This window comes from Pelobates fuscus, chromosome 9 (assembly GCF_036172605.1).
Source record: "Pelobates fuscus isolate aPelFus1 chromosome 9, aPelFus1.pri, whole genome shotgun sequence".
NCBI classification, from domain to species: domain Eukaryota; kingdom Metazoa; phylum Chordata; class Amphibia; order Anura; family Pelobatidae; genus Pelobates; species Pelobates fuscus.
This window is the reverse complement of record NC_086325.1, coordinates 79,554,510-79,698,688: the sequence shown is the minus strand read 5'-3', so window position 1 is coordinate 79,698,688 and position 144,179 is coordinate 79,554,510. Positions and strand designations below refer to the sequence as shown.

General features: G+C 40.6%; 1 protein-coding gene across 1 annotated transcript; it reads left to right on the top strand.

Annotated features, from left to right (window-relative positions):
* Window positions 1–41,186: 41,186 nt before the first annotated feature.
* Window positions 41,187–142,940, top strand: THOC2 (THO complex subunit 2). Its single transcript, XM_063432106.1, has 39 exons — window positions 41,187–41,292; window positions 46,177–46,232; window positions 59,908–59,999; window positions 61,301–61,352; window positions 61,445–61,515; window positions 62,943–63,064; window positions 66,283–66,416; window positions 69,949–70,115; window positions 71,656–71,748; window positions 73,474–73,629; window positions 76,046–76,218; window positions 77,532–77,727; window positions 79,990–80,031; window positions 81,901–82,031; window positions 83,915–84,016; window positions 86,542–86,626; window positions 88,212–88,305; window positions 88,711–88,791; window positions 89,578–89,674; window positions 89,907–90,024; window positions 91,090–91,269; window positions 91,467–91,631; window positions 93,569–93,844; window positions 94,500–94,641; window positions 95,812–95,969; window positions 97,473–97,601; window positions 102,827–102,958; window positions 103,080–103,264; window positions 104,369–104,553; window positions 104,885–104,987; window positions 106,373–106,818; window positions 109,552–109,610; window positions 111,256–111,291; window positions 126,185–126,322; window positions 128,519–128,585; window positions 128,950–129,101; window positions 134,157–134,233; window positions 136,645–136,692; window positions 142,064–142,940. The coding sequence occupies exons 1-38, from the start codon at window positions 41,228–41,230 to the stop codon at window positions 136,670–136,672; spliced, it is 4,785 nt and encodes a 1,594-aa protein (XP_063288176.1). The 5' UTR covers window positions 41,187–41,227; the 3' UTR covers window positions 136,673–136,692; window positions 142,064–142,940.
* The last annotated feature ends 1,239 nt before the right edge of the window (window positions 142,941–144,179 follow it).

Sequence of the window (144,179 nt, the reverse complement as noted above, 5' to 3'; positions counted from 1 at the left end):
CGAGAGGGCTGCCCTGTGTGCAGTGTGGAGGCTGTTAGCTCCGTATCCAAACGGAACGGAGCTCTAAGTTCAGAGCCTCTCTCGGGTAAGCTTGAGCCGGCAGGGGAGATATTTTGATCTTCCCTGCCGGCCTCGATCCATGCGCGGCGCACGGGGATTAGGGTGTGCCCAGGCACACCCGGCACACCCCGTGCGCACGCCTATGACTATTCTTATCAGTTTAATCCCTGTTACGAGTAGAGGACTATTTCCTTGTTTTGCCAAACCCCTTCAAAGATGGAAAAAGCGGTATGAGTGGAAGAAACGAGGAAATGTGGTCAGGTGGTGGTGCCAGCCCCACGAGGGCTTGTACCCAGGTATGCTAATAAACTGAAAAAAGAAAAATTCTCCCAAGAAGGAGATCTAAAACTGGCATAGGAAAAGGTTAGACAACTATAATAAAGTGATACCTACAAATCCTAGTGAGCATAGGTGTATAATAGAGGGAGAAAGGGAAAGCAGAGTAATGCTTCCTAATACCATGGTTAGTACCCTTTGTTAAAGTAAATTGAGTAATGGACAAAAGTCTTTATTGTATCATTTATAAATAACAAAGGAATACTATACTCATTCCCCTATAGTGGCTAATTGTGTAATAGTGGTAATACTATTACCTATTATATAATATTGCCAGGGGCAAGGAAATTCCCTCTAAATAGATGGGTATAGGCAGAGAGTATGGAGACCGGAGTGATGCTGTCATAAAAAGTGTCAATAAGGTGATATAAAGTTAAATGTATCACAGACACACAGCCACCCTTTCTCTTAGCTAGTTTTCAGAAATGCTGGATAGGTAGAAGGGCTATAAAGACTCAGAGAGGTCTAAGAAGAATCCTCTAAACTAGCCCTAATCTCCTTAAACACCTTCAAGGGTGTTCTAAGCTAAAGCTCAATCTAAACGTTTAGATGACTGCCTGATTTCCCATTACAGATGCTGGCTAGGAATAACACTGTGCAAGACAAAGAGTGTGTCTAAGTGCCCATAGTGCAGTAAAGTGTCCCTAGTGAAGTGAAAAAGAGAATAACGAGCTGGCGCCCAAGAGAATAACAAGCTAGCGCCCTATCAGGGGACGTGTATATGGCATCGATTTTAAGAACCGGGAGATGGAAAAAAATGCTTGGTCGGTCCTCCTACTTCAAATTTGGGGCACTGCGCATGCAATCTAATGTGCCACCAGATAGGAGTGGTGTGTTAAGTAGTACTATGGCTATCAGTTTAATCCCTGTTATGTGCCTTTTGTTTGGCCACAGTGCAGCACCAGAGGCCCGAAAAATTAGGCATGTACACATGCCTGAAAAATTAGGTATTGTTGCAGCCGCTGCTGTAGCAGCGGCCAGAAAAATTTATGTTTGTTTTTCCCAGGCAGAAAGTGCCCTAAAACATTGCGGCTTGAACCCTAGTTGGTGGCGGATAAGTCACGGAAGTCAACCGGCATTCAGAGCTAAAATACAGCAGCGTGTGGACCATTTTTAGCCCAAGGCAGCTCATCTCATCAGGCCTTTTTTAGTCGAATGTATCGCCCAGTGTCAGTCCCTTCGGGATCCATCCCTCATTCATCTTAATAAAGGTGAGGTAATCTAGACATTTTTGACCTAGGCGACTTCTCTTCTCAGTGACAATACCTCCTGCTGCACTGAAGGTCCTTTCTGACAGGACACTTGAAGCGGGGCAGGCCAGAAGTTCTATCGCAAATTGGGATAGCTCAGGCCACAGGTCAAGCCTGCACACCCAGTAGTCAAGGGGTTCATCGCTCCTCAGAGTGTCGATATCTGCAGTTAAGGCGAGGTAGTCTGCTACCTGTCGGTCGAGTCGTTCTCTGAGGGTGGATCCCGAAGGGCTGTGGCAAAGCGTAGGGCTTAAAAAGCTCTGCATATCCTCCATCAACAACATGTCTGTAAACCGTCCTGTCCTTGCCGGCATGGTCGTGGGATGAGGAGGATTACTTTCACCTCTTCCCCTGTTAGATTCCCGTTGTGCTGTAACATCACCCTTATACGCTGTGTAAAGCATACTTTTTAATTTATTTTGCAAATGCTGCATCCTTTCCGACTTCTGTCTCTTATCTTCTGTTATGTGTATATAGTGCCTTTTGGTGATTATTTGGCACTTGGGAGTAGTAGCTTTGTTTACTTTTACCAACAGCGCCAATCCACCTGTCTATTTTTCTCTGGTTTTCCAGGAATTATAGTTTGTTTTTTGAATCCTTTCCGACTTGTTGTAATTTGGTAACATTTCAGCCACTTTCTGCATATACCGGGGGTCTAGTAGCGTGGACACCCAGTACAGGTCGTTCTCCTTCAGCCTTTTTATACAAGGGTCCCTCAACAGGCACGACAGCATGAAAGACCCCATTTGCACAAGGTTGGATGCCGAGCTACTCCTTTCCCGTTCCTCCTCCTCAGTGATCTCAATGAAGGTATGTTCTTACCCCCAGCCACGTACAACACCACGGGTACCAGATAGGTGACAACGAGCACCCTGGGATGCCTGTTGTGGTTGGTCTTCCTCCTCCTCCTCAAAGCCACATTCCTCCTCAGGGGTCAAGTCCTGGGAAATAAAGAGTGGGAACTCACTCGAGTTCCACCCTCACCCCACCACCAGAAAAAACAAAACTTGCATGCATATTTAAACACGTACACACACACTCAGGTGCACACATACACTCACAGACACACACACACATACATACACTCACAGACACACACACACTCCCAGACACATACACACACACACTGCCAGACACATACACACACACACTCCCAGACACACACACACACACACACACACTCCCAGACACATACACAGACACACACACATACACTCCCAGACACATACACACACACACTCCCAGACACATACACACACACACTCCCAGACACATACACACACACACTCCCAGACACATACACACACACACTCCCAGACACACACACACACACTCCCAGACACATACACACACACACTCCCAGACACATACACACACACTCCCAGACACATACACACACACTCCCAGACACACACACACACACACTCTCAGACACATACACTCCCAGACACATACACAGACACACTCACAGACACATACACACACACACACACTCACAGACACACACACACACACTCCCAGACACACACACACACATACCCTCACAGACACACACACACTCCCAGACACACACACACACACACATACACTCCCAGACACACACATACACACATACACACATACACACATACTCACAGACATACACACAGACACACTCCCAGACACATACACAGACACATACACTCACAGACATACACACATACACACTCACATACACAAAAAGTATTTGTATATATTTTTTTAAATTTAAAAATGTCCACCCAGCCTCCCTACCTGGAGAGCTGGCGTGGACCTGTCCCTGGGGTCCAGTGGGGCTTCAGTGCGGCCGGCTCTTGTTTCTCTCTGTCAGACGCGGCGAGGGAGCTGTGTCCTCTCTGCTCCCTCTCGCCGCGTGGGCTGTCTGCTGATGCCAGGAGCCGGAAATGACGTCATATTCTGGCTCCCAGCATCAGCAAACGGCGCGGCGAGAGGGAGCAATGAGGACACAGCTCCCTCGCCGCGTCTGACAGCGAGACAAGAGCCGGCCGGGGGGGGGTCCTTCAGGTTGCCATTAGGCCACCTCTTGGGCCCCCCATGACAGGGAGAACACGGGGACATTTGGGGGCGGCATTTTTTGCCGCCCCCTGAGTGCCTGCAGGACCATAACTGGGAACTAGAAAAAGTGCAGGAACGCCGTTCCCACGCGTTCCTGCAGGACTCGAGCCCTGTGTGTGTGTCTGGGAGTGTGTGTGTGTCTGGGAGTGTATGTGTGTGTGTGTGTCTGGGAGTGTGTGTGTGTCTGTGAGTGTGTGTGTGTGTGTGTGTCTGTGAGTGTATGTGTGTGTGTCTGTGTATGTGTCTGGGAGTGTATGTGTCTGGGAGTGTGTGTGTGTGTGTCTGGGAGTGTGTGTGTGTATGTGTCTGGGAGTGTGTGTGTGTATGTGTCTGGGAGTGTGTGTGTGTATGTGTCTGGGAGTGTGTGTGTATGTGTCTGGGAGTGTGTGTGTGTGTGTGTGTATGTGTCTGGGAGTGTGTGTGTGTATGTGTCTGGGAGTGTGTGTGTGTGTGTCTGGGAGTGTGTGTGTGTATGTGTCTGGGAGTGTGTGTGTGTATGTGTCTGGGAGTGTGTGTGTGTATGTGTCTGGGAGTGTATGTGTGTGTGTCTGTGAGTGTGTGTGTGTCTGGGAGTGTGTGAGTGTATGTGTCTGGGAGTGTGTGTGTATGTGTGTGTCTGGGAGTGTATGTATGTATGTGTGTGTGTGTGTCTGTGAGTGTATGTGTGCACCTGAGTGTGTGTGTACGTGTTTAAATATGCATGCAAGTTTTGTTTTTTTCTTTTGGTGGGGTGAGGGTGGAACTCGAGTGAGTTCCCACACTTTATTCCCCAGGACTTGACCCCTGCACACACATACACACATATACACACACACACATACACTCCCAGACATACACACAGACACACTCCCAGACACATACACAGACACACACACATACACTCACAGACACATACACACATACACACTCACATACACAAAAATTATTTGTATATATTTTTTTATATTTAAAAATGTCCACCCAGCCTCCCTACCTGGAGAGCTGGCGTGGACCTGTCCCTGGGGTCCAGTGGGGCTTCAGTGCGGCCGGCTCTTGTTTCTTTCTGTCAGACGCGGCGAGGGAGCTGTGTCCTCTCTGCTCCCTCTCGCCGTGTGGGCTGTCTGCTGATGCCGGGAGCCGGAAATTACGTCATATTCCGGCTCCCAGCATCAGCAAACGGCGCGGCGAGAGGGAGCAGAGAGGACACAGCTCCCTCGCCGTGTCTGACAGCGAGACAAGAGCCGGCCGGGGGGGGGTCCTTCAGGTTGCCATTAGGCCACCTCTTGGGCCCCCCATGACAGGGGGAACACGGGGACATTTGGGGGCGGCATTTTTTGCCGCCCCCTGAGTGCCTGCAGGACCATAAATGGGAACGGCGTTCCTGCACTAGAAAAAGTGCAGGAACGCCGTTCCCACGCGTTCCTGCAGGACTCGAGCCCTGTTCCTCCTCTGACTCCTCTTCCTCACAATCCTCTTCCAGCGTTGCTGCAGGTACAGCAAGCGATGCTGATAAGGCTGTTTCTGGTGGTGATGGTGACCACAACTCTTCCTCTTCCTCTTCATGCTCATCTACGGCCTGATCCAGCACTCTTCGCAGGGCACGCTCCAGGAAGAAAACAAATGGTATGATGTCGCTGATGGTGCCTTCGGTGCGACTAGGTTGGTCACCTCCTCAAAAGGACGCATGAGCCTACAGGCATTGCGCATGAGCGTCCAGTAACGTGGCAAAAAAATTCCAAGCTCCCCAGAGGCTGTCCTAGCACCCCGGTCATACAAATATTCATTAACTGCTTTTTCTTGTTGGAGCAGGCGGTCGAACATTAGGAGTGTTGAATTCCAACGCGTCGGGCTGTCGCAAATCAATCGCCTCAGTGGCATGTTGTTTCGCCGCTGGATATCTGCAAAGTGCGCCATGGCCGTGTAGGAACGCCTGAAACGGCCACAAACCTTCCTGGCCTGCTTCAGGACGTCCTGTAAGCCTGTGTACTTATGCACAAAGTGTTGTACGATCAGATTACACACATGTGCCATGCACGGCACATGTGTCAACTTGCCCAACTTCAATGCCGCCAACAAATTTGTTCCGTTGTCACAAACCACTTTGCCGATCTCCAGTTGCTGCGGAGTCAGCTACTTTTCCACCTGTGCGTTCAGGGCGGACAGGAGTGCTTGTCCGGTGTGACTCTCTGCTTTCAAGCAAGTCAAACCCAAGACGGCGTGACACTGCCGTATCCGGGATGTGGAATAGTACCTGGGAAACTGGGGGGGGGGTGCCGTTGATGTGGAGAAAGACGCAGCAGCAGAAGAGGGCTCAGCCGAGGAGGTTATGGAAGAGGATGGAGTAGGAGGAGTAGAGGAGGTGGCAGCAGGCCTGCCTGAAAGTCGTGGCGGTGTCACCAACTCCTCTGCAGAGCCACGCATTCCATGCTTGGCAGCCGTCAGCAGGTTTACCCAATGCGCAGTGTAGGTGATATACCTGCCCTGACCATGCTTTGCAGACCAGGTATCAGTGGTCAGATGGACCCTTGCCCCAACACTGTGTGCCAGACATGCCATTACTTCCTTTTGCACAATCGAGTACAGGTTGGGGATTGCCTTTTGTGAAAATAAATTTCATCCGGGTACCTTCCACTGCGGTGTCCCAATAGCTACAAATTTTTTGAACGCCTCAGACTCCACCAGCTTGTATGGTAAAAGCTGGCGGGCTAATAGTTCAGACAAGCCAGCAAGGGGTGACTTTCTGACATTGGCTTCTTACGCTCAAACATGTCCTTGACAGACAGATGAGCGGGAACTGCTCAAGGCGAGAGACGGAGTGGCGGATGGTTGAGAGGGGGCAAGGAGGACAGCAGTGGTTGATGTGGCTGAAGATGCTGGACCAGGAGGAGGATGGCGGCTTTGAGTTTGTGTGCTGCTTGTACTCATGTGTTGATCCCATAGGCGTTTGTGATGTGCGATCATGTGCCTACGCAAAGCAGTTGTACCTAGGTGGGTGTTAGACTTCCCACGACTCAGTTTCTTTTGGCACAGGTTGCAAATGGCATCGCTGTTGTCAGAGGCAGACACAAAAAAAAATTCCACACTGCTGAGCTCTGCAATGACGCCATTCTGGCGGTGGACACAGCATGCGTTGATTGGCGTGCTGTTGGGCTGACCCCGGGTGCCGATGCATGCTGTCTGACTGTGCCACTAGCTCCTTGCGACGACCTCCCCCTGCTTCCAACTAGTCTCCTCCTCCTCTCTGTCTCCCCATCTGAACTTTCGCCCTGTTCTTCTTCTTGCCGAGCGGGCAGCCACGTGACATCCATGGACGCATCGTCATCATCAACCGCTTCACTTGTATCTGACAACTCAGCAAAGGAAGCAGCAGCGGGTACAACATCATCATCATCACACCGTATGTCCATAATATTATGTCTAATACTGCCTGACTGAGACATATCCCTGTTATCTACATCCTCTGGCAATAATGGTTGCGCATCACTCATTTCTTCAAACGGATGTGTAAATAACTCCTCTGACAGATAAAGTGAAGCGGCTGTGGTGCTAGTGTTGGTGGTGGCGGCAGGCGGGTGAGTGGTATCTTGAGAGGTGCCCGAATCTAAGCTGGAGGAGGATGGTGGGTCAAGGTTCCGAGCGGAAGCTGTAGAAGATTGGGTGTCCTGTGTTAGCCAGTCAACTATGTCCTCAGAACTTTTCAAGTTCAGGTTACGTGGCCTCTGAAAACTGGGCATTATTCTAGGGCAAAGGGGAATCACAGCACCACGACCACGACAGCCCCTGCGTGGTGGCCTGCCTCTGCCTGTCATTTTGTTTTTTAATTAGTGGTACTATACGTGCAAGCTACTGTGAGACCAGATATGAGTGGCACTGTGCAGTGGCAGAGTACACGCTGTAGGCCTGAAACACCCGCTTGAAGACAACTAACTGCTATTCAATCTATAACAGTGAAAAAACATTTTTTGTTTTTAAATGCACGCTATTATGACACCAGATATGAGTGGCAATGTGCACTGGCAGCGGTTGGCAGAGTACACGCTGTAGGCCTGACACACCCGCTTGAAGACAACTAACTGCTATTCAATCTATAACCATGAAAAATGGTTTTGGGTTTTTAAATGCACGCTATTGTGACACCAGATATGAGTGGCACTGTGCACTGGCAGAGGTTGGCAGAATAGACGCTGTAGGACTGACACACCCGCTTGAAGACAACTGCTATTCAATCTATAACAGTGTAAACATTTTTTTTTGCTTTTAAATGCATGCTATTGTGACACTAGATATGAGTGGCAATGTGCACTGGCAGAGGTTGGCAGAGTACACGCTGTAGGCCTGACACCCGCATGAAGACAACTAACTGCTATTTAATCTATAACAGTGAAAAAAGTTTTTGGGTTTTTAAATGCACGCTATTGTGGCACAAGATATGAGTGGCACTGTGCACTGGCAGAGGTTGGCAGAGTACACGCTGTAGGCCTGACACCCGCTTGCAGACAACTAACTGCTATTCAATCTATAACAGTGAAAAAGGTTTTTGGGTTTTTAAATGCACGCTATTGTGACACAAGATATGAGTGGCACTGTGCACTGGCAGAGGTTGGCAGAGTACACGCTGTAGGTCTGACACACACTTATGAAGGACACTGACTGCTATTATATTACAGTCAAAAATGTTTTTTGGTTTTTAAATGCATGCTATTGTGACACAAGATAAGAGTGGCAATGTGCACTGGCAGAGGGTGGCAGAGTAGACGCTGTAGGCTTGACAAATCGGCTTGAAGACATCTAACTGCTATTCAATCTATAACAGTGAAAAAGGTTTTTGGGTTTTTAAATGCCCGCTATTGTGACACCAGATATGAGTGGCACTGTGCACTGGCAGAGGTTGGCAGAGTACACGCTGTAGGCCTGACACCCGCTTGCAGACAACTAACTGCTATTCAATCTATAACAGTGAAAAAAGTTTTGGGGTTTTTAAATGCAATCTATTGCGACACCAGATAAGAGTGGCACTGTGCACTGGCAGAGGTTGGCAGAGTACACGCTGTAGGCCTGACACCTGCTTGAAGGACACTGACTGCTATTAGATTACAGTCAAAAACGTTTTTTTGTTTTTAAATGCAAGCTAATGTGACACCAGATATGAGTGGTGGCACTGGGCAAGTGGGCACAGTATCCACTGTGAGCCTGACACAGAAAACAGGAAAAAAAAGCAGACTGATGTTCTAGCCCTAAAAAGGGCTTTTTGGGGTGCTGTCCTTACAGCAGAGATCAGATGAGTCCTTCAGGACTGTAGAGGACACTGAATACACTAGCCTAGCTATCCATTTCCCTATCAAATCAGCAAGAGCTACACTTTCCCTCCTCTCACTAAGAATGCAGCTTCAGAATGAATCTAAAATGGATGCTGTATAGGAGCTGGGAGGGTCTGGAAGGGAGGGTCTGCTGCTGATTGGCTGGAATGTGTCTGCTGACTGTGAGGCACAGGGTCAAAGTTTACTCGATGACGAATAGGGGGCGGATCGAACCACGCATATGTTCGCCTGCCGTGGCGAACGCGAACACGCTATGTTCGGCGGGAACTATTCGCCAGCGAACCGTTCGGTACATCACTAGTGGCCAGCCAGCCAGCCAGCTCTTTGGCTTCCAGAAATCGAGGCAAACAAGGTATTTGCCTGGGCATTTGGGGGCGCCGCCCAAGGCAAATGCTTTGTTTGCCTCACAGCAAATACGTCACTGGGTGTCACCAGACAGCAATGTAAACCCTGCCTTTAATCTGAAAAGTAAGTGTTTACATTGAAAAGCGTGCAGGGACAGCATATAGACTTCACAACAACTACATTAATCTGTAGTGGTTCTGGTGACTATAGTGTCCCTTGAAAAATTCTATTTATGACATTGAAAAATCATGCTCCTAACTTTTTTAGCTGGTTTCTAGATTTTAAGCAAATTTGTAAAGCCCTGCTTTAAAGGGACACTCCAAGACCACTTCTGCCCATTAGAGTGGTCTGGGTGCCAACTCCCACTACCCTTAACCCTGCAAGTGTAATTATTGCAGTTTTTTACCTCATGCCGAAAACAGTTCCATAACATTCGCGGCTAAGTCCCGCTGAAGTGACTGGGAATCCACAAAGTCCTCATGCCGAATTTAGTTCCATAACGATCGTGGCTAAGTACCGCTGAGGACAATTTGTGGGTTTCTTCATGCAAACGGCCGCCAGGGAGCTAGCATTCGGTTTCATTCAAATGAAGGGAAAGTGCTGAACCAGGGGCACCCAAGGAAAGCTGCTAATGGTGGCTGGGGAGGTTTAACTCCTGAACAGGGTCTTTGGATATGGCCCATAGTCCTTAGGCAGTAGGCTAGCTAGCAGGCTCCACCAATAGCTCGTGGCATAGGCACGTTTGCCACAGTAGTATTTACAGCAAAAAGCCTACAAAATAAGCTGTAGTTGTTCTGGTGACTATAATGTCCTTTTAAGTTCATAAAAAAAATGAAAATGTAGGTACACTGAAATCAGAGATAGGTGTGTTAGTTAATGCCAGGAAAACGCAGACATTTTAAATAACAATTTTTCCACAGTATATATTAAGAAAATTATGATTGGATGACTCAAGACAAGGTGCTACAGGAACTAAAGAAAGGTAATGTAAACAAAGCCCCAGGGCCTGATGGTATTCATCTACAAAAACTTAAAGGGACACTATAGTCACCAAACCAACTTTAGCTTGATGATGTGGTTTTGGTGTATATGTCATGTCTCTGCAGTCTCACTGCTCAATTCATTGCTATTTAGGAGTTAAATCGCTTTTGTGGCGAAAGTGACCTCGCAACTAGTTTTATGAGGGGACAACTTGCCAGCCTTTTACCCTGTGACTATGGCCCCTTTAATTTATTGTGGTTGAGAGACCCTATTTGTGGCTATTGGGACTTTAAACAATGGTTCTTCGAACTCCCGAACAGTCGAAGTGGCCGCCATTCGACACTCCGACCCTGGTTTTGACCCTGCCAGGTGCTCAGATAGATCACTAGATACAGTTATGATGTATCTGTGACTGCTAGACCTCCTGCCAGAAGGACACATGCTGCTCCAGCTGGCAGTACTGCTGAGGAGTGGGTAGTGCCTCATCGCCAGAGGTCAGATATCCCAGCCTTCACTGCAAATCCTGGCATCAACGTGGATGTCGCAGGATTTAGCCCTCAGCAGTTTATGCATTGGCTATGCTGATGGGCATCATAAAGAAGCCCTCTATTCGCTCCTACTGGAGCAGTAGCCCCATCTGCTCTACCCCTATTTACTCCCAGTATATGTCGAGGAAGAGGTATGAAATGATTCTGCATTTCATGCACTTCAGCAACAACAGCCTGTGCCCCCGTAGAGAGCAACTCCAGTTTGACAGGCTGTATAAAATATGCCCCCTGATTACCCACTTCGCTGCCAGGTTTGCAGAGACTTATATACATGGAAGGAATATATGTGTGGATGAATCCCTCGTGAAGTATAAGGGAAGGCTAGGATTCAAGCAGTGTATTCCTTCCAAGCGCTCCAGGTATGGTGTAAAGGTGTATAAGCTCTGTGACAGCGAGACTGGGTATACTCAGGTCTTCCGGGAGTACGAGGTAAAGGATAGCCACCTTGGCCCTCCGGGTTGCCCAGAACATATGGGGACCAGTGGCAGAATTCTCCTGATGAACAAAGGGTACCACTTGTATACAGACATTTTTTATACAACTGTCCCTTTGTTCAATCTACTGTATTGTTTTGATACAGTAGCTTGAGGTACAATAAAAAAAAAAAAATGCGTAGGTTTCCCAGGACAACTTGCACGCACACGGCTACGAAGGAGGGAGACCTCAGCTCTGCACCAAGAGGAGCTGTTGGAAGTTAAGTAAAGAGACAAGAAGGATGTGTACCTTCTTACCACCATCCACACTGAGAGGACTGTGGAGGTCTCTGTATGTGGCAGAGCTGAGAGCACAAGGAAGCCAGTGTGCATCAAGGCCTATAACCGGCATATGGGTGGGGTTGATCTGGCAGATCAGCTGCTGCAACCCTACCTAATTATACGCAAGACAAGGGCCTGGTACAAAAAATTTGCAATTTACTTTTGTTGTTCAAAAAAGCAAACTCCGGAATGAAACTGACCTTTTTACAGTTTCAGCTCCAGATCATTTTGGGGGTTTTGTACCATGATGCACCTGCTCCCCGGGCGGTGATTGGATAGAGCAGAGTTGGGGCTACACATTTTATTTTTAAAATCCCCCCTACTGCGACAAAGCAGAATCCCCCCAAAATATGCAGTCTGTTTTAAGAGGGGGCAGAGAAAAGATACCGTATATCACTGTCCTTATTGCCTGAACTATGCATTGCGGACTGCTTCAAAGATACCACACACTGGTCCATTTAAAAAAAAAAGTTTTTTACATTTACTGTTTAGTTTTTTTGTTACGTTTACCCTATATGTATGGGGGGCATGGGTGTACTCAGGAGGCCTTGCAGAAAACAACCTGGAGTGTTTTCTTGCAATAACCAACAGCAGGCTCTCCTAAATCACAGTCAAAAAGCAATGTTTGTATAAAAATGAAATTGAAAAATTACCAGCACACACTTTCTCCAATATTTTGGGCTAAAACGGTTGCATCAAAGCACTCCATACACAATACCTCAGGGTGTCTACGTTTCAAATATATACAATGGCAATAAATAAAACTGGGGTGCATGATAAGCCCAAAGCTAAAGATAGACCTATCAGAAGAAATACACTCAATTTCAACTCAAATTACAAGTCATACAATTGTAACTTAACCTTCCCCAAATCCTGGCAAACCTATGCATGGGGGGGAGGTATGGGTGTACTCAGGAGGCCTTGCAGAAAACAACCTGGAGTGTTTTCTTGCAATAACCAACACCAGGCTCCCCTAAACACAAACGTGTGTGTAAAAATGAAAATTGCAAAATTACCATCACACAATTTCTCCAAACGATTGCATCTAAACACCCCATACACAATACCGTGGGGTGTCAACTTTTCAAATATATGCACACTCATGGCAAGAAAATAAATTGGGATATATAAAAAGGCCCCCCCCAAAAAAAAAAAGATAGGCAAAGAATATATGTCAAATATGAAAAACATATTCAGAAGTTTGGCATTGCACCCCCCAAACAACCCAAAAAAAACTATGCAGAGGTGGTATCACTGTACTCAGGAGATGTTGGGGAACACATATTGGGGTGTTCTTTGGCAGTAACACCTAACAGGAGCTGAGAATCCATGCCTAAAATAGAATGTGTCTGAAAAATAACAACAAAAAAATGACTACCCAAACGTTTGACAAAGACTGGTGGTAGAATTAGTGCATGGAAAGTGTTAAAATACCACCATTTGAAATACCCTAGAGCAGTGATGGCTAACCTATGGCACGCGTGCCACAGGTGGCACGCCGGGCCCTCTCTGTGGGCACGCGGCCATAGCTTTGCCATCACTGCAGAGTAGGCGCCTGCCTGCCCAAAACGGCAGGCACCTACTCTGCTTCCGTGTCGGCAGGACCGGAAGCAGGGGGGAGGGATCGAGGAAGCAGCTCTCCCATCCTCCCGCGAGCTGTGTGGAGCGTTGCCGCGCGTTACCTGTCCTCCTGTCCTGCATACCACCACCAGACCACCAGGGATGGCTGTGTCCCCCCCCCTCCCCTTCACCAAAGGTAACAAGAAGGGAAGGGAAGGGAAGGGGGGGGGATACTGATTTAATAACTTACCCCCAGCACCCCTACTCCTTCTACTCCCACTACCCCCAGCACCCCTACTCCTTCTACTCCTTCTACTCCCACTACCCCCAGCACCCCTACTCCCAGCACCCCTACTCCTTCTACTCCCCCTACTCCCACTATCCCAGCACCCCTACTCCTTCTACTCCCACTACCCCCAGCACCCCTACTCCCAGCACCCCTACTCCTTCTACTCCCCCTACTCCCACTACCCCCAGCACCCCTACTCCCACTACCCCCAGCACCCCTACTCCCACTACCCCCAGCACCCCTACTCCTTCTACTCCCACTACCCCCAGCACCCCTACTCCCAGCACCCCTACTCCCACTACCCCCAGCACCCCTACTCCCACTACCCCCTGCACCCCTACTCCTTCTACTCCCACTACCCCCAGCACCCCTACTCCCAGCACCCCTACTCCCACTACCCACAGCACCCCTACTCCCACTACCCACAGCACCCCTACTCCTTCTACTCCCCCTACTCCCAGCACCCCTACTCCCACTACCCCCAGCACCCCTACTCCTTCTACTCCCACTACCCCAGCACCCCTACTCCCAGCACCCCTACTCCCACTACCCCCAGCACCCCTACTCGTTCTACTCCCCCTACTCCCAGCACCCCTACTCCCACTACCCACAGCACCCCTACTCCCAGCACCCCTACTCCCACTACCCACAGCACCCCTACTCCCACTACCCCCAGCACCCCTACTCCTTCTACTCCCACTACTCACAGCACCCCTACTCCCACTACCCACAGCACCCCTACTCCCACTACCCACAGCACCCCTACTCCCATCACCCCTACTCCCCATACCCCCAGCACCCCTACTCCCACTACCCCCACCCCCACCCCCAGCACCCCTACCCCCACTACCCACAGCACCCCTACCCCCAGGACACCTACCCCCCTTACCCACAGCACCCTTACCCCCAGCACCCCTACCCCCTTACCCACAGCACCCCTACCCCCTTTACCCACAGCACCCCTACCCCCAGCACCCCTACCCCCAGCACCCCTAGCACCCCTACCCCCAGCACCCCTACTCCCACTACTCCCAGCACCCCTACTCCCACTACCCACAGCACCCCTACCCCCCTTATCCACAGCACCCCTACCCACAGCACCACTACCCCCAGCACCCCTACCCCGCACCCACAGCACCCCTATCCCCCTACACACAGCACCCCTATCCACAGCACCCCTACCCCCCTACACACAGCACCCCTACCCCCCCCCACACAGCACCCCTACCCCCCCACACACAGCACCCCTACCCCCCCCACACACAGCACCCCTACCCCCCACACACAGCACCCCTACCCCCCCACACACAGCACCCCTACCCCCCCACACACAGCACCCCTACCCCCCCACACACAGCACCCCTACCCCCCCCACACACAGCACCCCTACCCCCCCACACACAGCACCCCTACCCCCCCACACACAGCACCCCTACCCCCCACACTCACAGCACTTCTACCCCCCACACTCACAGCACCCCTACCCCCCACACTCACAGCACCCTTTCCCCCCACACTCACAGCACCCTTTCCCCCCCACACTCACAGCACCCTTTCCCCCCCACACTCACAGCACCCTTTCCCCCCCACACTCACAGCACCCTTTCCCCCCACACTCACAGCACCCTTCCACACTCACAGCACCCTTTCCCCCAAACACTCACAGCACCCTTTCCCCCAAACACACACAGCACCCGTTCCCCCAAACACACACAGCACCCTTTCCCCAAACACACACAGCACCCTACCCCCCACACACAGCACCCTACCCCCCACACACAGCACCCTACCCCCCACACACAGCACCCTACCCCCCCACACACAGCACCCTACCCCCCCACACTGCACCCCAACCCCCCACACACAGCACCCCACCCCCCCACACAACATTACACACAGACACATACACTGCACCCCTCAATGCAGTATATGTGTGTGTGTTCAGCAGTCTTTAGGTATTCAGCAGTGTGTGTGTGTGTGTGTATTCAGCAGACTGCATGCGTGTATTCAGCAGACTGCGTACTCAGCAGTGTGCGTGTATTTAGCGGACTGTGTGTGTATTTAGCAGTCTGTCTGTGTCTCGGTGTGTGTATGTATTAAGCAGTTGGTGTGTGAATGTGTTCAGCAGTCTGTGTGTATGTATTGCATTTGTTGGAGATACTAATATAAGCTTAATTTATATCATTATTTAAATTTTTTATAATTTAACTCTCTGTTGTGTTCTTTTAAAACAAAAGTTGTTAACTGTACGAGTAGTTTTTTTCTAAACGTAAACCTCAGTATTCAGGTTTAATTGCCATGTTGGCACTTTGAGGGAAAAAAAGTTGGCATGTATTGCGGTTTGGGCACTCGGGCTCAAAAAGGTTCGCCATCACTGCCCTAGAGTGTCTACTTTTCAAATACGCTGCTCAAAAAAATAAAGGGAACACAAAAATAACACATCCTAGATCTGAATGAATTAAATATTCTTCTAAAATACTTTGTTCATAGTTGAATGTGCTGACAACAAAATCACGCAAAAAAATAAAAAATGGAAATCAAATTTTTCAACCCATGGAGGTTTGGATTTGGAGTCACACTCAAAATTAAAGTGGAAAAACACAATACAGGCTGATCCGACTTTGATGTAATGTCCTTAAAACAAGTCAAAATGAGGCTTAGTAGTGTGTGCGGCCTCCACGTGCCTGTATGACCTCCCTACAACGCCTGTGCATGCTCCTGATGAGGTGGTGGATGGTCTCCTGAGGGATCTCCTCCCAGACCTGGACTAAAGCATCTGCCAACTCCTGGACAGTCTGTGGTGCAACGTGATGTTGATGGATGGAGCGAGACATGATGGTCCCAGATGTGCTCAATTGGATTCAGTTCTGGGGAACGGGCGGGCCAGTCCATAGCATCAATGCCTTCGTCTTGCAGGAACTGCTGACACACTCCAGCCACATGAGGTCTAGCATTGTCTTGCATTAGGAGGAACCCAGGGCAAACTGCACCAGCATATGGTCACACAAGGGGTTTGAGGATCTCATCTCGGAACCTAATGGCAGTCAGGCTTCCTCTGGGGAGCACATGGAGGGCTGTGCGGCCCCCCAAAGAAATGCCACCCCATATCATTACTGACCCACTGCCAAACCGGTCATGCTGGAGGATGTTGCAGGCAGCAGAACGTTCTCCACGGCGTCTCCAGACTCTGTGTCAGGGTACCTGAGGCCTCTACCTCTAAGGGAGGTAGAGATTTGGTGGTTTGTCCGTCCAGGCGAGCTGTTTCCTTCGTTCCTCGCGGTTCATCCAGTCACTTAAACACCGGCCGCGAGGAATCCACGTCCTTTTCTAGCGGGACGCTCAATACGTGACGTCATGACGCTATCACGAGCGACCTGTCACTCAAGTGTCCGATATCCAATCGGTACTTGTCAGAGGCGTGATTACCATCCAGAGCCAGGGTATTTAAGCTTACTTCTCTCTTCAGCTCATTGCCCTGTCGTGGTTCTAGCTTGTCTAGTCACTCAGTGCTCTGGTATTCTAGTTTACTCTATTTGGTTTTGACTCGGCTTGTTGTACTACCCTGCTTCTCTGTTCTCCCTTGACCCGGCTTGTCTCTCGCTTATCTGTCTTCCCGTTCCCTCGACCTCGGCTTGTCTCTGACTATTCTCTATTACTCTCGGTACGTTAGTCCGGCCATTCTAAGGCCCGGTATACGTACCTTTCCACTCTTTGTACTCTGCGTGTTGGATCCCTGTCCCGATCCTGACATTACGACAGGGCCAATGGATCCTGCAGGTACAAACAGTCAGCTTGGTTCTTCTGATCCCAGGTTTGACGCCATGGAGCATAGGATGGATCAGATGGCTCTAGCACTACAGGCACTTTTGTCTCGTGCTAGTAACCCACCTGAGGAGACACGTACTCCTTCTATTTCTCCTGCAGTCTCAGGTCTAGAGGTAGCCACTGTAGGTGCTTCTTCCCGTATTACCCCACCAGTACGTTATGGCGGGTCACCGGAGAGGTGCCGTGGTTTTCTGAACCAGATTAGCATCCATTTCGAATTACAACGCCGCTCTTATCCTACAGATAGAGCGAAGGTTGGATTTGTTATTACTTTACTCATTGAGAAAGCTCTGAGATGGGCCAATCCTTTATGGGAGAATGATAATCCACTAGTCTATAATTATAATGCCTTTGTAGCTGCGTTTAGAAGAACTTTTGACCCTCCTGGTAGAAAGGTCAATGCAGCTAGATTACTGTTGCGCCTTAGACAGGACAATCGAACACTTGTGGACTATGCACTAGAGTTCAGGTCCTTGGCGGCAGAAGTTAAGTGGAACGAACAGGCTTATATAGATGTGTTTCTGAATGGGTTATCAGATGTAATTCTTGACGAGGTCGCTACTAGAGAACTCCCTGAGAATTTGGAGGATTTAATTTCTTTTATATCTCGTATTGATGAACGCATAAGAGAGAGGCAGAACACTCGAGATAGGACCCGTAGACCCTCCTTTAAACTAGCGCCTACCTTTCAAAATTCTGAGTTCGAGGACTTACGTATTTCTGAACCTATGCAGATAGGCAGTACTCATCTCACAGAGAGAGAGAGACAGTACAGAAGAAGGGAGGGTTTATGTATGTATTGTGGAGTCAGAGGACATTTACGCCTAAATTGTCCTAATCGTTCGGGAAACGCTCGCACCTAAGTTTCTCTAGAGGACAGGCCTTGGGTGTTTCTACTTTGTCCTCTATTCACAACTACAAAGAGTTCAGGCTTCTGTTACCCGTTTCTTTGAGGTGGGAGAAGGGAGTAGTAAAGACTATGGCACTAATCGATTCTGGAGCTGCTGAGAGCTTTATAGATCAGGGTTTTGTTGCCAAGCATGCTATCCCATCCCAGTTAAAAGAGACACCACTGGCTGTTGAGGCCATCGATGGTAGACCGTTACTTGAGCCTGTTATTTTCCATGAGACCATACCGATTAACTTAACTGTTGGCATCCTACATAAAGAGGATATATCCTTAATGCTCATTTCTTCTCCGTCTATTCCCATAGTCCTGGGGTACTCCTGGTTGAGGAGACACAACCCTATTATTAATTGGGAGTCAGGGGAGATAGTTTCGTGGGGAAAGAATTGTCAAGAAAAATGCTTGCGGAAGGTCTTACCTCTCGGATTAACTAACACATCGACTACCTCTGACAATCCTACAGAGACACAAATTCCGCCTCAGTATCTAGATTTAAAGGCAGTATTTGACAAAAAGAAAGCCGATACCTTACCCCCACACAGGTCCTTTGATTGCAAAATTAACCTACTCCCTGGTACCATGCCTCCCAGAGGTCATGTATACCCATTATCTACGAAAGAGAACTCAGTTCTAGAGGAGTATATTCACGAGAATTTAGACAAGGGATTCATCAGGAGGTCCTCCTCCCCTGCCGGGGCTGGATTTTTTTTTGTTAAAAAGAAAGATGGTTCTTTGAGACCTTGTATTGATTATCGAGGCTTGAATAAGATAACCATTAAAAATGCCTACCCGATTCCCTTGATCACCGAACTCTTCGATCGTTTGAAGGGCTCTACAATTTTCACCAAGTTAGACCTCAGAGGGGCATATAACTTGGTGAGAATCCAGCAGGGACATGAGTGGATGACGGCATTCAATACTCGCTATGGTCACTATGAATATACGGTTATGCCTTTTGGGTTATGCAATGCACCAGCGGTATTCCAAGATCTGATAAATGAGGTTCTTAGGGAATTTCAGCAAGAGTGCGTCATTGTATACCTAGATGATATACTTATACATTCTAGTGAGATTGAGACTCATCACAAGCAAGTCAGGAGGGTTTTGCACAAGCTTCTTCAGCATGGTTTGTACTGCAAGTTGGAGAAATGTAGCTTTGATCAAACCCAGGTAACCTTTCTCGGCTATGTGATCTCTGGGGAGGGATTTAAGATGGATCCGGATAAACTCCAGTCCATTCTAGAGTGGCCTTTACCCAAAGGTCTTAAAGCCGTACAGAGATTTATTGGTTTTTCCAATTATTATAGGCGCTTTATTAAGGGCTATTCTTCAATTATCGCACCTATCACTAATATGACCAAACAGGGGGCTGATACTAAGAATTGGACTACTGAAGCTCTTCTTGCGTTCAAAACTCTCAAGGAGCTTTTCGCTTCCGCTCCAATTTTAGTTCACCCCGACACTTCCCTGCCTTTTCTGCTTGAGGTAGACGCATCAGAGACTGGTTTAGGTGCTGTCCTATCTCAAAGGTTGGGTGTTGATAAACCATTACATCCATGTGGATTTTTCTCTAAAAAATTGTCCGGTACTGAGAGCAGATATGACATTGGTGACAGAGAATTACTAGCGGTTATCAAAGCTTTGAAAGAGTGGAGACATTTATTGGAAGGTACTTTACATCCTGTTACCATTCTAACAGACCACAAAAATTTGTCTTATATCGGAGAGGCCAAGCGTTTGTCCGCCAGGCAGGCTCGTTGGTCATTGTTTCTTACCCATTTCAATTACGTTCTGACTTACAGACCTGGCTCAAAGAATTCTAAAGCCGATGCGCTATCTCGCCAATTTGAGCCTTCTGCTTCAGTTGAACCACTTGTGGCCTCCATTGTACCCAAATGCAATATTATTGCTAATACCAGTCTTAAAATTCATTCTCCGCTACTTGACCAGATTTTGAAGTCACAACATCTAGCTCCCGGAAACACTCCTGAGGGAAGAAACTTTGTTCCTCCTGAACTTCAACTGGAGCTCTTACAATGTTTTCACGAAAGTAAGATAGCTGGTCATCCTGGTATTCGCAAGACATACTCTCTGATATCCAAGGATTTCTGGTGGCCTTCACTTCGAAAAGATATTGAGGAGTTCGTCGCAGCTTGTGAGACTTGTGCCAAGACTAAACTACCTCATGCTTCTCCATGTGGCCTGTTACACCCCTTGGACGTTCCTGAGAAACCTTGGTCCTGTTTGTCCATAGACTTTATCGTTGATTTACCTGCTTCCAAGAGACAAACTGTTATTCTCACGGTGGTGGATAGATTTACTAAGATGGCTCATTTCGTACCATTACCTAAACTTCCGACTTCTCCTGAATTGGCGGAGATTTTTGCGAGAGAGGTTTTTCGCCTACATGGGATTCCTTCGGAGATTGTTTCTGATAGAGGTTCTCAATTTGTCTCACGTTTCTGGAGATCCTTTTGTTCTCAAATGGGTATCAAATTGAACTTCTCCTCTGCCTATCACCCTCAGTCTAACGGAGCTGCTGAACGTACTAATCAAAAGATCGAACAGTATCTACGTTGCTTTGTTTCCGAACACCAGGACGATTGGGTCGGTCTGATTCCTTGGGCGGAGTTCGCACACAATAACCTTGTTTGTGATTCAACTCGCTCTAGCCCTTTCTTCATGAACTATGGCTTTCATCCTTCGATTTTTCCTTCGGTTTCCTCTTCTCAGGGGATACCGTCGGTTGATGATCATGTCGCCAACCTGAAGAGATTATGGGATCAGACTCGGCAAATTCTATTACATAGTTCTTCGTTGTTCAAGAAACACGCTGACAAGCATAGAAGAGCGGCTCCTGTTTTTGTTCCTGGGGATAGGGTATGGTTGAGTACTAAGAATATTCGCCTAAAAGTCCCATCTATGAAGTTTGCTCCTCGCTACATAGGTCCTTACAGGATTCTCACTCGTATCAACCCGGTTGCGTATCGCCTTGCTCTGCCACCTGCCTTACGCATTCCTAACTCTTTTCATGTCTCCTTGTTGAAACCTCTTATTTGCAACAAATTCTCCTCTAAGGTTTCCTCCCCTCGTCCTGTTCAGGTGGAGGGTCGGGAGGAGTACGAGGTCAGCTCCATCATTGATTCCAGAATTTCAAGGGGAAAATTGCAATATCTGGTCAACTGGAGGGGATATGGTCCTGAGGAGAGGAGTTGGGTACCTCAGGAGGACGTTCATGCGTCTCGCCTTCGCAGAGCATTTCACCTTCGCTTCCCATCTCGCCCCGGTTCCTTCCGCCCGGTGGGCGTATCTGAGAGGGGGGGTACTGTCAGGGTACCTGAGGCCTCTACCTCTAAGGGAGGTAGAGATTTGGTGGTTTGTCCGTCCAGGCGAGCTGTTTCCTTCGTTCCTCGCGGTTCATCCAGTCACTTAAACACCGGCCGCGAGGAATCCACGTCCTTTTCTAGCGGGACGCTCAATACGTGACGTCATGACGCTATCACGAGCGACCTGTCACTCAAGTGTCCGATATCCAATCGGTACTTGTCAGAGGCGTGATTACCATCCAGAGCCAGGGTATTTAAGTTTACTTCTCTCTTCAGCTCATTGCCCTGTCGTGGTTCTAGCTTGTCTAGTCACTCAGTGCTCTGGTATTCTAGTTTACTCTATTTGGTTTTGACTCGGCTTGTTGTACTACCCTGCTTCTCTGTTCTCCCTTGACCCGGCTTGTCTCTCGCTTATCTGTCTTCCCGTTCCCTCGACCTCGGCTTGTCTCTGACTATTCTCTATTACTCTCGGTACGTTAGTCCGGCCATTCTAAGGCCCGGTATACGTACCTTTCCACTCTTTGTACTCTGCGTGTTGGATCCCTGTCCCGATCCTGACACTCTGTCACGTCTGTCACATGTGCTCAGTGTGAACCTGCTTTCATCTGTGAAGAGCACAGGGCGCCTGTGGCGAATTTGCCAATCTTGGTGTTCTCTGGCAAATGCCAAACGTCCTGCACTGTGTTGGGCTGTAAGCACAACCCCCACATGTGGACGTCAGGCCCTCATACCACCCTCATGGAGTCTGTTTCTGACCGTTTGAGCAGACACATGCACATTTGTGGCTTGCTGGAGGTCATTTTGCAGGGCTGTGGCAGTGCTCCTCCTCTTCCTCCTTGCACAAAGGCGGAGATAGCTGTCCTGCTGCTGGGTTGTTGCCCTCCTACGGCCTCCTCCACGTCTCCTGATGTACTGGCCTGTCTCCTGGTAGCGCCTCCATGCTCTGGACACTACGCTGCCAGACACAGCAAACCTTCTTGCCACAGGTCGCATTAATGTGCCATCCTGGATGAGCTGCACTACCTAAGCCACTTGTGTGGGTTGTAGACGGGAAGCATAGGAACTGAGAAGTGGTCTGTGGTCACCACCTGCAGAACCACTCCTTTATTGGGGGTGTCTTGCTAATTGCCTATAATTTCCACCCGTTGTCTATTCCATTTGCACAACAGCATCTGAAATTGATTGTCATTCAGTGTTGCTTCCTAAGTGGACAGTTTGATTTCACAGAAGTGTGATTGACTTGGAGTTACATTGTGTTGTTTAAGTCTTCCCTTTATTTTTTTGAGCAGTGTATATATGGTTTGATGGTGGTAAATTACATGGGCCGGCTTTAAAAATGTCCCAAATGAGACATGGGTGCATGATGACCAGCTGTGAAAATTCCAAGTTGGAAAACTGAAATGAGCACCCTCCAAATAAGGTCTTTTAGCCCCCAGAGAACCCGACACACCTGTACATGGGTGGTATCACTGTACTCAGGAAATGTTGCTGAACACATATTGGAGTGTTCTTTGGCAGTAATACATAACAGAAACTGAGAATCCATGCCTAAAGTATAATGTGAGAAAAAAATAACACAAAAAATAGACTACCCAAAAGTTTGAAAGAGACTGGTGGTAGAATTAGTGCATGTAAAATGTAAAAATACCACCATTTAAAATACCCTAGGGTGTCTACTTTTAGAAAATATATGGTTTGATTGGGAGAAATTACATTGGCCAGCTTCAAAAATGTCCCAAATAGGACATGGGTGCATGATGACCAGCTGAGAAAATTCCAATTTGGAAAACTGGAGTGCGCACCCTCCAAATAAGGTATTTTAGCCCCCAGAGAACCTGACACACCTGTACATGGGAGGGGGGGGGGGGGTGTTATCACGGGAGATGTTTTTGAACACATATCGGGGTGCTCTTTGGCAGTAACCCTTAAAGTTCTCTGTACAGGTCTTCTTAAATTGCTATGTGTGTCAAAAAAAAAATCACCAATTTATTATTTATTTTTTAAACTGGAATAGATTGGTGGTAAAATGGTTGCACGAAAATAGTCAAAATACCCCAAGTTTAATACCTTAGGTTGTCTTCTTTTAAAAAATATATACATGTGAAGGGTTATTGCGTGATTCCTGACAAATTTCAATGTAACTTGCGATCATTTTGAAAAAAAAAATTGGTTTGGAAAAGCAAAGTGCTACTTGTACTTATAGCCCTATAACTTTCCAAAAAAAGCGAAGGACATGTTAACATTGGGCATTTCTAAACTCAGGACAAAATTTAGAAACTATTTAGTATGGGTGTTTTTTGGCGGTTGTAGATGCGTAACAGATTTTGGGGGTCAGTTAGAAAAAGTAGGTTTTTTTTTTACATTTTTTCATCATATTTTGTAATTTTTCTTTTATAGTAAATTTGCCATTAAATGGTCTTTAGAAAGACCATTTAATGGCGAGAAAAACGGTTCATAATATGTGTGGGTACAGTAAATGAGTAAGAGGAAAATTACAGCTAACCATAAATACCACAGAAAAGGAAAAAGAGCCCTGGTCCTCAACGGTGAGAAAACTGAATAACGGTCTGGTCACTGAGGGGTTAATAGTCCCTCAGGCTTCTCCCCGTCCACTCTGTTGGCAGCACATAAACCAGTCATTCGGGGTAAACGGATAAGGTTGGCGCGCATTCAATCAGTCCATTTCTCACTGCTTTCCTATGGACGGCAGTGTACAGTGAGAAGAACAGAAGCGCCTCTAACGGCAGTCAATGAAACAGCCACTAGAGCAGGGGTAGGCAACCTTTTAGCAGCACTGTGCCGATACAGGATTGTGATGTCCCGTAGCGTGCCGGTCCTATTTTTTTTTTTTAATCGAGGGGTGTATGCTGCCGTATTCTGCTTGTGTAATTTTTACTGTAATTGCTTTGTATCGTTGTATTTGTGCGTATAAGCAGGGCCGTCTTTAATAGTGACTGGACCCTGGGCAAAGCATTTGCTTGGGGCCCCCTGGACCCTGTCCCCCCTCCTCAGGCATGCAATCACGTCCTCCATCTCAACACAGTGGCGGACCTAAAGTAGAGAGGTGCAAGAATTTTGGGGGGTCTCCCTGTTGCATGGGTGATTAAAAGGTAGATGATCCCCATCTGTCGTGCAACTCCAGAAATGCATTGACAGCTGGGGCTCTACCACTTACCCATGTTTGCAGGTCTGTATTTAGCACTAAGCAGTTTTTGTGTGTTTGAATGTAAACAGGTTTTTGTATGTAATATGTTTGTATGTGGTGTTGGCGTGATTGCAAGCATGTATTTGTGTAGTGTTGGTTTTTGAATGCAGGGGTGTATTTACATATAATTTTGGTGTGTAACACAGACATGTGTTTGTACGTAGTGTTAAAATTTGAATGCAGGGGTGTATTTGTGTGTAGTGTTAGTGTGTGAATGCTGAGATGTATGCACATATACACACACACAGGGCCGGATTAAGAGCACACTGGGCCTGGTGCTGACAATTATGATAGGCCTAATTACGGAATCTTATTGACCAAAAACACTAAAACAGTCATACCTCCCAAGCGTCATGTATCTGATGGAGATGGTGCTGAAGGGAAACTCATAGGAAACTCATACTATGCAGGCAGCACCCTGAGCTTGACATAAATGTGTCTAATGATGCGTTCACTCCATGCTTTCTAAGGACTGCCCCCTAGAACTCACATGTCCACTTGTCTCCTTACTTTCTTACTAGCAGGCAGAAGTTCCTAATATAGAGTGGGACAGAGAAAAGGTGTATGTAGTGAGTGTAGAAGAAAGGGGACATGCCACAGTGTTAAAAGAGACAAGCGTCTGCATTACCTAAACTCATTTTATTGTCAGCCAGTCCACACAAGTTAAAGGGACACTATAGTCACCATAACAACTACAGCTTATTGTATTTGTTCTGTTAAGTAGAATCATTCCATTCAGGCCTTTTGCAGTAAACACTGTCTTTTCAGAGAAAATAACTCCACTGGCCACTCCTTAGATGGCTGCTAGAGGTGCTTCCTGGGACAGTACTGCCTAGTGTGCAGCACTGTCATTCAGTGTCTCCACCCTCTGCATGCAGACACTGAACTTTCCTCATACAGATGCATTGATTCAATTTATCTTTATGAGGAGATGCTGATTGGCCAGGGCTTGTGCTGGCTCTGCCCCTGATCTGCCTAGTTGACAGTCAATCCTATGAGGAAGTATTGTAATTAGCTTAGACCACCACTTCTGATGATGTCAGCAGACAGTCAGTTCAGCGGCAGAGCCAGCAGCTGCAGACTTGAATACAAGTTATATTTTACTATACTTAGGGAGGCAAGAAGGGGCCAGGGTGCTGGTTTTAACATAATAGGGTCAGAAATACATGATTTTGTTCCTGACCCTATAGTGCTCCTTTAAGCAAGAGTATGTGAAGAGTAGTTAGGGTTGCCACCTTTCTTGGAAAAAAAATACCAGCCTTAATCATTTGTATAATCACAAGGAGTGACATCAGAGAAAGTTCTGTAAAATCACCAACAAACTACTCACAGTTTGATTCTGCTGTATAGATGGATTGCTCCCAGTGTCTCAGTCTCGCAAGTCACCCAGTGTCTCAGTGTCCCTATGTATCACAGTGTCAGTGTCCCCATGTCGCCCAGTCCCCTAGTCTCCCAGTGTCTCAGTGTCCCCATTTCTCCCAGTGTCCCAATGTCTCAGTGTGTCCCCATGTCACTAGGATACTGGGGACACAGTGAGACATGGGGACACTGAGAGACCCAGGGACACTGAGAGACCGGGTGCACAGAGACATGGGGACACTGGGAGACATCGGGATACTGAAATATTTAGGGAAACTTGGAGAAATGGGGACACTGAGACACTAGGGACACAGACACTGGGAGATATGGGGACACTGAAACATTTGGGAACACTAAGACACTAGGGACACAGAGACATGGGAACACAGACACTGGTAGACTAGGGGACACTGGGAGACTAGAGGACACTGGGAGACTAGGGGACACTGGGGACACTGGCTGGGAGACAGACACTTGGGGACACTGGGAGACATGGGGACAGTTGTGGACATAGACATGGGGACACTGGGACATATAGGGAGACATGGGGACACTAGGCACACTGAGACACTAGGAACACAGACACTGGGAGACATGGGAACACTGAAACATTTGGGGACACTGAGACACTAGGGACACAGACATGGGGACACTGGGAGACTAGGGGACACTGGGAGACTAGGGGACACTGGCTGGGAGACAGACACTTGGGGACACTGGGAGACATGGGGACAGTTGTGGACATAGACATGGGGACACTGGGACATATAGGGAGACATGGGGACACTAGGAACACAGACACTGGGAGACATGGGAACACTGAAACATTTGGGGACACTAAGACACTAGAGACACAGACATGGGGACACTGGGAGACTAGGGGACACTGGGAGACTAGGGGACACTGGCTGGGAGACAGACACTTGGGGACACTGGGAGACATGGGGACAGTTGTGGACATAGACATGGGGACACTGGGACATATAAGGACACTGGGACACATGGGGACACTAGGCACACTGAGAGACATGGGCCACAGACACTGGGAGACTTGGGGACACTGAGACACTAGCAACACTGGATGGGGACATGGGGACACTGGGAGAAATGGGGACATAGTGTCTCCGTGTCCCAATGTCTCATTGTCTCCCAATGTCCCTATGTCTCACAGCATCCCCATGTGTCTCAGCGTCCCCATGTGTCTCAGTGTCCCCTAGTGTCTCAGTGTCCCCATGTTTTCCAGTGTCCTTAAGTGTCTCGGTGTTTCCAGGTCTCCCAGTGTCTGTGTCCACATGTGTCCTAGTGTCTGTGTCCCCTAGTGTCTGTGTCCCCTAGTGTCTCAGTGTCCCCATATGTCCCCTAGTGTCTCAGTGTCCCCTAGTGTCTCAGTGTCCCCATGTGTCCCCTAGTGTCTCAGCGTCCCCATGTGCCCCTGCTGCCTTTCCCCCCATCCCTCTCTTACCTGAGCTGTAGAGCTGCTGTCTGGACTCTGTGCTGTGTTGCTGCTCCCCCACGGATCAGTAAGTAGTAGAGAGAGGCAGGGATATGCTGTAACTTCCTATCCCTGCCCCTCTGCACACACAGTGACCCCTACTGGCCGGTGCTGGTATTGCAGAGTAATCTCCATTTATTCTGAGAAAAATACCTGCATTTGTATAGCCGGTATTTACTGCAATACTGGCACAGCCAGGCAGCCTCAAATACCAGTCAGGTGGCAAACCAGTAAAATACCAGTCAGGTGGCAAACCTAAGAGTAGTGTGTGTAAAAAAAAAAAAAAAAAAAAATTTTTTTTTTTTAAATGGGCCTATTCCATGGGCCTGGGCCTGGAGCTGCAGCTCCATCAGCCCCTATGTTAATCCGGCCCTGCACACACACAGAGATCTATACACACTGAAATGCGCACACACACACAGACATGCTGACATACAAACATACTGACACACACAGATATACTGACACACACAGACATACTGACACATACTGGCACACAGACATACTGACACACAAATACATACTGACACACACACAGATGACACACACACAGACATACTAACACACACACACACTGACAGACATACTGACACAGACATAAACTTTAAAACCCACCCTCCAGTTTCCTACCTTTCCTGCTGGTGGCTGAAGGTGTTGGGAGTTGGAGTCTAGAGCTCTCGTCCAGCCCCCCTCCATCAGCCTACTCTTCTTTCCCGCGCGCTCCTCTGTTTGTGGGAGGAAATGATGCGCGGTCGTCACTTCCTCCCAGCCTGCTGCTGAAAAGCAAGGGGCCCGCTCGCGCTGTTAAAGCGTCTCAGCGTGAGACGGGGCCCCTGCTGACAGAAGCCCACCGGGTGGTCCTTTGCGCATGGGCAACGCGGTGGGCCTCCTTAGTGTGCAGATTACCGGCCAGAGGGTAAGAAATAGTTGAGGCCAGCAGGGCTCACGGTGCAGCTGGCCAGTTTGCCCCGCGTTAAAGACGGCCCTGCGTATACGAGCTATTATATTGTATATGTTCATGAGTAGTTTATGGTATTGTGTATGATACATATGAATGTGGGCTGTGTATGGGGGCTGCTTGTGGAATTGTGTATGTGTGTGGATGGATATGTCACAGTGTCTGTTTGGTAGTGTGTGGGGGCTGTTTGGGGTATTGCATGTGGGGGTTGTGTGCATGTATATGGATTGTTAGTGGTGTTTTGTTTGTGCGGATTGTGTGCATGTTTGTGTGTGGGCTGTCCGTATTATTTGTATGAGGGGAGGGTTATTCTGCATTTCTGTGTATATCTAGCAGTGTGGGTGGCTTCCAGTGGGGACTAGGCCAGCCACGGGAATGTCAAGGATAGGAGCTGCAACAGCAACTGCGAGCTGCTCTACTACAGTGTGGATTCCTATTCAGAAGTGCTGGGAAGAAGTGATCTGAGATTACTTCCTCTACGTGCTGCAATGCATAAATTGAGGATTGTCCTTCACTACCTTTTCGGATTAGCAGATATCTGAAATTTTACTGGGACTCCTGATAGGTCAGAGCCTGTTTGGCTCTAGCAGCCTTGAGTGCCGTGCAAAGACACCTCGAGTGCCGTGCATGGCACTAGTGCCGTAGGTTGCCTACCCCTGCACTAGAGGCTGGATTAACCCTAATGTAAACATAGCAGTTTCTATCTGAAACTGCTATGTTTACAGCTGCAGGGTTAACCCTAGATGGGCCTGGCACCCAGACCACTTCATTGAGCTGAAGTGGTCTGGGTGCCTATAGTGGTCCTTTAAATTGGTGAAACAAACTTTTTATATGAGAGCCAAAAAGGATGATACTCTTTTAGCTCATCTTAATCGCCATAAACTGCAATGTTAAACAATTGCAGTTTTTATGTTTACATTGCATGGCCACTAAGGGCGCTTCCGTGGCACTGACGTGACATGGAAGCCGCCCTAGGAAAGCACTGATTAATTGCTTTCCTATTAGGAAGTTTGAATACTCCTGCGCAACTCTCCAAGTGAGTGCATTATGTCCATCACAAAGGAGACCAGACGTCCTCCGCAATGTTGCAAGAGGCGGGTAGGTGAACAGCGCTGAAGGAGACTCTGCACTAGAAAAAGTATTTGCACAATACTCAAGGCTGCCAGAGGCAAACAGACTCTGGCCTGTCAACAGTCCCAGTAGGATATCTGCCAATGCAACCCAAGCAGGTGGTGAGGGACAATCCTCAATTGCGAATTGCAGCACTTAGAGGAAGTGATCTCAAATCACTTTCTCCAAGTACTTGTAAATGGGAATCAATGCTGGAATAAATGGAAGCCATCAACACTGCTATATATAGACAGAGCTGCAGAAGAAGCCTTCCCTTTATACAAATAATACAAACAGCCCACGCACACACAGTCCCCACAAACACAACACCACTGATAATCCACATGCACACAACAACACAAGCAGCCCACACATCACCGAACACACAAAGTGACATATCATCCCAACACACGATTCCATAAGCAGTCCCCATACACAGCCCACATTCATAGGTATCATATACAATACCACAAACTAGTCATGAACATATACAATGTAACAGCCCACATACACACAAATACAACATTGAAAAGCAAGTGCAGCACCCATAAATAACACAAGCACAATACGGCAACATAAACACCTCAATTTGAAAAAAAAAATAGGACCGGTACACCAAGGGACTTCAAGATCTTGTTTCGACACAGTACTACTAGAAGGTTGTCTACCCCTTACCTAGATCCTAGTCACTTTTGTCCATTTTCCCCCACTTAATGTCGACATTAAGAATTTAGCATAAACTACGGGCAATCATTTGAATCCATACCTAGGCTCTTTCATTCATCTATATCACGTGGGATTTATTCCCAATAGAAAGGCCATGGATAATACCATAGGGCTATCAACTTCATCTGGCTTGCTTCTTGCAAAATCTTGATGGCTGTTATTCCCCTGGATTCTGAAAATGCCCTTGATTACCTCCCTCTGGTCCTACCTGAACTTAGTTTTAAGTCGTTTTGGTTTTCCTCCCCATTTTATTAAACTACTAACATCCAATATAGTTCTTCACGCTCTTCTCTTGCCAAATATCACTGTGCCACCTTTTCCAATACACAACTGAACTAGACAACACTGCCCACTTTCCCCTTTTCTGTCTACTCTCTGTCTTGAAACCTTACTTCAGGCTATACATCTCTGATATTGCAAACCTTTAGGTGCATGGCAAATACTTTAAGGTTGCAGCTTATGCAGATAATATCCTTCTGTTTCGCTAAATTATACCCCCTTTCTTGAGAAAGCTCATTTCGATTCTAAAACATTGAATGAACCTGAACATGGCTCGGATGTATAGCCTAAATAAAGATGAATCTTCTCTGATGATTTCTTTATCTTTTTTAAGCTTTGCCTATTCCACTGTGCAGGTCAGACTTAGTCTCTCTCCAAGCTTTATCTGGAAATGGAAGAAGAAACCCCGGGTTTACCTCTCCACTTTGTATGTACATTTTACACTGGGAGGCTTAAGTCTGCCGAACTTCCTTAGATATATTAGGCTGCGAACACTAGCACGTTCTCTCCGATATGAATAGACAGGTATACTTACAACATTCTATTTTTCTACATGTGGATCCCATGCTCCTATTGCACCCTACCTCTTTCTACCTCTCCTGCTATAACCAATTTTCTCCAGATCTGGGACGGACTGGGAGCGAAGTTCGACCTCTCAACTTTTGCCTATTATCACTTTACTTCACAACAGAATTTTTCCTCCTGGTATAGAACCACATTTATGTAGTCATTTCGAAGACAGAGGCTTGCCTCGTCTTTGTCACCTCTTTTCACAAAGCTATTTTCTCTCTTTCTCAGACTTTCCTGACACTGACAAAGATGTAATATACACTGCTACACATATGCACATAAATGCAAATTTTAGCAGCCATCCTGCTTCCATGACTCATGAGTGGAGGAGGATGACGTCCAGGTTGATTAGTCTGGGAAGAAAGCTGTGTGCAAAACTGCACCAGCAGGCAAGTTAGAATTAGCAGCAGCTGGTCTTGGCAGAATCTGCCCAACATGGCTGCTCAGCTAGATGAAAAAAGTGAAACTTGCTTTAAATTTTTTTTTTAAAGTTTCATTACATGTAATAAAAGGAAAAAAAAAATATTTTGCAAAACACTTTGTATTTAATATAATTTGGTGCCTGTAGTGTACTTTCAAAAATAATCTCTATAACCAAACTTAAATGCCAAGTGTCATACTGTGGTGGAATCTCGGTAAAAATAAATTTAGTAGGCCGAGATTACCACGTGGCATGTGTACGTGCATATGCTGACGTATCGATCAGTTGGTTGCACGAGGCAAGATACGATCAGTAGTGTACGGAGCATGTGCAAGAATACAGGATGTAGTATTCCCCTCCTCCATTGTGCTGGACAAGCCATGCGGTCAAGCAGGAAGTTAATTCTTATTTGTATTGATTGGTCAAGAGAATGTGCGGGTGGAGCTTAATATGGGAGGAGTTATGTGCCTATATAAGGAGCCTGCACTATTGTCCGGGGCTCAGAACATGTGGTATTTTGGTGACGCTAGTCCCTCTGAGTCCCGATCGGTGATCCAATAAAGAATCTCTTCCTTCCTGAAGAAACCTGTGTCCATCTCTCTGTGCTTCGCTTCTGTCAGTTTCTCCGGTATCATTTGGTGCATTGGCCGGGAAGCTCATCGTTCAACGGTAGCTGAGAGGCAGAGGCGTGAGACGGTCTATCTTTGCCCACGTTCTCTACGGCTGCACCCCTGAACTTCTGCGTGGACCTCCCTTCGTCTCGGCGCCACTGGTCTGTTGTCCAGGAGATCATCGGCCTCTACGTGAGAAGTGCTGGGGTGTCCCCGTCGATGAGTGTGAACTCAGGTTCAGGAACGAGGAGGTAAGACAACTGCTGTTTTAGACGGCAGACCCACTAGGGGTATACCGATTGTGCGGTAGGCCCATAAGGGGTTATTTGTGTATGGAATCTGCCCCCTCTGTCGGAGGGAAGGAGCGAAGGCGCACCGCTCAATCGAACGCTCTTTAGTCAGACCGTTTGATTTGGTTAGTCAGGCGGGGTCCTGTGTAAATAGCCCTAGCCGGACACCGGTGTCTTGTCTAGACTAGCGTTCTAGGGTGTATATTACGTTCGCTAGGTCGGAGGGACCGGGAGACTAAGCGGCGCCTGTGTAAATTCGGTTCGCTAGCTCTCAACCTATCTTGGCTAAGTGGGAAGGCGTGTAAATTTGGAACCCACTAGATTTTTGATAGTAATCGACTAAGAGGCGCCTGTGTAAATTCGGTCCTCTAGCTCGCTATATGTGGTGCTTGGGCAGTGTGGCTAACCAAAACGGGTGTATATAGTTTTAGGTAGTCCATCAAGGTACTGGCCAATAGTTTAGTTGGGAATTGTAAATGTGATAAAGATTGTTTAGTAAAGTGTATATCTTGTTAGATAGCGCGAGCTCAGCCGTCTAGCGAGAGTGTTAATAGTGTGTTGCTGTATTATAGTGCACGGTACCATAACCCTGTATATTTACTGACACTGTATATAAATACTAATCGTTGTCGTCCATTGCATGTCTAACACCATAACCACTAATAATTGTATTGTGACCTTAACTTGTGCTTTGACCTATGCTAACCGTACTGTAACCGCTATTTGTAAAAGACGATGTTACTGGGGTGTGTTATAGACGGGTAATTCGTATATAGAGAATTATAGCGTGGGTGACTGTATAGTTACGCCAAAGGGCATAATATTGATTATTTAGTGACTGGTGTAACAGCTGTGTGTGTACGGGAATTCCCTGAGTGTTTATTGTGTTATTGTATACGTTTCACTTGGTAACTGTACCACGTGGTGCTGTTGCCAGAGGAAACGGGTGTGACTGTTGAATAGTACGCGTGCATAGTATTCGTTGTCAACGACGTTCCATTGATAAGTATGGGCGCGTCGCAGTCAACGATTCCGGATCCCTTAGGTTGTATGGTGAAGAATTTTAAAAAGGGATTCAAAACTTGTGATTTTGGGGTTAAAATGTCTCCTGTACGTTTGGTCACTTTGTGTACTAGGGAGTGGCCTACTTTGGTTGCGGCATGGCCGCCACGTGGCAGTTTGGATCCAACTCTGGTACAGCGCTGTTGGAGACAGGCCGTAAATGACTCGCCAAAATGGCTCCAGACATGCCACGAGGAGCAATGTCGCCTCATGGTAGCTAGGACTTGTTTGTCCACTAGGACTGGTGTTAGGCCCATTTTGGACACGCCCCCTGAGTCCGAGATCCCTTTGCCGCCCCCTTACTTTCCGTTAAGAGGAAGTGACGCAAATGCAGGAAGTCCTGCAACCCTCCCCTCATTACCCACATCCACTTCCGCTTCCTCCTCCAGTACAGAATCCACCCCCTCTCGTACTAAATCTCCCCTTCCGGAATCAGAACCAACCCCCATTAAATCCGAATATCCTGATTTGGCGCCACTTCAGACTTCCGGTCAAGCTTCATCTAGCTCGACTCGAAGTGTTTTATTTGCAACCTTTTCCCAAAACCAAGCTCCCACATCCCCATACCCTATTTCTCCCCGACTGGAACCTATGACTGACGCCCCTCCACGTAGCCCCATACAGACCCGACAACTGACCGGTGCCCAACAATTAAAACACTATCAGATGCCTCTTCGTCTGAATCCTGGGTCAGCCTATATCGATGCCGCAGGCCAAATGGCACATGCTGACCCAGTCTTTGTATATGTCCCGTTCACGACAACCGATCTCTTAAATTGGAAGACCCACAATTCCTCGTATACTGAGAAACCACAAGCTATGACTGATCTGTTCACCTCAATAGTACAGACACATAACCCGACATGGGCTGATTGCCAGCAATTATTAATGATTTTATTCAACAATGAGGAAAGGACAAGAATTAATCAAGCGGCCATTAAAGCACTAGAGGATAAAGCCCGTACTTTAAACCAAGCCAATCCATCAGCATGGGCCGCAACACATTATCCCAACACCGATCCCGATTGGAATGTAAATGGTGCTGATATGGTTCAACTCAGAGCCTATAGAGACGCTATAATTGCTGGCATGAAAGCCGGAGGAAAGAAAGCCATTAATATGTCGAAGACAGTTGAGGTGATTCAGAAAAGTGATGAAGCGCCCAGTGTCTTTTATGACCGATTATTGGAGGCGTACCGCTTGTATACCCCCTTTAATCCGGAAGACGCAGATAATTCCCGAATGGTGAACTCCGCCTTTGTCAGCCAAGCTTACGGAGATATTAAGCGCAAGCTACAGAAGTTAGAAGGGTTTGCAGGTATGTCCATCACCCAACTAATGGAGGTAGCGAATAAGGTATATATGAATAGGGAAACAGAAAGTAAGAAAGAGGAAGAGCGCAAGATGCGTAGAAAGGCAGACATGCTAGCGGTAGCGATCGCAGGCGTAGATAGACGGGGCCCAGATAGAGGCGATAGTAGATGGAATAGGGAGCCTTTGAGTAGGAATCAGTGCGCGTATTGCAATGAAGAAGGGCATTGGAGGAATGAATGTCCACAAAGAGAGCAGTACGAGAGAGACCAACCCAGGGCAGGTTACGGAAACTTTAGAGGCAGAGCGAGAGGTAGAGGAGGCCCCGGAGGGAGTAATGGTAATAGAGGGAGCAATGGGAACAGAGGAAGTGTTAGGGAAGATAGGTATATCCCAGCAGCGCAAAGGTCCTGCGATAGAGAAGGCAGGGACTTTGTAGGATTGGCTGACACGGTCATGGAGGACTATTGATACCGACCGGGCTCCATCCCCCTTGGTCGAGCGGAGCCTATGGTCGATGTATCAATAGGGGGAAAAAGGAGTGCGTTCATGATCGACACTGGTGCTGAACATTCAGTGGTGACTAATCTAGTTGCTCCTCCATCTGGAAGGACTATTACTGTAATAGGAGCAACTGGAAGAAGTGCTGAAAAACCGGTTCTTAAAAGTCGACTCTGTACATTGGGAGGCCACGTAGTAAAACATCAATTCCTTTATATGCCTGAATGTCCAGTCCAATTGCTGGGACGTGATATGCTATCAAAATTACAAGCGCAGATTACGTTCCTACCAAATGGAACAACATCCTTAAAGTTTAATGGACCTTCAGGTATTATGACATTATCCGTACCAAAGGAAGAAGAGTGGCGACTTTATACAGCGTTGACTAGCCAAAACCCTAGGAGTGATGAGTCATTATTCAACATACCAGGAGTTTGGGCAGAGAACAACCCACCAGGACTGGCCCGCAATATTCCACCTATTAAAATTGAACTAAAACTTGGGGTTTATCCAGTAAGCCTAAGACAATACCACATCCCGCAGAAGGCTAAGAAGAACATCCAATCTTATCTGGATAAGTTCATACGGTATGGTATCCTAAAATTCTGTACTTCCCCCTGGAACACCCCATTGCTGCCTGTTCAAAAGCCCGGTACAGATGAGTATCGACCTGTGCAGGACTTGAGAGCAGTCAATGATGCGGTTGTTAGTATACATCCAGTTGTACCCAATCCATATAACCTGCTTGCTTTAATTCCGGGCGGGGCTACTTACTTTACAGTCTTAGACCTCAAAGATGCCTTCTTTTGCCTCCGAATTGCCGCAGAAAGTCAATGTATTTTCGCTTTCCAATGGGAGAACGCTGTAACGGGCTCAAAACGCCAAATGACTTGGACAAGACTGCCCCAAGGGTTTAAAAATTCACCTACCCTATTTGGTTCAGCTCTAAGTCAAGATCTACTGGATTTCGAGTCCATCCCAGGAGAGTGTGTATTGTTACAGTATGTAGATGACTTGTTGATAGCAGCAGTTACAAAAGAAATCTGTACTTGGTAACTTAAGGGGGGACTTGAGTCAGTTGGGAGAAGGAATTACCCGGCAGCAGGTTGTAGAGTTGGGTAAGACTATGGAGGAGGTACAGAAATGGGTACAAGATAGATTACCTGTGAATATTTATCCCCCATTTCATAGTTATCATCCAGGAGATCAAGTGTGGATTAAAGAGTGGAATAATGTACCGTTAGGGCCCAAGTGGAGAGGTCCTTATGTTGTTCTTTTGTCTACCCCTACAGCAATAAAAGTAGCCGAAGTGACTCCGTGGATACATCACTCCAGGGTTAAACCAGCAGCAGTCGATTCTTGGCAAGTTACAGCAGATCCAGAGAATCCCTGCAAGATCCGGTTAAAACGCACTACTCAGTCGGAGTAACGAGGAATTATTGTGGATTACAAATTTTATTATTTTTGGGATTTGGTGCGTGAGTGAGAAGGCCATAATAAAGCCTGTCCGCCCACCGACGTATAGTTTATAAGCCAGGGAAAGTCTCGAAGGGACTCCTGTGAAGACGAGCAGAACTCCATTCCCTGCAGCCCTTACATCCTGGAAGCTGAGGTGCCTTCGCACGGACGAAGACTGAGGATGACGGCGAAAGATGTGTTGATGATAGTGTTTATTTATGTGTATTTTTATATTCAGGAAGGTAGAGGTACCGACACTCCTAGCTGTGAGGTATGCATTAAGACTACAAGAACAGGTAACCATTTTTCCCAAACCCTAATTTGGCATTCACAATACGAGTGTAAAGGAGATGTAGATACCTAAATATAGACTATAGTGTGTGCCATTTAGGAGTAGGAGAACCTAAGTGCTTCAGTCCAGAGTATCAACCCCGTACAATTTGGTTGACTCTCAGGAATGGAGATCCTCAGGGGACCCTAATTAATAAGACAGTGTTAGAATCCGTACATTCTTCGGGTGTTCTGCTATTTGATGCGTGTAAGGCGATATCAAGTGGTAGAAAGCCGTGGAATGTATGTGGGGATCTTAGATGGGAGAGGACGTATGGGTCTAATGATAAATATATTTGTCCCAGTAGTAAAAATAAATATGTGAGTCCTAGATGCCCAAATAAAGACTATAACTTTTGCCCATATTGGTCTTGTGTGGGGTGGGCAACTTGGGGACAGACAGTAGACAAAGACATGATAGTGACTAAGTTGCCTACCAGCCCATATTGTAAGTCTATGGAATGCAACCCAGTCCATATACTTATAAATAACCCCGATAAGTTCTTAGACAAATATGGCAATTTATTTGGGTTTCAGATATACGGGACGGGTTTAGATCCTGGGACAGTATTGTTTATAGGGATAGAGACTGATACGGTATCCTCCCAAACTCATCAAGTATACCATTCCTTTTATGAAGAGATGAGCATAGATAATAAGATCCCCCATAATGCTAAAAACCTGTTCATTGACTTAGCTGAAAGTATTGCCGGTAGTCTTAATGTTACCAACTGCTATGTGTGTGGAGGTACTAACATGGGAGACCAATGGCCTTGGGAAGCAAAGGAGGTAATGTCCGGTTCTGAGGCAGTTGACCAACTAATATCTACACAAGCCGATTATCATATGAGTGTTAGAGGTAAATCTGAGTGGAGATTAAAGACCTCCATCATAGGTTATGTTTGCATAGCAAGGAAAGGAATAATGTATAACACTTCTGTAGGAGAATTAACTTGTCTAGGGCAAAAAGCTTATGATGATGATACAAAGAATACAACTTGGTGGTCGGCTTCAAATGTCTCAGAACCATCTAACCCGTTTGCTAGATACGCCAATTTAAAGGATGTGTGGTTTGATTTATCCATCACATCTACCTGGAGAGCCCCAGCAAATTTGTACTGGATCTGTGGTAAGAAAGCCTATTCGGAGTTGCCACAGGACTGGGAAGGGGCATGTGTGTTGGGTATGCTCAAACCATCCTTCTTCTTGTTACCGATTGAAACAGGTGAGACTTTAGGTGTTAAAGTGTATGAAGTGAATCATAGGAAGAAAAGGGGACCCATAGAGATAGGTGCCTGGGAAGATGATGAATGGCCTCCCCAGCGTATCATAGATTATTATGGGCCAGCCACGTGGGCAGAAGATGGTACCTGTGGCAAACCTAGCCACTTCTGGACTATATGTATTGCAGGTTGTCCATAGGCTGAATATATACTGTATGTCCTTACCTGTATAAGTGCTGTGTTATGGCCGTTCGCATGCTGGCCGCCGTACGCTGCCAGCATACAAAGCATTCGTTCGACGAAACACGGCTATCCCAGCCGTTCGCCGTACGAATGCGGGCTCCCCAGGTAGACCACACATTCACAAGTCGTGTGGCACCAATTAACCGATTGCAACAATGTTGCAATCGGTAATTAAGGGCTCTCCTAGGTGACCGCCGTCCTGCTACCGACCATGCGGCGGTCGGCCATCTTGGATCCTTTGTCTCTGCAGCGGTGTTCGGTCGTCGAGAGCCTGGAACTGAATACGGCTACTCAATGATCCGAACACCGCTAGACTTCTAGAGCGTTCGGGAGTTCCGCGTTCGGCACATTCTGTTCCCCATAGATGTTCGGTACCTTTAAACCGAACTCAATGTTTTAATGTATTTTGTGCGGCGTTCGGTTAGTTTAGCTGGGATCAGAGCGGTATTCTCACTAAATGTGCCCGCCGACCCCAGCTATCTACCGAACGGTCATTCGTCTAAAAGCGAGCAAAAATGTATAAAATATGGATTTCTGTATAAATTGTCGGTTTTGCTCCACGAGGGGATAATCCACTTAATCGTCCATTTTAGTGGGAGTATCCCTCTCGTGTAGCAATGCCTGTTGGGATAATTACAATGCCTGATGGGAGAAATCCCCTGTAACAGCTGTAAGGAAACCCCTTGTAAGGGGAACTGCATAAATATGGAAGTCTGTGAATAAAGCAAGTTAGTTGACTCCCAAACTGTGTTTCGTCCGGTTATTGGGAGGATGGGGAATATTGCCGTGCTTTCTGCTCTGACTGTGGATTTCCTGAGAATACCAACGGATATCGTGGACTAATATACTGCATTCCGTTACAGTACCTTTGGTTATAGAACCCCTATTTATATGCTCAACCGTATTATAAGATTACAGGCGGTGGTTGAGATTATTACTAACGAAACATCACAAGCGCTCAATCTTCTAGCGAAGCATAATACCAGGATGAGGACAGCAGTCTACCAAAATAGATTAGCCTTGGATTACCTATTGGCAGTAGAGGGAGGTGTATGTGGGAAGTTTAACCTGAGCAATTGCTGTCTTCAAATAGATGACGAAGGGCAAGCAATAGCTGAGCTTACTAGCCATATGGTTAAACTAGCGCATGTGCCTACTCAGGTATGGAAAGGGTATAATCCAAGTAGTTGGTTTGGTAGCTGGTATGAGTGGTTTGGAGGGCTTAAGGCAGTGGTAGGTGGAGTCCTACTGATTTTAATGTTGTGTCTACTCCTGCCGTGTCTTATACCCTTAGTAGTTAGGTCTGTGCAAAGCCTAATAGAAAATATAGCAGAGAGGAAGGCTGCTGCACAGATAATGGCAATTTATAAATATAAGGCTCTAGATCAAGGAGAACCAATGCAGGAAGATGAGTGTTGAAGATTCACATCATAAGTTAAGTCTGGTCTGGTTTAAGGTAACTTGCGGTGTATGCAAACTAAGGTTAAGTGATGCCTCAAGTAATTGTGAAATATCAAGAGGCATCAAAGGGGGGAATGTGGTGGAATCTCGGTAAAAATAAATTTAGTAGGCCGAGATTACCACGTGGCATGTGTACGTGCATATGCTGACGTATCGATCAGTTGGTTGCACGAGGCAAGATACGATCAGTAGTGTACGGAGCATGTGCAAGAATACAGGATGTAGTATTCCCCTCCTCCATTGTGCTGGACAAGCCATGCGGTCAAGCAGGAAGTTAATTCTTATTTGTATTGATTGGTCAAGAGAATGTGCGGGTGGAGCTTAATATGGGAGGAGTTATGTGCCTATATAAGGAGCCTGCACTATTGTCCGGGGCTCAGAACATGTGGTATTTTGGTGACGCTAGTCCCTCTGAGTCCCGATCGGTGATCCAATAAAGAATCTCTTCCTTCCTGAAGAAACCTGTGTCCATCTCTCTGTGCTTCGCTTCCGTCAGTTTCTCCGGTATCAATACATTCCCCCCCCCCTTTTTTCTTTTAATTTTACTACATTTAATTAAGCCTAATTATTATTTTTAAATTCAGTATGCTCTTAAAAAAATAAATAAGAATGCCATCAAAATAATCCAATAAAGAAACCCTCCCCCCCTCTCAAAAACGTAACATACAGCTTGACTCCCCATCACACACAGCTCCAGTGACACAGCTTTACTTTTCCCCAGCACACACACTGTATCAGGACTGGTGCTAGGGGGAGTGTTTATACAGGTCTAAGGTGCATGTTTAATGTGTTAAGCAAAAGGCATTGATAATAATGTGTGGCCAGCAGGGGATATAATGCTGACAGACCCCCTACACATACAGCTAGCTCTCCCCGGAGTGTGATTAAACCCTGGCGGCTCCCCTGACATTGCTGCTGACGCCATGCTGCTGTCTCCATTGCCATAGGAGCAGGCCGTGTCCCAGCATGCCGCGCGGCGCCAGCCTTCCCTTTGACCTCTGGTGATGTGCTAAACATCCGGGCTACCCGTGCTAGCGAGGGAAGATGGCGGCCGCATTGCTACCAGCTGATTGGATAAAGAACTGGGAAAAATCCGGAAAAAATGATTTGTAAGCGATGGGATCGGGGTCAGGGGGGGTCTGGGAGCGGAGATGGGGAGGGCTGGCGATCCGCCGAGCCGGTTAGCGGGGTGTGGGGGTCCTGGGACCGTGGTTATGGGGGGTACCAGTCCCGCCAGCGGCGGAAGGCCTCAGTGCCGGGATTCCTGTGGCCCTGGGACCCACAGCCAGCACGGGGAGTGTGGGAGCGGGATAGCGGGGGGATGGGAGAGCTGAGCATTGCAGTGACAGTAATGGGGGTACAGTAAATAATGGGGGTACAGTATATAATTGGGGTGGCGGCGTGGTGTCCAGGGAGAGATCCTTCATCAGGGAATTCGCCATCTATCACTAAGGCCAGCAAGGCATCCTGGGAATTGTAGTTGTGCAACGGTTGGTCGTCTCACCCTCCCCGCTCAGCCAGAGCTAAGAGTCTGTCCGGTAATGTGAGAGATCCGGGAGATCACACGGTAGAGATCGGTATACAGAGTGGGCATGGAAAGTGGGCAACTTTATTCCATATTCTGCAATGGATTAAACAATAAAAGTATGATTATGATAATGTAGGTCAGGGATAGGCCACCTTCGGCACTCCAGATGTTTTGGACTACACTTACCATGATGTTTTGCCAGTATTATGGGTGTAAGAGCATTATGGGGGATGTAGTCCACAACATCTGGAGTGCCGAAGGTTGACTATCCCTGATGTAGGTAGATAAGTTAGTATGAATGATCACCATCTGAATCTTAGTTAAGTATTATCCATATTATACGAAAAGGTCCTAACAACAACATGCAAGGGATTTGCAATTTCAATTAATTGTACATCAAACCTTTATAAAGAAAAATACCTAAGCTGAAACTATTAATAGCCAGAGATTAGTGACAAGAATGTTAGCTCCCCAACATTTCTGCACAAAGCCTTTTTTCCCTTTCTTTCTTTGTTACACATAGCTATAGACGCCATGCTGACACCCCCTAGCTATATTTTGACCATAGTTACCAGGCCAACAGGTTGAATTAGCCCGGCTAGCAAAACATTTTGTGGGACTGTGTAATGCTCATGGTCTACCTCGGTGCTCCCCATACCCCATCATTACATTTTAGAATAGTGTAGTCAGGGCAAAGTTGTCTCAAATATTCAGCTTCCTGACTGATGTTAAATACATTTTAGAGCATTATAATGTTTGGCACTTCTTGTAGAAAATATCTGATATTGACTGTTTTCCGGGTTATTGTCTAAAACTCATAGTGAATTAAATCCAAATTGAAAAAAAATGAAGCCAAAATGGACTATTCTGAAAATTACGCAATAGTCACAGCTTGGTTGTTTATGAAAGCCTCAGTTTTGCCATTCAGACTTCATCCACTAAAACACCTATTTTAGTGAAAACCCCTATTCGAGTTTATTCACTAAATAGTTGCTAATAATTGACAAAGGATTGCAGATTTTGAAAAACAAAGTCCTACTTCGCTATTTTTCATTGTCTTAAAAGTTTTTATTCCTATTAGGGTAAATTTTATTGCTTTGGCTTAATGTATCAAATTTTATATATAATGCTTAGAGACTTTTTTAACTGTATCAGTGCAATGTTTTAAAATGCTTAGTAGGGGCTTCTTCTCTGCTTGAAAACAAGTATTCCACCCACCCTAAGTTATGCTGAGCAAGTTTGCTTATCTTCTCCTAACATACAGATTTTTTCGTTACGTGTTAGAATTGCTTGGTTTGCAAAGAATACTGTCAATCTGCGATTCGCTGAATAAAGTGTAACACCCTAGACCACTGGTTCCCAACCCAGACCTCAAGTACACCCTACCAGTCTGGGATTTAGGGATTACCCAGTTCTACCTAAGGTGTGGTGTGTTTTTTTTTTTTTTAAGAAATAAAAACACTTTAGATAAAGCAGGGTAATCCCTAAATCCTGGACTGGGAGGGGGGACTTGGGGACTTGGTTGGGTACCCCTGCTCCAGACTAAAGTAATCTATATATCTCCTCTGCTGGGAGGGGAAAATTAAAGGGCATGATGAAATGCATTGCGTTGTCCAGTGCGTGTTATTTCTGACAGGCTTTTTTCCCAGATCTGAGAAAGAGATACGTCGGAAAGCAGAAATTTGGTGACAAGTCCATGGCAGTGTGAGAGACCTGAGAAATATCCAGTCTTACAATTCACTTGCTCTGTTTATTAAATAAATACTTTTCATATATAGGTGGCTTGCTCCATACCTGAATAAAAATTTCCAGTCTCCTCTGTGCCGTCACTGGGTAGGTATCAGACATGTACAGTGCCCTCCACTAATATTCTCACCCTTGGTAAATATGAGCAAAGACGGCTATGGAAAACTGTCTTTATTGTTTAACATTTTGATCTTTTGTTCAAAATAATACACACAAATGCTCTGCTCTCATGGATAGCAAACAATTGCAAACACAACATGGGTGTATCCAAAATATACGTCCTGCTGGAAGATCCAATCACGGCGCATTTTAAGCTTTATGGCAGAGGCGGTCAGGTGTTAATTTAAAATCTGCTAGATATTTCAGAGTCGATGATGTCATGTATCCTAACAAAAATGTCCAGGTCCTATGGAAGGAAAATGGGCCCAAAACGGTAAAGAGCCACAACCATAGTTAAAGGGACCCTATAGTCTCCAGAACCACTACAGTTTAATGTAGTTGTTCTGGTTTGTATAGCCTGCAATTGCAGGGTTTTTGTAGAAAACACTGCCTTTGCAGAGATAAGGCAGTATTTACATTACTGCCTAGTAACACCTCCTGTGGCCGTCACTCGCATGGTTACTAGATCAGCATCTCCACGATCTGCATTGAGAAGCTGACTATTTCTCATAAAGGGTGGACTAATTTGATGTATCTTTGTGAGGAGATGCTGATTGGCCAGCACTGCATTTGGCTCCTTCCCTGACCCGCCTTCTTGGCTGAGATAATAAGATTTGACCATCTCAGCCAATCCAATGCTTTCGATTGGCTGCGATTGTCAGTTTTGATGATCTCAGCCAAAGGGGAAAAGGCAGAGCCAGCCACGGCAGATCTGCATGGCACTGGAATAAAGATGAGTTTTACAGCTTTTTAAGTGGGGTGAGGGGCAGGGGACAGGGGGGTGGGTGTGAGGCACCTAGTCAGTGTTTTTAACACTATAGGGTTAGGAATACACATTTGTATTTTTGACCATATAGTGTTCCTTTAACCGTGGGCATGAAGTACTTTTCCATATAGCTACATCTCTGTGCGCGCCAAACCTACCTCTGGTGAATATTGCCAAAAAATTTTGTTTTTCACCTGACCATAGAACCCGATCCCATTTGAGGTTCCAGTAGTGTCTTGCAAACTTTAGATGCTTGAGTTTGTTTTTGGATGAGAGCGTAAATGCTTTTTTTGCTTGAAAACCTTTCAAACAACTTGTGGTGATAAAGGTGACATCAGATTATAGTTTTGGAGACTCTCTGACCTCAAGACGCAACTAACTAATGCAATTCTCCATGGAGATCTTTTTGGCCACTCGAACCATCTTCTTCATAGTGCCTTGAGGCACACGTCCTCTTCTAATTTGATTCACAACATTTCCAGTTGTCTGGAACTTTATAGCCCTGATGGTAGAAATGGGTCTTTTCAACGCTTTTTGCTTCTAGCCACTTCCCATTTTGTGAAGCTCAACACTATTTTGCTGCACATCACATCTATATTATTTGGTCTTACCCATTCTGACAAATGACTAAGGGAATTTGGCTTGCTACCTCATATTTATGCCCCTGTGAAACAGCAAGTCATGGTTTTTCAATGTCCTGTTCCTAATCACCCAGTAATAAAAATTTAAAATATCAATGGGAGAATATATATAAAAATTTGGAGGGGGGGGGGGGGGGTGGGTAAGGGTGTAAACCTGTGTTGTGTTTGCAATTGTTTGAAATCTAAGAGAGAAGAGCATTTTTGTGTGTTTTTTGTAAAACTTTTATTTTTAGAACAGGTTTTTCACAGCCTTGTTTGCTCATATTTACCAAAGGTGCCAATATTAGTGGAGGGCATATTTGGGGAAGTGCTATCATTTGCTTCAAAGGAGTCGATGTGTTTTATTGGCATTAAAATGTATTCTGTATCTAATTTTTTTTTTATGCTTTATTTTCATCTTTCACTGCTACGTGTTTTTTAAAACAGTAGTTTTGTACCAGAAGCGTGCCTTTTCGTATGATAACCCAAATGTTATATATAATGTTGAACCATGACCAGGTTGGCTTATTCATGGATTATTTTGTTTTTCACAATCTGTTATGATTGTAGGCATCAATATTTTTTCACTTTATTGTCGTAAAAGTGAAATTATGATAATGATTCACTCAAACCAAAATAGTGCAACATTAAAGGACCGCTATAGGCACCCAGATCACTTCAGCTCAATATCAGGTCCATCGAAGGTTAACCCTGCAGCTGTAAACAGCTGCTATGTTTACATTAGGGTTAATCCAGCCTCTAGTGGCTGTCTCATTGACAGCCGTTAAAGGCGCTTCCGCGCTTCTCATGTGATTTCCACAGTGCGAAGATGCCAGCGTCCATAGGAAAGCATTGAGAAATGCTTTCCTATGGACTGACTGCGGGTGCGGCTCTTGCCGCGCATGCGCATTCAGCAGAAGAGGGAGCACGGTGCTGGAAAAAGGTAAGAATTTAACCCCTTCCTCCCCTTCAGCCCGGCGGGAGGGGGACACCCAAAGACCCTATAGAGCCAGGAAAACAAGTTTGTTTTCCTGGCACTATAATGGTCCTTGTGAGTTGCATATTTTTTGCATTTTGACTTTTATAATTTACCAGCATTCCAGTTTATTTGCTGAATCTCTATATCATGGTTTAGATATCTAGAATTCATTTTGTGTGTTTAATGTCATTTCAGTGTTCAGTTGTGCCGCAGTCTAAGTGAAAAAGGCCAGGAACATGTGACGTTTAAAGGTAACCTTCAACAAACTTTATGTCAATAATTCTGTGGATCAGTTTTTAGTGTAGTGCATAACAATGTTATCCAACGTAAAATGTTAATGGGCATTATAACTAGCTAACTGTTTTTAAGGCATGTGGAATATAGAGATAATTCTATTCTACCCCTTGCCAGAGTGGAAATGGACCATTTGAAATAAGAAAACGAGCGTGTGACCATTGAAGACAATGTTGTTCATATGTTGCAATTTTACTACATAAATGAATGACGATTGAAACAAAAACACCCTGATTAAGTGAAAGTGGCAGTTTTTGTTTTTCTCCTCATATTATTTATTTCAAAAGGTAATCAGACTGTTACTGTTTTATGAAGTACCGTATGTTTATAAAATACTTAAAATATATCCCGCAGTACTGGTAACATCCAGTTTAATGCAATAATATACATGTTACAGGTAGGACTTCTACAATTCTCATGCTTTAAACAAAACTTGCAGAGTTTGTTAATAACACACTGCACATGGAAATTGTGGGAGTTGAAATCAAAAGCATCTTGAATGCAGGCCCTGAAATATAATGCTAAATACTCCTGATTCTGCAGACTCCTCGAGAAAACTTAACATTTTTTAGACTAGGGATGCTGAAAAGGTAGATTCCCAGATGTTGTAGAACTACAACTCCCATGATGCTTTGCATGCCTTTGGAATGCTTTTAGAATTTCAAAACATCATGGAAGCTGTAGTAGTACCTGGGGTTCTACCTATTGGGCACCCTTGTTTTCGACACGGTAATTCTGATGTGTTCTTAGGAACGTCCATTGAGCGAAAGGCTATTAAAAATGTATGTATGTTTCTAAAACATTTCTCTTAATGGGCGGCCAGTGATGGGCTGAGAGTGTCACTTGTTATGCCGCATGGCGTTTTCCTTTAAACAATTTTGTTTTGTGAATTTAGGTGTAATTTGACCCAATTTAGAGAGTTTCCAATTTAGGACTAACGCGGAACTGCTTGGAAAATAACAGACTTCATGGAATTACTCTGCATTGTAACAAATGATCCCAGATTTTATTATGTATAGTTTTAATTCGTAACACAAAATTGGAACTTGGTGAATTACCTTGACAATGAATGTCGATAAATCTTATATGTATTAATTTCACAAGCAATAGTGAATAATAGACAGTTGGGACGTGTGTGCGCACTGGGGTGCTCTTACGTAGAAACCTGGAAGTAAAATTGTGTGCATGGGCAAACTGCATTGATCAGATTTACACTGATCAGCCACAACATTAAAACCATTGAGAGGTGAAGTGAATAACATTGATTATATGGTTATTATGGAACCTGTCAAGGGATGGGGTATATTAGCCAGCAAGTGAACAGCCAGTTCTTGAATTGTATGTGTTGGAAGCAGGAAAAATAGGCAAGCAATATGATCTAAGTGATATTGACAAGGGCCAAATAGTGATGGCAAGACGAGTGGGTCTGAGCATCTACAAAATAGCAGTTCTTGTGGGGTGTTCCGGTTGTGCAGTAGCTCGTACCTACCGAAGGAAGGACAACCAGTAAACAAGGATCAGTGTCATGGGCATCCAAAGCTCATTGATGCAGGTGGGGAGTGAATACTAGCCCCTTTGGCCTGATCACACAGAAGAGCTACTGTATCTCAAATTGCTGAAAAACCTAAAGCTTGCCATGATAGAAAGGTATCAGAACACACAGTGCATCACATTTTGCTGTGTATGGGGCCAACTGGTCAGAGTGCCCATGATGACCCCTGTTCACCGCCGAAAGCACCTTCAATGTGGACTAGTGCATCAGAACTGGATCATGTAGCAATAGAAGTAGGTTACGTGATCAGATGAATCACATGGAACACTATGGGGTCAGAAACACAAACCTGTATTACTGACCCTATAGTGTTAAAAACACCATGTGCCCCGCTGGCCCCCCTAAATATAGTAAAATCTTACTTGTATTCAAGTCTGCAGCTGCTGCTTCTGCCCCTGCTCTGCCTGCTTGGCTGACATGATCAGAAGTGATTATGTGAGCCAATCACAATGCTTTCCCATAGGATTGACTGAGACTCTCAAGGAGGCAGATAGGGGCAGAGCCAGCACAAGTCAAACACAGCCCTGGCCAATCAGCATTTCCTCATAGAGATGCATTGTATCAATGCATCTCTATGAGGAAAGTTCAGTGTTTCCATGCAGAGGGTGGATACACTGAATGGCAGTTCTGCATAGTGTGCAGCACTGCCTCAGAAACCACCTCTAGTAGCCATCTAAATAGTGGCTAGTGGAGTTATCACTAGGCTGTAATGTAAACACTGCATTTTCGCTGAAAAGACAGTGTTTACTGCAAATAGCCTAAAGGGGATGATTCTACTCACCAGAACAAATACTATAAGCTGTAGTTGTGTCTCTTTAAGATTAGTTGGATGGCTGGGTGTGTGCGTCGTTTACCTGGGGAAGAGTTGGCAACAGAGTACACTATGGGAAGAAGCCATGCTCTGGGAAACCTTAGGTCCTGGCATTTACGTAGATGTTATTTTGACACGTACCACCTACCTAGAGATTGTTACAGACAAAATACACCCCTTACAGGTTTTTATTCCTAACATTATAGGGTTCCTTTAAAGGATATGCTGCGAATGTCTTGGTGTCAGAAACCACAGTACACTTTCAGAGGTCTTGTAGGGTCCATAGCTCGGCTTGACGCATCAGAGCTGTTTTGGCACCACGAGGGGGACCTGCAAGATATTAAGCAGATGGTTTTAATGTTGTGGGTGATCAAAGTATGTTAGTCTTGGTCTCTCACACTGAGCACTGTGTATTGCAAGAATATTATCTGTATTTGTGGAACTACACATCTAGTATGTCCTTGGTATATGTGATACTATTGAATATGTGTGATCTAGAGATAAATTATGCATAATTTGACCTAAATCAAGATCAGTTTGACAATGTGATAGAAACCCCCCCACAGATGGTGTGCTGTAGGCAGACATACCTCATAAGCTGAAGTGTTACGTGTTGACAGGCTTACACAGTGTCTTATAGCATGGTAGGGAGAGGCTGGCTAATCTGTAGTGGATATGAACAGTCACATTGAACAGTGATTTAGACTGAAGCTCCATCACACAGATTGTTTTGTCCTATTGCAAGAGGATAAAAGTTAAATTGTAAACAATGTGACCTAAAGAGCTAGATAGCTGACAGTGACCACTATCTTGTTGTTTTACACAGGGCTTGGTGTAGGTATGCTTTTGCATATTAGATAGTTGATATGAGCTCCTCTTTCTTCTACATAATCTGTTCTAATGCCATGCTAAACAAAGTTAATTCTAGAGGTTTGAAATGAAGGCAAAGCCAATTGATTTATATTCTTGCTGTTAGCTTTCTTCATGGGGAGTAACTGAGATTAAGGTCCTTTTGTAATCGGTCAGTTAAAAAATCCAGATAAATGACTGTTCTAAAGAGTAATCTTACAATAACATATGCTCTACTCGTGACCCGAGGTACAGTTTAACCGAAAGTCTGTTTGTATCATTGCCGTAAAGGTTCAGTAAACCCTAGTGAGAGATTGCCAAAGCTTTTCATTCTAGAATCAACTTAGGATATCCATCCAACCATCCTTCTAGAATTTAGGAGCAACTTAAGATATAATATTTACTTGTTAGGGAAAGGGTACAGTCACAGAGATAGTGGTTTTTTTTTTTTTTTTTTTAAACCTGCTGTAACATTTTCTGCTATGTATAGCAGACCTTTTAAATATATATTTTTTATGTGAGATAAAATTTAATAGCATACATTGAGATAACAGTACTTAACACAATTTTACAATTTATATGGCTACTTAAAATCCCATATCTTAACAAACAAATATAGGGGTTTAGTAACACTATATGGCCACCCAACCCTCACCCCCCCACTATGTCACAATACACCAATATTGGTGGGTCCTACACCAATTTTAACAGGGGAAATGAACATGCTGACTGCAATACTTACAGCTTAAAGGGTTTCTTTAAACTCCATGAACACTTCTGCTTTTAGAAGTGGTCATGGTGTTAGGAGTCTGTATGTCCAGCGTTAATTCAAGGTAAGTACATTTTTAAGTTTTTTCATAAAAAAAAAAAAAAAAAAAGTTAGGGTTAATTTTAAACATAGGGGTCGGCACCAGTTAGCAATGTCCAATACTTTACGGAGTAAAATAAATGTTTAGTAATTAAAGAGTTGGAGTAACTCTCTTTAAACTGCTTTCATTTACTATCCTAAAAATAATGTTTTTTGGTGGTCATCTCCAAAGGGTAACTGGGGGGATGTGCATCCCAGAAAGAATCTGGTATGAATTCCAAATATTCACAAATAAATGGTGATTGAGGGGGCACATCGAGAACATGCATTTCTCTCCAGTGATGCTGCGGTAAAGACTGAAATATACAAAATCAAGATTAATTGAAATATCCCTCCTTTGGCTGTGATTGGTCAAGGCTCGGCCTATGACCCCAGAATGTGCGTGAGCGTCGATGTTGTGACGTCACACGCATGGTCGCGTGATCTTTGGAGGCGCCATTTTGGATCCCGCATGTGAAGGGGACAGACGCCCCAGTGGGTCAGCTCACAGCTCGTTGCTGAACAGTTAATTCCTCCAACCTGTCAGCGTGGTCGCACCGATTGCGTGCGACCACGTGCAGCCAGGGACCGTGACAGTACCTTCCACTCGAAGACCGCCCACCGGACGGCAAGGAGCAGGCTTGTTAGGAAACCGGTTGTGGAACGACCGGGCAAGACGAGAGGAGTGTTTCAAGAGTGTTCCTCGGGTCCATAACCTTTCCAATACACCAAATAAAACAACACGCTCCTAGACACCCTGGTATCCAGTATGTAACGGACCTCAAATTCCTCTTGGCCTCTAGCTACCAGAGGAGGAGGCGGAGGTACGAACTGTGTGGTGTACTGGTTGCAAGTAAGCGGTTTCAATAAAGACACATGGAATAAGTTCGAAATGTGCAGGAAGGGAGAGAGAGTATGACACAGGATTAATGTGCCGAAGGACTCGGAAAGGACCTATAAAGCGAGGAGCCAGTTTCTTGGAAGGTACTTTCAATTTGATATGGAGTGTGGAAAGCCAGAACCTGTCCCCAACTTGATAGACAGGATTGGCACCAAGCTGCTTGTCTGCCTGAACTTTAGTATGTCTGGAGGCCAACTGTAATGCTTTGTATACTGAAGCCCAAGTGTCACTGATAGAGGCCAAACAGATGTCTAAAGCAGGAATGTCAGTGTCTAAAAAATCAGAAGGTAATATAGTGGGATGATAACCATTATTTGCAAAACAAAAAAGGACTGAGAGTAGAGGACTCGTGGGTTGCATTGTTTCTAGCAAATTCAGCCATGGGCAGGAGTTCTGACAAGTTAATCTAGCATCAATAAAGCAACGTAAATAAGACTCTAAGGCTTGATTGGCTCTTCCTGCTGCCTCATGGTTCTGATGGTTATACGAAGAGGAAAAATAAAGTTCTGTGACCAACTGTTTGCAGAAAGCACGCCAGAATCTGGAAATAAATTGGGTACCTCTGTCAAAGACTGTTTATCGGTATCCCATGTAGCATAAATATTTCACGTAAGAATACTTGGACAAGATCCTGGGATGATGGGAGTTTTTTGAGGGGTATAAAATGTGCCATCTTGGAGAAATGGTCCACTATCATAAGGATAGTGTTATACCCATTAGAACTCTGGAGATCAACAATAAAATCCATGGCCAGGTGGGTCCACAGAGCGTCTGGTATTGGAAGTGACTGTAACAACCCAGAAGGGGATTTGTGGGGAACCTTGGACACACCACAAATTCCACATGCTGCCACATCATCCTTGACATCACCTCTAAGTGACGGCCACCAAAACTTTCTAGTAATGGTAGAGAGGGTTTTGTATATGCCAGGATGTCCAGCTGTCACGTTATCATGATATAACTTGAGTATCTCAGATCTCTGTCATGGTGAGACAAACGGTTTATTAGATGGCTTCTCTGCTGGTGCCTGAGTTTGATCTGCTATTATGGCACAAAGTTGCAGAAAAGACAATTCTGAAACAGTCATAGCTATAAGACACTCAGAGGGTATAATAGGAGATTTCTTTTGGTCTGGAAACTCTTCAGTATCATACGTTCTAGACAGAACATCGGCCTTATTATTCTTAGTGCCTGGTCTGTAAGTAATAAAAAAATTTTAAATGTGAAAGGACATGTGACCATCTAGCCTGTCTTGAAGACAATCTCTTAGCGTCCCCAATGTAAGCCAGATTTTTATGATCCGTGAAAATCAAAAGAGGCTCTTTGGAACCTTCTAAGAGATGCCACAATTCTTTAAGAGGTAGAATAATGGCCAATAATTCCCTGTTTCCGATGTCGTAGTTTCTCTGAGCAGGTGATAACTTTTTGGAGAAAAACCCACAAGAATGCAGAGGTTTATCAGGGTTTTTTCTCGTTGAGACAGAATGGCTCCTACACCTGTTTCGGACGCATCAACCTCTGAAATAAATGGTTTGGCGCGATCTGGATGTGCTTGTAGCGGATCATGTTGGGCTGTCTTTAACTATTCATGTTATAAGGTCATTTTCGTTTCATGTGTTTTCTATAAACCTGTATTGTATGAAGCATTCGTCTGATTGTTCGGTAAAACCACTCCGTTCGTCATACGAACAAACTACCGAACAATCAGACTACCCTAGAGAGAAGTGTGCCCCTAGTTTACCTCCCTGATCAGTGTTAACTGCAGTCTAATGAGCAATTAGACGAATGCTCTGTGTGTGTTCCCTGGATGACCGCTGTTCGGCATACGAACACGTGGCGACTGCCATCTTGCTATACGAATGCCCAGCGGTGTTTGGTCGTCGAGTGTCTGGAACCCAAATCGGACACTCGACTACGCGAACACCGCTAATACCTCCAGAGTTCCATAATTTCAGAACCAAACATACGAACAGCCCACCGTTCGGCTAAATGAATCCCACAAACAAGGGGATTCATACGACCGTCAGTACAGCCATGGATGTCAAGGATTTTCTTATATTTTACCCCACGAACAAAGACCGACCGCAAGGCCAAAATGTATGGAACTAATTTCGGCTACTGCTTCGTGTGCGTTCGGTCAAATGAACACTTCCACCTAACTCCCGAACCCCTGGGTGATTTTTGAAAATGTTGTTTACCCAGATTAGGGGTCTAACCGATATATTTGGGGTACATCCAAAAACAGGGGAAAACCATGTATTGTATAAGTGAATTATCTGTTAAGCTGAGGGGAGAAGATGTATGGGAGGTAACATGTAAATGATTGGTTACTGTACTAATTACTGTGGGTGTCTCCCTTGCATGGGAGAGATGCATATAAGCAGAGTATGTGGAATAAATCTTCAGTTCTGCTCCTGATACTGTGTGTCGTCCAGCTATTGGGAATCGTGAGGGGATATAACTGGATTATTTTATTTGTTATTGCTGCTGTTCATCCTGGATTAACTGCTTGTTCCTGCATTACTATTTAATACCAGCGGAGAAGTCTATGGGATAATAGTGCTCTGCTATAGTGCTAAAACAGGTGCTGAGACAAATAAAGATTTCAGATGTTTTTCAAATGCCTCTATTGCTTCCTTTGGCCATGAATTTGTGTTAGCTTCTTTTCGGGAAAGGTTGGTGATAGTAGCAATTTCAGATGAGAAGCATTTGATGAACTTGCGATAATAATTTGCAAATCCAATAAAGTGTTGTACGGCTTTAAGACCCTTGGGTAATGGCCACTGTAAAACTGCCTCATGTTTGCGTGGGTCCATCTTAAAACCAGAGGGGGATATCCAAGGAACTGTACTTGATCAAACTGGCACTTCTGTAACTTACAGTATAGGCCATTTTTTAGAAAAGTTTGTAGCACGGTTTTCACATGTTCGTGAAGGGTACGAAGGTCTGGAGAATAGATGAAAATGTCATCCAGGTACACCAACACGAACGTGTGGAGGTATTCTCTTAGGACATCATTGATCAGGTCTTGAAATACCGCTGGAGCATTGCACAAACCAAACTGCATAACCACATACTTAAATATCCCATTCTGGTATTAAACGCTGTCTTCCACTCATGCCCATCCTTAATTCTGACTAAATTATATGCGCTCCTAAGATCAAGTTTGGTGAACACTCTGGCACCTTTTGAGCCTGTCAAAGAGTTCAGAAATAAGCGGAATGGGGTTAGCGTTCTTGAGTTATTTTATTTAGACCTCTGTAATCCATGCAGGGGCGAAGGTCTCCCCTTTTTTTTTTTTTTTTTTTTAGAGACAAAGAAAAACCCAGCCCCTGCAAGAAAGGATGATCTCTGAATGTGCCCTTTCCTCAGAGAGTCTTTTATGTATTCCTCTAAACCAGGGGTAGGCAACCTTCGGCTCTACAGATGTTTTGGACTACATCTCCCATAATGCTTTTACAGCCATATTGCTGGCAAAGCATCAAGGGAGATGTAGTCCACAACATCTGTAGAGCCGAAGGTTGCCTACCCCTGCTCTAAACAGTGCATATACTCCTCCTTTTATGCATGGTTCCGGGCAAAAGGTCAATAGAACTGTCATAAGACCGATGAGGTGGTAAAGTCTCTGACTTTACTTTATTGAATACCTCTTTTAATTCCAGATACTAAGGTGGAATCTCTGTTGACAAGGGAGGTGCAGTAGATAAATTGCCGGTGCTAATATGTTGTGGCATAAGGATCTTACAATGACCCTTGCAGTCCTCTCCCCATCCCACTATCTTCCATTTGGTCCAGTCTTGGTGAGGGTTGTGTTTCTGGAGCTATGGGAAAACCCGAGGATTATGGGACATGAAGGAGATGAGAACCTGAAAAACCATTTCCTCAGAGTGTAAGATGCCTACTAAAACAGTGATAGGAAAGGTCTCCTGGGTGATGAGAGGCTGAGAAAGAGGTCTCCCATCAATGGCTTCAACTGCTATAGGTCTGTTTCTCTGCCTTAATGGCAAAATGTGTTTAGCAGAGAACTTCCTAAAAATGAAATTCTCCGCTGCCCCAGAGTCAATCATAGCCTTACACTGAATAGTGGTATCATTACACTGGAGACTAAGTTTAACCAGGAAACGGTTCTTAGTCAATTTAGGGGACATATACATCACACCTAAGGTCAGTTCCCGAACAGTCCTTAGGTGCGGAAGTTCTGCCACAATATAAACATAAACCCTCTTTTCTTTTAAACTGTCTTTTTGCTTCAGTACGTTTGGTTACCCCCAACTGCATGGGTTCGGTTCCTGAAGGTGGAACAGATACGACAGGATTAGAAAAACAAGGGGCTAGAGACAGGGTCGCACGTCTAGTCCATTTGTTTCGCTCTCTTTCTCTCAATCTGTTGTCTATGTCAATCATATAGGTAATACATTTGTTAAGATTGACAGGAAGGTCTGTAGCTGCGGTCTCATTGAGTACATTCTCGGATAGACCCTCTGAAAAAGCAGTAACCAGCCCGCTGTTGGTCCAATCTACTTCAGAGGCTTAGGTCCTAAACTCGATGGCATAATCAGCCAGAGAGCAATTACCTTGCTTGATTATCATCAAGGTTTTGGCTGCGTTCTTTTCCATTTCCAAAGGTTCAAAGGTCGATTTGAACTCTGCTAAAAATTAATCGTAATTACGGGTGATGGAGTTGCCGCTTTCCCATAAAGGTCTATGCCTTACCCGTTAGCTGGTTCATAAGGTAGCCAATCTTTGACCTATCTGATGGAAAAGAACCAGGAGAAGCCTCAAAATGATATTCAATTTGTTTGAGGAACCCCCTACATTCTTTAGGATCACCTCCAAAACGAGGAGGAGGAGAGAGAGTTATGGAGGGAGCTTTATAAACCATAGATACAGGTGGCGGACTAACCGAATGTACCTGAGGCGTCTCAGGATGAGCCTCGTTTGTTGAAGCAAGGTCTGGGCAAACTGGTCTAGTCTGTGATCCATATCCGCCACCCTACTCTCACTGGCTGTCATATGCTTACATAGTTCTGCAGGATCCAAGGCCCTGTCCTAATGTCACAACTACTAATGTGATCCAATACGCAAAACTATGTAACATATACATGGAAATAGAACGTAAACAGGTCCTTAGAATGTCTGGATTACTACTTTGAAAGACAGAGAATGGTCAAGGGAAAGCTGAGGTCTAGGAAGCCAGAAATGCCCCAAAATCGATAAGAAAGCCAAGTCAGGGAAACCAGAGATCAGAATACCGGGAATATCAATAACAAGGACATGAAAACGCACTCTCGGGAACCAGCAACAGAAACCACGACCGACAGGGCAATGAACTAGGGAAATTCAGGGGTTTAAATATCCCTCCTTGGACTGTGATTTGGTCAGGGCTTGGCCTCTGACCCCAGAACTTTGGAGGCAGACCTACAAATGGCCATGATCTCGTGGTTGGCGCCATTTTCGATCCCGCGTGTGAAAGGGATGGTCGCCCCAGCGGGTCGGCTCGTTGCTGAACAGGTAATTCCTCCAACCTGTCAGCGTGGTTGCACCGATAGGGTGCAGCCGGGGGCCATGAAACCCCAGTATGTGCCTGGATATCTTTTTTTTTTTTTTTTTTTTTTTTTTTTGAGGCAGGTTCATGCTTGATTTGTGGCTGGCTAGGAGACAACAATGGAGAAGTGGCAATGTTTATCTGTTGTCCAATACCATATCACTTGAAGCTCTTCTCCCTTAAAGAAACGTGCTGTAATGGTTAGGTAACCCTCACTGGACACAGTCCTTTTTTTTTTTTTATTCTTTATTTTTGTGTGCATAGGTTATACAGATAAAAATTTTCTGGCCATGCCACAATAGCTATCGCCAGGAATTTAGTAGACAGGTAAATACAATGGCATGGCATGAGTAACTGCACAATTTTTTTTTTAAGGTGTAATAACAAAAATATATGACATGTTGTGTGTTTATACATTAAGCAGACCGGTATGCTTCAACAGAATGAATAATTAAGTTAGTGCTTGGTAGCGTGAGTACAAGTCATCTCGCTAAAGTCGTTGTGCGTCTGGCTAAACTTTCTTGACATAGATTATGTAAGGTAAAACTTGCTAGATGCTAGGCATGTCTGGTCAAACACTGAAGTAAGATAAATACAGCATTTAGGCATTAGTAGACTCAGGTTAGTTACGTGGTCAGATGAATCCCTGTCTTCGATGACTGCAATAAGTGGGTCAGGTCTAGTGGGCTTGCTTGTAACTGTAACAGGGTTTAGGATCCTGGGTGGTCTATCCTGTCTATGCTTGTCCATAATACATTCGTAGTAATGCATGGTATATCTCCTAGGTAAACTGGTGATGTGGGCTATCTGCCTGGCCACATCTATAGCAGTAATGGCTGAGGGTACAAAACTTTTAAATTTAACAGCAAGAGTCACAGTCAAAACATTGAACTTGGAGGTAGTTTCCAGGGGTGGTGTGTTCGGACAGAGCGTCTCATCAGTGTTCGGCAGTCCACGTGCTTGTTCCTGTCTGTTAGCCTATGCCCATCCTGGAGGCCTGGTATGCCAACCTGTCTTGTAGGCGTCGCTTTGGTGGGTTGCTCGTTTTCAATGGGTCTTTAGGTAGGCCTGTATATACATTTGTCAGTCTCTTGTGATAGGTGTTAGACCAGGTCGTTTTTTCTTTGCTTGTCTGTGGGTGCAGAGTGTCTCCGTTCTTCCCATGTGGGGAGCGGTACAGGACCTTCCATCTCTGACCGCTTTTTGGCGGTAATCTCAGACGACGGCGTCTAGCGGCTGTTTGCTCACGGAGGTTCTGTGTCACCGTCTTACTCCCAGAGGATATCTGCCCTGGTGGACTCGTGCGGTTGGTCGCTGTTATGTTTGGGGTCGTCTTGCCCGGTCGAGGCTTCTGCGACTCCTCTGCATGCCCTCTCCGTGTCTTTCTTGCTTTCCGAGCTGCCTGTGCCGCCATTCTTAAGTGGGCTTCCCATTTCGCCCAGAAGAGCTCAAAGGCGGCATCCACCGCATCCGCAGGCGCCCGCGGTGAGCAGGTCTGGTGCTGTTGGTTATGCAGGGTCGGGCTCTGCGCCCTGCTGGCGGCCATTTTGGTTGGGTCTCGTGGCGTCCGTCGGAGTTGTGCCCCGGAGCGTCCCGAAGGGGAGCGCTCTGTGTGGGTGTGTGAGGGTGGACCGGGATATCCCCCGCCGGTCCAAAGGGGGGGGGGGGGGGGAAACGCAGGCCCAAGGTTGTAGTCGCTGCTTGTCTCGGCGGCGGGAGAGCGCGCCCGCCTCGCTTGTAGGCCGCAGGGACATGTCGGGTGTGCATAGTTGGAAACGACTCATTTAAGGTGTCGTTTTGTCCCGGTCGATGTTGTCAGATGCTTGGTAGCCTCCCAGCTTCTTTTAATTGCCGTTTTGTGGGCAAAATTTTGCTTTATTTCCCTCGTTTGGCAGGAGCTGTGGAGGCTAACGTCCCCTCTGATCTGCGGCTAGGCCACGCCCCCCGACAGTCCTTTTTGTAACAGTTTGGCATCTTATCTGGGGTACACTAGGTGCCACTCCCTACCTCCACTATAGCCTTTAATAGAGCCAGAAATTCTTTGTCTAAGCTAAGCCCTGTGCTGCAGGGCTTAGTTCATTGGCACTTCGAAAACCCGTGATAAGATGTCAAACTATTCTAAAATGGTTTGACTACTTAGTGTTAGATCCCTAGGGCACTTCTGGCTCAATAACGTCTAAAGCACACTATAGTGCCTATGGTGCTTGAAGTTTTCCTTTAAGAAACTTAAAGGTCTTCTCGTTTGGAGTAATCACATCTAACATGATAAAATCAAATGCATACAATGCTTCTCATTCAAAAGACAAGGAGACTCTCAGAACAGGATAATGAGACCTCTTTCCAGGTAGGTTGGTTCTCTCCACACGTTTTAAAAATGTTACCCACCTTCTTAGTTTCAACAGCCTGCCAAACGCAGAAACTGTAATGTCCTCTGATATTAATCAGGCCCTTGTGTATTTGGGGGAGTGAATACAAAATAAATCCTATGAAATGTTTATCACTAAAGAAATGTGCTAGTTGAATCTTTTAAAAGCCATTTGTAAATAGTAGTATCTGGAGAGTTGTGAGAGGATTTCAAATCCATTTCAAAGCCGGGCGGATACCCTTTCTTGTATGCTTTCTTACAGAGAGCGGAAGTGAGGGATTCTCGTAGAGAATTATTTGCCTCAGTCCTTCTTTATAAGACGCATTGCTGGTGTTGCACAACTGTAATGTGGATGTATACATTTTGCATTGTCAAGATGACTAAAGAAGGGGAGGTGCAGGGGAATACCTCAACTTTAGACTATGCCTTTTGACTCTTGGCAGCATACACTGAGCTGTCCATTTAGGCACAATTTTTTGTGATTGTATTTGTTGCATGTCACTACAGAGTAACCAAACCTATACTGACTTGTTAATTCCAGCGTAACTCCTATAGCAAAATGTAACTATATTTCCCCGGGAAAACAAACCAGCATACATGTTTCTGATCTAAGATCACCACGCAAATGTTACTAAGCATGTAATGCAATGTGTCAAAGCACAGAAATTCCTTTTGGTTTTGTTTTATTAGTATAATAGACATTGTGCAGTAGAAATATACTTCATGATACCATCATTAATTTATTGAAATTTTTCTTTTCAGAGATCCAGCAAGTTCTGTACGAGCTTGCCTGTCAAGTCATTAAAGGAAATTTAAAGCAGGATCAAGCTTCTAGTGTTCTTAATGACATAATTGTAAGTTAATGTACTTATTCTTGTATTTACTGTTGTGGAAGTCGCATTAAAGGGACACTCCAAGCACCCGGACCACTTCTGCCCATTGGAGTTGTCTGGGTGCCACCCTTAACCCTGCAAGTATAATTATTGCAGTTTTTGTAAACTGCAATAATTACCTTGCAGGGTTAAGTCCTCCTCTAGTGGCTCTCCTGGCACTGGAGAGTCCCTTTAAATTGAGATGATCTGCATAGTCTTTAAAATAATTTTTGGTTCATGTTACATCAAATTTGTGGCAAGGATCCAATACTTTTTACTCACCCTTGACTTCCTTACATACTCATACAACCCATACAGTGATACTCCCTAAACTCCAAATTGTATGAAATTTAAATTCCCATAGCAAAACTCCTTGTAAATCAGTCACATACTATAGTGACTGTTTGCTCCCACAACCTCTCTTTGCGATACTGAAAGGTCTATATAACCCTTGGAACACTTGCCTTATTCCAGCTGGCTCTGCCTCCGACAGGAGTGTGAGGGGGAACCTAATGTGTGGCGAGCAGCGTGCGCGCATTAGATCTTTCACATAGAAAAGCATTGAATGACTGATTTCCTGAGGGGTTTTGCACGATGCAGTAAGACGTCCAGTGTTGTTTCACAGAGTTAAACTCTGTGAAAAGCTGGGAAACTATCTGGTAGACAGCCACTAGAGGCAGTCTTAGCCCTTTAATGTAAATATTGTAGTTTTTCTGAACCTGCAATGATTTACATTGCAGGGCTAAGGGGACAGGAACACTGCACACATACCATTTCAATGATATGAAATAATCTGGATGCCTATAGTGTCCCTTTAAATGCGTTGTCAATCACTCTTAAAAAAATTGTGCCGAATATAATTCTGAAGTAATTTTATCCAGGTGGTACTTGAATCATGAATATTATGGTCCAGTTTGCAATTACTGCATTGGTTTTTAAGTGGTTAAAAATATCTAAATTGAAGTGACTGCTCTAGAGCGGTTCCCTTCTTTTGGCAGCAAATTTTCATCTATATAACCTCATTATGTCATCACGATTCTTGATATTTTGAAGACTATGAAAAAAATATCACTAGACTATAGCTTGTAAGGATTTTATGGTTCCTTAATGCTGATATTTCTGAGTTTGGGAGTAGTATCTCTCTAAACACACCCATAAACAATTTTATTGCTGTAATATATACATACCATTATAGTATTAGAATTATGTTTTTTATGCTCTTAGTTTTCTTATTTTTTCTGTGAGGTTTGTCATTGTGTAATAATGACATTTATATTTTTTAGGATTTCAGAGAAGACATGCCTTCAGTATTGGCAGATGTTTTTTGTACTTTGGGTAAGTTAGGTGGATTTTTAATACAGTGTCTTGTTTACTCAAAAATCTAAATTAACAAGTGACTTTTTTTTTTCTCATTTACTGTTTAACAGATATTGAAACTAGCTGTTTGGAAGAAAAATGGAAGAGAGACAATTTTACTCAACTGGTATCATCCTGCTTGGTAAGGATGTCTGTAATTCTGATAATATTTTTTTTTTCTCTCCTACATATGTTTTATCTTAACTTATTTAAAAATGAATTGGGCTTATGGTTGTGATTTCTGTAAAAGGACAGTCTAAGCAACATAACCACTACGGCCAGTTTTTAGTGTTTATGGTGCTTGTAGGCTTTGGTGCCACTCTACATTTCGGTGTCAAACTGTTTATGAGTGACAACCTTGTGGATGATACCATCAACGTATTGGATGTCATCAAATTGCGAAGCTTTTTGAAGCTCAGATGTTCAAATAAGGACTTGCACTGTTAGTGTACGGAAGTTTATCTATGCTCATTGAACGCGGATTTAAAAAAACAAAAATTTCACCACACTACCTACAGAATGATGCGTTTAAGTGGGCATGCTGGCTGTGTGAAGTGTGTGTACGTCCACATGATAGCTGTGTGTATCTGCTTGGTGGTGTAATGTAATGCGCAACCTCCTGTGCAGAGTGTAGGCTGGAAATACCGGTTGTTGCATCCTGACTCGTTGGGCCTGGAAAGGAGCAAGTACCATGGTAGGCACCTGCGATTGATGCAGACCATATGCTCCCTTTACTGACAGTGACCCCCTCAGGCACCTGTGTAGCTACCTTGCCCCTTGTGATTGGGTGCTAAATTGCCTCTGATTTTAATAATAAAAAAAAAATTTATGTGTGTGTGTATGACTGTGTCTTAATTGCATTTGATTTGTAGGAACCCGTGACTGGCAGACTGTTTTTTTTTTTTTTTGTGTGTGTGTTTTTTTTTAATCTCATGTTCTAGCTATGCACACTGTATTTATAGGAACACTTTTGAATCGTTTAATTTCAAAGTGCTGTTGATGGTGCCCATCCTCCGGGCCCCTCTGCTGCCTCCTCTGTCCCCTGGCTTTAATGTGGAAACTTTTCCCTTGGGCGACAGTTTAGGCAGACATTTTCAGCCTATGACTGGCCGTCTATTGAGAGAAAGTCTTAAGTGGTCAATAAAATAAGACATTGGAGATATAACTATAAAACTCCATAATAGTTGAAAGGGTGTTGTAAGCAACTTTGCATTATTGTACTGACTGTGCTGTAGAACTGCAGTGATTAGTAAAATTTGCTGCAGGTCTGGGACAGAGAGTCTGGGGAAAATTATTTTTAAAATTAAGTTGTGTATCTGTAATCAAGGTTTAAATGAACACCTCTGCCTACAGTTGAGAACCAGATCTAAGCTTAAACAATTACATTTGATTGCATTTTGCTTTCACGGTTTTTGTTGGAATATTCCATCAAGCAGAAATCAACATCTATATGTTTGGGTGACTGTTTTCATTGTTAGAGTAGTAAGTTTGATACTGCATTTTAAGACATTAGGATTTATAAAATTCTGCTTTTATTAACTGAACTTTGTGACTTTTTGTTTTTGCCAGTATTTAGTATCCGATACCATTCTGAAGGAACGTCTAGATCCTGAAACACTGGAATCTCTTGGGCTTATCAAACAGTCTCAACAGTTCAATCAGAAATCTGTAAAGATAAAGACCAAACTTTTGTGAGTATGCAATACAACTGAATTTTAATGATGAACAATAACCAGCCACTGATGGCAGTGACCTCTGGCAGTTCAGAAGTCTGCATTATGTTTACTGTGGTACCCAGCTAGTCCTAACCCTTTGAATTTTTTTACAATTAAATAATTATTGCTGTTTTTTTTTAAAAGGGACACACTTGGCACCAATACAACTTTAATGCATTTGATTGGGTTTTATTAATATCCAATATTTATTTGCCTATTTAAATATTTATAGTATTTGCACACGAAACAAATGTTTTGCAGAATGTTGCACCATAAGCCTTTATCCTGTGCCATGCCATCTCATGTCTGACAGATTTCCCTGTCAGTGTATGCATGCAGCTCAGTCCCTAACAGCAGACTGAGCTGCTTTTAACGGGACTCTTCAGCAGCAATGGTTTTTGCACAAAAAAATTAATGTCTTGCAGAATGCTGGCAAGCTAGAGACTGGAGTGTTCTTCAGGGGTTTATTAAGGAGTACTATAAATAGTTATGAAATTAAAACCTAACTTTTATTAATACATAATTAGAGAATCCAAGGTCCACAATTTAAACAAAAATATTTTGTAAGCAAGCAACCAAGAAGGTGGTAGGTGTTCAGGAAAAGATGGTGGGAGGGGTAATTTAAATTGCAACCATAAAATATGATTTTTTGATTATAGACACTCAAGAACGGTAATTGGATGTGTTGCCCTTCCAAAATATATATCTTTGAAATTAAAATGAAATATATTATATCTCCTTACAAAAAAGTGCCTAGAAAATATATATTCGAATGGAGATTAAAAAAAAAGAGAAAACAATAACAATCAAACAAAAAATGGGGAGAAGGTGGGACTATCACCTAAATCGTTTGGCTAAGAAGCTAAACTGATTGATTGTATAGTTTCTAGAATTGTATTTTCAATTGATACTAGTAACTCAGCCTAAGATGCACATACAAAGATTATATGGTCTTGTAGAGACCTATAATAACTCTAATAATATGAAATAGTGTATATATCTCTCAACTCGATATTTAACACCTAATAATTTCTTATAGAAATCAGCACTTTTATAAACTGGGGTTAAATGAGGGTAACACTCTATGCACCGGTATATAAGTTAAACATTCTTATGTACTGAAAGAAACCATTGAGCCCCTGACGCACATGTTTTGCCAAGAGTCTATCAAAATGCTGCACTATAGGCCTGTCCTGTCATGCCAGAAAGATTTCCTTATTAATAAATGCACATAGTCTCTCCCCTAGCAGAAGTGAGTGAGCTGCTTTTACTTCACAACCTGGATGCATGCAGGAATATAAACTATAAACATGTAGTGCTTACTATATATCTTCCTGGGCATACTCCCCTTCTAATGCAGGTTGGAATGCGGTTTATATCATGCAGTATAGTTAGTGGCTGAGCTGTGTGCATTCATTTGATAAAGAAGTTGGTTTCTTGAGTGGATGGGTGTGGCTAAAGAAGTCAGACTTCTGCTTAAGCATTCCACAAAGCATTTTTTTAATATGCAAAAGCCATAAAGAATAGACCATGCAAACAAATACAGCATATTAATGAGACCAAAACTATTAAATGCATTGAGGTTGTATTGGTGCCTGGAATGTTCCTTTTAAAATGCAGCATGTTCTGTATCAATAAAGCATTTACAAATCTTTTTCTCCTTTAAATTATAAAAATAACAATATGAAGAAAATGTAAACAATTTATTTCTAATATTTAGTGAGTTATAAATGTGTACTGTTTCTCTGTAAAGTTTGTCATCCTACGATATGAACCACATTCCATGTTTTAGGCAAACTGGCATTCCCTGCATTGCATTGTGGGAGTGCTTGGCTGCATTAAGACACCAATATGCAAGTGAATACACTGATCAGCCACAACATAAAAATCACTGGCAGTCGAACTTTGATTATATTGTTACAATGGCTCCCATCAAGTGAATGGGATATATTAGGCATCAAGGGAACAGTCAGTTCTTGAATTTCTTTTGTTGGAAGTAGGACAAATAGGCAAATGAAAAGATCTGACTGACTTTGATAAGGGCCAAATAGTGGTGTTTAGATGACTGGGTCAGAGCATCTACAAAATGGCAAGTCTTGGAAGACGTTTGCCTGGTCTGCTGAATTAGAGAGGGCAGCAGGATAAACTATGGAAAGAAGACAGACCGGCAGAGGCAGTGTTTTGCTCTGGGAAACCTTGGCTCCTGGCATTCATGTGGATGTTACTTTGACACATACCACCTACCTAGAGGTTGTCAAAGACTTCATGACAATGGTGTTCCCTTATGGTAGTGACCTTTTTCAGCAGGATAATGCAACCTGCCATCTGCAAAAATTGTTTAGAAATAGTTTAAGGAACATGACAAAGTGTTTAAAGTGTTGCCTTGGCATCCAAATTCCTCAAATCTCAATCAGATTGAGCATCTGTGGGATGTGTTGGAACAACAGATCCAATCCATAGAAGCTCTACCTGGCAACTTGCAGGACATAATGGATCTACTGCTAATGTCTTGGTGCCAGATACCATAAGACACATTCAGAGGTCTTGTGGCGTCCATGCAACAAAAGTGGGGCCTACATAATTTTAGTACTTACCTGGTCCTTGTGCCGGCTGAGGTCCTCCGCTCGAGCCGCAAGCGGCTCGAGCACTCCTGCCTCCATGCGAGCCGTGTGCGGCTCGAGCACTCCTGGCGGGCCGCGTGTGCCAAACGGCCCGTACAGCCTTAAGAACGCTGCTTGCGTTGCAAGCACGTTTTTAAAGGGAAAATGGGAGCCTAACCTTGCTGTCGGCTCCCATTGGTCCACGTCATTCCAGCGCCCTTATTCATGCATGTTTTCGGCGCAGGCATGATGTGAACCAATCAAATGAAACACAGGATTATTTAAACTTACCTTGCCCTAGATACTGTGCCCTATTGTGGTGTCTGTTCCCAGTACCCTTTAGTGCATTCCTTGAGTTATTGTATTGTATTCTAGTATTGACCTTGGCTTTGTTTCTTTGCCTTTCTTGTTTGCCCATCTGACTAATTACCATGCACCTAACTTGAGCTAGTTCTCGTAACCTTTTTACTACTAGTTTAGACTTTCTTTTATTCAGTACTAAGTTTGCTTTTGAGGAATTTTTATGTGAACCATTAAGCTTGTTTCCCCCCGAATCTTTCAAGTTGTGTTAAACCTTTGTTTTTCCAATTGCAGTTATAAACAACAGAAATTCAATTTATTGCGAGAAGAAAATGAAGGCTATGCCAAGCTGATTGCTGAGCTTGGACAGGATATATCTGGAAGCATAACAAGTGCTTTAATCCTGGAAAACATAAAATCCTTAATTGGTAAGGAATGTAATGAGTGGAATTTATTTCAATTTACTTACTTTTATATGCTTCAATTTATTGGTGTTTTTCCCCCCTGGTTTGTTAAGCAACTTGGACAATATCTGTAAAGTTTTTGTAATTTCTTAGATTAAATCTTGTTGCTAGTGTATGTTTTCAAGGAATTATACCCGAATATTTGTTTTACCTTTAAACCCTCTTTTACTCACTAACTCTTTAACTAAACTTTTAAATATCACGATCTGTTCCATAAAACCCTAGTTGCTATGCTGAAACCTCAGTTGCTAAAGCTCATATTGTATGGCTACATTGTGTAGAAGTAGTTGTTATGAGAGATTCAAGCACTGAGGCACTTTATCTTAACTACAGTATTTAACAATTAAATAGCTATCTGTGAGCATCCCAGGAATTGGTCTTAAAGGGTCATTATGGTCACCAGAACCACTAACACTTAATTTAGTGGTTCTGGTGTCCGTAGCCTTTCCCTGTTGGCCTTTTAATGTAAACACTGCTTTTTCATAGATTTGAGTCCCTCGCCTTTTGAAAGTGCAGATTTCAGCCTCAGTGCTTTTCTTTGTAAAGATTTGGCTTTGGATCTTTTGATCAGATATTTCTATAAAGCAGCTGTTAATACTCATTCTCCTCTTCAGAATATAATTACTTATTTGGATCTGAATCTGGTCTATGAATCCCTTACTAAATACTCCATTTAAACCTCAAGACAAATGCCTTCTGAAACATTTAACACTCAAAACAGTCTTCTCTGTTGCTATAACTGCTAACAAATGTACAACAATTACAAGCATTACCTTCCCCCTATCTGTATATTGGTTTCCATTAAGACAAAATGGTTCTGCGTTTAGAACTGCCCTTTTATCTAGGGTGTTCATTGCCTCTGTCAAACGAGAGGTAGTGTGCCTACATTTTGCCATTGTCCTACCACTGGAAAAGAAGTTTCACCACATGGCAGGGTTTTGCTTTGATATTTGCCGAGAACTCTTCTAAATAGTTGCTCACCCTATGTTATTTACAGCTAAAAAGCTATTCGCATCTAATCAGTCCTTCACAAGGTGTGTCAATAATAGGAACACTCCATTTCAAAACTTAGTAATTCTGTGTAATTCTTTTGAAATCTTAGCTTTCAATAGTTGCAGTTCTAGTATCTGCAACTAATGCAAGTCCCACCCTTCTTCCCTACAACAAACTTTCTTATCTTTGCTAGGAAATGCGTATTTATGGGTTTCCTATAAGCTTTTTAAAATGGAGTGTTCCTTTTAAGTACTGAAGGAGTTTTCCCCATGTTCAATAAGGAAATGATTTTGTACCCTATTTAATTATTCATATTTTGCAGTATGTTAATGTCTATCAGTGAAGACTAACCCCTAGATGTTCCCACACTACATTTATTTTGATGCTTAACTAGCATTTTAGTTCAGGGACATCTGGGGTGCATACAGGTCTGTAGAATCATAAATCCCACAGCAATTGTGATTATGTGTATTCTTGAAGTACCTTAAATTGCTAAGTAGTTTAAAAAAAAAAAAAAAAAAGCTCCGAGTTCTCTTATAGGATCGCAGATCTGTTAATTTGTCATATGTATTTCCCTCTTAACCACTAAACACCTGCATATACGGTCGTCTTCTTCCCTTATTCAGAAATGTAGATTTTATAAGCACAATACCAAATTTAGAGTGTTTTTATTGTTTCAATTCATATCACATCAAATGTAATTTTGAATTTTTGATGAAACAGTATCTTGCTGATCTAATCGTTCATTATTTGAAATAATGAGCACCTACATTGTGGGAAGTTATTAGTCTTGTTTGATGCATGTGCCATTGGATAAGAGGAGGAAAAGGCAGGTTATAGAGAATATTCCTGTTGTGTACTTTGACTTCTCTCTGCTTCAGCCCTTTGTGTCTGTATTTTATGTAAAGAGTGTTTTACGTGGTTCACTTGAAAACTGAATAGGTCCGATGTAATGTTGTGAAATGGTGCAACGTGGACTGTTTGGGTAATAGTTGGGGAAAAATAAACGCTATATAAATCTACTGTTTTTGTAGGAATGTTTAAAATGTAAGACTATAAAAAATGTGAATACAGGACTAGCTGAATCTTGTGTGCCCGGTTATTTTTGCAACGACCGTCTCTTTCTTTAATTGCATGTGCTGAACTGGTAGCGATATATTTATGTGGTTGCTTACATCAGGTTTGTTTTTGTTTTTACTAGTGTCAGATTAAAATGGGTTACATCAATACATTTTGCTTGTTGCAGAACTAGGTTATGGCACTAGCTGCTATTCAGTTCAGATTATCTTCAGGGTTAGAAAATTACCTATTTTAAAGGTGAAGGTTTTGTTACAAGCCCAGTTTGACTTGCATTGCATGCACTTTAAATCCGAGCATGCTCATTAGTCTTCTTTTAAAGATGGCTTGTCAATCCACCCTTGAGGGATACAGTGGATTGTGCTTCCTACATTTCCAGATCATATGTAGATTTTATTATATTGTCAGCTGAATTTGAGTGTGTATAAGCTGAACATGCAGCCACGATAGACCCAACACCATTTAAGATGCATTCTGGGATTGCATATAGCACAGGTTTCCAGCCAATGTTCTTACAAATTGACAAAGCTGTTGTTTGTATTTGTATGTCAGCTAAGAAGACTGACACTACGAACTGAAGCGACAGAATTTATTCAGTTTTACATTTGCTACAATTTGAGCACTGCTGTTTAATTTCCAAATCTGTTTTCTTTGTGTGTGTGTGTGTGTGTGTGTGTGTGTGTGTGTGTGTGTGTGTGTGTGTGTAACAAACCCGACTTATAGGACACACAATTAAAATAAACCTGTGCCCCACCATAACAAGGTCCCTTTCTGCTTTCTAACTGTGTCATAGTTCCATTCAGTTTAATAATACAATATTCTCCAAATGACCAGTAAAGGTATAGATCAAACCCTATGTACTTACTGCCTGGATTGTGCTCAGACAGTACACACTGCTAAATCTCAGAAGGGGATCTCCATCTGCACACATGGTGGCCGTTTGAAGTGACCTGCACATCTAATAGTGTGCATACAAATCCTCATCATTAGATCTAGAAATGCTGTATCTGTCATCATTACATCTATTAGATATAGAAATTCTGGCAGTTTGGCAAGCCTGTAGTGATGCAATTTCCTTATCTTAAGGTGTAATCATGTGTGTTTTAATTGGCAGATTCTTTTTAAAATGACCCTATTTTATAAACAATCAAGTTTAATTCAAAATGTGAGTGGAGTGCTGCACACAAGGGGTGTACAGTGAAGCACTGTGATGGTGTCAGAAGCCCACCAGCATCACAATATAGTGTGCAAATAAAAAAATGGTTTACTTAGTCAAAAGGACAAGAAAATAAACGTGTCTCTAAACGTATAACTCATTGTAACATTACTGATGTCAGACTGTTCTATAATTTTTTGGGGGGATTCTACTTCCTCAAGCTGTGTTTCAAGCATTATTTCATGCTAAAATTACATGTGTTCTGTTTAGGATGCTTCAATCTGGACCCAAACAGAGTTCTGGATATCATCTTAGAAGTTTATGAATGCCGACCTGAACAGGATGACTTCTTTGTACCATTAATAGAATCTTATATGGGCATGTGTGAACCTCAAACACTGTGTCATATCCTTGGTTTCAAATTCAAATTTTACCAGGTAAGAATTTTCTATAATGCTTTTGAAATGTCCTTTTTTTGTGTTTGTATTTGGCAAGGCCAACCCTTAAGGGGTATGGGTGGGTCCAAGGGACAAGATCTGCATTTTTAGAGGGTAAGCTCATCAGGCGTTAAATGGGCAGCAGAATCGGCTACAAAACACAAAGAAATAAGAGTAAATATGTGTGAGACGTTCAAGGGACACTCCTGGCCCTTGTTTTTGGAAATGAATGACAGAGCTTGTTGTACTGTAATCTATGTTCTAGTGAATAAAAGTGGTTATGGAGAGTTTCTTTAAATACAACATAATTTTAAATGATAGATAATCAAATTGCAAATTACTCTTTCCCCCTCATATCGGTCATTTTGGTCTGTGCCAGTAGGCACAAAGATAAGAAGGCTTTGCATGTCTGTTATTAGGAAAACCCTACTCTTGGTGTCTCCTGTGTGCCTTCAGCCTATGGGAAAGCATTGCCTGCAAAGGGAAGGATGGAGGAGGGTCAGAATGATTTAATGCAACAGGAGTGAGTGTGAGAAGAAAACAAGTTTTATCTATGTATCTCAAATCAGACATAATGTATAGATAACTTTTAAGCTTGTTATGGGAAGCAAGCCTGTGCTTCCCGAACAGGGACTCAGAACAATAATTAATGCTCTCACCAATAGACAGTGGAAAACAAAATATGAGCTTTTAATAGTATGAAGGGAAGACACACTTAACATGAGTCAAGACAGATTGTTAGAAAACTGCAAACCTTTATCTGTCATGAGAGGTTAACTTTAAAATTAAGTGGTCTGGGTTCCAGGTCCCTCTAGTGTTAACCCTGCAGCTGAAAACATAGCAGTTTCAGAGAAACTGCTATGTTTCACTGAGGGTTAATCCAGCCTCTAGTGGCTGTCTCACTGACAGCCGCTAGAGGCGATTCCGCGTTTCTCACTGTGAAAATAACAGTGAGAAGACGCTGGACGTCCATAGGAAAGCATTGAGAAATGCTTTCCTATGGGCGGTTTGAATGCGTGTGTGGCTCTTGCCGCGCATGCACATTCGGCGCTGACTGCGGCAGTAGGCGGAGAGTTGCCCGGCGCTGGAGAAAGGTAAGTTGCTGAAGGGGTTTTAACCCCTTCAGCCCACGGGAGTGGGACCCTGAGGGTGGGGAAGACCTAAAGATCCTATAGTGCCAGGAAAACAAGGTTGTGTGAGCAAGACATAGTGCCTAGTGCTTGCATTCATGCAGGGTTCTATGGGAAGATGTTTGTGAGGATGCCATTGTATACTTAGAGCATCTTGGTAATGTAGTGAGCCTATAATCCATCAGTGTAGTGCAGAATTAGGTTTATTTATGATTCTACTGCTCACTTAACACCAGTAAATATTTGTTTTCTTGACTGAACAAAAACAAAAATCATCTCCAAAAAAACCTGACAATCCCACTTCAAATGTCTTAAGAATAAAAAAAAAAAAATATTTAAAATGCAAAAAAAACATGTTTTTAAAATTATGTTTTTCAATAACATTAACATACCAATGTTTTATATTACAGGAACCTAATGGGGAGACTCCCTCATCTTTGTACAGAGTTGCAGCTGTTCTTTTACAGCAAACTCTCATTGAATTGGAGGATCTATATGTACATGTAAGTGCCTTTGTTTATCTTTCACCTTCTTTAACATAAAATGCATGCAACAGACTTCAAGCTAACCATCCCCTGCATTTTATTTCTGTAGTGTCCAGCTTTGTTAATATTTCAGACAGCAGCGGTCCTTAGCTTGCCAGACATTCCTTCAGCTCAAAGACTTAAATTAATTATTTCTATTTGCTTTAAAATAAAAGAGGCACTGCACAATGCTTGCATTATTTCCAGTTTTTAGTAAACACATTGTTGTAATATATTTAATGTTTTTTATTATATTGTTTACCTGAAAATGTGTACCATGGTACTTTCAATGTACATGCCTTAACCATTTTTCTCCTAGAATTGAGTATACACTTTTTTTTTTTTCCTTTTATGTATTTAGCAGAATGATATTTATCCCATAAAGCCTCACCCTCGTTTATATTTAGGAATGATTAGCAACCTGTAATGGAACAAATTCCTTTGCCATAAGCCACTAATCACTAACTTGATAAAAATATAAGCTCAACCGTGGTTTCCAATACTAAAGGGATTTTTAATGGGTCATATCATTCTTAGTCTGGGAGGGGGCATGAGTTAATTTAGTCTACCATCTTGCTGTTGGCACTGGTTTAGTATTCCAGAGATTGAAAACATAGCTGTAACCGTTTTTAAATACATTTATTTTAGAAATTTACAATTTAAGTCTACTGTATGTGGACAATATGCTCACATTCTTTTTTAAATTAATGTTGCCGCTTTGAAAAAGCAATGCTGCTAGTTATGCCTTCAGGGTCATTACAAATACCTAAAAGCAAGGTATTTGACCATTTATATTTATCTGTTTTTTTTTGTTTTTGTTTTTTTTTTGGTCACACCTACTGAAGGTGTGTTTTTTTTTGTTTTTTTTTAGTTTGATAACCATTAAAGGACCACTCTAGTGCCAGGAAAGCATACTCGTTTTCCTGGCACCCACCCTCAGGGACCCACTCCCGCCCGGCTCTGGAAAGGGGTAAAAACTTACCTTTTTCCAGCGCTGGGCGGGGAGCTCTCCTCCTCCTCTCCGCCTCCGATCCTCCCCGTCGGCTGAATGCGCACGCGCGGCAAGAGCTGCGCGCGCATTCAGCCGGTCACATAGGAAAGCATTCATAATGCTTTCCTATGGACGCTTGCGCGCTCTCACTGTGATTTTCACAGTGAGAATCACGCAAGCGCCTCTAGCGGCTGTCAGTGAGACAGCCACTAGAGGATTAGGGGGAAGGCTTAACTAATTGATAAACATAGCAGTTTCTCTGAAACTGCTATGTTTATAAAACAATTAGTTAACCCTAGCTGGACCTGGCACCCAGACCACTTCATTAAGCTGAAGTAGCCTGGGTGCCTAGAGTGGTCCTTTAAGACCTTGTAGAACATTGTATACTCTCTAAAGCAATTCATTTCCCAAGTATTTTATAAAGGTTGTACAAATAAGTAGTCAAATTTAAAACATCTTGCAAATTTACAAAATGGTTTTTCGTTTGTCTGAAAAGCAATCTACACACAAAATTGCTGTTTTATTATATCCATGCTTCAAATTGATCTTAGGCTAATATTTTTTTTCAATCAAAAAGTGCTCTTAGTGAAGCAAAGAATCCTCCATACAATCTAGCGTCTCATTATGTGTGGTATTACATTTTGTAAGCTGCAAGGTGTGTATGTTTGATGAAATGATGACAAGGACATTAAATTTGCTATGTTGCTGTGTAGCTACTGCCTCTAGACAGCACTATCTTTGAAGAACACAAGAAGGAAGTTCTAGAAGCTAAACAGCTTGTGCGAAAGCTAACGTTGGTAATTCTATCATCTGATAAATCTGATGAGAAGGAGAAGGACAAAGACAAGGATGAAGAAAAAGCTGAAAAGGTAAGGAACTCTTAGAGACAATATCTTTCACTGCTATCGGTGTTGTATTCGAGCTGAAAGCAATGATCTGTCAGACAGACTGCAGGCAAAAAAAATATACACATTTCAAGTTTGGGAAAAAAAGAACCTGTTCACTGGGAGGATGTCCCAGGTCAGTGTATTTGTGTACCTAAACCAAAGAATGATGGAACGGTAGTAGACTTCATTGGAAAGTAGGAACTACATTTTCTCATGAACAAGTGTGGCAATTGTCAGCCATTTCCCACCAGCCATCACTCTCGATAGCTACAGGCATCTTCTCCCAAGCAACACACCAAATAAGGCTTTTCATTATTCATGAATGAAAAGATCTACAAAGTGAGATCTGCTGTAGACATTCATGTTCAAGGGAGAACACCTCTTTGTTTTGTTTTTTTATGTGTTCTGTGTAAATGTTCTACCTACCTTCATCTAGAATTAGCTAATGGCTAGGAGCCCATAAACTCTTGGCTTTAGTTTTTATTTTTTTTAATCTTTTTCCCCCCCTTTTCTTTCATTAATGAGCTTCTCAGCCGTCATGCGCTGGGGCCATGTGAACCTTCTCACACACAGTTAGTAGCGCCCATGCAACCACTTGCTATTATATAGAACATTGTGATGATGTTTTTAGATATCTACTGTTACTAGTCAAAAGATATAAGAAATATAGCAATTACAGACGGGGCAAAGGGATTAAGCGGAAATATTTTTTTTTCCCTTTAAAATAAAAATAAAAAAAATCCATCAAATAGGTGATTAGTTTACATATGATATTGTAATGTATTCATTGAGGTACCTGACAAATATATGCATGACATTAATACACTTGAAAATTAGTCTGTTGGCAAAATGCATGGATAACCTGGAGCCTTCAGAACCTTCCTTAATCACCCTGCATGGCCTAAGTGCACCTGGCAGATCCAGGAGAGTTGTATGATTGAAACTAGTTTCAAAGTATACTGCTTGGAATCATTTTATATTTTGTTGAATTTAGCGTGTGGAATCTGGATGTAAATAAATATTTGAAACTGTACTCCAGAGATGGCTCAAATGAGCAGAATCAAAATACTAATTCAGGGTTTATTGTTTCAGCAGTGTGATTTGATTCTGGTCATCAGTGAAATTATCAGCTTACAGAGAATTTTATTTTTTAAACATGCCTAATTCCTGCTACCAATTTGCCATTTGCTAACCTATTACAGTTAACTAATATTCATTTTATTAGAATATAGTTTTCTTTGCTTACATATTGTAATTTTTTATTTTTTATATAAAAAATCACTTAAATCATTTTTATACAAAAAGGAGGCCTGATATAATGCCAAACATATCTGCACACACACCAGTCAAGCCATAAGACTTGCTTTTCCCAGAGAAATCTCAAATTTGTAGTAATGTTACAATCGCAAGGGATTCTGGGTGGGCATATGCAAATTAGTTCAACAAAGAATCACCTTTTTTGATTCACTATTCCATTTAAAAATAAAAAATTTATTTTTATATATATATATATATATATATATATATATATATATATATATATATATATATATATATATATATATATATATATATATATATATATATATTCCCAGCAACCAGGCTGAATGGCTTTTATCGCCAGGTGCCTTAGGCAAGACCCATAGATATCCATCATCATATTTAAATGGCTGCACTCATGGTCTTGCAAATAAGAATGGGTAAAAGTACAATCAACGTTTCAGTCCTCGTCTGGGGCTTTCATCAGGATAAGATTTTTATTTATCCTGAAGAAAGTCCCAGACGAGGGCTAAAATGTTGATTGTACTTTTACCGACAATGGAATAAAGAATGGATTTTTATTTGCAAGACCATGAGTGTGTGTGTGTGTGTGTGTGTGTAGCATTTCTCAATTTGCTATAATTTAGAGTTTAGTGTGTGTGTGTATATATATTGCACGGTTCTAAGAAAATAGCGTAGACTTTCTATGTATAATAAGTAAATGTCAAAATTGCTTGGTATCACTTGGGTTTCAGTTTTTATTTCAACTAGTAATTTTACTGTAATTTTTTTGTAAAACTTTTATGGCCTACATATTTTTTTTTGATTGATGTCAAAAGTAAAGGGCCATTCTGAAAAGAAATAAATAAGCTTTAATTTAATTCCTTCTTTATTATTGCAAAGGGAATGGTTTGTTTAGTTAAATTGCTCTGGCTTTCCCATGTTGTGATGAGTATATTGAAAAAGCATGCCAAAGGGAATAAATGTTCTGTATACACAGTAAAGAAATATTGTGAGTATATTTATCCATTTTTTTATTGGAAGATGGAATTCCTTTTACATGAAATGATTTCAGGAACATCGGGCCATGAAGATAGATGGGATTACTTTTTAGTAATTACTGCTAATATGTTTCTAGCCTCCAGACAACCAGAAGCTTGGCTTATTGGAAGCACTGTTAAAAATCGGAGACTGGCAGCACGCTCAGAACATTATGGATCAAATGCCTCCGTTTTATGGCACCTCTCATAAATCGATTGCCATAGCTCTGTGTCATCTTATTCATGTAACGATCGAACCGCTCTATCGGAGGTAAGTTCATTTACTTAATACTAGCAAGATTACAGACCTGTTACAAACCTTCTTGTGAACTATTAATCTTTCGGATGTTCAGTCATGGTGTTTATGATACTGAATTCTTCAAGCTGGGCATGTATATCAGGGAGAATAGCAAAGTGTTGAAGCACCTCTTGAAAATTATCCTACAGATGCATAATTGGACATTTTCTTTATTCTAAGTACCGTATTTATCGGCGTATAACACGCACCTCATTTTCAGAAGGAAATTCCAGGAAATTTCCCCCCTCCCATAGTATTCCCCCCCTCATCCCATAGTGTTCCCCCCCCTTTCCATAGTATTCTCCACCCCTCCCATAGTATTCTCCCCCCTCATCCCATAGTATTCTCCCCCCTCATCCCATAGTGTTCCCCCCTCATCCCATAGTGTTCCCCCCTCATCCCATAGTGTTCCCCCCCTCATCCCATAGTGTTCCCCCCCTCATCCCATAGTGTTCCCCCCCTCATCCCATAGTGTTCCCCCCTCATCCCATAGTGTTCCCCCCTATCCATAGTATTCTTCCCCCCCCATAGTATTCTCCACCCTCTCCCATAGTGTCCCCCCCCCCCCATCCCATAGTGTCCCCCCCCCCCCCCTCCCATAGTATTCTCCACCCCCTCCCATAGTGTCCCCTAGTGCACTCTTTGCCTCTTGTCCCATATTTACTTACCTGTCTTGAAGCGTGGGCCGGCTTCACAGCGCGCACCGTGGTACTGGAACTTCAATTTCAGGTTCCGGTTTCCGGCGGGACTGAAAGGAAGTGCACACTTCCTTTCAGTCCCACCGGAAACCGGAACCTGAAATTGAAGTTCCAGTACCGCGGTGCGCGCTGAACACCTGCCCACGCTTCAAGACAGGTAAGTAAATATGGGATATCGGCGTATAACACGCACCCATCATTTCCCCCCTATTTTCAGGGAGAAAAAGTGCGTGTTATACGCCGATAAATACGGTATATAATGCCTAGTAATGGAAGCATCTTGTGTGTGGTGTGACATATGCCCCCAAATTTACTTTTATTGTTTCGCATTCACAGTTGTATTTAATATTGCTTATGGCATCCAGCTAATGGTTTGCATGATGTCATAGATTGCAGTACTAGTGAATCAGGCAATGAAAGACCCAAAAGCAGAGTCCCACTACAAAAAACAAAAACTCCTCAAATCCTTGACACCTATGCAAGATAATGTTACTCTCTTGCATCTTATTTGTTATCCAGTCGAGATGCACCTTAGCAGTCTGTCAAATATTTTATTTATCCAACTGTGGCTTTTTTTTTTTCTTACAGAGTGGGCGTTCCTAAAGGGGCCAAAGGTTGTCGCGTTCCTCGTTTGCTGAGTAAGAAGGCTCCAAAACTAGTAGAATGTTTTGAAGACTTGAGGAAAGATGTTTTCAGCATGCTTTGCTTCCTTGGCCCTCATCTTGCCCACGATCCCATTCTGATGGCAAAAATTGTCAGGCTTGGCAAAGCACTGATGAAAGAGGTTTGTGTTGCCTGTCAGCAGAAATGCTTATCTTTTCTATACACTCTATTGTTAGTGATGACAACCAGCAAGTGGAAACAGGGGCTGGTTTTATTCTTCTTGTTTAGTTTGTGTCCTTTTAAATTAGGGATATCTTGGGCTGTTTCACAGTGCTCATTTCATGTAACACAAAATGTTCAACGTTTCCAAAAACAGTTTTGTGAAGCCTGTGCGGTCTTTTTCTGGGAGGGTCATTGACTCTTACTTATTAGCTGTTTCTAGAATAGTGGTAGGCAACATTCAGCACTCCAGATGATGTGGACAACATGTCCCCTAATGCTTTGCTGGCATTTTGGCTGTAAGACCATTATGGAAAATCTATTCTAAAACATCTGGAGTGCTGAGGTTGCCATCTTCTTTTCTAGAATCTATAGCTGCTCTGTCACTGTGCTGGTTGTGTTTTTAAATTAGCTCGCTTTGTCCCTCTATTTTTTGTAATCTTTTTTTGTTAAATGTATCTTAGTTTTTTTTTTTTTTAGTTATGCATGAGGAAAAGTAGGGATTACTTTTTGTCCTGGGGAGCTTGATCTTTGGCAAATTTTGGCAATGGCCAGACTCTAAGCAGAGTTTTATTTAGGTTGCTTATCTAATTTACTCACAATCCATGAGTCACAATAATTTTACAGAAGGTCTAATATGAGACTTAAAAGGGACACTATAGTCACCATAACCATTTCATATATTCAAATTAGTTATACTGCCTCATGTCCCCTGGAATGGGAACTCTGATAGGCTAAAAGCAGTCAGATGACACCCTCAGCCAGTCACAGCTGCCCATTGCTGCTCAGGCTAATACTTTCTCACTAGCCATAGCAACACAGAAGGGGATGGACTGCTGGCATTTCGCATTAATACATAAAAAAATCACAGAATGATTGACACTGAATGAAAGGGCTGCACCACTGGACTCCAGACACTATAACCAGTTCATTGAGATGCAAATACAGTGTTCCTTTCATGGTCAGGGAAGAACAAAATTGAGGGGCCCAGGTATTAGGATCCAGAAAAAAAAAAAAAAAAAAAAAAGATAAATATAAATAAAGGCATGTGACAAAGAGGGGAGTATATCATTAAGATACAGGGGGCATAAGGAAAAAAAAAAAGCATGACATGGCTGTCTTAGCATGTTTTTCTTATTGCCTTTGTGCAAGCTGTTGCATGTCTTATCTCATTATTTGACACCATCTGTCTATATCTTTATATTCTAAATGGGGCATCTAGGTACACTTTAGAAAGAGACAAGAAAATAGCTGCATGACCATACGCAACAGTGCATTTTTTTATAGCCTTACTTTTGGACGGCCCCCGAACGACAATTAAACATATTTAACCTGCTTGTTTGCTCCTCTCCCTTTTATCTCTTCTCCCACCATATAGCTTATCTGTTGGCTGACCTGAGCAATTAGTTAAGTTGCACAGCAGCAGGAGCCTGTTAATAAACTGAGATGCGCTAACGTTTGGCTTATGATTTTAAATTATACCTGTATTTGTACAGAAATACATTTTTAAATCGAGTTCACACCGTGTGCAGCTTGATGGTGAGACAGAAAGCTGTACTGCTTCGATCACTGGGTAAAAAGCATCTATCGCCATTTTCTGGTGGTTAAACATTATATAAGGTTCTGAATAAAACTGAACACTAGCATTTTGGAATAAAAAACAAAAACAAATGTGACACAGATTTTTGACTGCAGATTTTATATAAATATCTGTGGTCCTTGTTCTTTAAAGGCAGAATTATAATGGCTATACTCATTGGTTTCATCAGAAGCACAGTTTGAGACTCAAAAAAAACTTGTCAGAATAACTGCACAATCTTAAAATGCACACTGGGGAGGAATTTTTTTTTCTCGGATTTTCCGAAGATAACGAAGCTCCTTCGATGCACAACATTAAAACATGTCTGTTCTCAGACAGTTTGTGTATATTTAATATCACTAATCCCTTGCCCCACTGTGTCCCTGTTTCTGTTTTTCGCGGCCCACTCTGAAATCTCTGGGCACAACACAATCGTTGATAGTGAGTTTTTGTTTTGTTTTTTCATCCATCTGTGAGCAATTCCTACACACATTTCTCTGTACATGAATAATCCAGGGTTTGATTACTTTGTGAAAAATCCCATCTAGTGCAATGTTTTTACAATTTACGTGTATCCCACCTTATTATTGGAAAACTGCAAACCATGTAATTGTTAATTGACTCTCTTTTTTTGGGTTCTTGAAGTATCAGTCTGATTCAAGTAAACCGGAGGAAAAAGAACGAATGGTAAGTCTAAGCATTTGCATTATATCCCATATGTGGCCCTCTGTTACATGATGATCAACAAAAACCTTTAAAACTAAACAAAAAAATCCAAGCCTAAGCAATGGTGTAAGGAAAAGAAAGGGTAAGGCAATATAGACGCAAGACAAATGTAACACAGCATATTACATATTTCTATTAATTTGAGATTATAAGTAATTCATTACAATGTGATAGCTTTTCAAGAAACCTGACATATTTTTAATCTAAACATTTCCTGCTAGTATATTGGTCTGTATGTTTGAGCAATACCGTCCTTCTTGTCTAGTGGAACCTGTTGGAAAACTGTGGCATGGTGGAACATGCTCAGATTGTCCAGGGCAAATAGAGCATTGTGTAGATCATGAGCATCTTTTCCATCCCCTGACTAGGTTGCTGTGGCTTTTCTCATCTTAATGGGATTCTCTCACATCCAGTACTGCAGTCTAGGCCTACAAAAAATCCAGTGATGTAGCCGGTTATGGCCATTCGTTATGGCCACTTGTGTTTTGCCCTTTAGTGGTTGATTATTCCTCGACTATTAAAGCAAACTGCAGAATACTGGTGATGCCATAAGAGCTTCTGTATTTGCTTCTGCTTGCTATAGTGATTAGCCACCCCTTAGAAATTTCTGTACACTATTTAGAAGCATATGTTTGTATTAATAGACTTATGTTTCAATAGAATTTGCTGGCATTCAAAAGCTGTGTAATAACATTTCTGACTGCCCCGGAGTAACCACTTTAAAAATGTTGGTGATAAAGCTTTTTTTAAGACATCATTAATGGCAAGTGTTCCAATATAGTCTAATTAGTTCTTATTGTGTAGCAAGTTATGAAAAGATGGCAGCCAGCACGAAAATGATCTGCAAGGTTGAGATGATTTATAGACTGCTGTAAAAGTGCAGATAATTCTTAGCTAGTTGAGGAGATTCCTAATGATAATATGCTGGAGTTTAGAGTGGAGAGACATGGTTTGTGGTGTTACTCATGTGTCAATGGAAATTCAGGTTTCTTTTGTAATGATGAAAACCTAGAGTGGTCATTCAATTTCATTTTAGTAACATTACATCTATATTGTGGTAGCCAAATGTCTAAGCAATTATATAGATTTCTTTTCCCCCATCATCAACCCAATAACTCTTACTCGCTACTTTATAAAGTTCCTACTGCATTTGTCATAGAATTGCTACGAAAGCATTTACCCTCCATCCATCTCACAATGTGTGTTCTTAGTGTATTAACTTGGTTATCCAGGAAAGTATGAACATGATCCCAAAGTGCTCTCTCAGTATTGGACCCAATAGCCATGTTATTAATACTTTCGCATGAAACACTGTCCCATCAGCAAGGGTCAGAAAAATTTAATGGTACCAGAAACTGTACGTTTCTTGGAGTCCCTAAAGTAACCTGTAATTCATGGAAATCTAACCACGCTCATCCACGATGACTTTTTCTTTTAGGACTATCTGTTCCTAATATAAGGGATCTGTGTGATGGCAATTAAGTCAAGTAGGGGATGAAAAGCATAGTGCATAGCCAGAGATATTTTTTTGGTAAAAGGTGTTCATGAAACAGAGTATTTGCTTTTGGTTGATCTCACTTACTCGACATACAGGGTTATTTACTAAAGCGAGAATCAAGAGACTTTGAAATTTAAGGACAAAGTAACGGAACTCGAAGCATAGAGGAATTGGAGAATATTTCCAGCTTGGCTTTATTGACCTTAAACTTGAAATTCACTTTAAATTCTCACTTTAGTAGATAACCCTCTGTGTGTCAGAAATGTAAATTGCTGTAACGTTAGTGAAAGCCTCTGATCATTGTTATTCCCTCTCAATGTATTTCTTGACAGGAAGTCTTGTTCAGTTGCCTGCTGAGCATTACAGATCAGGTTTTATTGCCTTCGCTTACGCTCATCGATTCGAATGCGTGCATGTCTGAGGAACTCTGGGGGATGATTAAAACCTTTCCTTATCAGTATAGGTAAGCTATAATTTATGATAACAAAGTTGATACTTGTTATTAAAATTTTAAATGAGCTATTTTTTCACGTTTACCTTTTATGTGAGTTGATAATGTATCATTCAATAAATTACGTTCTGTTTTGATGAAACACTCATTTTTCACCTTTAAATAGAAGTCATCAGTATTCTACACCTCTCCATTTGGACAGCCTGTCCTGCTACTTCTAGTTTAGTTCCATTGCATTTGTCCCAAGCACCTGCCTTGCAAAGGTTTATCAATTAACTGTTAAAGGGACACTCCAGGCACCCAGACCACTTCTGCCCATTGGAGTGGCACACACTTCTTGCACACACTCACATCATTTTAGTTATTGTTCCCTACCTTTGGGAGTTGGTATGGGGCCTCTCTCTGGGGTCCAGTGGGGATCTTCTCCTACCTACTCCTCACTGCTCACTCACGCATGCAGTTTAGTGATGCCGGACCGGAATGACGTTCTATTCCGGCACCCGGCATCACTACAGAGGGCGCGCGCGGGAGCAGTAAGGAACAGGAAGACTGAGCTCCCTCGCTGTTGCCAGCGACTTCACCTCCCCGGCCGGGTAAATTTTAGCAGAGTAGGCACCTGTAATGTGGGGGTGCCTACTCTGCCTTAGTAAGCATGGCAAACTCGCGGCTCGCCCTAGGCTGTCACTGCTTTGTGTGTGTGAGTGTGCAATTAAAGGAACACTATAGTCACTAGAACCACTACAGCTGAATGTTATGGCTTAAGGTTGCCTGCAGACTTTTCAATGTAAACACTATCTTTTCAGAGCAAAGTAACACCTTTAGCGGTAGTCACACAGACTGCCACTAGAGGTGCTTCCTAGTCCAGTGCTGCATGAAGTCGCTAAACGTTCCCCATAGAGATGCATTGACCCAATGCATCTCTTTGATTAGATGCTGATTGGTGCAGCGCTGTGTTTTTGTGCACATGTGCAATAGCTTCCCAATGCTTTCCTATGGGAAAGCATTGGATTGTCTTAAATCATCAAGACTGTTCATCTCAACCATGGAGGCTAGACAGGTGTGGCATGGGAGAAAAGGTGAGTAAAATTACCATTTCAGCGTGTTCATGAGTGGGGCCAGTCACCTAAAATATCACATCAGGACTATAGTGTCAGGAATACATGCTTGTATTCTTGACAGTATAGTGTTCCTTTAACCCCTTAAGGACACATGATGGAAATATTCTGTCACGATTCCCTTTTATTCCAGAAGTTGTGTCCTTAAGGTTAAGTAGACATATGTTTCTTTGTCCCTTTATAACCTCTTCAGAGCCAGAGGGGAATACACTGCATTGCTTTGTAAGTTTTTCAGTATACCACTGATATAAATGTTGCTTTGCTCCTAGCTTTAATGCCTCTGCCTGCAATCGTAGTGACATTTGTCAAGATCTGGTTTAATTTATTGCAGAGAGAGTGTTAATAATCCATATCTAGCCCCTTACAAAGAAGAATTGAATATAATCTAAGCGGCAGATCCACAAATGTGCCTTTGTATAGTTAGATTGCAAGACCGTTGGAGCAGGGCCTTCTTCACCTTTTGTTTCTGTTAATTTTTGTATGTCAATTACTTGTCCCCATTCTCTGATTAGAAGCTGTGTTCCTTGCTGTTTCTTAGTCCCAGAGGTTCTGATTTAGAGATGATTCTCTGATGAGATAAAATAGTTACCAAAGTTCAAACTAGGCTATTTTGCATAAAATAAGCAACTTCTTTATCTGTCTTTTTTTTTTTTTTTTTTTTTTAAATGGAACTAAAACTCTAAAGTGTTTTTTTTTTTCATTAGATTCACTCTCACAACAGGCATTACAGATTGCACTTCATTGTATATACTTAGTCTTGTTTATTTTGTTTGATTCAAGATATCATCTGTATGGACTTTGGAAAAATGAAACTTACAACAGCCACCCATTGCTAGTCAAAGTTAAAGCACAGACCATTGACCGAGCTAAATATATCATGAAGTAAGTAAACACAACTATATTAATCTATAATTTTGTTGGATATTTCTGTATTGTGTATGCAATAATGAAATGGGCATTGTGATCTGTTTAAAAAAACGAACAACAATACTTGAACTTAAATTTACGTTAAATACAAGATAACAGATACAGAAAGAAAGTATTGGAATGTTATTAAAAATTCTTCATGGGTTTTTCCCTCTTTTATTGTGCCTGGAAACCACCAATGTAGTGCAAACTGGAGTCTACAATTAATTTTTCAAATCACGAATGTGAGAATTCCAGATAGAGAGGGGGACATTAGCTTGGTACAAAAAAAATGAGCAAACCTACTTGTGGTTTTTTTTTTTTTTAAATCTGATTGCGGGCTGAAGAGCTTTCAGTTAAAAACTGACATCTGAGTGACCACCTCCTTTAGAAAGCTAGGGAAGCACCAAATTTAACAGAACAAGTTGCTGTTTGGGGATAACTCCCTGCTAAGTCTGCAGATCCCCAGGAATTTCAGCAAAGACGGGAATTTTAATGTTTTAATTATTTCCTTATTTCTCAATTTCAGATATTTTATTCTCTATATATTTTTTTAGCCATTACATATATGTTATATATTTGCAATGGATAAAAAAAAATGAACTCCATCTTGGAAAGTCCCTTGAAAAAAGGCAAAATGCTACAGGCAACTGGTTTCTTTTTTGGTGTGCTGCTCAGAGGGTTCTACCTGTTAATGCAGAGTTCTCGGAGTGTAACTGGAATAAATTACTCCAATAACTAGTTTAGGGTATCTGAAGAATTGAGTCACTGGTTACTGATTTTCCTTTTTTTTCTCATTATATGTGATATATTTTAGAACTGGTGCAGAATCTGAACTAGGGGCCTGTTTCAATGAGTTCTTAAATGCTTTAGTGTGTTTTTTAGCAAGTAGGATGAAATCTATCTTTTATAGCTATTGTAAAAGTCACTGAACCACTTCAAAAAGCCAAGACTGTTAGTTTTCTGTATAAACAAACTATTAACTGCAGCAGTCCTCACACAGGCTATATTTTAGTATATAGTGTATGCACCCATAGACAACCTTAGCTATATTGCCCATTGGCCAGCCCTGGAAATTGTAATCTGTTCTTTCTAAAACCTCTAGTGTTTTAATGTACTTTATTACATGCTCTCTTCATTCTAGAGTTTTGCGCTTATGTGTAGTAATAGGTCTTGCTCTTGAGCCCTGTTGTGAAAAGTATAGCCCTTTTTTTGAAGACAGTCTGCATTAAGTATAGTAATACTATTATTCTGTAATAATGCTCTGTGGTCTTCATTGTGGACATTTAGTACAGAAACTAAAACAAAATATTGCCAGCCTTGAGAATCCATTGATGGCAAAGTGATTTCTGTTAAAATGCAAAAAAAGGTAGATCTCCCCCCCCCCACCCCAGATGTTGTGGAACTACAATTCCCTTGATGCTTTGCATTCCTTTAGAATGCCTTTAGCATGACAAAGCATCATGGAAACCTCTGGGGATCTACCTATTGGGCATTATTATTATTATTATTATTCGTAGCGCTTTACAATATTATGAGAGGGGGGATTTAACTATCAAGATGACAGTTACAAGAAAACTTACAGGAACGATAGGTTGAAGAGGACCCTGCTCAAATGAGTTTACAGTCTATAGGATCCATGATTTAGTCTATCTATCTATCTTTCTATCTTTGCAGTGTTTTTTAGAATTGTGTTTTCTTTCTAAACCTGACTTGGTTAAATCACTTTCTCTCTCTCCCTCCTCCCCCCTGTGAATAAGCAAATTTGTTCTAGGAAGCAAAAAAGGGTTCTGCAATGCTGATTACAGTAACCAGTTGAAAGTATTACTTTAAAGGCACTCGTATTAAACATTGCAGTCCTTGATAAATTACTGAGCATTGCAGTGCTGTTAAGATCATTGAGGTAGAAATGAGCCCCTTACAGGAGAGTTATAGATGTGAGATTCCACAAGCCCAAATGCTTTTAAAGGACTGCACTAAAATGTAATGGCTTCTATCTCAGACTGCTGGGAACCAATTACATCCTGTATTCATGAGATATTTAGCTCCTTCATTAGTCTGCAGTCTCATTAGGTGCAGTCTTTAGTAGTAGCAAAAGGCTGTCAATAATCAAACCCCAGCAAATTTGGAAGACAATTGACAAAAATTATTTTCATTACCTGCAAATGTTACGAGAGTATTTCACTGTTATTATAGGATCTGTTCTAACGGTCCCTCTTAGTTATGATAAATGTACTCTCACTTGTTGGCAATTATAGCCTTTTTTTTATGCTTAAAGACTTTCCGTTGACACAGACTTCCTGTTATCTTGTAGTTTCCTGATTGCTAACTCTGTGCATTGTTTTCTCTACTGCTTGACACTTCTTGTTTATTTTATGGCACCTCTCCATTTATGGCCTATTAAAATCTTAATAGCGTTTATAAAATGTCAGTGGTGGAATAAAAATAAATTATTTATTTTCCCCTTTCATGTTTTTTTTTCTTTTCTTCTTCTATTGCAGACGTTTAACAAAAGAAAATGTGAAGCCATCAGGAAGGCAAATAGGAAAACTAAGCCATAGCAATCCAACGATATTGTTTGACTATGTATGTTGTTTTTTTTTTTTTTTTTTACTTTGTCAATTGTTGAGAAATCTTACTAGTCAGGAAAATGTTTCTTTTGCAACATAGAACAGAATGCATTCTCTGACATATGCCTAATTATGCACTCAGAATAATTTCACGTCAGCCATTCTTATACACGTTTGCCAAACTAGAAACTCACCCTCACATTTTGTTATTCAAGCACGCACACAGTTAGGCAATCATTTACACTGAATTACATTAAGTTTCATTAAGTACAATACATACCGATCTTTGCTATCTACTTGCAAATTGTATGTTTTCATGAGGTTAATTTGTATCGGTGACAATGAAAAACTACCCCAAAAATGCAATACAGGTCTTTGTCATGACAACTTCACAAACAAAAAAAGCCTAACTATGCAAATGGGAAATTATAGGGACACCATAGTCACTAAAACAACTTTAGCTTAATTAAGCAATTTTGATGTATCGATCATGCCACGGCAGTCTCACTGCTCAATTCTCTGCCATTTAGCAGTAAAATCACTTTTTTACAGCTCTAGTCATGCCTTTCCGCATGTGACTTACACAGCCTTCCTACAGACTTCCTGTAAAGTAAGATCTAATGTTTATACAGAAGACAAAAACTTCCAAAGTACTTTAATATCACACAGGCTGTGTGAGTCACAGCCAGATGAGGTGTGGCTAGGGCTGCATGGACAGAAACAAAAGTGATTTAACTCCTACATGGCAGAGAATTGATACTTCAGCAGCATGATGTATATTGCTTTGGTGACTGCATTTAAGGCTGTTGTAGATGAACACAAATTGCTTCTCCTTCTGTAATTCCACATATCAGACTTGGTAAATTCACAGCAAAATCTAGTGTTGTATGGGTAGTGGTGTAAAATATAATTAATACAAAATTTGGCAAATAAATGGTTGTATGAAAAGTGCAAACAGACCAGTTGGTAAACACCTTGGCATGGCTTAATTTGGGAAATAGGTACTTGTCTTTGGCAATTTTGGACGTAACCCGATGTACCAAAATTTTAGAGCTATTTGTTTGCAAAAGCACAATGTGTCTATAGACAGACAAGATGTGATTTTCATTATGTCAGATAATTTAGCTTATTTTGGGATATTTATCTTTAAATCAAATATTATTATTATTAAAAAACAAACACGTTTTAATGAAAACTGAAAAAAAAATTTTTTTGGGGGGGTGGCTATATATGGATAGGGAGTAAATTTATATTTCTTCTACCTTCTACGGGTGGGCTATATTGGTATGTACATTTCTTCCATCTTGAAGCGTTTACGCTCCCAGCACTAAATTCAAGGCTATGCATCTTTTAAAGTTCTCCCCATACTGGGTGCAGATGTATTATTTAACCATTTGATTTATATTTTTACAATAAAAATCCCACTTCAGGTAAGTATATCTTTTAATCTGTTTAGTTCCTGCAGAGTTCAGTTAACAGCTTGCAGAAAATTACTGTTATAACTTGACTGCACATAAGACTTGCCAATTTCATCCTATGTAAGCGTAATCACACTTTTTTGTTTGTTTTTTTATTCTTTTGTTTTTTTCGTCTTTCCTCAGATCCTTTCACAGATACAGAAATATGACAACTTAATCACACCAGTAGTAGATTCATTGAAATACCTTACGTCCTTGAATTATGATGTCTTGGCATGTATCCTTACACTGTGCTAATGTGGCTGTCTAGTAGCTATGTTGACTAGTTTTTTGAGTCTTACAATTGGTTTTACAGGGGAAGAAAAATCTAGTATTATTGTATGTAACTAATAATTATTCTTAGTTTTTATGGGTAGTTGAAAACATTTTTGGAAGTACATTATAATCTGACAGTAAATTGTGTCCTCATCAAAGATGTGTGATGAAAACTATTTATAGAAAAATGCTAAATTATTTGAAATTTTGTATTTTAATCTTAAACTACCTCATATAGTTTGCAGTTTCTGCTGTCTCTGAGTTACAAAACATTTGATGCCAGTTTCATATTTTTTGGTAAACTGGGTAAAACACTTGGATTATTGGATTATTTAAAAAAAAGTTTTTGTCCTTAACACAAAATTAGACTGTATTATAGAAGCCCTTGCTAATCCAGAAAAGGAAAAAATGAAGCATGATGACACCACAATCTCCAGCTGGTTGCAAAGTTAGTATTTTAACTCTCTTCCTTGTAAAACGCAAATTTATATGGATTACAAGGGATAATTCTTATGTGGGGTGTGGGCAGGTGCTTAACAAGAAGTTAAAGGGGCACCATAACAATTTAATCTCACGGACTGTTTAATCTTATCACTGGCCGCCCATCTTGAGTAAATATTTGTATTTATTTGTCCTTTACTCACGATGGACAGGTGTTGATAGACTGAGAGTGTCAGTTAATGCTCAAAGTATTGCTTCTACATTAGCCAAGAGCCAAAGGTGAGAGCTGCACTCCAGCGCCTGTAGAAACATCATAAGTGTTTAAAAAAATAAATAAAAAAAATTGTAATAAATCACATAAAGGTTGGTCTGCACCAGAGGAAACCATAGTAACTTTATTGAGCCGTCATTGTTATGATTCTTTTAATACTGCACTGAGCGAGTTAAAAATAAATTAAAAAAAAAAAAGATAAAAATGTTTTAAACAAAATTTAGTCTCCAAACTGTGACGGTAGCCAACTTAAAGAATTTATACAAATTAGCTAATTTTTGCTTGGATGTTTATGTTCACTTTTCAAATAAGTACAGTTTGGCTTTTTTTGGTATACGTGGTGTGTGTGTGTGAGATTTAAAAAAAAAAAAATTAAATCATGTACTCTCCTTTGACTCTTTGAAGGATCACTAGCTCTAAGTTGCAAAAATGTATTGCTACCATATAGAGAAATCAGAAGTACACTATTTGATGTAAAATGCTATAAAATTACTTATAACATAAACATTGTATTTTTTACAGGTTTAGCTAGCTTCTGTGGAGCAATTTTTCGAAAATATCCTATAGAACTAGCTGGGCTTCTGCAATATGTAGCAAATCAACTAAAGGCTGGTAAAAGGTATGTCTGAAAATAAGCATTTCCTTTTTCTTGTTAACTCTGCCTTTTCCTATTGATTAGTATTTTACACTAAGATTACAAATGTTCCATTCTGTTTTGTTTTCACCCCATGGTGTTCCTATTTTTTGTGCGCTCAGATGGAGAATTTCCTCTGAAGAGTGTTTATTGAAATGCTGGCTGTAAGTCAAATGCAATAGCTCACACCATTCTCATGCTTCCATTCTCCTTTCAGCTTTGATTTACTGATTTTGAAAGAGGTGGTACAAAAGATGGCTGGAATTGAAATTACTGAAGAAATCACAATGGAGCAGCTAGAGGCAATGACTGGCGGAGAGCAACTTAAAGCTGAGGTGAACAAGATCCCGGCAATTGTTCATACACTTGAAGATTAGTTTTATATGATATTATATTACACCGATCTGCTTTTTGCTTGAGTTGTAAATCATGTTTATGTTGTTGGGTTCACATTTTTTCATTATTTTAAGCAAAGTTCTTGATTCTGTGCTGTTGCACCAAACAAAGACACAACATGCCAAAAAATCATTTTCATACCAAAGTAGTTCATGTATGAAGATCCCAAAACGTATCTAATTATCTCTATTAGTTAAAACAATAATGCGATAAGTATTGTTTCAGCGCATGACTAATTATCTAAGTATTTAGAAGCTAGGAATAAAAGATTATTTTATTATTTGAAAAATGGCAATAAACTGTCGTGGTTATAGTGCATGGAGTGCCTCATTTATGACTCTCCATTTCCTTACCATCTGCTTCTCACCCTCTCAAAAAAGAAGGCTAGTAGAAATATCCCTGGTGGTGACGGGGAGCAAGCAACTACTTCATAATATGGTAGCCGAGACACTTTTCTTTGTTTTCGATCATTTAAGCATCCCAAATCTTGAGTGTGGCTTTTGTCTTTGTCTTTGTCTTCATTTTACAATAAAATTCTTCAAAGAAACGGACCACCACCTCTAAACCAGCATAGTCATTGACCGTAAAGTTGTGTATAAGATGAAGTTTTTTCCTTTATCAACTCCAGTTGTATCTCATGGCTTGGCCTGAACTCTCAGCACCCAGCTTTCAGCGATCCATGGACATGTTCAGGATTTTTATTTTATAGGTTTGAAATGTTAGTGGGTATTGGGCCCAAATTAAATATGATTCTGCTGCTGTCATTCCAATGCATCCTGTGTAGCCATGCAATAGGTATTAAAAGTTCTTTTGAATGTCCACGTGCAAGCCCTTTCCCGTTAAGGAAGGTTTTGTGGGATTGTTCTACCTCTTCACATGTTAAGAGTCTAATGTTCATGTAGTAAAGTCTTTACTATCTCTATTAGTAGACTTTATTAAAAAAAAAAAATTGTAGTAGTCATTTAGGTGTGTTTAGTTAACATCTTGTAATGTTTTCTTTCCAGGGTGGGTACTTTGGACAGATAAGGAACACAAAGAAATCTTCTCAGAGATTAAAGGATGCCTTGTTAGATCATGACCTAGCCCTACCCTTGTGTCTTCTTATGGCCCAGCAACGAAATGGTGTCATATTCCATGAAGGTGGAGAGAAACATTTGAAGCTGGTTGGAAAGCTTTACGATCAGGTAAGTACAATATTACTATTCTCATTTTCTTTATGTGGAATATTAATAGACTGTATAAAATACAATCAAAATAAACTCATTAACCACTTTAGTTAAAGGGTTGATAATACCTTAAAGGGAAAGATCTACACAAATCATTGCAATTGTTTTAATTTCTACACATTTATAATGTATCTTTTTCTTTTCTTTTCTTTTAGTGCCATGACACCCTTGTGCAATTTGGAGGATTTTTGGCTTCTAATTTGAGTACAGATGATTACATAAAACGAGTTCCATCTATTGATGTTCTCTGCAATGAATTTCACACACCCCAAGATGCTGCATTTTTTCTATCCCGACCTATGTACGCTCATCATATTTCAGTAAGTTAATGCTCTCCTTCAGCAATGTTTAATGAGATCTTAAATACAGAGACCGGAACAGACCACAGTTGTCTTGGTGATTCTCAGGACTGATAAATTGGCCAAATACAGCCAGGCAGTTCCTATCTGTCAAGCTGCAGGTTTTAACCTTTAACGGGCCATTGCTTTGCTGGGACTAGGCAGTCTAAATCCTACTGTCCTAGTAACAAGCCCATTTATGAATGTCAGAAAACTTAATAGATATTTTTGAAAAAAGACTAGCACTTTGTAAGCTTATAACGCAGGGGAAGTCTTCACTTCGGTTTATATTCTTACAAAGGATGCAATGACTGAATATTTTGTGTATATATAATATAAATATAATTTTTTCATCTTATATTTTTTCTTTTCCGAATGAATCTTTGAGATTTCTCTAATTTTTAAAACATTTTCAGCAGTGCATGTAAAAATACAGTGTTGCATATTCAAGGTAGAATATATGTAAGTCAAAGATTCATATTAATTTCTACTAAAACATGCTCTCAAAAGTGGTCACCGTATACTGCGTACTCTGAGCATTTACAGCCCTTGTGGATGTTCAATGAGATGCCCTAGCACAGATTCACAATGTGGCAAATTAGAACACTGCATTGCGGAAGGCAAGAATATCACTTTTTGTATCTTATGAAAGTAAGAATTTATCCATGACTTGCCTTCTCAAATCCTGCAATAGAGCAAACAATGTTTGATGGTTACAGCTCTCTTAAGGGACTGATTTTCATTACTGCTGGTATTCGATGTGAATACTTATAGTGGAAAGCATAATTTTCTCTCAACCTCTGACTGTTTGGAGTCCCTTTTTAAATATTGGGACCAATATTACCTAGCGTCTTCAGAGTCCCATATGTTAGATGCAGTAGTTGAAATCTCTAATCCTGTGCTGAAACTTTGGTATAAATAGGCACTTGCAGCCTTCTCAAATAGCTGAACTGTGTGGTGGTGGTCCTAATTTTGCTAGCCTTTTTGAGCGGCTTGACGGTGTGCTGGGGGTCCTGGTATTGTTAACACAATCTGCATTGTTCATATTGTGTGCGCAAAATTCATAATTGTTCAGCTTTTCTGTTTCAATACTTTACTTTTTACATTTGTATTTTCTGCTGTGCATTGCAGTGCTTGCTTTTATGTATTTTTTTTTAGTTTTCCAAGGTTATTTTTTTCTTTTTTCATTATTTTACAAGAACTATTTGTTACATAGCCAGTGGTGTGTTTGAGTCCCCATCAGGGACGGTTCCTATGCCTGGCCTTTTCACACTTTTTATAGGTTTTTTTTTTTTGTTTTTTTTTAATAAAGACACATATAATGGACAGTTTCACTAATTTGTTCACATTTTCACTTAATGTGTGTATTCTTAAAGAAGTGTAGTTGTGTAGCTTGCATTTTGTCTTTATTGTGTTCTGGAAAGTTATTTGTAAAAATCTACTCAACACTTAGCAAGTACCCAGCAAATGTATCGAACTGGCAAAAAATCCAATGCAAAATGTAACCACCCCTCGCTTGCCATTCAATTCTCTGCATACTGCTATGTCAGTGGCTCCTGAAGTTGATTTTGCACTGCATTATTATCTGTTGGTTTATATTCAGATATGTGTAAAATTCCTAATTTAATAAATATATCAGCATAATCTTATTTTAGAAAATAACTGACTTTGATTAGTTTGTTAGTTTAAACAGAGACCTTATCCTTTGTAAAGAAATAAGATGCTCTCAGTGTAAGTATAATCATCAAAAAGGCTTACATTTCATGGACTTTGGGGATGCCCATATCACCTTAGATAAAGACAAAGGGGACTTTATAAGGATAATCGTTTTTTCTTAATACATAGAACATTGATTTTATTCAGGCTTCTAGGATTCTGTTTAAGGAGTATGAATAATTAAAGTTTTTTGTAATTAACAGTCTAAGTATGATGAGCTAAAGAAGGCCGAGAAAGGAAACAAACAGCAACACAAAGTACACAAGTATATCTCATCTTGTGACCATGTGATGACTCCAGTTCATGAAGCCGTGGTTTCTTTACACCCTCCAAAAGTTTGGGATGACATTAGCCCTCAGTTCTATGCTACATTCTGGTCTCTGACAATGTACGATCTTGCAGTTCCAACATCCAGCTACAACAGAGAAATCAGCAAACTGCGAATCCAGATGAAGGCCATTGATGAAAATGCAGATATGGCAAGTTAAACACAATACTGTGCCACTTGAAGTCAGGATTACTTCCCTTCTCTTCCTTATTTGCTCCTTCATATAACTGAAATTAGTAGGCAGCCACTGGGGCTGGGATGGTAGAGGTTCAGGAAGAATGATTAAAAGTCACTGATTGATTCATATTTGTGCTAATCGTGATCATACACATGAAGTTGCAAATATCAAGTCAAAGCTAGCATTTGATTCAGAGTGGTAAATGTGTATTAATCCACAGACAAATTTCTCTTGGCGTTTATAGTAATTTCTCACATTTTAAGACTGTTCTAATGTATTATTTAGAATTATTAACAGTTTACTCCAAGCACCATAACCACTACAGCTTGTTGTAGTGGTTATGATGGCAGTTGTAACCTGGCGCTGTTTCCTTTGCTACAGTTTGCCTTTTAACTGTGTCTCATTGAGTGTCAACCCCAATCTCGCCAAGTGCCCCACATGTGGATTCTGCAGAGCTCTGGATAGCGCGGCATACTGTTCCAGATGGTCATTGGCTGTATGTCCGCTTAGTGCTCTCAGGCAGTTAGCCGAAACACACACACATCAAGATTCATCGAATTTCTTCTGTTTCATTGAATGTCTTCTGTTTTACAGTATTCTGTTCTTAAAAAATATATATTTTTTGTAGCCTCCAAACAAAAAGAAGAAAGAAAAGGAGAGATGTACTGCCCTACAGGAAAAACTGCTTGAGGAAGAGAAGAAGCAGTCTGAGCATGTGGGGAGAGTCTTGCAGAGAATGAAGCTGGAAAAGGACAACTGGCTTTTAGCACGTAAGTACATTTGGAACCTTTGGTAGTTTGCCAGGCAAGCATCCTTTGTCCCTTTTAAATGTGCTTTGAGTGGGGAAAAATGGACAAATGCATTTTTGTACTTTTTCATCGATGCACACTGCATCAGCAGGTATACACCTAGCAAAGCAGTTTATATGCTGTGGTAAGCTGTGCTCTACAATGAACTTCATGTCCGGCTTAGTAGTTGATAAATTTATGTCATACTTGCATAACGGAATGATTTATTAAAATGAATAAATGCTTTTGAAAGGCTGATAAACAGTCAAAAAAATGTTCGATATTAAATTAAGGGAAGCCAAATGGATCTTGCTGGGATGATTAGAAAATAGAAACATTTGTTTGAACTTTGAGAAAATAATTGGTATACATATGTAAAAGGTCCTGTATTATGAGTCATTCGCTTATGAAATGCATTAGTGATAGAAAAAAACTATTATTCACATTAGTTTCAGTAAAATATAAAGCTTACTCTAAATGTGTGTACATAAGGTTTTACTTCAACTAAAAGTGTTTATAATATGGCTTCATGTAGGTTAAACTATGCATTTAGATCAAGGGCACAGGCTATAGATGAAAAATAATTCTTAAATAACCAATACCCTCTTTTCTTTGTTGGTTTCCTTTTTCATATGTGCCATTGTACTACATCACTTATGATTTCTCAGTCACAACTAAAACTGGAAGCTTTTTTTAACCTTAAACTTATGGATCCAACAGCTGGTCACTGTGTCCTCTTTGGAGCAAGAGAATTGTGGGTGGGAAAATTACCTTTTTTTGTTGTTGTTGGAATGTTCCCTTTCTTTCCTTTGTAGAGGAACAATAGGAAAGCTATTCTAGGGACTAACCTGGACAGCTTTAAATTGATCAATTTGCACAGAAACCAGAACAAATGTAGGAAATTATAATTCATTAAAATGTTTCTGGGGATAAAGATAAAGTCGTAGGTACCGGTAACTCTTCCTGGCTTGTAAATAATTATAAAATTATATAATTTATTTATGTTTTCTGATATCATATGTAATATATATACCGGTAATCTATGCAATTGCTTGCCACTGCAGGTTTATTAACACTTGCAATGATTTTATTTATTTTTTACTCTGGAAGTCCACATTCTTGCTTGCAAATAATGTTTTTTTTCTTCTTCAGGGTCAACGAAAAATGAGACAATCACAAAATTTTTGCAGCTTTGTATATTTCCTCGCTGTATTTTCTCAGCAATTGATGCTGTCTACTGCGCTCGATTTGTAGAGCTTGTACACCAGCAGAAGACTCCAAATTTTTCCACCCTACTTTGTTATGATAGAGTAAGTATTCCATATCATCTTTATTTTGTAAACCCATAAGATGATTTCTTTTAATTTTTTTTTTTCATGCAGAAAAAGGCATTGGCTCGATTGTTGTTCATGTTAGGGGAAAATGTGATGCAGCATACATTTTTTCATTCTTACTGAAAGGACAGTAAGACTCCAGGATACTGCACCAACTTTTGAGTGTGGTTTCAGCAGTTGTTAAGTTGTGACTAGTCTGAAGTATCTCTGTAAATTATTTTGCTTGACTTCCTATGGATTACTACAGGTTTGTTTGAAATACAATCTCCAAATCTTATTTACGTTAAGGCCACAGGCAGGTTACTGCAGCCTTAGAACTGTTATGTGGCTCGTACCTTGGGACAGTGGGCGTCCTGGACCAAATGTTCTGGTTTGCAGCGATTCCGGTTCATTACATAATGTGCGATGTGGTGCGTCGGAAGCCATGGGCTACCGAGAGTCCTTCACCGGTATTTTCTTGTGGCGTGTGGTACCATTGGTATCCAGGCAATCTACGACCGGGTAACCGGGGTTGCTGTTCTCCTGGAGCCCAGCACAGTGTTTCAGGGGCGTTCTGGGCAAAGCCCACCCTTCTCACCCTATAATTCTAATATCTTACTCCCCTGGTAGTCTCTCTTTATTTATTTACAGGCCTAACCAAGTGTCACTTCCCGCATATTTCAACTGTCTTTGTCTTGGGTATTGGTACAAGCACGGCCTTGGCTGCTGACCGCAAATATATATTGATGCCACAGGACAGTTTACTATAGGCAGGGCAGTAAAAATGCTGTCCCCCTATGGTTGGCTGAGTAAGAATCCTGAGAAGAAGTCTGCCGTGCCAAAATCCTTTACTATTTGTGTGACATTTTGCTATATCCTTGCCCCATCTGTGCAGTACCTGGAACCTGACATGATGCACATACTTGCTTTCAAGACTCACTCTCCAATGCTGCTTGGCTGCAAATAATACGAGGTAGTGAGAGGGGATAAATATGGAGAAAATTGTTGATAGGCACAAGGGGGCAATATTGGTGAAAATTAGAGGATAGACACAAGATTATAGGGGATATGGAAAGTGAGAAACAGTGGAATATGGGGAAGGGACACAAGTTGGGGATATGGGAATATAGCATTAGGAAAATAACTGAGGAAACTATGGAATTGAGATACCCGTGGTGAAGTGAAATATGAATCAGGGGCATAGGCAAGTTAGCTTTTATGTTGAAATAAATGTTGAAGTTGTTTGGAAGTTTTCATAGGGGTTGGATATTGGAGGGTTGAACATTGGGAGCAGCAACTTGTTCTTGGACCCAAGCAACACACAATCTTAGTTTAGAACTGCAGATACATTTATCATGTATATGAATATCTTGTGGTCTGCAATGTATAGTTACCTGAAGATCGTATTGCCCACATGTTTTGGAGTGATTGAGTTCCATTAAAGTTGAAAAATAACCCATTTTGGAAGCCAAACATATATTCTCTTTCCTGTGTTCCTAGGTGTTTTCTGATATCATTTACACTGTAGCAAGTTGTACTGAAAATGAAGCCAGCCGATATGGGAGATTTCTCTGCTGTATGCTGGAGACCGTTACAAAATGGCATAGTGATCGTGCAATCTATGACAAGGTAAGTAATTGTGGTCTGTATGGAATGAAAATTCTGCATCTAAGCTTTGTAAAAATCATGTAACATAGAAAGCCGTTAATTAACCAAAACACGTTATTTTCTTTATAATTCTTTGTATATGATAGCTAAAATTTTGTTGCCATAGTTACAATAAAACCGGAGCCAAATTAATCTATTTAACCGGGAATCAGAGCTGATCCTGACAGACTGAATATCAGGAGGATTTCTTCTAAAAGTGAGGAATTTTATAGTATTAGGAGTTATTCCAATCTAATTTGCAGCGATAGAAAAGAGTGCTGTACTGTACTTTCAAAGAAACACAACTGTTGTCCCATACATGTTGCAGCACACATCATGCTGCTGGATTCCAAACTGGCCATGTGCCCAGAAAAACACCAGGAAGTCCATTCTATTGAAACCATTAATCATTGCTAGATGTTGGCTATCTTCTGAACGAGTAAAGCTAAAACCTTGAATGCAAAATAAAAAAAAATATTAAAATGTATTTGCTACCAGCACAGTGGAGGGAATTGTATTCTCTATAAAGTGCTGTAATTATATAATTTTTTTTACAGGCTAACCTCTCACCATTTGACACTCTTTCCACATTGCTTAACTTTGAGTTATTGGATCACAGAGACACAACTTGCGTTACAGTCCAAATATTTAAAGGAACACTATAGTGTCAGGAATGCAAACGTGTATCCCTGATACTATAGTGTTTAAAACATATTTGAGGTGTACATCCCTCCTCCTTCCCCCCCCGCCCTTGGTAAAAATGAGAACCTACATTTAATCCAGTACTGCCGAGGCTGGCGCCGCCTTCTTGCTAGAGATCATCAGACTTGACGATCTCAGCCAATCCGATGCTTTCCCATAAGAAAGCACTGGTAGGCTATTGCGCATGCGCAACGTCATGCTGCACCAATCAGCATCTCCTCATGCGGAACATTCAGAGCCTCCATGCAAAGCGTTGTGCACACAAGAAGCACCTCTAGTGTCCATCTGAGTGACGTCCACTAGAGGTGTTACGAGGCAGTAATGTAAACGCTACCTTTTCTCTGAAAAGGCAGTGTTTACATTAAGATGCCTCCAGAGACATGCTATGCACACCAGGACAACTACATTAAGCTGTAGTTGGTCTACTGACAGTAGTGTCACTTTAAGGACTGTATATTATTATTATTATTATTGGTATGTGTATAGCGCCAGCTAATTTTATCACATGACAGGAGGCTTCATATTTTGCATAACTTTCTTTACTTTATGCCTCCAGCAGCACAAGTCAATCAAAAAACTTTAATACAATCAGTAAAAGGTATCCCATCCATACATAAAACCCTGACAGACACCAATCTAATACCAAAATGTAAAAGCAACTTAGCAAATTATCAGGTTAGAGAAGGGAGAAGGGAGAGGGTAACAGGGGATCAATACCACACCATAAACATTCAAATATAATGATGAAGGCAATATAAATGAAAAAAATGTTTAGAGCAAATACTCTGAACTGTGCCTTGGCTGGTAAGCAGCAAAGAAAGAGGAAGTCATGTGTCTGTCAGGGCTTTATATATGGATGGGATACCTTTTACTGATTGGTTTAAAGTTTTTTGATTGACTTGTGCTGCTGGAGGCATGAAGTAAAGAAAGTTATGCAAAATACTCGCCTCCTGTCATTATTAAAATTAAGATTATAGGTACACTACGTTGGCATAATCTACAATTCCGCAGCGCTTAACAATATTATGAAAGGGGTAAATTTACAATAAATGAGACAATTACACAGTGACACAGGAACAATAGGTAGATGAGGGCCCTGCTCAAACGAGCTTACAGTCGAGAGCAGGCATAGGCAACCTTCGGCACTCCAGATGTTTTGGACTACACCTCCCACGATGCTTCACCAGCATTATGGGGGATGTAGTCCACAACATCTGGAGTGCCGAAGGTTGCCTATCCCTGGTCTAGAGGATATGAAATAGAATGAAAGACATATATGCATTTGTAGCTTGGACCAGAGAATGGGTTGTGTGAAATGAGGGCAAAAATATCTCCAGGAATGAACCGAGTATAAAACTGGTATTTTATGCAGAGAAATTGTAGGCAAAACAAAACCATGCCTAACCTGAAACTTTAGGGAGAGAATTTGTGATTAAAGAAGTTGTAGCTGCATTGAATAGACTTCAAGCATAGCTAATACAGACTAGATTGGTTTATGAAAGAGTGCATTAGACACACTGCTGTCCTGAGCATGAAACTAATTCAAGAATAAAGCCTGTGCTTTCAGATAAGGAATGGGCAGAAGTGATGTGTCAATTGGCACATCTGCTGTCAAAATCTCTGTTGCCGTGAGATGGCTATAGCAATAGACAAATGATTGTTACACATCTGACCTAAACATCTACTAAAATATGAGTGACTTTACCTACCTGTATTTTAAAAGGGGTTTGCAAAAGATTTAATGCTTGTTCAGATAGGTAACAATACATTTATGGTTGCCACGCAGTGCTTGGAATTAGATTATCGCAACACGCAGCAGTTTTAAGAGAATATCTACATTTTGGGCAACAGAAATAATGTTCTGTCAGGCCAGGTTTGACAGTAGAAGATACAGCTTCATGCGTTCTGTATCGTAATGTGAGAATGCTTCATGTCAGGAGTTTGAACTGGTGAGCTTCCTCATCTGCTGCAGACAACTGATTAAAATACCGTGATTTAAATATTCATACTCCCTCTGACAACCTGCACAAACATTTCTTTCTGGCACTTCCTGCTGCATGTCAGGAAGTCATGTCAATTTTCAGTGAAGCATTGCGTTTCATTTCACTTATCTCTGTATACGGGGTTCAAAAATGTCTAACGTAACGCTTCTACTACTGAAAATGGCATCAGCCTACACCTCTCCTCAGCAGGAATAGTCATAAACAAATTGTGCTTATATTTTAACAATAAAAAATGGCTTCATTGCTGAATTCATTCTAGTTAAAAATACAGTGGTGTCTTTTACTCTTTTTTTTTTTTTTTTTCCCTTTTTGTTTTCTCCTTAGAACAGAATATAAACCAGTATTTTGTTATCTTTGTTTTGTGTACCAATACTGAGACCATCTGTCTTTTATATCGAATACTACAAACAGTCCATGTACACACATACCACTTGGCATTAAATGGTGCAGTACTCAATTTGAAAACATAATGAACACCAAGCTTCATAGGACTATATCAGCATTGACAAATGTTTGTACAAACTAAGAGGCATTTTGATATGATCATAAACCAGCTTATCTTTTACACGTTTTAGTAACCATAGAAGTAGTGCATTCATATCATTATATTCAAAATGTTTGAGAAATTAGAACTTGCTTATAATAAGGAAAGACTGCAGCCCAGAATGTATGTTGCTTACTGATGAAGCCTATGAAGCCCATATTTCCCAACTTAATGTGCTCATTGCATATTTTTATTTTGTTTTTTCTTTACTCTTTGTATGCTCTAATATATATTCCTCTCTGTAGAATTCTTATAATGAAAGGGATTTATTCCCTAAACTCTAAATTGTAGCATATTGAAATAAGAATTTCAAATACTTGATTTCTAGATATCCTCATACTCTACAGATTGGCTATTGTAATCTAACATTCACGTTTTAATTCAGAGTTTAGTGAATAAACCACTCACTTTTATCAGAAAGAATAGATTTGTTTTTCTTTTTTCTCTTTCATGTCCGATGTTTGGAATAGATGTTATATATTTTGTGTTACATTATTGCAGTGCAATACTTATATCACCAAATTCAGATGGGAAGAAGTATTGTCATAAAGAAATTATTATTATTATTATTATTATTATTATATTTGGTATCTATATAGTGACAACCTCTTCTGTAGCTCTTAATCTTAAATAACATTTGAGATCTCAAGATATAAGGGAAATGGGAGAGATCAGATATGTGAAAGTCAAATGGTGAACATAAATTAACAAGACTATACATGCAATGACTCAAACACTAACAAAATAAACAAACATTTACCAAAGAGAGAGTTGAGCATGGAACATATAATAGATTTCAATTAAACCGCAATCCTATAGAGAAGGAAGGTAAAGAGAGATATCATTGAAAAATAAGAATAGTTGAAAAAATAAGCAAGACGGGTATTCTTGCATTAATCTTTGTAAGTGTTACGTCTGATTATGGTTCTTGCTACAAGACTTGCTAGCTAGCAGAATGGACTAAAAAAGCAAGAATACAATTATTGTGTTAAATTTGGCATGTCTATGGAGTAACTTTAGATTGAAGGAATCCACAAACATTTAATTCCATTCCCAGGAGCTTTATAGTGGTCTTTTTTTGAGGAACACCTTGGCAGTTACAGATTTTCCATGTTTCCTGTCAATAGTATATGGCATTTGATTTATATGTTCTATGCAATATTTTTTGTTATTGGTGCTCCACTTCTGCAGTAGGTGAAATTAGCAACTAGTAAACAGATTCTACTTCTTTGACATTAAAACACCAGCTCATCGCACATTTCCCATTACACGATCTCAGCAGAAGCTTCATAAATCTTGCTCATTAGAAACAGGCGAAAGGTTGAACTTGAACTGGAAGCTCAGGTTTCTAAATCTGAGTTGCTTTTCACAATTTTAATAATCTTTGCAGTTAAAGTCAGCAAGTTCATTTTTCTTTTGTGTTGGTTTATGTAAACAAGCCCAGAGAGCGCTCCCCAGAGCTGAAAGCTGTGCAGCTGCCTCAGACTGGAAGGCGCTCAGCATCTGCTGTATCTGTAGCTGCTGTCTGTATTCCTTCATTTCACAGCTTTGCCACTGTGCTTCATTAACCTCATGTGTATGCAGCACAAAACAATTTGTATTGAGCGCACTAAGATGTGAGATGGAGAGCACACTTGCCAGCTCCTGCAGTTCTGCTTAAAGTGACAACAGCCCAGTGAGCTCTAATAATTCCCTGAGAACATTTCCACTATAAAGTTCTAGCAAGAGATTCTCATGAGAGATTGCAATTATGTTGTATAAGTACTATTGCAGTCCCTACCTATGTCATCTTTGTTTTGAAAAAAAAAAAAAAAAAAAAAGTATGTGTCAGGGTGTTCTGTTCAGTTGATTTTACTGGCTCTTGTAGCATTGCAGGGCTTAAATCATCTATATGGCTTTGATCCAAATTAATTTAGGTTGATTAACTTTTTTTGTTTTGTTGGTCTTTTTCTACCTAGGATTGTGGCAGTTACCCAGGTTTTGTGACAATTTTAAGGGCGACCGGCTTTGATGGAGGAAACAAAGCTGATCAACTGGATTATGAGAATTTCCGCCATGTGGTACACAAGTGGCATTACAAGTTAACAAAGGTATTGGCGAAAGATATATTTATATATGTTTCTATTTTTTGTGTCTGATTATAGTTAATTATTTTTTTTTGTATGTTGCTTTACTACTTTTGAGTTTGTTGGTCTTGCTCTTTCTTTTCAGGCATCGGTTCATTGTCTTGAAACTGGCGAATACACTCATATCAGAAATATTCTTATTGTTCTGACCAAAATTCTGCCATGGTATCCTAAAGTCTTGAACTTAGGACAAGCCTTGGAACGCAGAGTACACAAGATATGCCAGGAGGAGAAGGACAAACGACCTGATCTCTATGCATTGGCCATGGGGTAAAATATTAATGACCGAACAGTCACTGAAATAAGTGGGAGAGAAATTGTGCTTTTATTGGTGATATTGCATAAGCTTTTTTTCCCCCACAGAATATTGACTGAAAACATTATTTGCTTTCAAATGATTAATTTTAGCTTGCTCAGGTTAATGTGATATTAAGAGGATACACTGAACACAGAGGTGTGTCAAATTGACACAAAACTACTCCAAAAGGATTAAAATAAATTGCCCGACTAATCAAGTTGGAGAATATTTTAATCAACATTTTCCACAAACCCTTCCCACAAAGTGACATTCACAGAAATTAGCTAAATTACTTATTTGTCTTTTAAATACAACTTTTGCAACCCATGTAAAATAGTGAGATGTGTGTAAAAGAGTCAAAAGAATCTAGCTATGAAAAGTGTTTTAATACTGTAGAGAAATAGTTTTATATGCTGTCAATGCTACTTTTGCCGTATACATTGCTGTCTTAATACAAGCTTTCTGCAGTTTGAGCATGTTTACCACTGTCCGTCATCATTTTTCTTGTTATAATAGCAGTTCTAACAGTGATCTCTAACCTTGGCATTGCTGATGCTTGCAAACTGCATTTCTCAAGGCTGCCTGAGCATCTTGGGAAAATAGTTCATAAACCACTGCAGTGTAATGGTAGTTTTCTCTACTTAACAAGGATTTTATCCCTAATTCAAGGTTGCACAATCTCAAAGCCATTGTCTGCACAATGTTAAAAAAACATCCTATTAATGATATGGGGAGCACTATAATACTTTAACATTAAATTTGTCCAGTAGGGAGATTAATTACTTTTTGGAAAAGAGGCGTTCATTATCTTGAAGCAAATTATGCAAGGAATTGGTTGATTATTTTATCACCAACGTGGTAGAATTAAAATTCCTGTTAATGATGACTACATTTTGTGGCTAGCATTTATAGTACATGCACCGCCAAGCATTAGAATTCATGTTTCATCTCACATCAAGCTTACATCCACTGAGTGTTATATAGATACTTGTCATGGATACCCGGCCAGGAATAACATAAGATTTCATTGTTGTTTTTGTTTGCTTGTTCCTATTTAACAATTGTGCGAATTGCAGCTACTCAGGACAGTTGAAAAGCAGGAAACCTTTCATGGTACCTGAAAATGAGTTTCACCACAAAGATACCCCCGCAAAGAGCACCATCCCTGCAGCAGTACAGAATGGACCAAATACTGCTAGCCAGTCTGCATCTATCTTGGTAAATGCAGCTAGACCTGAAGAAGGCAGTACAGATGATACTGGTTAGTAAGAATGCTGCAAGTCGTTTTCATTTATAATTGAAGTTTAAACCTAAGCAGTGATAAAATAGTGCCTGTGTTTTTTATATGGTTTATTGGTTTATTATTCCTTGTTAACAAATTCTAGCGGTACTGTTATGGTAGCGTAAGCTACAAACAATGAGACTGTAACATTTTATTGCATGATAATCGTTAAATATCTTTAAACTCTAAAACACCTTATTTGTTATAATCAATTTCAATTCTAATTGATGCTGAATTTGATGTAAAGTCTGTTTTTTTCTTTTGTTGGTGATCCATAATGCATTATTCGCTTATATTTTCTTTTTCATAGAAAAATTAAAGGAGAAATCTCAGAGTAATTTGAAAGCTGTTGCCAAATCTGCTAGCACTACTCCAAAAGTGACTGCAAGTAATGGAAGTAACTCTTCTAACAGGTATGTGTCTCTTTTTCCATAAATGATGTGGTGTTTATAGTTTTGTTGTGGAAGTATGTTCAGAAACATTTTGCGTTCTGCTTTTAGATTCTGCATTTAAATAATTGTAAAGGACCATTATATATAGGGGATCCAACCCCCTTCCAGAATGGAATAAAAAGGTAGTTTACTTACCTTTATCTCCGTCGCCGTGGTTCTCTCTCCAGGGTTGGCACTGCCTCCATGGCTGGGATCATGAATCTTGGTGATCTAAAGCAATCCAAGGCTTACCCATAGGAAAGCTTTGGGTTGCTGTTGTGCATTTTCGGCAAAGCTGTGTTTTTGCGCCAGTCCGCATCTCAGTGTAGAGATGCATTGAATCAATGCATTTCTATTGGGAGTGGGGTAGTGTTCATTGTCTCCATGCAGAGAATGAAAATGTTGAACACCGGTACTGCAAATTTTGCAAGACCTAACCCAGGAAGTGACAGCCACTAGAGGTGTTATTAGGCAGCAATGTAAACGCTGCCTTTTCTCTGAAAAGGCAACATTTACATTGGCCTGCAGTGACAGACTATAGACACCAGACACCAGAAATTACTACATTAATAAGTAGTGGTTCTTGTGACGAAAGTGTTCTTTTAATGCTTACTAATTAGCCAGTTATGGAAGTGATGCATTTTTAGACGATATAAATTTCTAGAGACTTTAAAGGTTTAATTTAAAGGGACACTATAGTGTGCTAGGAATAAAAATTAATATTTCTAATGCTACAGTGCCCTAGTTACCGTCTAGGTTACCGGGCAAGTGCTGCCAGTTTAAAAAAAGGAAGTTTATGTAGCTTTTCTCCCTTGCAGCGCCAGTCTCCTTGCTGAAGCTCCACCTTAAGATTGAGGAGCACCACCAATCCAATGCTTTTCCATATGAAAGCATTGGGAGGCTGGTGCTTGTGTGTCAAGACTCATTAAAATTGCAGAATTTTAATCTTCTTTTCATTGCAGAGTTAACCTGCATCTGGTGGCTTAATGGTCTGGATGCCTATAGTGTTCCTTTAACACTAGTGATGATCTCCTGATCAATGCAATGCTGTACATCTAAATTTAAATCTAAAGTTGAACTCAAGCTTCATTACTATGTAATTATGCAATGCATCTCTATGAAAAGCCTCATATTCTGTTTGACCAAGTGCCCTAAGCGGAGGAGGAAGATCATCCTCCCAATTCTCTGGCAGTTAAGAAAAAGAGAGTGCAACCTGAATATTTGTCATTGTTTTGTGAGGAGAAAAATCTGCAAAGCATGCATTTATAAGTAACACATTTAGAAAAATAAATCCTGAAAGTTTTGCTGTCTTCAACATTTGTATGTTTTAAAAGCAGTCTGGTAAACAAGTGTGTTCTTCTTTGCAGTAAAAATGCAAAGGAAAAGGAAGAGAAAGATAAAACTGGTAAAGAAAAGGAAAAAGAAAAAAGAGAGAAAACACCAGTGGCACCACAAGAGACCAAGGCACTAGGAAAAGACGGAAAAGATGGAAAAGATAAAACAAAGGAAGATCGTTCAGGCAAAGATGAGAAGGTACGAGACACCAAGGAGAAGACCCCTAAATCGGATAAAGAAAAGGATAAGGTCAAGAAAGAAGAGAAGTCCCAGAAGGAAGATAAATCAAAGGCTGTTACGGTGAACACAGAGTCAAAACTGGCTGCAGAGAAGGAGAGAGAGAAGGAGCCCACAAGAGAGAAAGATGTATTGAAAGAATCTAAGTTGAAGGAAGTCTCAAAAGGAGGAGATAGCAAAGCCGTTGCTGGGTCCTTGAAGTCCCCGGTTCCCCGATCTGACATAATTGAAACTGAAAGGGGTATGTTTCTATTCTCTTTACTAGTTTATGTATTAGATGAGACACACATAATTGATAAATCATTGCATAATCGATTGTATCTCTATAGACGTAACTTCACATTAGGTGGTTTGTGATGCTTTGCAACTGGAGACTGTTGTTTTGGTCTACGTTGCGTGCAACTTAACCTCAGTGACATTGCATATTTTACTGTATTTTTTTTTTTTTGCCTCTCTTTAATTTAGCTTTTGTGGCTTCAGAGAGGGTATTAAGAACCTCTATGCCCCTTTATATGCTGTTAATCCATTTGCAGTTCTACAATTTTTAAATCTCAGGTCAGAAGGGGCATAGAGTCTGAATTCCTCTCACATTCTGCAGTTAATATAAGCGCTCATTTAGACCTGATTCTGTTTGTTATAATCTAGCTCACTGCTGTAAGGCAGCGTCTGGCTACTTGTATTTTGGTACCATTTTCTGCCAGTTTTATTTTGAGTTACCACACCTTTCCAGCATTTATGGAAACCAGATGTGTATATAAGTTTTTGTGTGTTATGTTGTCAGTTCATGTAATTTCTGTTGATGAGGACAGTGCCTTGTCCATTTGTTTCTGTAATCTTCAGTGACACCCAAAGAGGTCAGCAACATTGTTTTAATTTGGGGTTTCTTTCAATTTTATGCACCCCTTTCTCTCTCTTATTTGGAGGCATTTGCTTCTTCTCTGGTAGTTTGTTTCCATCTCTTTCATTCTCCTCTTTGTCCTCCATACTTTATTGCTATTTGGGGTTACTTTGATATATCTTAAGTACCTCACCTTGACCCCTCTATGACAACCTCCCCAGTCCCAAAGCAATTTCTCAAGGCTATTTAGAAACTCCTGCTCTCACATAGATTGATGGATTGTTGGCGAGTGGTTCACTCTTATGACAAGACTTTACATTTACTCCCATCCACATGCTCCCTACCCAAGGATAGACAATGTATTTCTGACTTGCTACCATATATCAGAACTCCTCTCTGTGACCATTGGCACATTCACCTGGTAGGACAATGCACTTGTTATGATACAAATCACTGTGGAAGAGCTTGCCTTGGCAGTTAAAGGGAATCTCCAGTGCCAGGAAAACATATTTGTTTTTCTGGCACTGCAGGGCCCTACAGTGTCCCTCTCCCTTGGTTAACTGCTAAACACTCAGATATATTTGCTTGTAACTTGTAACATGATCCCATGGTCACCTTTTTTAAAGGGATCTAGGGAAATCTAGGGAAATCTTCCTATCCTCATATTTCTTGACTAGGGAAAATGAATTTGTGAAAATGAGCATCTTGCCTTGCCTTTCGTTTTCTACTTAATGATTCCAATCGTCACCAGCTAGTAGACCCCAACAGAAATTCTCATGATTTGTTCTTCTAAAATTAAGGATGTTTTAGTAGACCCCGATTTTAAAACTTATTTGGCTTGCCATTTGCCATGTGTGTTGCATTAGGCGGAAAATGATGTACTAAAACGGTGGATGCCCATAAATATGATCTTCTTTACTTCTTGTCCCCTCTTTTGCCCTTGAATTATACACCATATTTTCCATATTGTAACGCCCACTAATCTCGGTCAACCCTTATACATATAAGAAGAAACCTCTCCGTTTAACTACTATATTGCACTTACATGTTAAAGGAACACTATAGTGTAAGAAATACAAATGCATATTACTAACCTTATAGTGTTGAAAACACAATTTAGTCCCCAAGCCCTCCCCCTGCCCCCTTTAAATATAGTAAAAACTTGCCTTATTTCCAGCACCGTGCTAGCCTGCCGGTGCTCACTCCGCCTTCTGGTTGACATCAGAATAGATGATCTCAGCCAATCAAAATGCTTTCCCATATGAAAGCATTGGATTGGCTGAGAGCGTAAATTTTGATGATCTCTGCCAAGGAGGTGGACTTGGGGGCGGAGTCAAACATTTCCAAGGCCAATCAGCATCTCCTCATACAGATGCATTGAATCATTGCATTTCTCTGGGGAAAGTTCAGTGTCTCCATGCACAGCTGACCCAGAAAGCACCTCTAGTGGCTGTCTGAGAAGTGGTTGATAGAGGTGTTCCCAGGCTGTAATGTAAGCATTGCCTTTTCTATGAAAAGGCAGTGTTTACATTAAGGGATCACTAAAGGGTCAGGAACACAAATACGTATTCCTCACCCTATAGTGTTTAACCCACCATTTAGGTGGCTTGCCCCCCTATAAAAGTTTAAAACTCTCCTTATTTCCAGCGCCACGCTGGCCCCGCCCCCTTTGCGACATCATCAAAATGGCCTATTTATTTTTATTTTTTTCGATCCAATGCCTTCCCATAAATTTCCTGTCCTAATGTGTTTTATACCCCACCTCCTATAGACTGTAAAGGTCCTCTTCAACCTATCGTTCTTGTAAGTTTTCTTGTAAGTGTCCTATTTATAGTTAAATGCCCCCTCTCATAATATTGTAAAGCGCTGCGGAATCTGTTGGCGCTATATAAATGACGATGATAATGATAATAATAATAACACATGTTAACCATAACCTATAACAATAATGCCATCTCGGGGTTCTGCAGACATTTATAAACCACTCAACCTTAAGTTTATTATGAGTATACCATTAGACCATTACAAGTTGTAAATTATTATGCACATTAGATTTTATGTATCTATTTTGAAAAAGTGCAATGTGCCATGTTGCCATCATTTTAACTAGTTATTTTTTGTATTTTTCTTTTTTAGAACAAAAACGACGCAAAGTTGATACGCATTCTTCTCCATCACATTCCTCAGCAGTAAAGGTTAGTATAGCATGAGGAAGGCTGTATCCATAATAGGCTCACCTGTGTGGAGTACCAGCATCCGTCTTCCTTCAAGTTTGGTGCCAGTTATCAGCTGGAAATCGCTGGAGTGTTTTTTGTTCACCCACATTTATATATTTTTCTTTCTATTTTTGCGTTGGCATTTTTGTCTGTTGAAATTGCAATAGAATTTGCCTTGATTGGACTCAATATTTTTTTCATTTTTTTGCAAGTGTTTTCTTAATTTTTTTCATTTTTTGCAATATAAATGAATTATTAATATATATATATATATATTTAAAAAAAAAAAAAAAAAAAAAAAGAGCTAAATCTTCAAGGACCTAACAGTCATAGTTTGTTTATAACGTGAATATTTGAATTTGGGCAAGAGCGAGCTTGTTCAGAAGTGCCTGAATATTTATATGCAGTCAGTTTTTTTTTCATTATTTGAGGGTGCGCAATAGCTACAAGCAACACTTCTTGAAGCTGAACCGAGGATATTATTTTTAATCTCCTTAAAGCTTTTTTGGAGAATGTGTAGCACTGAAGATTTCCTGGATCATACAGGGATGTAGATACGATACCTCCTGAATTTCTCAGGCATCTTGATCTCCAATGCCGATATGTGCCTTCTCAAAAGAAGGATCCTGAAAGGAATTCCACGTTAAAAGTGTGGTGATCAGTCCTCCTCTAGATGTGTAATTTGAATGGGCATGCATCTTCAGTTAGATGTTATCCGGAAGGTTTATTTTTATTCCGTTGTGTTGATCCCTGCATTACGATAAAAGCAGATGTGGCAGCATATCCATCCATCCTCTCACCAACCCAAGAGGAAACATTCTGGCATTGAAAAACAGCGCAAAACCATGGGCGTAGGCTTCACAGAAGACCACGGGTAGCTAAATCCTGTTCCTCATTTTAAAAATCCTTGATTTTTCATGGAGTGTGTGAATTTCCTGTTCGTTAAGCCTCTAAAACTGTAAGTCTCGACATCACGCCTGGAGCACTGCCAAGATGCACCGTACGATTTTCAGTGGATTTCCCCAAAAAATACTTTTTTGTAAACTTTTTTTTTCTCTTATATTTTTTTTTTTGGGGGGGTAAGGTAAAATGGCCTCTAAAATCACATTTTGATTGTAGATATGATTAAAGTAAGTTTGTATCCATAATCCCCCAATATTTTTTCTGTCCCCTATTTTCATAAAGATTGAATTACCATTTATAAAACAAATGGGTGTTGATGAGATATATATATATAAATGTAATTTTTTTTTTTTTTTTTTTTAGAGCAGCAGGGGGTAGCTCTTAATTTGTTACAAATGGTATTTTTTTTAAGTATTCATATTCACATATATATAACTAAATGGCAATTTCTTTTTCTAACAATTTTTAACATTTTATAAATATTTGATTTTTTTTTCTAAATACTACAGTTTTAAATGAACTATTGTTTTTAATAATATTATATTGGAACTTTTATGTAGCTGTTTCCATGTTGATTTTCTTTGTTCAGTATTAACAGCATCAAAAGATTTATCCCCTCTATCACAAGGATATAGCTGTTTTATCTCAAGGTCTCACTACCATGGCTCTGGTTACTGACAACTATGCCAGCTCACGTATCATCTCAATTCATTTCCTACAGGACAACCTCAGTGAATTTAAGGACTCTTCAGCAAAGGTTTGAGTTCCTTTTCATCCTTACTTTTTTAATTAATATGTGTATGTTCCATCCTTTACCTTTAAAGTGTTCTTTTATGGATTACATTGTATTCCAGTAATGCTATGGGAAACTTGAAATGGACCTTTGCTTTTGACTCACTGTGAAGATTGTGGAATTGTACATTTCAGTCTCCTCGGGTGGGATTTGCTTAAATTAAAATGGATTAATTGTCTCTAAATACTGTCACTATTGTGAATATGGGAAATTTACACTTTCTATCTGCCCTTTTGAAGGGTTGTTGTTTTAAGTGCATATTCTACATTGCAGTAGTCCGTAAGATTGACCTCGCCATTTTACAAGTTACAGCCAACTTCTTCCAATTAACCAATCCAATAAACAACAAAATGAAGAAGTAACACTGTAATTAATGCATTTCGACTAGAAAGAAAGCATGTTTTCTGCAGACAGTGCTTTACATTAAGTCCTAGATCTGATTTGAATTGCTAAATATGTCATTGTATTAAGAAAGCATAAAATAGTGATCTTCTCACACAAGTCTTCAAGTGGTACTCCTTGGAAATGTCTACATGTCCACCTTTGTTATGTACTAACACAAAAGTCATGAAGTATTGAAGTTCATGGGAAGAAAGATCTTCTCAAAATTTAAAGTAAGAGCATTTTAGGAATTGTATCACAGACAACATATACAAACATGAAAGATGGTAAACGTGTACAGTAATAGGAATTTTCCAGAAACCTATTCTTTATTTTGCAGTTAAGGGAACACTATAGTCACCCAGACCACTTCATCTCAATGTATTGCTCCTGTCCTCTTAACCTTGCAATGTAAAACGTTTACGTTTTTGATAAACTGCATTGTTCACATTGCAGAGTTAATCCCACTGAGCGAGGGGTACACCATAGGGAGCTATAGAGAAAACTATTTTGTATTCCTATCCTATAGTTTAACTTTCACTCTGTAGTGGAACTATTTTTTTTTTTCTGCCAAGACTCCTTCACCCAATATTTACAGCAGCCTTTTAGGTCTAACTAGCTCTTCCTTTTTACTAGCCAGAAAGTGGGTAGTGAGGGCTTTAAACATGCCAAATACATTGCAGGGATTTTTTGCAGTCAGCATTACCATCCATATTAAAGATAATTGATAACTTACAATATGATTGCATATGGTTCTTTGCTATAAGTATTAACCCTTCCTTTAGAATATACAATTAATAAATGGCTGTTCTTGTATCATTCTTTTGGTATTGGCTGTTATATTTCAAAAATCTGCACTTTACTGTGTTATACATGTTGTATAAATCGAATTGTATAATCTTGGTATAGCCCATTTTAATACCAAGCTAACAAAATCAGGAAAAGTTCATAATGTGAAAAGTCGTTATATTTACATTCATGTGACATGTTTATTAAGCTGCATTCCCGGAACTATATGCAAGGTTCTGTCAGTTTTTTCTATATATTTTTTTCATGACTACTGTATATTGGTTACAGTTAAAGATTTTATAAAAAATATTTGAACTCCGGTCTCAAATATTGTAAGATAAAGAATACTACATAATTCCTGAACTTTTTATCACTCCTATATTTCTGTAAAGAAGAATGTATAAATTAAATTTTTAAATTGAACGTTTACATCATCCTAGTTTTCTGGTGTCTCTTAACCCCTTAAGGATCAACATTCTGGAATAAAAGGGAATCATGACATGTCACACATGTCCTGTGTCCTTATGGGGTTAAAAGCGGTCTATCCCCAAATTTGCTCTCTTTTATCCTATGTTAATGCTAACATTGCATCTAATGTTTCAGATAAATAGTATCCTCCTCCCTTTATCACAAAAAGTAACACTGTAATGAAAGAAAAAAAATAATTCAACTTGCCTGTGTTTTAGCCTAAAACTTCTCATGTCTGTTCTTTACAGTTCTTTGATTAGTTGCACAGTCCATAATTTTCAGTTTATATAATTTTATTTCATTCACACTTAAAAGTCCCATTCTGAAACCCTTATACCTACCATACAAAGCCCGAGACAATGAGACTCGTGGAGAGATTGCTGCGTATTGTTACAAATAAAGCCAGAAGACTGTGGTAACAGACAAAATGTAATGTTGCTTAGTTCTAGCCGAACAAAGGATGCCATGTTTCCCATTAGTAAATGTGAGAGTATAAGATATCTTATCAAATTTATGTTTTCTTCCTCACCTGTTTATTGTTAAACACTTTTATTCTTAAATTGAAAGTGCCATGTTTTCCTGATGGAAAATCTAAATAGAATGGCTTTCAATAACACCTTAAGGATCAAGGCCTCTTTGAGCAGCAACACGCTTGTGACCAAGACCTTTTTGGCATGCCTTTATTCTACCAACCATCCCTGCTGGTACTTTTACTGCATGACATTCTGTGCCGTCACTGGACATTAAAGCCCAGCACTTCATGATGATATTAATGTAGGTTGTTAAGTGATTAAACGAGGATACACCTGTCAAAATTTTTATATTCTATATATATATATTGCCAAAGTGCAAATGCAACATACACATCTGTGGCAAATTTAGTCTTCTTAAAGGTGATCGTCACTTATCTGGAATTTACTGAAGAGAAAAAAATACCATAGTTTTCCTTGAGGTTCTCCAGTGTGCTCTACAATTAATACGTTCCACTGAGTTTTTCTGGTGGAATGCCTGTGTTGCAGGGCATCTTCCAAGCTGATTGACAACACCACATGCACAGCTTGATCATTTAATGCATAATGTTTAATGGGGTCCTACTTTGTAGACAACTGTTTTCATGATCGCATTGAAGATCTTTGTGGACATTTAGGAAAGACGTTGCCTTATGTTGAGAATTGGAAGACGACTTTCACTCGCCACGGAGTAGTGGAAAATCAGCGCTATTTATATTTAAAGAATGTCTCCTATAACTTACAATGCCTGTGAAAATATCAGTGCTGTTTGACAGATACTTATTGTAACAGTGAATGCATTTCTGATAGGGGTGCACCGAAATGAAAATTCAGGGCCGAAACCGAAACTGCCTTTTTGCCCAAATACTTTTAAAATACTTTTTTTTTTTCTATGATTTTATTAATATAATTCTTTTTCATGAATTTAATAAATCAAATATGAAAAACTACAAGCCAATAAAATAAATAACCACACTTATTGAGAGCAACACACCAAAATTGGACAGAAAATAGCTTTAAAAAAACCTATATATATATATATATATATATATATATATATATAATTGAATACCATACCAATAAACAAACATATTTCCAATTTATTTGATAAAAATATTTTAATTTTTTTTAAATTCTTTTTTTTTTTTTTTTTTTTTGAGTGCACGAATGAACAAAGCAGCTTACTCGGCCACAACAGCATTTGTAAGCACATTAATGTCAGAACGTTTCACAAATATGGCAGTTAGTAATGCACATTTTTAAGTATATAAGTACAGAAGTGAAGCATATACGTCTATCGGTTATACTGTTAACGGTTGCAACTTGAAACATAGTGATATAGACATGTTTAATACTAGATAAAGCACAGGCTAGAGGTGAAAACTGGGCACTAGTTGCATAGACTGAGGGTAGGGGCACTATGCCCATGAGAAGTAGTCTAGTGAGTTACTTTAGCATATTATGTTAAGCTATAGCCTATAGGCATTGCTTAAACTAAGGGTGTTGAGTTAGTTCAGCTAAACATATGGAAGCAGAGTACAGAAGGTGATCAGGTGGGCCTCCTCCCTGCATAAGTAACCATTTCTTGTCTTCTGGGGTTGCAAGGATGGCAAACGTATGGCACGTCTACCAGATTAAACACGCCAGCTCTGCTCCAACTGGGAAACATGGGTATTATTTATTGTTGTGCATGTGCAGCCTGTGTAGATCGAATCTGTTGGTGCTATATAAATGGCAATAATAATAATAGAACATTTGCAGCTTCCTGCAGGCCCCATTATGCCCATGAGTAGTAGACTAGTGAGTTACTTAAGCATATTATGTTAAGCTATAGCCTATAGGCATTGCTTAACCCCTTAAGACCGCAGCCAAATGTACAAGTTGTGAACCAAAAAAAATGTAAACAAACCACAGATTTTGACTATATGTCTGTTCAACAATAATTTACCTCTTTCATATTAAATGCACCCACACTTATTATATTTCATTTTGTTCAGGGGAAACAGGGCTTTCATTTAACATCAAATATTTAGGTATGGAACATAACGTAATATGAATAAAATATAAAAAAAATGAGAGAAAATATGATTTTTTAAAATTTTCTTAGTTCTATGTGACATTCTAACTGTGAATGTCATAATACTGTTTGCTTTTACTGCCATAAAATACACATATTTGTATTCAGCAATGTCTCACGTGTAAAACAGTACCCCCTATGTACAGGTTTTATGGTGTTTTGGGAAGTTACAGGGTCAAATATAGCATGTTACACTTTTCAGTTTTTTCACATTGAAATTTGCCAGTTTGGTTACGTTGCCTTTGAGACTGTATGGTAGCCCAGGAATGAAAATTACCCCCATGATGGCATACCATTTGCAAAAGTAGACAACCCAAGGTATTGCAAATGGGGTATGTCCAGTCTTTTTTAGTAGCCACTTGGTCACAAACACTAGCCAAAGTTAACGTTAATATTTGTTTGTGTGTGAAAAAGGCAAAAAACTAATTTGAAAGCCAATTTTGGCCAGTGTTTGTGACTAAGTGGCTACTAAAAAAGACTGAACATACCCCATTTGCAATACCTTGGGTTGTCTACTTTTGCAAATGGTATGCCATTATGGAGGTAATTCTTATTTCTGGGCTACTATACGGTCTGTGCTGGTGCTTGGGGCAGATAAATATCTGCGTGCAATCCGTGCAAGCAATGGAAGGCAATCTTTGTTCATGCGCCTGTAGTCAAGGGGATCGTCGCTTCTGGCAATGGGTAGTTCAGCAAGGTAAATCTCCAGCTGTGTTGTAGCTGCACTTGTGGCACTGCTGTGGATCGGGGTGCTGCTTTCCTGTAGAATCTCGTCAAACATGTCAGAAAGCGAGGGAGTGTGCTCCCCATCACTTGTACGTCGTGACCGTTTCTCTGGCACACTTTGTTCTGTGCTGTGCATCAAGTCTCCCTCACCAGATGCTTCCATCACTTCCAACTGTGCCTGTATCATTTCCCATGCACGCTGCTTTTCCTCCATGTCGAAGTAATGTTCTTTAAATCGAGGATCTAGTACTGTTGCAATGCAGTACAGGGGGTTGGACTCAGTGTCTTGAAAGCGTTTAACAGCCTCCAATAGAGTGCTTTTAGCTGTTTTGATGCCATGGTCTGTTTGCACCTCTTTTCCTAGCAGACGCTTCAGTGCTGCAATCAAGGGAATAACTTCAGCAACAGATGCATTAGTTGAGCTTATTTCCTTGGTTAACTGTTCAAATGGAGCAAGAAGAGACACAATATTTTCAATTAAGATCCACTGATGTGCACCGAAGGTTGCTGGCAGTTCGTAATCTGCCATGTACGCAGCTAAGACTCGCTTTTGTTCAAGTAATCTTTCCAACATATAGTACGTGCTGTTCCAGCGAGTGGCTACATCTTGCTGCAGTCGTTTGGGTGGCATTCCAAACTTTACTTGCAAAGCTTGTAATCGGGAATAAGCAAGCAGAGAATGCTTAAAGTGACCCACAGTTTTTCTCCCTGATGCGGTTATATCTGATATGCTGCGCCGACTCAGCACTCCCTCATTTACAGCCAGCTGCAGCGTGTGTGCCATGCACGGTATACTATTGAGGCCACTGTCCTCCAGAGCCTTTACCATGTTCCGTGCATTATCTCGGACAATCGGATGCACTTTAGACCTGTCAATGTGCCAAGTTTCAAGCATGCTAACTAAAGCCTCAGATATTGCTGCTGCAGTATGTGACCCAACAAACTCTTGTGCCTGAAGAAAAAATTGTTTGCAATTTAAAATCGGCGTCTATCCACTGCGCTGTTAAGCTGAGCATGCTAGTTGGACTTACGTCTGAGCTCCAAATGTCAGTGGTAAAACTTAGAGCTGGGATGTCTGTGGTCATGAGCTTATGAATGTGTTTTGAAACACGGTCAAACATTTCAGGTAGACAGGTTTCTGCAAAATAACGTCTGCTTGGCAGTGTGTAACGAGGCTCAATGTGTTGTATGACCTTACGAAATCCAATGTCTTCCACAACAGAATGGCTGGTCATCTAAGGCAATAAATTCCATTATTTTCTCTGTAATGCCTTCTGCTTTGGCACTATCATTTGCAAATTTCTTAATTTTTTTCAAAGACTGTGGCTACAGATGGTGTTGGTGGTGTGCTAGTAGTTGGGGTACTTTTAAGCATTGTTGCTTTTCTGTACTCTTCATGCTGAATTGAATGTCGTGTTTTCAGGTGGTATATCAACCCAGTTGTGGAAAATTGCCTCTGCACTGTACACCCTCTTGAAATTTTAGCTGAACAAAGACTGCAGACGGCAAATTTGGTGTCTTTATCAGAAACTTTGAAATATTTCCAAACCGCTGACATTGTAAAGTCACTGAAAGAGGACTATGCCTCAGCTATAGATTAAAAAAAGGAAAGTGACTTAAAATATATAAACAGATACATAGATATTATACACACAATGCCACCCAAAGCTGTTAGTTTAAAAAAAATACTAAATTGATGGGGTAAAAGACCTTTAAAATATGATAAGTGGCAAGTGCATTAGGTATTAGCCAGGTATTCGTGCATTATTGCCTTGGTATGTCATTTAAACAAAAACCAAAAAAAATAGCCATTTCAAGAGCTAGTCAGATTGAAATAAAAATTCAATAAATATCAGCTGGCAATTCAAATATATATATAAAACTCTGGTTGTTTCACCTGAGTTTTCTATATATTTCAATCTGACTAGCTCCTGGACTAGCTCATTTTTTTTTCTATAAATGACATACCAATAATCATAATATATTAATTAATAATAATATTTATTAATAATAAAGATTTAGAAATGTGGACTAGGGACTTGAAGAAAGCACTTTGGGCAGATTGGCACGTGCAGAATATAATTAATAAATGGATGTGGATATGTGGATATGTTTGCAGCAGGAAAGTGTATTTCTTTATCAAAATGCTCTAGGTAGGAATCACCCTGGTGTCACCCGGCTACATATAATTAAATTATAATATAATACTTTATTAATTATATTTATTTACATTTGAGTCTGAGTGCAAGGACTAGTCAGACTCATGGCACTATTTTTAGAAACGGCAAAATGTCGGATGGGCGCGAAAATTGTTACAGTACACTACAGCAGTACAGCGGATGGTGAGCTACTTGGTGGGTGACAAATCCCAACGCCCTATTTTCTGCCGATATGTACCAATATCGGCCGAAATGGATTAGGTCCATTTTCGGCCGCCGGAATTTCGGTGCACCCCTAATTTCTGATATTGGAAGCCCTTTGGGTGCTGTGTTAAAACAATTGAGCAGGCCACACAGTCTGTTTAAAACTCTGTAGAAGTGGTAAAATTCAGCCACTAACCTTCATCCAGCGCAGGCACCTTGAGATAAATACTTCAAATGTGGCAAAATACAGCCACTGCCCTTTCCAGTCCCACAAGTTGCATTAGGAGCAGAATGACTGTGGCAAGTAACTGTTAGGCCTGACTAGTATAGTAGGTCTTTACATATCTCTGGCAATAGAATACAGATCCTGGAAACAGCCAAATAATTTGGAACTCTCTCTGTAATTGTTATTATTTCTTAGAAGCGTGCTTGGATATTTTAAGGTTCAGTCGTTTTCCATCCTGTTTTTTCCCCCCCTGTTGCATATTGTATTCAAACCTAATTATTTTTCTTTGAAAACTCAGCCTGTACATTCTTTTAGTTGACTTATGATTATTTACCTAGTATTTTTGATTCATGACTGCCTATTTGCTTTAACTGCCTAGAAGACATTTAAAATCCCACATACGGTAGTATGGATTCATCTGTCAGCTGAAGAACAATATGTTCCTCCACCCCCAAACACACAATAGAAGTCACTTTTTTCCTTCTGCTAACCTTATTTGTTTTATTAGCTGTAGAATTGCTTTTACACGATTTTATAGCTGTCTAATCTGGTCTCTGGGGACAATCCCCAGTCAGCTGTGTTGCTCACACTGAATGTCCCAATTAACACCTCAATTGTTTTTAGATTGCAGAGGGTTCTTGTTTAATCAAAAGAGAATCTATGCAAATGATGCTTAATTTTCAGTCTTTGTTTTAAAGCATGCTACTATACCATATCAATATCATGCATGCATTCATCTCCAATGTAATTACAAGTGCTTTTTTCTGTAATTGGGGTTAAAGACACTGTACAGTTGTGCAGTAGTTATTCAGGAGTCATGAAATATCCACTTATTCAGGAATCTTGAAATATATTCAGTACTTAAGTATGCTTCACAGGACATGGGCTAACTTGAGAATGCACATAATTTAAAATTTTGCTGATGAAAATGTTATTTGTCAAACATTTGCATTTTTAGATGAGATGTCATTCCAAAAATAAAATAACTTCAATAACGTTGCAAACTAATAACATCATAGAACCAGGGTAGAGACCGTAATCAAGTAAATAATCTTAGATCTTGAATATGATTCTATATATATTGTGACAAACTCCCCCTTTTCTGTGAGATTGCCACAAGTTTTTGGAGGGGCCTGTTTGCCAGCCTCCTACCCTGTGACTATGGCCCCTGTGATATTTTGTGTTCAGGGACACTGTTGTGGTCTCTTCGACATTTGGAGGTAGCACTTCGAACAGTCGAAGTGGCACTTCGAACAGTCGAAGTGGCCGCCATCTTGTTTGTTCAAACGTGTTCAGCTGTGTTTTGTTGTCGAGTTCAGGGAAATCAAATCGGACACGCAACGGCTTGAACACCGCTGAACCATTACCTTCCAAGGAACTTCGGCTATTTAAACGGGAGTTGAACGGCGTTCGGTGAGTCGAAGCACACGAACAATGGACATATACTGACTGCATTCACGAACTGTTACGTTCGGTAATTCGAACGATACTTCGACTATTGGAACCAGACCGACCGCACAGCCAAATTCTCTGGAACTGTTTTGGGCATGAAACCATGCGTGCTGTCAGTCAAAAAGAGACTTCCAGGAATTTCCTAAACCTCTTCTCTGATCTTGGTGATTTTTGGATATGTTGTTCACCCAGATCAGGGTTATCAGGGGAAGTTTATGGAAATATGTTGTATTTTTGGGGTAATTATTATACTCTGTAAAATTTGTTGTTGTTTTTTGCCTGGGGATAATTAAGTTAATGCATTATCTGTCTTAATTATGTCACAAGCAGAGAGGAGGGAATTGTCTGTTTGTATTGGGAGTGTCACACTTTGTCACTGTATTGTTATTGGTGTTAAACTTTGTGCCCAACAAGGTCCACGGGGGTGTCACCCTTGTTGGAAAACTTGCATAAAAAGCCAGCTTTGGCTTCCATTAAACACACTTGTTTTACCCTTCATGAAGTCTAGGCTCATGTTTGGGGGATTGGAGAACTACATACACTCTGGGGATTGCTATAATCACTATACTCCCCAGACTATAATCACGAAGCTCTTGAAAGAGTGCTAAGCACTCTGGACTAGGACAGGTCTACCTACTGGAAGCTGGATCCTGGTCTTTTGTCCAAGGTGGGTGGAGGACGGCGAGACCCCAGCCAAGCTGCGGCGGATCGTGGGGTTTACGGTGGTTATGGTGTTCCAGTGCAGTGCTGATGGTACTCAAAAGTGCTAGGAAGCAGCAGTTGACGGAGGTACATGGTCGGGGTATATAATCCTGCTGACTCAATGCTGTTTAGTGAATGAGTGAAATAGTTTATTTAAAATTTATATATAACATATGATTACCTATTCTGATTGAATATTTTTAAATACACTTTTCAGAGCTCACAGAATGTGTTTTTCTAGGAACACCTAACCTAGACAAAGATAATGGAGATTTAGTTGCAGTATATGATCATATATTGCATAAGCCAGCCTCAATGCCAGTGGATCTCATTTTTGACAGATCTTATCCTAATCTTGGCCAGAACTGATGCACATATGTCCTGATTAGTGAGAGTTATGTTTCCAAGCAGTCCCTGTGCTATTTTAATGATGGCTGCTGAAACAGTCCACATGACACTGTAACTTCTATTAATCTCAGGCTTGTATGTCTTTATTCTACCCTTATGATAAAGTTCCCCCTCATAACCCCTACATTATCTTCCCACACGACCCTACACATTGGCTCCAACACAACACACCCTCTAATCATCCAAATTAATGTTCTTTAATAGCTTTTAATGCGTGATACTGCTGTTTCCTTGTTTTGCCTCCACAATGTCATTTTGCAATGCAATCAATACCAGTGAACCACAGTATTGCACGTTGTGAGCTACCATTGGCATCAGAAGAAAGGATCAGCAAGAGTTAATACGATTAGCTCTCAACTGTGTTTGCAAAACAGCAGTAATGTGATGCAGAAATTGTTGGGAGCATCATGGTGCATTATTATTCTTGTTCATATCAACAGTAAATGTCCTGTTTCCTCAAATATTTACTGGTGTGTAATCTGTTCATGTAGGAGTAAATTATGTCTCATTAAGAGCCATTATACAGCCTTTAATAACATTAACCTCAAGATCAGTTATTGCTTGCAATAGGAAAACATGTGAAATCAATGATACGTGTTATTGGGGCTGTGGAGAGCTTATCCTTGGGTTATTTTTACATAGATATATTAAAACACCATCAGAACCTCCAACCCCCATTCTGGCTTTAAAATTATATATAATTTTGTTTCCCTCTGACCTTGTGAAGATTTATTTATTACTGATATTTATAAAGTGGCAACAGATTCCGCAGCGCTGTACAATTAGTGGAAGACGTACAATTATACATATTTATATATTTAAGATCTTTAAGAAAGTTAAAATTTTTAAGAAATTTAAACGTTTTCCATTTCAAGATTCATTTTGTGTTCCATCTTCACTCTGTATCCTTCCTGTTGTAGCTGATCACCTATTTCAGCTTTCCTTGTTAGTTTTCTGTGGATGTCGCAAATTATACAATCCCATGCAGACTAGCCAACAATATAGGCAAACAAAAAATAGCCCAGAACTGCCAAATATATATAATAGCCAAATGTGATCCAAGCATTGGCACTGAACCTTTAAGGTACTTTTAAGAAAAGTTTTTTAAAGTATCACATTCTACTAATTGATTGCATGCATGTGTGCTATTAATGACACCCACAGCCGATGGAACAATACATGTAAATACCAGTACATAAAAAGCATATGTCCTGAAATATGCCAGTTGTAAACGCTGTCTCTAGGACATTGTGTCAGCCCATCTTGTGTTTACTCATTTGTGTAGTGGTCTCTAAACTTATCTTTGGAGCTCAGGTTGTTAAATTGAATTTCCTTTGGAACACTTATCCTATAACCCAGGACTATAGGATGCGGGTGCAAAATCTGAACATTCTCTCTAAATTGGATCACAACGCTATTCTGATCACAAGTCACAGAATAGGCTAACTTTGAAAGGGCTATTAGGCCTTAATTCTAAATAAATTTTGGAAGACATTGAAACGTCATCTAAAATACCATTAAAAATTGTTTTTAGTAAAATTTTATTTAATTTTTTTTATCCTTTTTTAAAACGTGAATGATTTCAGAAATATGAACAAAGCACATGTGGCAGTTTAAATAAGTTTTGTTGGTTACTCGAGTCACACAAGCTTTCTGAAGTTGAGGTATGGTTATACGTAATTTTTGTACAGTTAGTCATAATCTACGTCCTCCGTAAATAGAGGAAATCATATCCATTGCCTGAAAACAACCTAATAATTTACACATTTGTGAATGGCATATCTGTAATGTAGTTTGTATGAGTTCTGTTATTTTTGCTAATTTTAATGCTTATTTTACTCTGCAGACCTTGGCAATGGTCTTCTAGTATAACCACATGCTTATTTGTACTAATCAGGTTTTATTTTCTTTCTGTTATTATTCAATTGCAAACAAACATTGAAATTGCCCATTTTACAAAGACTCTGCACGCTACATAATCATTGGTGACTGTGCAGGCATGATTTCCCTTTTAATTGGAAGTAAATTGTAAGCAATGTTATTATAAAATACATCACTGTAATGATTTATCATTGTGAGAAAATAGCCTACAGAGCTTAAAATTGCCTCTGGTTGGTTCTCTTACATATTATATTGAAAAATTGCAGGTGTGCGACTGAACATTTTTTGATTTGTACAATTTTAATTATGTATCTGTTAAAATGAATTTCAATACATGTATATTTGTATTTACATAATGCCTGCATTTATAATCCATTGATTCCTCTTGACATACTGTTAACCACTTCACTGTTAAGTTATTTTTATTTAAGTTAGCATAACACTTTTGAAACTTGGAATGTAAAGCTATAGCACACGCTTTAGATAAAATGGCAATTTTCTGTATATATTGCTTTTCAGGGATACTTAAAGCCAAATGCCAAACTTACCTTTCCACAATCGCTTCCTCTTCTCTTCCTCTCTCAGGATCTGTTCTTCATTTCGTCCTGTCTGCTCTAGTTTTCTTTAAAACATAAGACAAAGTAGGGACTACTTTGTCTTATGGAGGTTTCCAATGCCTGACCATCTATGACCACTGGAGGAGCAAAGTGTGCTCCATTTCCTGTGATAAGAGAAATTTCCCCACAATTCTTACCTTTCCTCCATGTTCTCGCGATGCCTCCTTTCCGTATTCCCGAACGCCAGCAAAAGTACAGAATTTCGCCCTAACAGAATGAGAGAAGTTAGTCCTTGACGAAATTCTGGACTTTTGTTTGGTTCGGAATTCAAATAAATGAAATTCTAATCCGATCGTGGCTGCATCTTGCAGCCGCTTAGTTGATAGCTCCCTAATTCCCACAGTATAATGGAGCTATCTACCAAAAGGCTGAAAGACCAAGATGGTCTTTCAGCCAACTTTACTAATACCAAGTAAAAATTACTTGGTATTGGTAATTAATCTGCCCTACTCGCTATATCGCGACTAGGGGCATGTCTAGTAAACAGTGAGCAGCCTGTGGCAGATCCTTCTCAAATACGGTTATGTTGGATGAGGACCGTCAGTGGACAGCCATTTTCAGGTCTCCAGAGATGTTTGATTTGATTCAAGGCCGGGCTCTGACTGCACCATTAAGGACATTGACAGAGTTGTCCGAAGTCACTCTTTTTTTGTTTTGACTGTTGGATTGAAAGGTGAACCTTGGTTCCAATGTGAGATCCTGACTGAGCCTTCTGCAACAGGTTTTTATTAAAGGGTTAATCGTACATCCATGGCCACCTCGACATTTAGAAGTGGTCATGTAGGAAGCATTCTATATGTGCAGAATTTCTATTTGAAACATTGCACATACAGAGATATATGCATTGTTGTACTGGGGCTAGTTGCACCCCAAGGACATGTGACCTACGTAGCCCCGGAACTCCGTTCAGGGCTACCTAAAGTTAATTCTGTGAAAAAAATAAATCTGTTGTCAGAGTGCATTAGGGGATGCCTCTGTCTCCCCTCCAAACCTACCTACCTGCATTTGTGATCTGTCCCAGCCAAGCTTTTCTTTAACCCTGACCACTTTTCCAGTCCCTGCCACTGAATATCCCCTAAATCATGATTCCAACACCACGCTTCACCTTTAGGTGATGAGTGGTGGTGCTTGGTTTCCTCCAGACACGTTGCTTTGAATTGAGGCCAAACCGTTAAATCTTAATTTCACCTGACTACTTCTCCAAGTCTGACAGTCCTTTGGTTGCTTTTTTTTTTTTTTTTTTAGTGTGCAAATTTTAAGCAGTCTTTTATGCTGCGTGCATTGAGGAAATACTTTCTTCTGGCCAGTCTGCCATAAAGACCATATCAGTGAAGTGTTGCATTTGGGTTCTTGGTCATCTCATTACCATATGGAAAAGGGGGGGAGGGGTCTGAATACTTTCTGAATGCACTGTGTATGTGTGTATTTATATATTTTGAATACATATGTATGTATGTATGTGTATAATATTTAGTTATAACATGTAGTCTGCTGGTGGTCCCTAAGAATGAACTAAACACCACAATTTAATAGAAAAATCGAATTCATTCGTTGTATGATGCCAGCATGTTTTTGTTTTCCTTTGGTGTAAGTGTAAAGTCCTGGCTAATTCCCACAGCTCAAGAGAAATCCAAGAGCGATTACACATTTCTGTTTTGTATGTTGTGAATATTCTGTATCCGGAATGTTTCAGCCTGCAAACCCCACTATCACTCGTACAGCCTGGAAACCAAGTCCAAGTCTGCAGATCGTATGCCCTTAAAAATGTTATTCACTGTTCACAAATTGAATATAACACAAGACATTGAGATGCGACAAGGCAAAGAAAAAAAACTAAAAATAATTAAACCATTATGCAGATGTTTCATTGTGTTTAGTACATGACGCATATAGTCTGATGAAAGAAGTTTGACTTGATGCTTTAAGAAATCTGTAAAGAAAGGCAAGCAATTCCTCAATGGTACATTTTTAATAAACTCAGGCACAGTTCCCATGGTGCCTGAAGATAAACATCACACTTCACGCTGGTCTCAGATTGACTGCTTCAGCATTTGAAAGCTGTAATACACGCCTTGTGGTTTTGCATGAGAGTATATGGGCACATTCAAACTCTGTTTTATCCAATACGGGTAGTTTTTCAGGATACTAACATGCGGTGGAAAACTGATTGAAGAGAGGCAAATGAGTGATTGCAAATTATTTTGTGTTCCATACCCTGTGTAAGGCTGTAAATTTCCACTGTTATGTTCATTTAACAGCACTACACAAACCACACTACAGCGCCGTTACCCAAGAGCAAAGAAAAAGAACTTGACAAGAAAGATATGGACAAATCAAGAGAGAGGTCACGGGAAAGGGAGAAAAAAGAGGAGAAGGAGAGAAAAGAGAGGAAGAGGGTTTGTCACTTTTTTTTTTTCCCCCATTTCAACTTTTAGTTTTTTAATGTGTGTTGTTTCTCAGATTGTCAAACATGTACTTATCAGTAAGGTAGAAATCAACGTTCATAATATATCAAACACACGTGGGTTTACTAAATTGCAGTGAACTGAAAACTAAATTGCAAAAGGCCTGACTTTGAAAAATTCACAAATCCGGTTATCATAATAGCTTGGCAATTCTATCCTTCCTTTCACAGTTCAACTTTCATTTCACTGCAACTCGGTGTTTAGTGCATGAATCCCATTGTTATCTATTGAAAACTATGTAAATATATGGATGTAGCTATATGCGGAACGAAATCAATGGATTTGAACTTGCTTATTACGAATGCCTTTTCTAATTTATCACAATATTAAACAGATTCACTACCTGATATACATTGTAATGGGTGGTGGCAGTGATCTTATTTCAGAGACAGTACATTGAATATAAGAAGGCAGATTTTGCCTGCAAATTTAAGCTGCAGTAACGCTGTACCTTCCCGTCATAGCAACAGAATGTCTTGGGTGAAAACAACGCTGTATTGGAATATTTGTGCACATAACTTCCCTATCATAAGTTAAAAGAAATATAGATTAGCATTATGCTTGCATCTAATCAGTGGGTCTTTCCAGAGTGGATTTTACTGCTCAAATATCTTTCTGTGTTTGGCAAATGCACTAAAAAATTCAGTATACATATTCCCTCCAGTGTCTTCCTTTGAATTTGATCCTCCGCTAATGACTTTCCTCCAGGATCTGGCTGATATATATCAGCCAATCACTGGTTCCCCATTCAAACAAAATAAGAATTACTTGTAAAACACACGTGCATATTGCCACCTGCAATTATTTATCATTTAAGTTAATTGTGCACTATTTGTGACTATTTCCATGCACTTGCAAACAGAATATGTACTACACTGTCTGCATTAAATGGTAAAGAGTTTATTGAAGAGGTACGTGTGATGGCACATAGAAATCAGGCTTGTATCATAGCACTGCAACTTTCATTTATATATTGTGCTAGCAGAAATGCTTGCAAGGGCAAAGATTTTGATTATATGCTTTTTAAATATTGGTGTCATGACTGGCAGATTGACATGCAGTAAAATCATATGGAGTAAATAGTGGTGCTGTAGTGGGGCTAAAAATTAAGTAAAACTCTAACTGTTCCGAAATCAACTAAATACTAAATATATCATGTAACTTTATTAATATTCTATATTTTATTCTTTAGGAGCTGGGGTACTGGGGTATACTTTAAGCTAGATTTCTTAATACTTTTGCATTAAAGGAGCACTATAGTGCCAGGAAAAAAAACTAGTTTTCCTGGCACTATAGGGTTATTAGGTACTCCCCTCTCCTCCCCCCCCCCCTCCCCCTCCTGCTGTGCTGAAGGGGTTAAAACCCCTTCAGCCACTTACATTAATCCAATGCCGGGCTCCCTCCCTGCTGGTGACCTCTCCTCCTCCTGCTGACATCCGCTCTGAATGCGCATGCGCTGCCAGGGCCACGCGCTCATTCAAACCGCCTATAGGAAAGCATTACTCAATGCTTTCCTATGGACGTCAGCGTCATCTCAGTGTGATTTTTCACACTGAGAATTCCGGAAGTGGCCTCTAGTGGCTGTCAGGTAGACAGCCACTAGAGGCTGGATTAACCCTTAATGAAAACATGTTTTCAGCTGCAGAGTTAAAACCAGGGGGACCTGGCACCCAGACAACTTCATTGAGCTGAAGTGGTCTGGGTGCCTGTAGTGGTGCTTTAGGTTTCTAAAAGTTGGAGTTTAATGAATAACCCTGAGAAAGTGTAACTCCTAGCTTGTTCGTAATGATGGAGGAGCTGAATTACAGAACTTGTGGTTAATTTTAATGTCTCCTGAAACCGTTAATTGCATTTTTGTTTACCATAATGCACAATTTATTGTTGTGCATTTTCTATCTCTGTATTTTTATATTTGTCTAGTTTGTGTGTGTGTATTTGTATAGAGAGAGATTGAAGCAGGTGGCACAAAGGTCTAATAAAAGTTAATGGTAATTCCGATCAAATGAACTTTTTAACTTCGCATTAGTTTTAGAGCTTAGAGCTTTAAGCTCTTGCTGTTTTAATATGTGGCATGCATCCCACTTCTAGTTACAAATCATAATACTGTTTTCTGACATTTTACTTTAGGATCACTCTAACAATGAACGCGAATTGACTCAGGAGTCAAAACGACGCAAAGAAGAAAATGGAACCAGTGAGTATCTAACATTACTATCTTCTATAAAGAAATATCTTAATGCAGGCATATTTCTTGCCAACCTTCAATTCTGCGCATTCAGCAGCTTATGTTACTTTTAATCATGAACATCAGACCTCTGTACTTTGCTGCCAAGCTTTGGCACCTTTCCTCGATTATTAATTTTTTTAATGTGTCTACTTCAAAATGTAATTCTAAGTGGAGAAATATTTAGCTTGCTTCTATGTATTTTGTGTTAAAAAAGCACTATTGGATGCGAGTTGGCTGGTGTAATTTGGTGTGTGTTTGATATGAAAATTAAAGCATCTCAAACAAAATTTTGCGTAAAGCCCTATTTCTGTTTTTCTTTTTCTTTTTATAGACAGCTCATCCAAACACAGTAAAAGTGAAAGTCCATCTGGTTCCCCGCACTCAAATGAAAAAGAAAGACCTAAATCAAAATCTTCAAGTAAGGAGAAAGGGGATCTCTTGAAATCAGAAAAGATAGAGAAAAGTTCTTCTGGCAGCAAGAAGGTATGTTAAAAGCACATATTGTAAATTCTTAGCGTAATGTTAGGGCTTATTTGTATTGTTAGATTTAATAATAATGTCATGGACAAGCATATTTTCATGAAGAGCACAAAAACATCTGAAATGGTTAGGAGCTCTTTTCAGGCAAAACTAAATATGTATGTAAGCATCTTTATATGTATGTATGTATGTATGTGGTTTTACACAACCTTTTGTATTTCTCAAACACCTTTATCTAACACTAGCAGCAATTTCCTGGTGCATTTGATGCATCAAGATGAAAAAGCAAATCTTTTGACTGTATTCCTTTTGGATACTAGTCTAAAGGGGCTGTAGCCCTTTGGTTAACAATGTATGCAATATTACCCTCCCCTGCCCTCCCAACTAAAGTCAAATAAAAAATATAAAAAAAAACAAGCACATTGCTACAAACGAAAAAACTGAGAGTAGCATTACATTGAGAACATGTAGTCAATGGAGTATATTCACAGCATGGTCTTGTCACCAGTCTTGTCACCAGGGTACCTCAAGGATATATACTTGGACCCATTCTCTTTAATATTTTTATTAGTGATATTGCAGAAGGTATTGATTGTAAGGTATGTCTTTTTGCTGATTGTACTAAGCAAGTTGTATAGGGAGAGGTATTGGCAGTAGAAAGAAGGAAGTGCCCATGCCATTGTACAGAACACTGGTGAGACCTCACTTGGAGTATTGTACGCAGTACTGGAGACTGTGTCTTCAGAAGGATATTGATATTGTAGAGAGAGAGTTCAGAGAAGGGCTACTAAACTGGTTCATGGATTGCAGGATAAAACTTGCAAGGAAAGGTTCAAGGAAGTTAACATGTATAGCTTGGAGGAAAGACGAGACAGGGGGATATGATAGAAACATTTAAATACATAAAGGGAATCAACACAGTAAAGGAGGAGACTATGTTTAAAATAATAAAAACTACCACAACAAGAGGACATAGTCTGAAATTAGAGGGTTTAAAAATATCAGGAAGTATTACTTTACTGAGAGGGTAGTGGATGCATGGGATAGCCTTCCAGCTGAAGTGGTAGAGGTTAACACAGTAAAGGAGTTTAAGCATGCGTGGGATAGGCATAAGGCTATCCTAACTATACGATAAGGCCGGGGACTAATAAAAGTATTTAGAAAATTGGGCAGACTAGATGGGCCAAATGGTTCTTATCTGCCGTCACATTCTATGTTTTTAACATTTGCATTGCAATTTACATGTAAAGCCAGTAGGGCTGTTGTGTCATTGTCCATTCATAAATTAAACTGCTACTTGAAAAGGCTTTAGCAGACATATAAGCAATGCAAATTGCTTCATTGATTGTTGAGATACAGTAAAATTAGATCAGTTCCAATTAAGCATGCCATATTAATTTTATATTTACTTAAAAAATAACATTTTATTTATATATATATATATATATACACACACACACACACACTTTTTTTTTTTTTTAAGTTTACATTTTAGAAATTATTTAATAGATTTAGTTGATTTTGAACTTTCTCCTCATTGTTGGTACAGACTGGTCAAGTGGGAAAGCTTCAGGAGAAGTTCCAGCTAGGCCGTACACATATTTATGCCTAGTGGTCTACAACTAATTTGGCAGTGGATTTGTATATTCATATTTTAAATTTTCCCTCCTTCTCATATTTACAATGTCCCTCCTTACTTAATTTTCAATGATGTCACATGGGCACCATCTGCTGGCCATTTATTAAATTACTTTTCTTTGTGACTGCAGTGAAACATTCAAGCTTTTTCTCTTGGACTGCTCTGTGACGAAAAGTTTTTTTGTTCTTTTTATCAGGGAAAGAATATATTCATATCCACCAAAAAAGCTAATGACCTGTATACCTGTTGTTGGTTAAATCAAACTTCCAGTGTTTTACTGGTCATTGTTTTTCTGAAATCTGAAGATTTGCAGGAGACTGATTTATAGTTAACCACTATGTAGTAAAATCTGCTTAAACGCATTAAACAAGCCTTTATATCTGCTTTATCATTTCTTGCAGAGATTTGTTTCTGAAAATGGAGATCTTTCTTATCACACATTGATAAATTGGTGCAATATCATAGACAAAAGAGTATATCATGACACTAGCACCCATACTTTTACCCTTAACTTGCTTGTTAAACTTCTATTGTGCTAAAAAGTTAAGCTTGCATTTGGACCTTGTTTCAGTGCTTCATTTGGAATTATACTTAAGTTTTTTTAATGGATCTCATCTCTTTACCAGAATATTGACACTCTAGAACAATTCTTCCAGCAGATTCACAGTATTTCCACGTAACTAGGCATTTGTAAGTTTAGAAGTATGGCCCTATTTCTTCTCCTAGAATTTCATCACAATTTTTAACACCTTCACTTTAGACGGCAGAGCATTTTTGATTCAGATTGATAATCTCCCACTTTTCCCAATATGCATGTAAAATGTATGTTTGATGTATTACGCTCTTAAACCAAGTATGTTTTATTATTGTGTAATGTCGTGATGCTGCTTCAAAAACAAAACACTAGAAGAGCTGCTACTGCTAGTAAATCCACTGGATAACCCATAAAGGCTCCACGAGGATGCTCTCTGTACTATAACCAAACTCCTTACCCCATCACCATCCCGATGTTGTGAAAATAAACCAGTTGCTGTAAAGTACTGCAACTATTACATTTATCTTCTCTCTGCACATAGCTCTCTGAAAGTACCCAAGACCCTAAAATCTTGAGCATTAGGTTAATTACTCCTATGTTGGTAGAATATGCAAATTCTTACCCAAAATGGTTTCCTGAAAACTGATGAAAACTGGGCACATTAATTGTTGTTCTAGAATTTAGTCTATAATGTCTTGGAAAACACAGACATTTGTTTTAAGTAATAACTTAAGAATTATGTTAATATAAACGAATTTGAATTTGCGATATGTAACCCATATGGCAAAAATGTCAAATACCCCTACCCCTTACTGATAACTCCCTAAGGCTGGAACAGTTGGTAAGTTACAAAATCACATCCACGTGATTAAAACAGTCTAATTTTTGGAAAGTTGTTTGCAGAGTAAAATGAGTAAAAAAAAAAAAAAAAAAATAGTAAAATGCACACAATAAAAAAGGGGGGAATACTTCCTGCAGGGTGCTCCATCAAACAACTGAGGTTTCTTGTAAAAGGCAGCCTTTGTTTTTTTTGTTTTTTTTTAAACAAGGAAGTGGAGACAACGTTTCGGCTACTCTCTGAGCCTTTGATTGCCTTTTAGAAGAAGCCTCAGGTGTGCCTGGATATTTCCTTTTTTTTTTTTTTTCCATTTAATTTTTGGAAAGTATCGGCAACTTTCTTTTTTCTTTTATTAAAGGGACACTATAGTCACCTGAACAACTTCAGCTTAATGAAGCAGTTTTGGTGTATAGAACATGCCCCTGCAGCCTCACTGCTCAATCCTCTGCCATTTATGAGTTAAATCCCTTTGTTTATGAACCCTAGTAACACCTCCCTGCATGTGACTTGCACAGCCTTCCATTAACACTTCCTGTATAGAGAGCCCTATTTAGGCTTTCTTTATTGCAAGTTCTGTTTAATTAAGATTTTCTTATCCCCTGCTATGTTAATAGCTTGCTTGACCCTACAAGAGCCTCCTGTATGTGATTAAAGTTCAATTTAGAGATTGAGATACAATTATTTAAGGTAAATTACATCTGTTTGAAAGTGAAACCAGTTTTTTTTTTCATTCAGGCTCTGTCAATCATAGCCAGGGGAGGTGTGGCTAGGGCTGCATAAACAGAAACAAAGTGATTTAACTCCGAAATGACAGTGAATTGAGCAGTGAAATTGCAGGGGAATGATCTATACCCTAAAACTGCTTTATTTAGCTTAAGTAATTTAGGTGACTATAGTGTTCCTTTAACCTTTTAAATATTTTTTTTTATTTTTTTTTTTAGTGTGTGCTGTAGACACTATAAAACTAGATTCGGAAATGTTAAATATTGTTAAATATCTGTCAACAACAAACTAAAATGGAATTCACAGAACTATATACAATTGTGTACATTTGTAAACAAATCAATATTATAAAACTAATATAAAATGAGCAGATTTGTGTCAAATGTTGGAGGAACCATGTTATCCCTATATATCCCTACACTTTTCCTTTTAAATAGAGAGCAGAACTGTACTGCTGACTGTAGCGTTGCAGGTTTCTAGTTTATCATAGAGAATAAACAAAAAAAAAATGCCATTCTACCTGTGTATGATTTACTGAGAAGATTATAAGCTTAAATATTACTTTTAATAAATAAATCTAAAATAAAAATATATCAAAGAAAAATAATAATATGAACAGCAGGAGTGAGTGGAGACTATACAGCGAGTAAAACTCTGTGACTGCTTATACAAGCTGTAAAAGTGTATACATAATAACACTAATGCTGAAGCAATACTGTTTTGCTATAATATAACATCAGGGTATTCCCAAGTAATAGAGGTGATACTGTATTAAATATCACTAATATCTGTAACAAGAGGGGAGAGATAAGACGACTGCTAAACCATTGCTGTCAATAGTTAAAAGATTTATGGATAAGTAAGTCCCTACATGATAGTATAACTAGCGACATGGGTTAACTCCACATACAATAATTGATAATGTTCTATGGTACTTAACCTCAGAAAGATCAAAGATCAGCTAAGACAGATTTCTGACAGACGGCAATGAGCCAGTTAAATATTACAAAAGCTGCCTAGATCATAGCAGCGTATTGATAATAAATAAAGGTTTCTGTCAAGCAGTGAAGTGTTTACCTAGGCAACCTGTTTAAAACTGTTTGCAAACCCTCTCTTTACAGTTTGACCTATTATTTATAACGCTCTACTTGTTTGTATTGCTGATCATTTTTGTTGTTTTCAAACTTTTGAAATGTTGCTTTAGGCCAGAGAAGTAATTATTCTGGTTATTAGTGGTAAAGCGACTGGTACTGTTTCCATACTAAGTGCAAAATCAAAGCTTGATGTAAATTACTTTTGTGATATTTTTCTTTTTATAAACAGGAATCTCGACACGACAAAGAGAAATCTGAGAAGAAAGAAAAGAGAGAGAGCGCAGGTGGAAAAGAGGAGAAAAAGCAATATCCTTATATGTAACGCAACTGAAGCTTTGCACATCTAGTCCTGTGTATTGTCCTGTAAATCTGTATATTGCCTTATAGAAGGCTGACTTGACAAATCTGTTGTACACTGAATACATATTAGCTTAGTTTAAAAACATTTTGCTTTCATTGATATACAAACACACGGAAATTGCAAGAAAAATTTGAAGTTAGATTGGTATAGGCAAACAGAACCCAATTGTTGATTGAGTACTAAAAAAAAAAAAAACAGCTAATGAGACCTGCAACTTAAAGGTGCCAGCGAGTATAAATTACTTGGTTTTAACCCCTTAAGACCGCATGACATTCTATGCCGACCTTATTTTGGTGGCTCTAAACGCCCCAGGACGGCATAGAACGTCCTGCGATCTAATGTACTTACCCGGCCGCCGGCGATCCCACGCCGGCGATCCCCCTCTGTCCTCTTCGGCTCCCCAGGGCCATGTGATCGCGAGGTCCTTGCGAGGACCCCGCGATCACATGGACGGCATAGCCGTCCATGTCAATGCCAGCAGGGGGAGTGCCTGTAATGACAGGTACTCCCCCTGCTGCCTGAAAATAAAATAAAACATGTTAAATAAGTGTAAAATTAAATAATATATACTTAGATCATATATATATTTATTATATATATGATCTAAGTATATATACACATATACACACACTGTCTACGTGTATTTTAATATTAATATATACATAATTATATATATATATATTAATATCAAAATACATGTACAATGATATTGATTAAATATATATATAATTTTCATTATATATATATTTATATATAAGAAAAAATAAATAAATATATAAATATGTTAAAAAATTAAATTAAAAAATAAATAAAAAATAAATAGATAAAAAATATATAAACATGCGTCATTTCGTTCTAACTGTATTTTAAAATTAATATATATATATATTGATATCAAAATACATGTAGAACGAATACATATATATATATTTATATACATAAGTATATACGTATATATCACTATATATATATATAACTATATATAAATAAAAATAATAAAAAAAATTATATACATATATATAATAATTCTACGTATATATTTGTGTAATAATTTTACATAATTAGGTCATTTCATTAATTACAATTTGCAGGACCTGCCTGCCAACCCAGGCCGAAAGTTCAGGGAATTAAATTTTCTAGCACTATATTTAACCCTGTAACTTTCCAAGACACCATAAAACCTGTACATGGGGGGTACTGTTTTACTCGGAAGACTTCGCTGAACACAAATATTAGTGTTTCAAAACAGTAACATATATTACAACGACGATATTGTCAATGACAGTGACATTTTTTGCATTTTTCACACACAAATGGCACTTACACTGATGATATAATTGTTGTGATACGTTTTACTGTTTTGAAACACTAATATTTGTGTTCAGCGAAGTCTCCTGAGTATAACAGTACCCCTCATTTACAGGTTTTATGGTGTTTTCAAAAGTTACAGAGTCAAATATAAGGTTTGCGTTTCAGTTTTTTCACATTAAAATTCGCCAGGTTGCCTTTGAGACCGTATGGTAGCCCAGGAATGAAAATTATCCCCATGATGGCATACCATTTGCAATAGTAGACAACCCAGGGTATTGCAAATAGGGTATGTTCAGTTTTTTTTAGTAGCCACTTAGTCACAAACACTGGCCAAAATTTGCGTTCAAATTAGTTTTTTGCATTTTCAAATATTAACACTAAATTTGGCCAGTGTTTGTGACCAAGTGGCTACTAAAAAAGACTGGACATACTCCATTTGCAATACCTTGGGTTGTCTACTTTTGCAAATGGTATGCCATCATGGTGGTAATTCTTATTCCTGGGCTGCCATATGGTCTCAAAGGCAACATAACCAATCTGGTGAATTTCAATGTCAAAAAACTGAAATATGTAACGCTATATTTGACCCTGTAACTTCCCAAAACACCATAAAACCTGTACATAGGGGGTACTGTTTTACACGTGAGACATCGCTGAATACAAATATGTGTATTGTATTGCAGTAAAAGCAAACAGTATTTTGACATTCACAGTTAAAATGTCACGTAGAACTAAAACAATTAAAAAAATTCTTATTTTCTCCCATTTTTTTAAATCTTTTTTTCATATTAAATTATGTTCCATACCTAAATATTTGATGTTAAACGAAAGCCCTGTTTCCCCTGAATAAAATGATATATGATAAGTGTGGGTGCACTTAATATGAAAGAGGTGAATTACGGTTGGACAGACATATAGCGCAAATTCCAGTTTTTGTTTACGTTTTTTTTGGATCACAACTTGTACATTTGGCTGCGGTCTTAAGGGTTAAACAAAATCTTGTCTCTTTTGTTTGCCGTATATTTTCCTTAATAAAAGTTTTTACCCATAAGTCATCAGATAAACACAGATAATGAACAGTCTGAAGCTCAAGGTACGTTATCCATATTTTAAGATTACATTGTTTTAATTTTGTTTTGTTTTTTTGCAAATGTCACTCATGCAATATCAGAATGATCTGTGTTCCCGCTGTCATTAAAGGGACACTGTACCCCATTCCGTACAACCTACCACAATTTGCTTCACTGTGTTTTGAATACTGAACATCATTTCAGAAAGATATGACCCTGTTTTCCCAATGGGATTTCCTGTGATATCAAATAGTCACAGTACTCATTGGTAACGAACGTACACACACGTGCATTGGGTACATCCATAAATGCATGTTCAGTGCATTCCCTACACTGGTTGGGTTCAGCTCTGTCAGTGCTGATTGCATGGATACCTAGAAAGCTAGGTTTTTGTATAGATAGGGGCAGGGCCAGAGGGTATATGTTGTGTTCACTCTGGAATACCACATAATAAGAAGCAAACATGTATTTTTAAATGCTATTTTAATTGTTTTAATTTCTTACTGATTGGTACTTGATGTTGATGAGCTCCAGCTTTAACTTTTTAAAATGTTGGCAGATTAGACTTCACAGTTCTTATTTCATAAAATAGTGTTGTACATTATGTAACAGACGACGCCAGATAAGCGATGGCAGCTCCGAACCATTTAAATATTTAATGATGCTGTAAATTCTACGTTTTCCTCTTCTCTACAAACCTACTATTGATTAAGTCTTGTTTTAGGTGTTGCACATCCGTGACTTTTATTAGAAGGTCTCTGTCATTGTTTTGCTTTTTTTTTTTTTTTAGCTCCGACACTAACCCAATGCACCTGTTCCGCAAGCTCTGCACATTTCATGTAATGCTATTACCGCAATAAGATCACGTTTTAAATCCTCATTACTCATAAATATAAAGTTCCACAATTACACAAAATCTAGGAATGCATTCTAACCTCATTAATAAGCTGGAATAAAAAAACATCTGCTTCATAAAATCTGTGTCAAAATGTAGTGAGCATAGCTTCTTTTCTTGTAGCGATTGCTGTATTGATTCAAAGTAGATAGACTACAATATAAATAAAACAAAATATTTGTGCCAATTCAGCATTGTGACCTTTCTACATTTATCAACATGACAGCAGAATCAACTGGCTATATGGTTTTTATTTGAATGTTAGGGACATTGTACCAAGACACAAACTGTAGGATGTCTGTGTCAAAAGGGAATGTAAGTCAGATAGTTTGTACAGTATGAGCCTGCAGAATTTCAAGTAAATGTATAGATCAGGCTAGACAAAGCCCAGGCGTTAGGTCGCCACGGTGCCTGTGATTTGTGAGCTCATTCAGCCACCAACGTGACCGGCTGCCTTAGAGCGTAGATGGGCAGCCAAATCATGGATGGCTGAAGCAGGCAGGCGGGAGGAGGGCTCATCGAGAGCTGAAACAGGCAGGCATGAGGCTGACTAAGTACTTGGGTTGTGAAGGAGGTAGCTGTTATCTCCCTGATCTTGCGCACCCTGCAGTGATGCCGGGTGCGGGAATATGACATCACTCCAGACCTGGCATCACTAAATAGTGCGCGAGAGGGAGCAGAGCAGGGAGATGGACAGGGCAGCCCTACTGGTCCCCAGGAAACGCCAATCCACTACAGCTCTCCCAAAGGTAGGGAGGCTTGGTGGACAAATTTAAATAAAACCAATTATAGTGTGTGTGTGTGTGTGTGTGTGTGTGTGTGAGTGAGTGCTGCAGTATCTGTGTAAGAGTTTTGCAGTATCAGTGTGTGTGTGTGTCAGGGAGTATGTGCATGTATGTGTGTGTGTGACTGTTAGACACATACAGTTACTGACTTGACACACTATCAGTTTATTTTTATCTGTCAGTGAGTGTGCCTGTTTAGATCCCCAGCCCCACTTTTTCCCCCACGCTGGGCTGGTATAGCTGCGGCTGACCCCACCTCCATTGCAGAGATCATCAATCTTTATGATTGCAGCTTATCCAATAGTCCACTTTGGAAAGCATTGGGAGACTATTGCTCATACACGGCAAAATGCCATGCTGCGCAAATTAACATCTCATCATAGAGATGCATTGAATCAATGGTTCCCTATGGGGAGCATTTAGTATCTCCATGCAGACTATAGACTAGTGGTTCTGGCTGTAGTGGTTCTGGTGACTATAGTGTCCCTTTCAGAATTGTATTTTTGACATTGAAAAACCTTGCTCCTAACTTTTTTAGCTGGCTCCTAGATTTCAACTAAATTTGTCAAGCCCTGGTATAGATGACCAGGAATCAAGTTTTGGACTGACAAAGTAACACGTAGTTTTGCAAATTATATTCTATATATGTATGTGGAAGAAGGCATCTGAGTGTGTATGTGTGTGTGTGTATATATCTGTCCATGGGTGGTTCACTGACTTTGCATCTTTTCCTAAGTTGTGTTTCAAAACTGTTGTATACAGCAAACACAGACTCAAAGGAATCCATGTTTAAAATGGAATGAGGCAAAAATGTGATTCTTTGTGTCTGTGTATACACATATACACACACACATATATATGTGTGTGTGTATATATATATATATATATATATATATATATATATATATATATATATATATATATATATATATATATATATATACACACACACACACACAGTGCCTTGCAAAAGTATTCCCCCCCTACCCCCCTGGATTTTTTGTTTTTTGTTGCCTCACAACCTAGAATTAACATGGATTGTTTGAGGATTTGCATCATTTAATTTACAGAACATGCCCAGAACTTTGAAGAATTTAAAAAAAAAAAAAAAAATTTATTGTGAAGCAAACAACAAATAGGACAAATAACAGAAAAGGTCTGAAAATGTGCAGAAACTATTTACCCCCCTAAAGTCAATACATTGTACAGCCACATTTTGCGGCAATCACAGCTCCAAGTCGCTTTGGATAAGTCTCTATGAGCTTGCCACATCTTACCACTGGGATTTTTGCCCATTCCTCCTTGCAAAACTGCTCCAGCTCCTTCAAGTTGGATGTTTGCGCTTGTGAACAGCAATCTTTAAGTCTGACCACAGATTTTCTATTGGATTGAGGTCTGAGCTTTGACTAGGCCATTCCAGCACATTTATATGTTTCCCCTTAAACTACTCAAGTGTTGCTTTAGCAATGTGTTTGGGGTCATTGTCCTGCTGAAGGGTGAACCGGCTTTGCTCAAGAATATCCCTGTATTTAGAACCATCCATCTTTCCGTCAACTCTGACCAGTTTCCCAGTCCCGGCTGCTGAAAGTAATGACTTTCTTCTGGCCACTCTGCCATTAAGCCCAACTCTATGGAGCGTACGGCTTATTGTCGTCCTATGTACAGACACTCCAGTCTCTGCTGTGGAACTCTGTAGCTCCTCCAGGGTTACCTAAGGTCTCTATGCTGCCTCACTGATTAATGCCCTCCTTGCCCGGTCCGTGAGTTTTGGTGGGCAGCCGTCTCTTGGCAGGTTTACTGTTGTGCCATGTTCTTTCCATTTGGTTATGATAGATTTGATAGTGCTCCTGGGGATCATCAAATAATTGGCTATTTTTTTTATAACCTAACCCTGACTTGTACTTCCCAACAACATTGTCCCTTACTTGTTTGGAGAGTTCCTTGCTTTTCATGACAGTGTTTGGTTAGTGGTGCCTCTTGCTTAGGTGTTGCAGCCTCTGGGGCCTTTCAAAAAAGGTGTGTATATGTAATGACAGATAATGTGACACTTAGATTGCACACAGATGGACATCATTTCACTAATTATGTGACTCCTGAAGGTAATTGGTTGCACCAGAGCTTTTTATGGGCTTCATAACAAAGGGGGTGAATACATACAAACATGACGATTTTCTGTTTTCTATTTCTAAGAAATAGTTTTAAGTATATATTTTTCTCATTTCACTTCACGAACTTAGACTATTGTGTTCTAATCCATCACATAAAATTCAGATTAATAAAACATTGAACTTAAGGCTGTTATGTAACAAAATAGGTAAAAAGTCAAGGGGGTGAATACTTTTGCAAGGCACTGAAAAAAAAAAAATATATATATATATATATATTGAACAAAATTATAAACGCAAAACTTGTTTTTGCCCCCATTTTTCATGAGCTGAACTCAAAGATCTTAGACTTTTTCTATGTACACAAAAGACCGGTTTCTCTCAAATATTGTTCACAAATCGGTCTAAATCTGTGTTAATGAGCACTTCTACTTTGCTGATATAACCCATCCACCTCACAGGTGTGGCATATCCAGATGCTGATTAGACAACATGATTATTGCTCAGGTGTGCCTTAGGCAGATTTGTGAACAATATTTGAGAGAAATATGCCTTTTGTGTACATAGAAAAAGTCTTAGATCTTTGAGTTCAGCTCATGAAAAATGGGAGCAAAAACAAAAGTGTTGCGTTTATAATTTTGTTCAGTGTGTATATATACTCAGATGCCTACTTCCACTTTAGGCACCTTTATTATTCCTTAATACAAAAAAAAAAAAAAAATAGAATAACAATAAAAAAAAGTACATGTGGTATATCACAGCCATGAGTCACTACTTGTCTTACATTCAGGACTGTAGTTTGAGATTGGCCATACAGGGGATGACCTAGAAATGTCAGGTCAAATGCTTTCTACTTGCATCATTGGCTCAGCTCTAAAAGTACCTAGCGCAGAAATGAGCAGTGATTGGTAGTTGTCCTATAGACGGATAATTACTACGTTATGTGCACCATTTGATGGTTATGTTTATGTAGGGTTGCTTGACAAGGTAAAAAGAAAATTTAGAAGGACAGGGAGAATTTGAATAGAACTAAGAATGAGGGTCTCCAGTAAAAATAAAAGAGTGGGGGAGAACGTGAACTAAAGTGAGAGAATTAAACAGTCTGGTGGGAGTGCAAGAAACATTTTCAAGCATACATATGGACAGGAGATGACAAAATTACAACAGAGAAAAGGAATGATGAGACAAATGGAAGATGGCATGACGAGGGTGTGTAGAAAAGGTAGGTTGAAAAAATGGAGGAGTAATTGAAAGAAGTGAATGGATTAAGGAGAGTTATCCTATTATGAAAAAGTAAGATGGATTGAGGAGAAATTGCATAAGTAGATGAGGAGTAGTGAATGGGAAAGGAATATGGTTAGAAAAGAGATGGGATGAGGCTAGGAGGGAAAAATAGAATGAAGAGGTAAGCGGAGATGAAGAGATCAAAAAAGTAAATCCATTATATAGGTTTTATGGAAGGTTAGATGTGATCACTGAGGGGGAAGGACATTTCATAATAATTTTTACTTCATTCATCTACAGCGCTGCTTTCATGAACACATACATCCTTATTGCAAGTAGATCTTTGATTATCTAGTGTCACTTATATATTTTTCTTCTTTTTCAGACTTTGCAATGGATGAATCCATGGAATACCCACAAGTTGTGTTGAAATTGGGAAGGTGGCCAGCAGTGACCATATGTGTTTATTTTGCCAGAATAAAGATTGCACAGATTTTGTCAATAATGAGGGCCCATTTGCATCACCTTAAATTATTCATATATTTGCAGTTATTTTTATTTTATTTTTGCTCTCAAGTAAATGTTTAAGTTGTGCATTATTGTAATTTACATTTTCTTGCTGGTTCTCTTACCCATTTATTTTCAGTACACGGCTGGAAGTGTTTACCTATTCCATAATTTTAAGCACAATGTGCTGAAAACTCGCATTTGCCACAGTGCTGATCAGAGGTTAATTTTGTGTGTACATACTTTCACTTTTAGGTTGTCCAAACACTGCCTGAGATATAGTAATTCTTGGCAAATTAAGATGCATCCTTTTTAATGTTGGAATCATAAATAAATAAAAAAAATTCAACTTTTTTTGGAATTTACCTCATTTAAATTCTGCTTTTATTTATTACTTGGCCTGTAAGTAAGAAATGTGGGAGCACTGTGTCCATGTTAATGAATAGGAAATGTTTGTATATTATGTGTAGAACATCAAATACCTGTTTAAAGAACAAGATCAGTTAAGTACGATTTTTATCTATCAAATGTCCCTAGCCGCACACACTTTGTCATTTTTTTTTTTTTTTATATATATAAACTGAAGCATTATAAACTTTACCCAAGATTAATTAGGTTTCAATTATACACCTACAGGAGCTTTGTATCGCTAAACTTTAGACTGAAAAGTTTCAAACACTTTTTTTAAAGAAATTTTTATCTGCCGAATTCTACCTGTGTAAGCTTTTTTTCTAAATAAACAATAGTTTTCTCAACGGGTGATTAATCTTTGTGTACTCTTTGACTTATTCTCTTTTAATTCTTTATATTTGAGAAATAATTTTAGTTCTTGGTATATCTTTTATATACTTTAACTCACAGTACAAATACACACATTAAAACACATATTTGAGGATATTTAGATCTTAAGAGAGCACATACATAACAGCAAAGCATGTGTAGCGGAGCCCTAGTCCTAGCAGGGACTCTTTTCCGCTGGTTACTCCAAACACACCCTGGAACAAGTAAAATAATCCAAGGATCTCCCACCAACTCCTCAGCAACTAGACAACACTCCGCTCTGGAGGTATAACTGCATTTTATTGTCACATACACAGCTTTTATGCCCAGTCACATGCAGAAAATGCAGGGCTTTCAATCCCAAGATCCCTTGTACCTGAGAGATAATTGCCTAAATAGACTCCTAATTTACTTATCTCTTACACACAAAGAAATCCACAAAAAGTCCCCCAACCATACCTGGGAACCACACAAAAAGCACATTCCCTGATTTTCCAGATCTGAGTGACCAACATATCCAAGATCAGTTTGGTAGAACGGGAATGCCATTGTGTGGAAGTTTTGACTGGCCAGACACGAGGCGCTAGCCCAAAATAGTTCCAGGGAAAGGTGTCCTGGCCAGTCTCCGTTCGTGGGACTCTCGTGCAAAAACCATACAAGGGAATCTCTCGCTTTCAGGGTACGAATGCTCCCCCTATTCGGTAGTTTATATCTCCCCAACGCCGTTCGTATAGGTGGTCGGGAAGAGGAATGTGCAGCGGTTGACAGTTTACCGGTGTTTTCACGAGTGCATAGCCGAAAACCGTTCCAGGCACTCGACCACCAAATAACACTGCCCTCGTTCGGGAGACAAGATGGCCACCATTCTCTCAGCCACGTGTTCGGTTATATGAAATGGTGTTCACCCAGGAGAACCGCTAATTAAGTGCGGTTTTGCACTTAAGTGGTTGGTGTTCTAATGGGGTACAGGGGTGGTCCTCGGTCGGGAGACAAATTAATTCCGTTCGTATGAAGTCTCCTGAACGGCCAAAGAGGAACCACACAAAACCGGGGAAAAACACACAAAGTAATGGGGGGAGGGTATGGACAGCCAATATATGGAATAAAAAGTAGCTTGCAAATGTTCATTTCACTACAGCATGTATTTAGAAAGTAATGCTAGTGAATGCACTAATTCAAGTAGCTTGGTAATTAATCCAGAGCAAGATTTCCCC

Excerpts from the sequence above, each read along its gene's own strand:
- THOC2 (XM_063432106.1), top strand. The coding sequence starts at position 41,228 with ATGGCGGCCGCATTGCTACCAGCTGATTGGATAAAGAACTGGGAAAAA. Across the intron at positions 41,293-46,176 it reads AAATCCGGAAAAAATGATTT|TGTTCAGTTGTGCCGCAGTC; the intron begins GTAAGCGATGGG and ends ATGTCATTTCAG. Across the intron at positions 66,417-69,948 it reads AAACATAAAATCCTTAATTG|GATGCTTCAATCTGGACCCA; the intron begins GTAAGGAATGTA and ends TGTTCTGTTTAG.